General features: G+C 38.9%; 9 protein-coding genes, 1 long non-coding RNA gene and 3 pseudogenes across 14 annotated transcripts; 3 read left to right on the forward strand and 10 right to left on the reverse strand.

Annotated features, from left to right (window-relative positions):
• The first annotated feature begins 3,366 nt into the window (after positions 1 to 3,366).
• Positions 3,367 to 4,718, forward strand: LOC110752792 (uncharacterized). Its single transcript, XR_002526029.2, has 2 exons — positions 3,367 to 4,349; positions 4,487 to 4,718. It is a non-coding gene; the product is annotated as an uncharacterized LOC110752792 (long non-coding RNA).
• A 438-nt stretch (positions 4,719 to 5,156) lies between these two features.
• LOC110752791 (uncharacterized) lies at positions 5,157 to 7,368 on the reverse strand. The gene has a single exon (XM_088253954.1). It carries the CDS (start codon positions 7,202 to 7,204, stop codon positions 5,372 to 5,374), a length of 1,833 nt encoding a protein of 610 aa, XP_088110080.1. The 5' UTR covers positions 7,205 to 7,368; the 3' UTR covers positions 5,157 to 5,371.
• Positions 7,369 to 19,520: 12,152 nt separating this feature from the next.
• Positions 19,521 to 21,687, reverse strand: LOC148294057 (uncharacterized). Its single transcript, XM_088254187.1, has one exon. It carries the CDS (start codon positions 21,523 to 21,525, stop codon positions 19,693 to 19,695), a length of 1,833 nt encoding a protein of 610 aa, XP_088110313.1. The 5' UTR covers positions 21,526 to 21,687; the 3' UTR covers positions 19,521 to 19,692.
• A 1,273-nt stretch (positions 21,688 to 22,960) lies between these two features.
• On the reverse strand, positions 22,961 to 33,338 carry LOC148294058 (protein NRT1/ PTR FAMILY 2.6 pseudogene; annotated as a pseudogene).
• A 257-nt stretch (positions 33,339 to 33,595) lies between these two features.
• Positions 33,596 to 39,224, reverse strand: LOC110752771 (protein NRT1/ PTR FAMILY 2.3 pseudogene; annotated as a pseudogene).
• A 2,079-nt stretch (positions 39,225 to 41,303) lies between these two features.
• Positions 41,304 to 45,037, reverse strand: LOC110752793 (protein NRT1/ PTR FAMILY 2.7-like). Its single transcript, XM_021953522.2, has 4 exons — positions 43,921 to 45,037; positions 43,574 to 43,791; positions 42,952 to 43,490; positions 41,304 to 42,153 (listed from the first exon to the last, which is right to left on the reverse strand). The coding sequence occupies exons 1-4, from the start codon at positions 44,072 to 44,074 to the stop codon at positions 41,337 to 41,339; spliced, it is 1,728 nt and encodes a 575-aa protein (XP_021809214.2). The 5' UTR covers positions 44,075 to 45,037; the 3' UTR covers positions 41,304 to 41,336.
• A 141-nt stretch (positions 45,038 to 45,178) lies between these two features.
• MPK3 (mitogen-activated protein kinase 3) lies at positions 45,179 to 47,721 on the reverse strand. The gene is made up of 6 exons (XM_021953490.2): positions 47,363 to 47,721; positions 47,135 to 47,264; positions 46,751 to 46,888; positions 46,297 to 46,629; positions 45,888 to 46,071; positions 45,179 to 45,766 (listed from the first exon to the last, which is right to left on the reverse strand). Exons 1-6 carry the CDS (start codon positions 47,518 to 47,520, stop codon positions 45,597 to 45,599), a joined length of 1,113 nt encoding a protein of 370 aa, XP_021809182.2. The 5' UTR covers positions 47,521 to 47,721; the 3' UTR covers positions 45,179 to 45,596.
• Positions 47,722 to 52,352: 4,631 nt separating this feature from the next.
• LOC110752748 (L-ascorbate peroxidase, cytosolic) lies at positions 52,353 to 54,968 on the reverse strand. Of its 2 annotated transcripts, XM_021953469.2 has the most exons (10): positions 54,807 to 54,968; positions 54,536 to 54,661; positions 54,270 to 54,444; positions 54,080 to 54,145; positions 53,445 to 53,493; positions 53,261 to 53,346; positions 53,042 to 53,121; positions 52,849 to 52,951; positions 52,701 to 52,759; positions 52,353 to 52,586 (listed from the first exon to the last, which is right to left on the reverse strand). In XM_021953469.2, the coding sequence occupies exons 2-10, from the start codon at positions 54,652 to 54,654 to the stop codon at positions 52,571 to 52,573; spliced, it is 753 nt and encodes a 250-aa protein (XP_021809161.1). In that variant the 5' UTR covers positions 54,655 to 54,661; positions 54,807 to 54,968; the 3' UTR covers positions 52,353 to 52,570. The 2 variants fall into 2 exon arrangements, with proteins under 2 accessions (XP_021809161.1, XP_088111174.1); XM_088255048.1 differs by lacking the exon at positions 52,353 to 52,586 and having other exon boundaries at positions 52,697 to 52,759.
• A 7,424-nt stretch (positions 54,969 to 62,392) lies between these two features.
• On the reverse strand, positions 62,393 to 64,717 carry LOC110752740 (uncharacterized). The gene has a single exon (XM_021953458.2). The coding sequence runs from the start codon at positions 64,431 to 64,433 to the stop codon at positions 62,601 to 62,603; it is 1,833 nt and encodes a 610-aa protein (XP_021809150.2). The 5' UTR covers positions 64,434 to 64,717; the 3' UTR covers positions 62,393 to 62,600.
• Positions 64,718 to 82,322: 17,605 nt separating this feature from the next.
• Positions 82,323 to 91,722, forward strand: LOC110752737 (uncharacterized). 2 transcript variants are annotated; one of them, XM_021953456.2, is made up of 14 exons: positions 82,323 to 82,487; positions 83,557 to 83,656; positions 85,077 to 85,204; positions 85,328 to 85,481; positions 85,604 to 85,713; positions 86,063 to 86,146; positions 86,243 to 86,291; positions 86,394 to 86,485; positions 87,116 to 87,254; positions 87,758 to 87,837; positions 87,919 to 89,435; positions 89,885 to 89,998; positions 90,082 to 90,829; positions 91,305 to 91,722. In XM_021953456.2, exons 2-13 carry the CDS (start codon positions 83,564 to 83,566, stop codon positions 90,657 to 90,659), a joined length of 3,138 nt encoding a protein of 1,045 aa, XP_021809148.1. In that variant the 5' UTR covers positions 82,323 to 82,487; positions 83,557 to 83,563; the 3' UTR covers positions 90,660 to 90,829; positions 91,305 to 91,722. The 2 variants fall into 2 exon arrangements, with proteins under 2 accessions (XP_021809148.1, XP_021809149.1); XM_021953457.2 differs by having other exon boundaries at positions 87,122 to 87,254.
• Positions 91,723 to 98,262: 6,540 nt separating this feature from the next.
• Positions 98,263 to 99,417, reverse strand: LOC148294059 (uncharacterized). The gene is made up of 2 exons (XM_088254044.1): positions 98,909 to 99,417; positions 98,263 to 98,838 (listed from the first exon to the last, which is right to left on the reverse strand). The coding sequence occupies exons 1-2, from the start codon at positions 99,371 to 99,373 to the stop codon at positions 98,704 to 98,706; spliced, it is 600 nt and encodes a 199-aa protein (XP_088110170.1). The 5' UTR covers positions 99,374 to 99,417; the 3' UTR covers positions 98,263 to 98,703.
• Positions 99,418 to 115,388: 15,971 nt separating this feature from the next.
• Positions 115,389 to 120,605, forward strand: LOC110752739 (uncharacterized; annotated as a pseudogene). Its single transcript, XR_015836749.1, has 2 exons — positions 115,389 to 120,154; positions 120,283 to 120,605. The product of XR_015836749.1 is annotated as an uncharacterized LOC110752739 (transcript).
• Positions 120,606 to 123,053: 2,448 nt separating this feature from the next.
• LOC110752805 (ethylene-responsive transcription factor RAP2-7) lies at positions 123,054 to 126,853 on the reverse strand. Of its 2 annotated transcripts, XM_021953534.2 has the most exons (10): positions 126,203 to 126,853; positions 125,982 to 126,007; positions 125,822 to 125,852; positions 125,607 to 125,694; positions 125,365 to 125,510; positions 125,084 to 125,128; positions 124,868 to 124,971; positions 124,599 to 124,723; positions 124,149 to 124,262; positions 123,054 to 123,507 (listed from the first exon to the last, which is right to left on the reverse strand). In XM_021953534.2, the coding sequence occupies exons 1-10, from the start codon at positions 126,715 to 126,717 to the stop codon at positions 123,265 to 123,267; spliced, it is 1,437 nt and encodes a 478-aa protein (XP_021809226.1). In that variant the 5' UTR covers positions 126,718 to 126,853; the 3' UTR covers positions 123,054 to 123,264. The 2 variants fall into 2 exon arrangements, with proteins under 2 accessions (XP_021809226.1, XP_021809227.1); XM_021953535.2 differs by lacking the exon at positions 125,084 to 125,128.
• Between the last annotated feature and the right edge of the window lie 6,720 nt (positions 126,854 to 133,573).

Here is a 133,573-nt window from a genome sequence, read left to right on the forward strand (position 1 = left end):
CCTCCAGACGCCTCTACTGCCTTCTTCTTCTTCGGACGAGGGGACTCACCCTTCTTCTGCTTCGACGCCCCATGGCCCTCCAGCCGCCTCCTCGTCGCCTTGCTCATCGGCCTTCCACCTGCCACTGCAGTAAACACAAGTCAGATAGGAAACGGTAGAAACGGAAAGAGATGAAAGAAACCTGCCGAACGGCATCTCTTACTTTGTCTTTTTTCTTCCTCCTCTTCCTCCTTCACCCTTCGGTCGTGTTATGCTTTGCCGATCAAGCCCGCCTTGAACAGGTTCCGAAAGCCCAACAGCTCCTTAAAGAACCGATCTTCTTCGGCAACCTTCACCCGAACACGCTCGATCGCCTCCACCTCTCGGATCGGCGTAGCAGGCCGTTTCAAGGACACTGAAACAAAAATGCAAACGGTCAAAAAAAAAAAAAAAAAAAAACCACAGACAACCCTGCTGAACGGCAGGTTCAATCCTACCGACTGTCTGAAAGGTTGTAGGGATCCGCCTCTCGACGATCACTCTTGGTGCCGATTCCCAGTCACCAGAGACAATCACCCGACGCTTGCGCCACGTCTTTTGAGAGCTCGGCACCCCAACCACAAAATGTCCACGCTGCCCTGCCGAAAGAAAGTTGGACTGTACCCACCCCCCTTGATCGGCACTCTTCGCCCTCGTTACACTGTACAGTTGGGCAAACTGTTCATAGCTTGGCTCTCCCTCCCCAGCCATGCCGAATGCAGCGATCGTCCCGAGCAACGTAATCCAAAAATTAGGATTATATTGCCCCGGCGCATACCCAATCGCCGCCAATATCTTCTGCACCGAATGCCTCAACGGCAGCCGAAGCCCATGCTTGAAGACATCGGTGAAGAAGACCACGCCCTTGTCATTGTCACTCAATGACTCCAACGGCGCTGGAATTCACATCCCTACCGAATCAGGGATATTGTACTCCGCCCGAATCTTAGCCAGCTCAGATTCGGTCAGCGTGTTCGGCTCTAAGTGATCTACTCCGAACACCAACTCCTTCGGCTTCGCCATTGGGATCCGTTGCCTGCCAGTAACAACCCTCAGCACCCTTTCCCCTGGTGCAGCAACGGACACGTCACCTGCGCCGACCTCACGACCCAAAGTCGAAGGCTCACTACCTTGAGCCAATCCACGCGAAGTACCACCAGCCTCGGTGCGTACTCCTGCCCCTTCCACTATCTCACAACTTGACGAGCTCCCAGAATCGGCACTCTCACTCCCCTCGGACGAGCTTCCCGAGGACGAATCGTCCTCGAATGCCCTCGGACTATGACTACGCTCGGATTCGGTATCTGACATCTACAACAACACACGATGGGAAACTAAGTGCCATGCTGGAATCAAAGTCCTATTCTACCTCCTAAACACTTATGTTCAAGCTTGTTCATGCTTGTTCATGCTTGTTCATGCTTGTTCATACTTTGTTCATACAAATATTCATACAAATATTCAACAAATTCATCACTTTGATTCACAAAAAATCATAAACACAGCAACATACCTTGTTCACACGGTGGTTCCTAGTTGCCGGAAATCGCCTCCGCCTTGTTCAAGCTCGCCGGAAATCGCCTACTCAGCCTTCACACGGTTGCCGGAAATCGCCTATCTCAAGCTCTGATTGTTCTCAAAAACTTCCAAGTATTCCAACTATCGTCACTTCCTCACATTTATAGGACGAACCTAGCATCGGGAAGCGAAGCGACGCATCGGGATATGAAACGACGCGACTCTTCACAGCCATGCCGACACGTGTCACACATGTATGGGTGAGCCCAAGCATCGTCATACGAAACGCTTCAACTTCCTAGACGTTGCAGCTCTAGCCACTTTCGAAGTCCACTGGCGAACGGCAGGCGCACATTGATGAGTCTTCACTCACCTCTCGTGCCGAACGGCAGGCGCACGTTGATGAGTTTCCACTCTCCTCTCGTGCCGAACGGCAGGCGCACTTTGTTGAGTTTTCACTCACCTATCGTGCCGAACGGCAGACATTTCCAAAACGGGGCCTCCATACCCCTCAACCCATTCGGTACATCATGCCGCCTCTTTTCCAAGCTCACTCGCTCGGACACTTGGGGGACTACATGCCACCATTGGCAACAATGAGACCGTCGAGTCCGGATCAGAATGCCGAAGACAGATTCAAGTCCCCAACCGAGAAGTCGCTTCTCAATCGGTAACTTGGGGGACTACTGTTTGTACCATATCTGACCCTCCACTCATCCAATGACACGTGGATCAGAGAAATTCCCCAAGTGCCCAAGGCTCCGAACAATCGGCATTGGCTTCCGATGACATTATCTCAAAGCAGCAAACGGTCGCTACAGACCCAGCACTGTCTACAATCGGCATCCCCTACCGATTTCGCAGAATCAACCTCGAAGCACCCGCCCGAAATATCTAAAGACTCGTGTCAAGTTCATAGGGCCCTCCCACGAGTCCCACATCGAAATTAAGAATTAAGAGCATACAAAATGCCCTCTATAAATAGGCCCCTTCACTACAATACAGGGGTAAGACTTTTCAGCTTGACTTTTATACTTTTATATTGTCAACAGCAAGAGCTCTTAGAAACAATCTTATTTTAGCATCGGAGGGTCTTAAGCTGGTTCCACACCGGTTCCATAGGCCTCACGAGCTTCGCCTTTCTTCTATTCAGGATCAGCATCCGAGGACGGGAAGAATCTCCATCTAAACACTCAATCGATCTCTAGATCGTCCACATCACTTGTAAGTTGCACTCATCTCTATCTGTTCAGTTTTAGTGCCAACATTTTTCATCTCCCAAACCCCCCCACCCTACCTCTCCTCCGAGTTTTTCTTCTCCTCCAATTCCCCCATTCCCCCATGACCACCACCCTTCACTCCCAAACTAATCCCCCACCCCACAGACCCCTCCACTCACCTCCCCCATTTTTTTTAAACCCTTGAGCCCAGTCCGCCCCCCTCCCTTCTTGGGTTTTCTTCTCCTCCCATTCCTTATGTGACCATCACCCTCCACCCTCAGACCAATCCTCCATCCCCAAATCAATCCCCCACCCCACAGATTCCTCCCCAAACTCCCCATTCTTTTTTATCTCTCTCCCCAATAGAGAACCATCCCCACGCGAGATCCACCCCCAGACCACCCTAAGCCCAAAGCCACCATACAACCACCATCTTCCCCACGCGAGATCCACCCCCAGCCGAGACCCATCCCCCATCACTTGCCAACCAAGACCCAGACCCATTCCATCCCCCAGCCCTTGCCTCCAGACCTAGACCCATCCCTCCCTTCCTCTCCTGCGGTGACAATAGATCCATGCTCCCGCCCCCACCCACAGAACCCAGCCTACACTTGCAAAAAGAGAGAGAGGGAGAGAGAGAGAGAGAGAGAGAGAGAGAGAGAGAGAGAGTGTGTGTGTGTGTGTGTGTGTGTGTGTGTGTGTTATTTTAATTTTCAGTTTTTCATTTATTTTTAATATACAAAATGATCATTTTGCCCTCATATTTAATGGAAAATCGGATGAAATGTTGCAGATTTAGACGGCAGGGGGGAAATTGGCGAAACAAATAAGTTCATATCCTTTATTTTCTAAATAAAAAATAAAAAACATGGGGTAAATCGAAAGTTAGATATAAATTCAGGAGCCAAATCACCAGTTAACCTTTACTACAAAATCGGTCAAAGAGTCTTTGACAAAGACCACCAACTTAAGAGCACGAATACATGTATTGTGCCCTCCCCTCTAACTTACCGCACAAACAAATTTTATTTGTGCTTTTTCATATAAAACACAAATAGTTGTGTTAAATCGATTTGCATAGAGCACATTCTTTTACTGGACACAAAAAATAATGCCAAAAATCAATTTAATGTAGGTATCAAGTACCAACTGACAAGTTCTTCGAGAAAAGTAATAATCTTTCTTGTGTAGACACAAATAGAAGTTGTGTCTTTATCTGACACATGTGGCGATACTACACACACAAAAACTATATTTGTGCCCAAAAATCACTACTCTAATTTAAATATGGTGTACTTTTCTAAGTTAAAAAGAAAAAAAAACAAGACTGTTTTATTTTTTATTTTGATGGCAAAGTTTAAAAAACTAAGTCTGTTTTATTTTTTCCAAGGCTTTTTCTCTTCCCAAGTTCCCTACCTCTGCATCCTTCATTGGAAAAAAAAATGGAAGCTTCTACTTTTGGAGGTCCTTCTAGATCTGATGAAGCTCTACTTTTGTATATGTTTGTTTGGTGAAATTTTCTGGGTTTTTCTCAGTGATGATAGACGGGCAGAGGCTGCTAGGATCCGACAGAAATACCAAGATAGAATTCCAGTAAGAATTTGAATTCCCAACTCAGTTATCCATTGTCAATTTCTGTCCATGATGTGAATTACCAGTACATATTTTTTATGCAGTAAATGATTTGGATGGTTCTGTATTTTTTCGTACTTGGATGGTTTTTTATGCAGTTCCTCTTGGTGTTGCTGTCTTCTTCTCAAATCTGTGGCGGTTGTTGCCGTTTGCCGAGTTTTGTTTGTTTGTTGCATTTCATAGATTTGGGTATAATTAAGTGTTTGTTGTTGTATTTCATAGAATAATTGTTTGGTTCTTGTAAACAATTGGGTCATTGCATTTGTAAGCTATTTGGAGCACCTAATATGCTAATTTTCTCAATTTGTAATTCGATTTTATGTTGATTTATTCGTAATTTGTAACATATTTGCATTTGGGTGTAACTTCTGAATGGGTGGAATCCAGCCCAAGGTGCGAGCGCTTGGGTTTCAAATTTTTTAAAAATAAAATATTAGTATTGAGCGCGACTCTATAGTTGTGCCTGCAAATGTCCTATAGCAATGGAAACTTCTATATAAGCAACCGTCAACTTAAAAGTGGCTGATGGAAACTCCTTTACAAATTGTACAAATATAGGCCTTTACAAACACACATGAGTTTTACTTACTGTAGGGGTGGAAATATGAAAAGAAAACATAAACTAGCTGCAAATTAAAGCATGTTAAAGTTTCTGATACCCGAAACAGTAGACACATTATCTGCAGAAACATTTTCAAGCTAGGAGAGTTGTGAGAAGGCACACCTAAATTTATATATTTGGCCTGCTATATACTGCAAGATGCCAAGTGATAGGAATACAAAGTAAATAAATCATCATAGATTAAGGGAAAAGTTCAAAAGAGATATCCCATTAAACAGAACTAATACCAGAAATTAAGGATGCAAGTGAGAAGGCATTTTCACCTCCTGCGGCCTGCCATACGCACAATCACTGTAATACCTTTATGGTTGTTGAAGGTGCAGCAGTTCCAAATTTCATTGTCCAAATAGGCATATTAATTTCACAATGATTTTTTTATCAAAGGCAACAAAGCAGGATCCACTTCATCTTTCAACAGTAAATTAACTATCAACTCCATTGTTGATGCATCTGCAGAAAAACCCTTCTCTACCATTGTTTGAATAAGTACCATCGCCCTTGATGCTTGTTTATTATGGATGAACCCTCGGATAATTGTGTTATAGGTGCAACCATGAGGAGAACAGCCTTTCTCTTCCATTTGGATAAGAAACTTTTCTGCTTCACTTGTAAGGCCCGTGATACAGAGTCCATTAATCATTATAGTGTATGTCCTCACATTCGGTTCAAGTCCTTTTGATGATAAACCACAAAAGAGATCCCTTGCAGATTCAATTTTTCCAGCTATACACAAACCTTCAATAAGAATATTGTAAATCACAATATTAATATCCAACTTCTTCGCTTCCATCTCTCCAAACAATTGCATTGCCCTAGAAAGTTGTCGGTTTTTACACAGGCCATCCAGTAAAATAGAATAAGTTTGAGCATCTGGAAGTTGGCCACAAGCTTGCATCTCAGAGAACAACTTTTGTGCATCCTGTATTCTACCTGCTTTGCCAAAACCATCCAGAAGAGTGTTATAGGTAACGGTATTTGCAACTAGTCCCTTATGAGACATATCCAGAAAAAGCATCATGGCCTCATCAATCTTTTTATGCTTACAATATCCATTTATCAATGTGTTGTAACAAACAACATCAACCATCGAGCCCTTGCTAAGCTTTAGTTCAAAAACATTTTGTGCCTTGCCTATTTCTCCTCGCAAGCAGTAACCATCCATAAGTGAATTGTACGTAACCGAATTAGGATCAATATCTCTCTGAATCATCATCTCAACCACGCCTTCTGCTTCCACAACCATCCCCTCCTTACAAAGTGTGTCTACCAAGACGCTGAACGTTAACACATTTGGAAAGATATTTTTACTCACCATTTCATTCAACAACCTTGTAGCTTCTTTCCACTCGCCTAATTTGCAAACTCCATGAATCAAGGATGTATAGGTAATGACATCTGGGGCAATACCCTTGCTCATCATTTCTGAGAAGAGGTTCAATGCATCATCAACTAGTGTATCCTTACAAAGACTGTCAATGATTGTGTTATAGACAACTAGGCCGGGCTTGCAAACCCCTTCCTCCATCTTCCTAAGCAATTGAATAGCTGCATGGTTGTTACCCCTCATGCAAAAGCCCTTTACTAATGTGTTGAAAGTAACCACATCCGGCTGACAATTACCTGCCCCCATCATTTTCTGGAAAAGAGCTGCCGCCTCTGCTACTCTATTCTCCAGAAGAAAGCCGTTGATCAGAGTGTTGAAGGTAAAGACATTTGGTTCAAGACCAAGTTTGAAGAATTTTCCCAATACAGATAAACTAAACCCCATTTGGTTTAGATGACAATAACAATTTATGAGAATGGTTAGGGTATAAACATCAGGTCCAATTCCCGACACATCCATTTGGTTATACAATGAGATGACGGCCGAATAATGTTTCAATTTCGAAACTTGACCCAATATTTGATTGAAACGAACAACTGAAGGCGGAGGACGCATTTGAAGCATTCTATCAAACACATTGAAAGCATCCTCAACAGTTGTGATTTTGGGGGAGTTTCTCACTGGCTGTTCTAGTTGGGTTCTTGTAGATTTGATTGGTTTAGAAGGTTGAGAGTGAAGGAAAGCAAAGTAATCGTTGGCGAAAACAACAAGAGTGGAGTTAGAGTGAAGACAAGGCATACCTCTCCATCTCCTGCTGGTGCAATAAGAAGAAGAAGAAGCAGCTATATTCCGCATCATCATCTTCAGCATCTCTCGAATAATAGCACTGACAATGAGTAAGAAAATGTGCAAAACTAGCCTTTATTTAAACACACTAAAATTCCAAACGAACTTCATTCAAACACGCTTTTTGACATCTTCTACTTGTTGGAGTGTGCACAGAACAGCCTCTTCCATGGCTTTGGAATGAACCATCCGCTTTAGGTCCCCTTCTAATTATTTAGGCTTAATTACACCAATACCCTGAAATTTTGGTAATCCCACTTTGCCCTTCGAACTCAAAATGACCCAGTTTCATCAATTGACCGAGGTTTAGTGACCCACTTTGCCCCCTCCCGTCAACACCATCCTAAAGTCTGTCAATTTTGATAACGTGGATGGGGTGTTTTTGGAATTTCGTACACATGGATCATTATCCATCAAATGAGTGGGTTACGTGGCAATTGGAGTCCACCTCCACATAAGAAATTTTAAAATCAATTATAAAAAATGAAATTTAAAATAAATAATAATAAAAACTATGAGCCCGAAGCCACCCCTTTCCCGACCCCAATTCCTAGCCCCGACTGCCCAGATTCGTCCCAACTCAGAGCCCCAAGCCACCCCTCCTCTCTCTCTCTCTCTCTTTCTGCAAATTCAAAAATCAACAAATTGAAAAGAAAAATAAAATTCAAACACTGTCAGCGATGGTAATGGGGTTTGGGATGACGATGATGTGGAGGGGAGAGAGAGAGATAGCCAGTGTAATGGGGTTGTAATTATTTATTTATTTTTTGACAAAAAGAAAAAAAATGGTATTTATTTATTATTACTATAAAATACTATTAATTAAGCCACTCTCCAGTTGCAAGTGTCAAGCCTGCCAAAGCCCCTACATACTTAACATAGAAGATAACCTTATTAATTAATATTCAAATATATATAACTGCAACAAAGTTAGTTTGTGTGTATGAGAGAGAGAGAGAGAGAGAGAGAGAGAGAGAGACCGGTGATGAAAGGGAAGGTGATCCAACCACCGTGTCTTCTACCGGAATCTGATGAGGTGTGGGATTCATGATCATGATGGGAGAGGGAGCCTTCCATGTTGGAAGGTCAACTGACAATGAAGCTCAAGGGTGCAGAATATACTTGTACACTTGTGGTAGTAGTGTCAGTTTCAACAAGAAATGCGAACCCAATATGTCAATATATATTCTGAGGGTCCTAATGAAGTCTTCTGCATAAACCTAATGGCTAGGCTTCCATCTCCTCATTGAAGTGATTTGTTGGTATGACTACAAACTGATTATTTTCAAAGCACAGCAGAAGCATCTGTTTTAAAAAGTGACAGCAATCCCAAATTGACCCTATATAGCACCGTTACATGATCTCACTAATCTAGTTAGACGTACTTTATTTATTGATATTATACTTTAAAATATAAACTCCTCATTCATTCATATTGTAACACGTGAGTTATTAACACCGGCCATCTCATAAACAATTTTTTTGCATTTGGGACAAGAGGCCCAATAACAAACTGAGTAATCAAACATACAACATTTGGGTCCATGGTTAGTGGAAGGTAATTTTAATGAAGTATTGAAGCTTAATGAGTATTTGGGTTGACGATATAGATCGACGTCACAAATGCGGGACTTTGGCATGGCTATTGAGGATTGTGGTTTGACATCGATGAAGTATAAAGGTTACAAATATACTTGGACAAACAATCAGTCTGGGGATGACAGAGTCTAACTTCGGCTGGATAGGGGAGTGGCCAGTGTTGCGTTTTTTCTTCCTTTTCCAGGAGCGATAGTACATCATGTGAACTCTTTGGTTTCAAACCACCTTCCTATCTTTATACATTTTGTGGGCTCAAATTTGGTGCGTTGGGCTCGAAGATTTATGTTTCAAGAAATGTGGTCTGAAATTGATGGGTGTACAGAGACATTTGCTCATGCTTGGGGAGAGGAACAAGGTGATGTTGTTACTAAGATAAAAGATTGCCAACAGTCCTTACTGGGTTGGAATAAATCAAAGGTGGACCATATTCCCACGCAGATACGTCGGATTCAAGGGCAACTTGATGGATTCAAAAGGAAACCGCAAACAGATGATGTAGTGCGATGTCAACGTAGGTTGGCTGGTGAGTTGGATATGTTACTCACGAGAGAGGAGATGATCTGGCAACAAAGGTATCGAGTTTCTTGGCTTAAATATGGGGATCGGAACACAAATTTTTTTCATGCACAAGCTAAAAAAAGGGGACGGAGAAATTTTATGCAAGGTATTTTTGATGATCATAATGTGTGGAATACTTCTAACGAAGGCGTTGGTTCTATTTTTTGTGAGTATTTCAAGAAGCTATTTACCACTAATGGTGAGAACGATTTTAGTAATGTACTGGCAGCAGTGCAACCTAAAGTGACTCAAGAACACAATGAAAGACTAAGCCAACCTTTTACTAGAGCCGAATTGGAAGGTGTGCTCTCACAAATGTTTCTCACTAAATCTCCTGGTATTGATGGGATGCCAGCTCTATTTTACCAGCGGTACTGGCACGTAATTGGAAATGATGTGGTGAGTTTTTGCCTAAATGTGCTAAATGGCGAGGCAAGTATGCGAGAGATCAACCACACTCTCATTACTTTTATCCCAAAAGTGGACAATCCAATATGAGTTACTGAGTACTGGCCAATAAGTCTATGCTTGGTTCTCTATAAACTGATATCAACAACACTGGTGAACAGAAGGAAGGGAATTATGTAGGATGTCATCTCGGAGTACCAAAGTGCTTTTGTTCCTTCTCGGTTGATTACTGACAACATTATTGCTACTTTCGAAAGCATTCACGACATTCAAAGGAGGGGGGGGGGGGGGGGGGAAGTGCTCTAAAAAAGATGATATTGAAGCTTGATATGTCAAAAGCCTACGATAGGGTGGAATGGAATTTTTTGAACGGTATGATGAGGAAATTGGGTTTTAACAACATATGGGTGGATTTGATTATGGATTGTATTTCTACTGTATCCTTCTCTGTGAAAGTTCGGGGGTCGGCAATGGGTTTCATTACTTCTTCTAGGGGATTAAGATAAGGGGATCCTCTTTCGCCTTATCTTTTTCTCATTTGTGCAGAAGGACTTTCGACATTGTTGTCTCAGGCTCAAAGGAATAAGCAAATTCGTGGTGTTGCAGTGGCCCAAGGCACTCCTACCCTTTCTCACTTATTTTTTTTGCAGATAACAGTTTATTATTCTGCAATGCCCATTTATCTGACTGTTATAATCTAATGATTCTTCTCAGAACCTATGAGCGAGCGTCAGGCCAACAAATTAATTTTGCGAAGTCTACAGCGAGCTTTAGTCCTAGAATAGATCCAATCATGAAGTGTCTTATTTCATCCATTCTGGGAGTACGTATTGTGGATTGTTATACACGTTATCTGGAGTTGCCCACTATTACCGGAAGGAGTAAACATCGATTGTTTAATTATGTGAGGGACATGTTGTGGAACAAGCTTCACATGTGGAATGCTAAATTGCTGTCAATGGCAGGGAAAGAAGTTCTTATTAAAGTAGTGGCTTAGGCGCTCCCAACATACACAATGGGGGTGTTTCAACTGCCAAAAAGTTTATGTCAGGAATTATCAGCAATGGTGGTGAGATTTTGGTGGGGGAAGTTAGGGAAACGGAGCATACATTGGAAGAGCTGGTGGAATCTGTGTTGGCCAAAATGCTTAGGAAGACTGGGGTTCAAAAATTTTGAAGCTTTTAACCAAGCTATGGTAGCCAAACAAGCATGGCGGCTGTTAGAGAACCCTTCCTCTTTGGTTGGTCGAATCCTTCAAGCTCATTACTTTCCAAATGGTGATTTTCTTACAGTTGGGTATGGTTAGTCACCTTCTTTAATCTGGCGCTCAATTGTATGGGGAAGACAAGTTATTGAACAGGGCCTTATCTGGTGCATTGGTGGTGGGACTAATGTGAGGGTATTTCATGATAAATGGATTCCAAAGCCTTATACTTTTTTGCCTCTATTAAATAGAGGTCTTTCTATAGAGGCCAAAGTTTCTAATCTAATTACAGCGTCGGGTGGTTGGAATAGGACTCTCCTAAATCATTCTTTTTGTGACGAGGATTGTTCGGCAATTTTGAGCATTCCATTGTCATCGGTTGGGCATATTGAAGATAAGCGTTTTTTGTTTTTCTCAAAAAAGGTAAATATTCTGTGAAGACTGGATATTGCCTTGCATTACGAATTTGTGATCCAGAGGTCAATGGGGGGATTGGAGGTTCCAACTCTAGAACTCAATGTGCTTTTTGGAAAAAACTTTGGCATTTGGAGGTTCCAAATAAGGTTAAAATCTTGCTTTGGAGGGCAAGTTTAAATATCTTGCCTATAACACTAAACCTTGTTCAACAGAATGTATTGGTCTCAACTTATTGTTCTGGCTGTGGGACGGCGGCGGACGACGTTGTCCATCCTTTTTGGGGTTGTAAACCCAGCAAACAGTTTTGGGCGCTAACTTCCTTCAATATTGATTTGGCGGTCAGACAAGGCTCTTTTGCTAACTTTTTGGATGTTATGTTTCATACTATGTCAGACTGTGACTTGGAACTTTTTGTGTGTTGCTGTTGGAGAGTTTGGAAGCTTCGCAATGAGGTGCTTTATGGAAAGACCGCTGATGGGCTTTCTAAGATTGTTGAGTGAACCATGGAGTTTTTGGAGCAGTTTAAAATTCATAATGCTCACACCAAGCCAGCAACGGTGCCATAGTTTATTAGGTGGATTAAACCTCCTTCTTCTGTGTTGTTATTAAATTGTGATGGAGCGATTGAACAAGCTGGTTGTAATAGAGGGGTTGGTGGTGTCTTAAGAGACTCTGAAGGTAACTTTATTTTGGGGTTTGTAGATCAAGGCCCAGCAAGTTTGGATGTTTTGGCTACTGAATGTGCTGCTATACCCATGGGATTGTTGCAGGCTGTTGTCGGCCGCACAAATCTCACGGCCTGGTGCTCCGGGCCGAGGGGATGTGCGTTAACACGTGGCTTCCTGCTTTTGGATGCGGTGCGGTTGTGCGCGGGGGTGCCAGCACGGTCTACCGTGCGTTGAGATGTTGATGTGGATAGAATGGTCAAATGGTGCGCCTGTTTGAACTCGTCTTCTAATCAAACGATTGTAGCCGAGAGAGGAACTGATCTCGGCTGTTAGGTTCACGGCCTGAGCTACAAGGCCGTTTAGGGGTGGTGAAAATGGTGGGTTTTGGGCGGTGCTTCGGCGCGCTGCTCAAGGAGTGACGGTCGTATGATATATAGGGTGAATGAGATAGTAACAGGGATGATGCTCCGGCGCCTTGAAAATCAAGGGTCGTATGATATATTGATGAATGAATTTTCTTTACAATCTAACACTACTCCTAGGAAAGCAAGTAAAGATATTGAAAGTGCATTACAGGAAAATATAATTTGCTCCGTGGGAGGCTTTTGTTTGGTGTTTGAACCCGTTGAATGTAGCTTGAGCTTGGTATTTATAGGAAGAGCTCTTGGAGGAGTAATCGAGGCTGAAAACATGTGTGGTGGAGCCTGATCAGAACAAGTGGGTAGTCCAATCGATATTTGGGATCATGAAGCATGGTGGTGTGACTCCATAAATCCTGGCAAATCTCGGCCGCCGCCCTGATCGTGGGTTCTGCGCCTCTGGCCGTGGAGACGCATTTATGATTCTGATAGCTGGTGACCTAATATCTCAAGCTGCCAGAATTCTTGTGAGAATGTTCGCGTCTAATCACTCTAATTCCTATCACCAAATCCTGACTTCAATCACTTCCCACCTTCCCTCGTGCATTAAATGCTTATTCGTGGCCAGTGGGTTTGCTGCAATAAACAGAGGCATTACTTCATTAAATGAAGCGTGGGACCCTGCTGCCACTTGATGATCTGACTTTAATACTTTTGGCCGCGATTTTGTTCGGCTTCGGCCTCGGCCTATAATCGAGGCCGAGATGATCATGCCTTTGCAACTTTTCTTTTATTTTTAGGAAGGCCAAACATCTTTGGCAAAACGCCGCATTTTAGCTTCACGAGCAAGTACTAGGGCCGAGACAAAGGGCTCCTTCGATCAGTTCATGGCCGTGATTTATTAGGCACAAACAGCTGTTGAGTTGGGAATCTCTGATTCTTTGGTAACATCAAACTCGCAAGAAGTTGTGGCTTTACTGAAGGGAGACGGTGAGCTATGGAGTAATCTGGGTAATATTGTGGATGACATTAGAAGGTTGCTAGTACAATTGAGTGTTAGTGATGTTCTTTTTCAGCTTTGTTTGGGTAATCGGGTCGCTCACTCTTTGGCTCAGTTTGGGTTGCGAGAACAGCATCCTTCTTTCTGGGCTGGTCTTGCTCCTGAGTGGCTTGTACCACTGTTGGTAACAGACGTGGAGGGTGGGTAGTTGTTTTGGTTATCATTATCGGATGCTGTGGTACTCTTTTTCCTTGACCGAATTTCCTCCATTGGGGGTTTTTATGGCAAGGTTTTAATGAGGCCACCTCTTGTTGCATTGCATCCTTGTTTGATTGCAAATTGTATGTTTGTTGGTTGGGATGAAAGTTTCTTACTCTTTGATAAATTAAAAAAAACAAAATATTGACCACCATTTATGACCAAGTACAAAGTTGAAATTGCATATCTATGGTATATATAAGCACTACGTCTATGCTATTATAAAACGGGGAGATTTTCCTTCCTGAATTTCTTCTTTTCAACGCCAAATTTTCTCAAAGATGAAAGATAGATTGAGAATGGTGCTACAAGGTTGGAAGGGAAAGCTCTTTTCAATTGCAGGTAAGGAAGTTTTGATCAAGGTGGTTGCACAATCGATTCCTACGTATATCATGAGTTGTTTTCAGCTGCCGGTGAGCATTTGTAAGGAAATTCAAAACTTGATTGCTCAATTCTGGTGGACACATAGGGGGAGGGATAAGGGAATTCATTGGCTAAAGTGGGAGGAGTTATGCAAGGCCAAGAAGAACGGGGGCTTGGGGTTTAGAGATATTCAAGCTTTTAACCAAGCCATGTTGGCTAAATTGGCATGGAAAATTCATACTGAACCACATTCTCTCATTGCTCAATTACTGCGAGCAAAGTATTGTACCAGGAAAAGTGTTTTGGAAGTATATGCAGGTCAAGGTTCCTCATATTTATGGCGTAGTGTAATATGGGGGCGAGGTTTGATGAAGAATGGCCTCCACTGGAGAATTGGGAGGGGTGAGTTAGTGGGTGTTTATGTTGATAGGTGGCTACCGACACCAACTACGTTCATGGTCTCTTCCCCTCCAACTATGCCCATTAATTCTAAAGTATGCGATCTTTTGACACCATCAAGTGATTGGAATATTGAGTTGATTGACCGATGCTTTCTGGCCCATGATGCTGCAACTATTTTATCTATTCCATTGACAGGAGGTATGGCTAGAGACCGAGAAGTTTGGCACTATGAAACACATGGGCGGTATACAGTGAGAAGTGGATATTTGTTGTATTCCTAAAAGGACACAAATTAATGTGCAAACAACCAATTAAAAATACCAGCAAGTGCACGAATCTATTGAGGTATAGATTATGTAAGTACGGGGTCGATCCCACGAAGAACTTGTCGGCGTCCTATAAATTCTAATTTGAATACATAAAGAACACTTATTTTACACAACACACAAAAACAATACAAATTGGGAACTAAAAATGAATAAAGGAAGGTAAAAGAAAAGAAACAAATCAAGAAAACTAAAGAAAAACACAAACAACATTTTCTATCACCATTTTATCACCTGTGAACAGTGCCATGAACAGTGAAAATGAACAGTGGCGACCGGTCGTTGTACACTGGCGACCGGTCTTTTTTTGCACAGGTTCGTTGGCGACCGGTCGTTTTTTAGGCAGATTCGTTTTCTCTGTTTTTCAGTTTCGACCTCTGTCTAGTTTTTAACCTATAACTTTCCAAACGTTTATCCAAATTTCAAGTTCTCTATACGGTTGGATTCAGCACAGAAAATGCAAGAACACAACACGGACCAAAAGTCCAAAACAACTATGGAAATAGACAAAATTCAGTGAAGACGATACACAACGTGTCAAAAACACACACACATTTTGGGGGGGGGGGGGGGGGGGGAGGGGGGGTTTGGTTTGGTTCAAGTGACCTAATTCTAATGCATGAAAGTAAATGAACGTTAAATCTAAATGAGAATGCTAGAGATGGATTATCAAAGTGTGAAAATTAAAATGTAACAAACACTAGGGTTTCGGAATCCACCCTAAACAATTCACCCATGTTCATGGATACTCAAGTGATGAACTCTAAATGTGTTGATGAAGATGTTCACAATCAAGACCAGTACTAGTGGCTCAAGACGCATTGATTCTCTCTAATATACTTAAAGTGCAGTACTAGTGCTACAATGCTTGTGCCTTCCCTATAACCGAATCTAGGTGTGCTTAGTACTTTGATTAAATTACAAGAAAAACCCATTAAGCTCAAAGAGAATATGAACACCATAAGAACCCTAATAGCATGATGTTTACATTAAGTATTCAAGAAACCAATTCACATGGATGATTCTTACTTCATCCATTTATTGCTTAGGACAACATGAAGATACACATAATCCCAACAATCTCAAGAAGCATGCTTTCAAAGATGGCCAACCAAGGAAAAACACACATCAAGGATAGATTAATTTGGTGAATTGGAATTCATCAACAATATCTAGAAATTCATACACTCAAGCATCAAAACAATAAGGTTTTCATGTTTAGGGCTTCAACCTAAGCCCTAGCTATGGAGTTTAGCTACTCATACTTACTTCAAACACAAATTCAAAATAAAACTAGAAAGAAGTTACAGATTTTGGAAGTGATGAGAGCTTGAAGTCTTCAATGGTGGAAGTCTTCCTCTCTCCCCTTGCTTGGCTGCACCTGCCTTCCTTCCTTCCTCTTCAGCTCCAAAAACTGCTCAATTTCTCCCCAAGGATGAATCCCACGTTCAAAAGCTGATCCATTTCTGATTGCACTCCCTTTGCCTTTGCCCATCCTCACTTTCCAGCTTTCCCTTTTAATATAAAACTCATTCTTTTTCCAAAGCCTTCACCTATTGTCCTTGTCAATGATGAAGTTTTGTCATTGTAAATATGCTCTTTGTCTCAGAAAATCTCTTAACCAAAGTAATTTCTTGTTACCAAATGGCATGGTAACAAGTAGAAATGAGGTAACACCAAGTGAAAGTAAAACTGGCCCAAAACAGATTTCCAGAGCCAGCATCAATTGTTAGATCAGTTGGATAGGCTACACTTGTCCAATGGAGCTCAAATTCGGATATGTTGTAGTTAACATCCATTGGAACAAGTTTCATGAAGATCTTCACCTCATCCGAGCACCAGAGCATGCTGATACAAGACCAAGAAGTTGACCTACGAAAATGAACAAAAATCAGAATTTATAACCAATAATGCACTTTTAGCTCATTTTCATTCTAACCAAGGTAAAACCTATGAAAACACAAAAAGGAAGTAAAAAGTTATAAAATGTCAAGAACTAACTCAAAATAGTGGGTGAATAACATGATAAATCATGTGTAAAAATGAACCGAACAATATTGGGTTGCTTTCTTCGAAATACAAAGACAGAAAGGGAGGTTAAGGCAAGGGGAGTCTAGTTCCCCAACTGTACAAGGCATGTGGAAACATCTTTGGAGGTTGAAATTACCGCCTAAGGTACAATTTTTCCTTTGGCGTGCACTAAAAAATGTCATTCCTTGTCGAGCTACTCTTGCACGTCGACATGTGATATCCTCAGGTGTATGTACTCGTTGTTTGAGAGCAGATGAAGATTTAGTGCATGCGTTATGGTATTGTAAGTTTTCACGACGAGTTTGGAAGTGCTCCCCTTTCTGTCAACTAGTTGGAACACAACGGGTATGTTCTTTCATGGACCTTTTTTACCATGTTCGTAATACTTTTCAGGAGGAGGATTTATGTTTATTCGCGGTGATAGTTTGGATGATTTGGGCTAAAAGAAACAAGAGCTTCCATGGAGGCATAGTAAGAAACCCTTTTGCAGTTTATGAAGCATCACTAGTCTTTTATAAGGATTTTGTTGATCTATGTCCATCGCCTAAGTTACCTCGCCATGTTGCTACTTCTTGTTGAAATCCTCCTGAGGGGTACTTGCTGAAATTAAATGTTGATGACGCATGTTGTGTGGCTGATAGAAAGATGGGGCTAGGAGCAGTAGTCCGAAATGCTAATGGGGAATTAATGGGTGCAATGGCTAAACCGGTAATTGGTTGTCTTTCCCCTAAGGCTTTTGAAACCTTGGCTATGATTGCAGGTTGTCGAATGGCAATAGATGCAGCATTCACAAGGTTAATTATTGAAAGTGATTGCTTGGAGGTTATTAACGCCGTAAACCGATCTGAATTTGACATGAGCATGGAAGGAGAGTTGATAGAGGAACTGAAAGAGTTACTTCGTCGTTTAGTATTTGTATCCTTGCAACACCAACCTCGTACATGTAATTTTGTGGCTCACCAATTAGCCAAATTTGCTTTATCTTGTAATAAGACATGTTACTGGATGAAAGAGGGGCCTAGCTGGCTTCACTCTTACCTTCAGAATGATTTGCGTTCTACATTCTATTGAGGAATAAAGTCATTGGCCTTTCACCTTTAATAAATAAAATAAAATAAAAAAAAGATCTCTTCTACTTTTATCAATGTTTAATTCACTAAAACCGTTTTGTCACTTGGTACAACTTTCTTCCTTTGGAAAAAGTATACCCACTTAATAAATTTATTTGTTTATTTGAACGATTTCTATTTTTATGAAAATTTATTTTCATGTCGTTACATCAATAGTGTCTAAAATCTGAAAAACTATTGTCAAAAGTTGTAGTATTATTAATGTCAAATAAATTATCGTGGTAATATGTCCAAGAACTACCCACCAACCGACACCTAGGATTATTTTATATATTTCCTCATCAATACTTTTGATAATTTAATTGTGGGTGCTTAATTTATGCAAATGATTAAGCAAGATTGTCTTCTGTGTGTTGACTACGAATAGAATATATTCATTTCAACATCTCACAACTGCCAAATAATATTGATTGCCTTTTAAGAACAGAAAAAGAAAGCAAAATACTTTACACCAAACAATAAAAAAGCAAAAGCCCAAAAGGTTGGATAAGCCTAAGTTATGTTTTTCTTACAATTGTACATACTTACGTAGAAGATAAATTATTTTAGGTACCTAATTGGCATGAGCCAATCAAGTACTAGTTCAATCCTCTCCAGAACATTATCAGCCCATATCCCAAATATAACACACTCCTCTCCAGAACATCAATGAATTGCCAAAGTGATAGCTGGGAATACAAAGTAAATAAATTATCATAGATAAAGGGAAAAATTCAAATCTAAAATATAGGCCGGGCAATGCATACATATCTGAATAAGAATTTAAAGCCATTAACTATATATTCATACAATCCCAGCATGATGAAAAAAGAAAAGGATTTGGGATCAATTAATGTCTAAATTAGAATTGACATGAATTCAGACCCGAACCTTCATAGTTTTTTTTTTTTTTTTGTCAAAGAGAAATTTATTAAATGCGAATGTGCAGCTTGATTACAATTCCGCGGAGCATGCATAAACTCCTCCTTGTGAAACTGTTGAGTCAGACATAGAACATAAAAAAGAATCCCTTAAATCTCTACGTCCTTGCTAGCTTCCTGATTTAACATATTAGTCAAACTAAGTGACTCTGATTCCACCACTACCTTATCATACCCAAATTCCAAGCGAAACTGTTGACTGGTATATATGAACCAGAAAAGACACAAAAGAGTTTTAACTTGGAAAATTAGTTTAGCTAACGTAAAGATCGGTACGCAACACAAGTTCAATCAAGGAACAACAGTATATATACCGTTATCCCAATATAACACACTCCTCTTCAGAACATCAATGAATTGCCAAAGTTTAGGCTCATTATTTCATCCTCAAACTAGAAGCCATTAGCATATATATTATACATTATGTGGGAAGAGAGACAAACCAACCTTTGATTTTAAAGATCCTCTGTAGCTAACTAATTTTGAAGTCAATGTCAGTTGACTTAACCTATAATGGTCTATGTTTTGTCAAAGTTTCTGATACCCGATTAAGTAGACACATTATCTGTAGAAACATTTTCAAGCTAGGAGAGTCGTGAGAAGGCACACCTAAATTTATATATTTGGCCTTCTATGTATACTGCAAGATGCCAAGTGATAGGAATACAAAGTAATTAAATCATCATAGATAAAGGGAAAAGTTCAAAAGAGTGCTAGATATCCCATTAAAGAGAACTAATACCAGAAATTACGGATGCAAGTGAGAAGGCATTTTCACCTCCTGCCATACGCACAACCACTGTAATACCTTTATGGTCGTTCAAGGTGCAGCAGTTCCAAATTTCATTGTCCACAAATGCATATTAATTTTACAGTGATTTTTTTATCAAAGGCAACAAAGCAGGATCCACTTCATCTTTCGACAGTAAATTAACTATCAACTCCGTTGTTGATGCATCTGCAGAAAAACCCTTCTCTACCATTGTTTGAATAAGTACCATCGCCCTTGATGTCTGTTTATTAAGGATGAACCCTCGGATAATTGTGTTATAGGTCCAACCATTAGGAGAACAGCCTTTCACTTCCATTTCAATAAGAAACTTTTCTGCTTCACTTGTTAGTCCCGCGATACAGAGTCCACTAATCATTATAGTGTATGTCCTCACATTAGGTTCAAGTCCTTTTGATGACAAACCACAAAAGAGATCCCTTGCAGATTCAATTTTTCCAGCTATGCACAAACCCTCAATAAGAATACTGTAAATCACAACATTAATATCCAACTTCTTCGCTTCCATCTCTCGAAACAATTGCATTGCCCTAGAAAGTTGTCGGTTTTTACACAGGCCGTCCAGTAAAATAGAATAAGTTTGAACATTTGGAAGCTGGCCACAAGCTTGCATCTTAGAGAACAAGTTTTGTGCATCATCTATTCTACCCACTTTGCAAAAACCGTCCATAAGAGTGGTATAAGCAACGGTATCTGCAGCTAGTCCCTTATGAGACATATCCAGAAAAAGCATCATGGCCTCATCCATCTTTTTATGCTTACAATATCCATTTATCAATGTGCTGTAACTAACAACATTAACCATCGAGCCCTTGCTAAGCATTAGTTCAAAAACATTTTGTGCCTTGCCTATTTCTCCTCGCAAACAGTAACCATCCATGAGTGAACTGTACGTAACTGTATTAGGTTCAATATCTCTTTGAATCATCATCTCAACCACGCCTTCTGCCTCCACGACCATTCCCTCCTTACAAAGTGTGTCTACCAAGACGTTGAACGTGAACACATTTGGAAAGATATTTTTACTCACCATTTCATTCAACAACCTTGTAGCTTCTTTCCACTCGCCTAATTTGCAAACTCCATGAATCAAGGATGTATAGGTAATGACATTTGGGGCAATACCCTTGCTCATCATTTCTGAGAAGAGGTTTAATGCATCATCAACTAGTGTATCCTTACAAAGACTGTCAATGATTGTGCTATAGACAACTAGGTTAGGCTTGCAAGCTCCTTCCTCCATCCTCCTAAGCAACTGAATAGCAGCACTATTGTTACCTTTCATGCAAAATCCCTTTATTAGCGTGCCAAAAGTAACCACATCAGGCTGACAATTACCTCCCCTCATCATCTTGTGGAGAAGGGTTGCCGCCTCCGCCACTCTATTCTCTAGAAGATAGCCGTTGATTAGAGTGGTGAAGGTAACTACATTTGGTTCAAGACCAAGTTTGAAGAATTTTCCCAATACAGATAAACTAAACCCCATTTGGTTTAGATGACAATAACAATTAATGAGAAAGTTTAGAGTATAAACATCAGGTCCAATTCCCGACACATCCATTTGGTTATACAATGAGATGACGGCCGAATAATGTTTCAATTTCGCAACTTGACCCAATATTTGATTGAAACAAACAACTGAAGGCGGACGACGCATTTGAAGCATTCTATCAAACACATTGAAAGCATCCTCAACAGTTGTGATTTTGGGTGAGTTTCTCACTGGCTGCTCTAGTTGGGTTCTTGTAGATTTGATTGGTTTAGAAGGTTGAGAGTGAAGGAAAGCAAAGTAATCGTTGGCGAAAACAACAACAGTGGAGTTAGAGTGAAGACAAGGCATACCTCTCCATCTCCTGCTGGTGCAATAAGAAGAAGAAGAAGCAGCTATATTCCGCATCATCATCTTCAGCATCTCTCGAATAATAGCACCGACACTGAGTAAGAAAATGTGCAAAACTAGCCTTTCTTTAAACACACTAAAATTCTAAACGAACTTCATTCAAACACGCTTTTTGACATCTTCTACTTGTTGGAGTGTGCACAGAACAGTCTTCGGTGTAATGGGGTTTGGGATGACGATGATGTGGAGGAGAGAGAGAGAGAGAGAGTGTGTGTAATAGGGTTCTAATTATTTCTTTATTTTTTGACAAAAAGAAAAAAAGTATTTATTTATTATTACTATAAAATACTATCAACCTTTACGTCAAGGTTTGCCCAAATATTTTCTTACTTCAAGGTTTTAACTAAGGCAAGAAAAAGTTTACTTCTTTCAGTACTTCTTAATTTCATGCCCTTCTTAGGATCATTGAGTATGGCAACTGCATCTTTTGCATTCACGTATTAAGGGTTAATGTGGTAAAGGAGCTTTTGTGTTTTCTAAGTGAGATCATGCACCATGCTAGTTACTGTTAAGAGTATTGTCCCACGTTAAAAAGTTAAGAAACATATACGTGGCAGTTTTATTACCACACATTAATTTTTTATTTTTAAAAAAATGTATATTTAGCGTTCCTTTGTATTGTGAATGTCAAATATGCATTTCTGTACAAAAGATAAATAGGAGATATACACGAACTAGCTAAGTATGATTTGGCTTGTGAGTGTTTTCTTGTTTAGTATGAGCTCCTTGCTTATTTTATTCAGAACATATTTTTAGAGGATATTATTTTTAGAACATATTTTGTTTCAAATTAATAAACTTTCCTTTGTAACGTTCGTTTTATCTCAAAACAAGAGAAATACATGTAACTTGATAGTAATATTCTATCATTTGGCACATACTTGTCATGGTAGTTAATTGATAACTTAGATAATGACTCCAATTAGCCACTAACAACACATCACTTCTCACTATCAGGGCCAGAATTACAATACTTGTACAAGCTAGCACTAGCGGACCTAGAATTTTTCTGGCTGAGGTGCAATATTGATTAGGTATGAAAAATGATTTTTCGGAATAATCATATTCTCAAGATATTTTTGGCGGCTTTTATTCCTTACACATCAAATAAGAAAACTTGATTTTATGGGATTTTAGTATGAAGTATATATTGACTTAATGAGCCATCATTTTTAGCCTAAATCGTATTTTGCACTAAAACCGATTTTTCATATTTTGATTTGATGGGAATTTGATTTTCTAGTATTTTTATTTGAATCCAAATGGGAGGTACTTCCTTATTTACATTGTAAACTTAAGTAAATGGAGTAATATAAAAATAAATGAAAGTAAAATGACTAAATGTTGAAAATGGAAATAAGGTAATCTGTACACCAGTTGAGCAAATGGGCAATTTGAAGCACCTACAATAGTTTTTCCAACGAGGGGAGGTGCACCTCCTTGCGCCTTAATAGGTCCGCCTCTGCAAGCTAACACACACTAAATAGTAACCAAAATTTAGCACCCCCACCACAACTAACATCATGTTAGCGAGATCCTAGCTTAATTAGGATATTTGTTTCCTAGTTTATTAGGACTATATTTCTTTCCTTTTGTACAGATATTGTGTAATTAGGATTTTATCTTGTTTCCTAGTTTGACCCTACTAGGGTTACGTCCTTGTACTATAAATATCTCCTTTTGGAGAATGAAATATACCCTAAAAAATATTCTACCCATATTGTTCGACTTGGCATTAGAGCCAGGTTTTCTAGTAACATGTGTGTTGTGCCCACCCGTGTTCTAGCCCCATATTTTTTTCTCTACATGTGCCGTGTGTGCCCTCCTGGGTTTGTGTGTTGTGTTGTAGTGTTCGTGCCTCTACTGTGTTCATGTCATTCCTGTTTTCGTGCATCTATCGTATTTGTGTCTTTGCTGTGTTCCGATGTGTACTCTGTTGTGTTCGTGCCTACCTTCGTGCATCTCCGTATTTGTGCCTCTGTTGTGTTCCGTTGTATACTCTGCCGTGATCTGTTGAGTTTTTATTGCAATCATGCGTGATAACTCCATTGTTGCTGTTGTTGCTGCTGCCTCTACACATTTGTGTGTTTCTGACTCTATTTTAGGTATTGGCTCCAATACTTGGATAATTGACACTTGTGCTTCTAATCATATGACTTCTGATGCTAAATTTTTTGATGAGTTGTCTAGTAACAATCGTGACCCATACATAACTAGTTCTAATGGCTTGCCCTATCTAATTACTGGCGAGGGCACAATCTCTCTCACTCCTACTCTGTCCTTGTCTCGTGCTTTACTAGTTCCCAATATCCATTATAACTTGTTATCTGTTGGTCGATTACTTGATACACTTAATGCTTTTGCTACTTTCTATCCTACGCGTTGCTCTTTTCAGGATCTCAAAACTCACGAGACGATTGGGCATGGTAAACGGATAGGGGGGTTATATTATTTGACATTGCCTTCTGCACTAGTTTGTGATCTTGTCGTTTATACTGTTCAAAATTGCAGTGTCAAAGACAAACAGCAAATTTGGTTATGGCATCGTCGCTTGGGACACCCATCATTTGGCTACCTTAAGCGTCTGTTTCCATCTTTATTCCGCTCTTGTGATGAGTCCAGTTTTAAGTGAGAGACATATATTTTGGCCGAGAGCCATCGCACTGTGTTTCCTTTGAGTGACAGTAAAGCTGCAAAGCCTTTTGATTTAGTGCATTCTGATGTGTGGGGTCCGGCTCTCGTTACTTCGAACGGATTTAGTTGGTTCGTCACATTTATTGATGATTGTACCAGACTCACTTGGGTTTTCTTGCTAAAAAATAAACATGATGTTGCTTTTTTCCTTCCAGAGTTTTGTACTATGGTGTCTACTCAGTTTCATGCTCGGGTCAAAGTATTCCGGATTGATAACGGATGCGAATATGTGAATAATACTTTGGCGTCTTTCTTCCGTGCTCAAGGTATTATTCACCAAACGACAATCTCATTTACTCCTCAACATAATGGTGAGTCTGAACGCAAGAATCGTCAATTACTTGAGTTGCCCGCTCCCTTATGTTGGACATGTCCGTTCCCCATCATCTTTGGGGGCATGCTGTTTTATCTGCAGCCTATTTGATTAATTGTACTCCTAGCCGGGTTCTTGATTTCAAGACTCCGCATGATGTGTTTGGTGACCATGTTTCCCCTGTCTCAGTCTCCAAGTTGGCCCCTAAAGTTTTTGGGTCACTACAAAAAAAAACCCCTTGCGCGACCAAACTTTGCGCGACGAAACAAAATTCGTCGCGCAAAGTCACTTTGCGCGACAAATATAAATCATCATCGCTCAAAGTCTTACGCTACTCAATTTTGCGCAACCAAAACAAATCGTCGCACAAAGTCACTTTGCGCGACAAAACTTTGCACGACGGCAAAGAATCGTCGCGAAAAGTAACTTTGCGCGACGAATACTAGAATTCGGTGCACAGAGTTTTGCGCGACGAATAGTGATTCGTCTCGCAAAGTATTTACAAAAATAAATAAATAAAAAATTATTTTTAAAATTTTTTGGATGCCTTTCGTCTCGCAAAGTCTATACAAAAATAAATAAAATAAATAAATTATTTTGTTAAAAAAATATATTATTGTAGTTCGGATTGGGTTTTTGTTAGAAAATATATATTTTAAATTGACGATCAAATTGGTTCATTGTATTCATATAGGGTCAAGGAATGTAGCTGTAAAAAATCATCAAAATCGGAGTTAAAATAACTGTTTAATCGTGATTTTTGTTTATAACCATCGAAAAGTTTTGTCCCATTACGTGATCTCTGAATGTTTATTTTTTCCGATTTTTGAGGTATACGATCTCGAAGTATAAAAAAACAAGTTTGACGGTTGGATCGTTGAAACTGGTTTCATAGAATACATATGCTATTAAAACAATATATTCACTAACAATTAAGAGTTTATTTATACTTTTGTTAAATATAACATAAGATTTTGTGGTATCCACTAGTATAAATATTTTAAATTGACGATCGAAGTGGTTCATTGTATTCATATAGGGTCAAGGAGTGTAGCTGTAAAAAATCATGAAAATCAGAGTTGAAATAACCGTTAAATCGTGATTTTTCGTTTATAACCGTCGAAAAGTTTTATCCTATTACATAATCTCTGAATGTTTATTTTTTCCGATTTTTGGCGTATATGATCTCGAAGTGTAAACAAACAAATTTGACGGTTGGATCGTTGAAACTAGTTTCGTAGAATGCGTATGCCATGAAAACAATATATTCACTAACAAATAAGAGTTTATTTATACTTTTATTAAATATAACATAAGATTTTGTGGTATCTACTAGTGTAAATATTTTAAATTGACGATCGAATGCAATCATTGTATTCATATAGGGTCAAGGAGTGTAGCTGTAAAAAATCATGAAAATCAGAGTTGAAATAACCGTTAAATCATGATTTTTCGTTTATAACCGTCGAAAAGTTTTGTCCTATTACTTAATCTCTGAATGTTTATTTTTTCCGATTTTTGGCGTATATGATCTCGAAGTGTAAACAAACAAATTTGACGGTTGGATCATTGAAACTAGTTTCGTAGAATGCGTATGCCATGAAAACAATTTATTCACTAACAAATAAGAGTTTATTTATACTTTTATTAAATATAACATACGATTTTGTGGTATCTACTAGTGTAAATATTTTAAATTGAGGATCGAATGCAATCATTGTATTCATACAGGGTCAAGGAGTGTAGCTGTAAAAAATCATCAAAATCAGGGTTGAAATAACCGTTAAATCATGATTTTTCGTTTATAACCGTCGAAATGTTTTGTCCCATTAATTGATCTCTTAATGTTTATTTTTTCTGAATTTTGGTGTATATGATCTCGAAGTATAAACAAACAAGTTTGACGGTTGGATCGTTGAGTAGCTTTAAATTTATTTATTTTGTACGTATAACACTTAAGAAATTGAATAGTATATGTATTTATTACTAGCTTTAAATATTTTTTAAGACTTTGCGCGACCAATTGGTATTTCGTCCCGCAAAGTATACTCTCAAAATTTGGGCGTGTACCCAAAATGGGAATTTTTTTATAAAAAAACTTTCGACTTTGCGCGACCAATATATAAATATTCGTCGCGCAAAGTATACTCTAAAAATTTGGCCGGCACCAAAAATGGGATTTTTAAAATAATAAAAAAATTTCGACTTTGCACGACCAATATATAATTATTCGTCGCGCAAAGTATAAATTCTAAAAATTTGGCGGGCACCAAAAATGGGATTTTTTTTAAAAAAAATTTCGACTTTGCGCGACCAATATATAAATATTCGTCGCGCAAAAGTTTGGGCGACTAGAAATTCGTCGTGCAAAACTGAAAAAATTTGGCGGGCTCCGAAAATGGGAATTTTTTTTAAACACTTTGCGCGACCAATATATTGTTTCGTCGCGCAAAGTGATACGTTCTTTAAAAGCAAAATAACTCCTCCACCATTTTCTCAATGTCTTCTAAATCCTACCATTTCTCTCTTTCCCAATCCCCAAATCCTACCATTTCTCTCACACTCACTCCTCTCACTTAATCTCTCATCTCTCTCTTCATTATCTCTCTCTCTCTCTCACTCACTCTCTCATCTCTCTTTTCATCATCTCTCACTCTCACTCACTCTCTCATCTCTCTCTCACTATCTTCTCTAATTCTCTCACACTCACTTCTCTGTAAATTTTAAATTTTTTTCATTGATATGTGTTTTTGGAGTTAGTTTTGAGTTTATGCCAATTATTTGTCATTATTTTATGTTATTGTTTTGTTATTTGACAATATTTGTTTTTTTTTTTTTGTAGGGAATTGTTGAGGCTTTGATGGCTAAAGTTGAGGATTTGATATAAGAGGCTTGTAGATTTTATTATTGTACTTTGTTAATTTAAGTGTACATTTTGAATATTATGTATATTGGATAATTTGACCATTATTTTTCTTATGTAATTTTATTTTGAATATGTCAATTTAAATTAAAGTAATTAAGAAAAATAAAATCATACAATTAAATTAAATTTAAAAAAATTAATATAATGAAATTGATATAAGAGAAATAATAATAAAAAATGTCAAAAACCTTGCGCGACAAAATATTTCGTCGCGCAAACTATTAAATTAGTTTATTTTAGTTTAAAATTTTCAAAAAACAAAATTTTTAAAAAATGAATATTTCGTAGCGCAAACCTTTGCGCGACGTTCACATTCGTCGCGCAAAGTACACTTGCGCGACATTAACTTTCGTCGCGCAAAGTATATAATATTCATCGCGTAAAGTAATTAATATTCGTCGCGCAAAGTTGTTATTGTCCGTTGCGCAAAGTTTTCAGGATTCGTCGCGCGAAGTAATTAATATTCGTCGCGCAAGTTGTTATCCTTCGTCGCGCAAAGTGGCTTTGTGCGACGAATAATTTTGGCCGTCGCGCAAACCCTTTCTCCACGAGTTTTGCGCGACGAAATTTTCCTTTGCGCGACCAAAAATCATTCGTCGCGCAAAGTGGTTTTTGTAGTAGTGGGTGTATTGCCTATGTTTATGTCTACTCTCATCAACGGAGTAAACTTGATCATTGTGCTCTGCGATGTGTCTTTATTGGTTACTCTTCTACTCATAAAGGTTATAAGTGCTATCATCCACCTACTTAGAAAGTGCTATCATCCACATACCTAGAAAGTGCATGTTACTTTGGACGTGACTTTCCATGAAAAAGTGTCCTATTATGTCTTTCTCTCATCTCAAATTCAGGGGGAGAGGGGGGTGAATTGGAGAGTCTTTGACTTGAATTGGAGAATGATGTGTTTGAAGATACTACTCTTGGGAAGGAAATGAACGATCGCACTGAAGCAAGTGACCGGTCGCCAATATCTGAAGATAAAACATGTGGTCTCTGTGAAGAAACTACCGGTAGCCCTTTGGAACTCGACCGGTCGCCCATATTTGGAGATGAAGCAGGTGCTCAGTGTCGAAACGACCAGGCACACTGAAGCAAGCGACCAGTCGCCTGTATATGAAAATAATGACAGTGATTATTGTATGGATGAGTTCGATGCATTACCCCCCCCTCTGCCCTGCCAGTGCCCCAATCTACTCGTGATAGTGAATAAAATGAGGTAATTTCTAATGATCTATATGTGTCAACTTATCAGTTACCCACACGAACCACTCGTGAGAAACCTAAAGTACAATATTCTCTCGATATACATGCCAAGTCTAAATATCCCATTAGCCATTATGTGTCAACTCATCGTTTGTCTAAGTCATATGAATCATATTTGTGTCAATTATCTAGTGTATGTGTGACAACTAAGCTGCAGGATGCTTTATCTAACCCCAAATGGATGGATGCCATGAATGTTGAAATGGATGCCTTGAACAAGAATAAAACATGGGATTTAGTTCCTTTGCCACAAGGGAAGAAAGCTGTTGGATGCAGATGGGTGTTTACTTTGAAGCATAAGGCTGATGGTTACATTGACCGTTACAAGGCTAGATTGGTAGCAAATGGTTATACTCAGACCTATGGAGTGAATTATTTGGAGACCGTTGCTCCAGTGGCAAATCTCAATATTGTGCGTGTACTATTGTCCATGGATGCTAACCGCGACTGGCCCTTATTGCAATTCGATGTCAAAAATGTGTTTCTACATATGACCTCAAGGAGGAGATTTACATGGATCTCCCTCCTAGTATTTCAGTAACCTTTAAGGAGAGTGTTGTGTGTAAGCTGCGGAAGTCTTTATATGGATTGAAGCAATCTCCAAGAGCGTGGTTTAGGAGATTTGCAGCATCTATGAAGAAATTTGGGTATGTGCAGAGTAACTCAGACCATACTTTATCTCTAAAGCATCATAAAGGTAAATTGATAGTTTTAATTATTTATGTTGATGATATGATTGTGACTGGAGATGATCAAGCAGAAATGCAAAATCTTCAGAAGTATCTGGCTTCCGAATTTGAGATGAAGTCATTGGGTGTTTTGAAATACTTTCTTGGGATTGAAGTTGTCAGATCTAAACATGGTATCTTTCTGTCTCAAAGAAAGTATATTTTGGATTTACTTGCAGAGATTGGAATGTTGGATTGTAAACCAATTGATACCCCTAGTGAACAAAATCATACATTGGGGTTGTATCCTGATCAAGTCCCTGTAGATAGAGAGCATTATCAACGACTTGTGGGGAAATTGATTTATTTATCTCATACACGTCCTGATATTGCATATGCAGTGAATGTAGTGAGTCAGTTTATGCATTATCTAAGTGAAGATCATATGGGTGCTGTGATGCGCATTTTGAGGTATCTGAAAGTAACTCATGAAAAGGGGTTAATGTTTTGCAAGTATGGTAATATAAATATGGAAGGGTATACGAATGTTAATTGGGCTGGTTCAGTCACTGATAGACGTTCTACGTCTGGGTATTTCACATTTGTTGGTGGTAATCTTATTACTTGGAGGAGTAAAAAGCAAAAAGTGGTGTCTAGATCTAGTGCCGAGGCCGAGTACCGTGGGATGGCTCAAGGTGTGTGCGAGTTACTATGGTTGAGAAGATTGTTGAGAGATCTTGGGTTTGGACCCTAGAAACCCATGGATTTGTATTGTGATAATAAAGCTGCAATTGCAATTGCGCATAACCCTGTGCAACATGATTGTACAAAGCACGTGGAGGTTGATCGACATTTTGTTAAAGGGAAGTTGGATGCAGGAATTATTTCTTTTCCGTTTATATCATCTGAGTATCAACTAGCAGATGTTCTTACGAAAGCTGTGTCTACTATGGTCTTTCTCAACTCGCTTGACAAGTTGGGCATGCGTGACATCTTTGCTTGCTCCAACTTGAGGGGGAGTGTTAGCGAGATCCTAGCTTAATTAGGATATTTATTTCCTAATTTATTATGACTATATTTATTTCCTTTTGTACAGATATTGTGCAATTAGGATTTTATCTTGTTTTCTAGTTTGACCATACTAGGGTTACGTCCTGTACTATAAATACCTTCTTTTGGAGAATGAAATATACCCTGAAAAATATTTTACCCATATTATTTGACTCATCCAATACACATTCTCTAGCTTCCCATTATTTATATTGTCTGGCAGCCATCTTGTTACTTTTTGAATCAAATTAGTCACACTTGTGCCTAAATAAAACGAAATCCCAATGATCAACGCGGCCATGGCGGTCGATGTGCTTCGGAGTGACACAGGAAATTCTTGATAAAACAATGCAACTTGTCCCGGATAATGAAATGCCTCTCCAATGCGTACCAAAATTAACTATGGGAAAAGCCACAAGGCCAACATGAGGACAATTGCACCAAGCTGGTCTTGGAGGTGGCGGGTTTTTGCTATTTTAAGCCTTTTTTACTCCACTAGTGCTGAAACAACCATGCCGAGAACGTTTAACACGTGGCCTAATCCTATGCGTTGGAGGGATGTTGGGAATTGACCAGTCAACTTCTGCCACGTGGGCCACAAGAACTTGTCAATAACGGTGAGAGAGTTGGCAGTGGAGATGAAGACAATGACTAAAATAGACCCTGCTGGGATGTTAAAATGAGGCCCAATCTGGCGGTCCATGGTGAGAGCCTGCAAGATGGTTAAGCTGTATTGGACTGCTACTGGGGTACCTAAGAAAATAGTAGTTGATCATACTGGCAAAATTCTTATGAGGGTCTTGAAATCTTCTGCTTGTTGCACTGTGCATTGTCTCCACGGTTTCTAATTGAACCAGACCTGCATATATATATATATATGGGGGCGGATCCGTGGCACCATATTTTTGACACAATTTTTGAGTCATTAGATTACTCCACTTTTAATGGTTGAGATTAAACCTCACATGGCAAAACAATATTTTTTTATTTAATTAATATTTATACATTTGAATTAAAATTCTGATACCATATTAATTAAGAATTCATTCTCTCTCATCTCATTAATTATCTTTAATTAATTAATTCTCTCTCTTTCTTCTAAAGAGAATTGACGCCTCCTCCTTTGCCTCTGCTTCTTCTTTCTCTCTCTCTCTCTCTCTCTCTCTCTCTCTCTCTCTCTCTCTCTCTCGTCCCATTCTCATCCCCAAAGCCACCCTAACCACCACCACCACTCCAACCCCTACCCTACCTAAACCACAAATCACAGGGACTCTCTCTTTCTCTCTCCTTCCTCTCCAGTAACACCATCGCTTCTGTACAAGGAAAGAGAGATTTTGAAGATCGCCGATCTTGGACTCGGCCGCTCCTTCACCCCTCAAGAGTTACACGCACGAGATTGGTTTAGCTGACTTTGTCTTTCTCAATTCCATTATGAACTTTGTAGCCTAATAAAACAAATATTATAAATAAAAAAGTGCAAAACGATCTAGTTTTCTCAATTCCTTTATGACTCAGTTTGGCTTCATGTCAGACTTCTGGTCAAGTTGCCATTGCACTGTAAATTTTACTTTTACTTTTTAATTCTTTCAAATGTTGTCCCTTAAAATAATTATGCATGGATTTTATAATATTGGGAGGGATAGTCCGAGCTACTCTCTGAGCTTCTTCCAAATCTTTCAAGAATCTGTTTTTCCCAGCCAAACAATAATTAGACCGGAGCATCTCATATTAGACAATTTCAATAAGCTACAATAATTCACTAGAATAGCCTCAAACAATTACAACATATAATTGAAAACCTCCAACAGTCGATGCATAAGCTACAATAATTCACTAGAATAGCCTCAAACAATTACAACATATAATTGAAAACCTCCAACAGTCGATGCATAAATACTTGTACCAAAATCTCTCAAGCAACTGTCTACCAAGCACAACCTCCCATTGTCCAGGATTGATCAGGCGAGCGAATATGCTTAATTATCATGTTCTCAAAACTTTCTAGGAACTAATATGCTAGATGAATTGTACCTATATGGAGAGAGAGAGAGAGAGAGAGAGAGAGAGAGAGATTAAATTACCAAGAAGAGAGATTACGTTTCCAAGAAAAAAGGGAGGAGAGAGAAAATTATTTTATTTTATTTTTATGAGAGAGAAAATAAAATTAATTATTGTTTATTTAAAACATTAAAACTATTTCCCATGTCAGATTTAATCTCAACCATTAAAAGTGGAGTAATCTAATGGCCCAAAAATTGTGTCAAAACTTGTGTCAAAAATATGGTGCCACGGATCCGTCCCCTATATGTATATATATCTAATTTAGCTGTCCAAAGGCTTTTCAAGCATATTAGAAGCTTGTAGCGAAAGCGAAAATTATAGTATAACAAAAGGGCATAAAGAAAAACAAAACAAAACAAAAAAGGCAAGGAAATGATCTTTTATGAATAAGGTTTTTATCTTTTTGGCACAAAAATAAGGCCAAAATGGAGAAAATTGGACTTTGGTTGACGCAAAAGGGGATTCAAATTTGGACCTCTTCCGACATTAGAAAGAGAAACACCACTAGATTAAAAGCTAGAAAAATCATTTTCTTTCAATGACAGAGGGATGAGTAGGGATCATATGCCCCCAAGAGATGACAACTAGGCAACAAAGTCTACCCATATAATGAGACTTTGTAAAGCGTTATAGTTAAAGCATTTGGTGCATTTTGTTTTTCTCTCACTAATAATTAAGTGCATTTTCTTTACATGAAATCTCTCTACACAATTGTGCGCCATGATGAACACACAACCATTTTGACTGCACCATAACTAATATCTCTAATGCTAGCTCCTCCTCCTGTCCTGACGAATCAATTTACATTGGTGATCATCAAGACCACTGCCTGCTCTAGCATGTCAACCATTAATTGGTGACCTGTTTTTAAACCCTGACAAGATGACTTATTATTAAACTATGATGCATTATTTCACCTAAATGGCTTAGTGAACAAAAAAAACATCAACATCTTCTCAAAAAGAAATCTAAATGGCTTAGATGTTGGACGATCATTGGATCTTAAACTGTTACGAAATTGGTCAATAACGATAAGGCATATGAGAGAAAGGATAAATCAAAGCATGGTTGATACTATGTTATACTAACCCTAAAATCTTAAGTTAGCTAATAAAACATTAGAAATTTAAAGTAATGCTTGTACCTGAAGCTGGAGCTAGGTGTTGCAGAACCCACCAAGTCATCTGTCACTCCACCATGCCCATAGTAATAATCCTTGCTTCCGCCAGACGAGTGCTGGAGATTCCTTTTCCGAGCTGAAGCAACAACCATGCGAGCCAAACCCACAAATGGGCTCCCTTGTGGTTTATCAAAACGATAGAAACGGGCCCCACACAAGAAAATGACCAGTCCGCAATGGCGCACAGGCCAAACCCTAATCTCCAACCCACATTGTCCTCAACATAGACGATGGCTGTGATGCTGACCACTGTAGCTGCGTAGAGGGTGAAGAAGAACCAGTTGAAGAAAGTGGCTTGGTTCTTAGGGTTTTCAAACTGATTTGCTCCCATTGTTGCCATGGTGTATCTGTTGTGAATTGAGCACAAAACTCAACTCACCCTCCCCTAATGATCTTGTTGTTGATGGACTTTGTGACACACACAATGATGGATGAATCACACACACACTACACACTTGAGACAACAACCAAGCACAAAGTGACACAAGCATTTAGAGGTTCAGCAATTGCCTACATCCTCTTGGTGATCCCCTTGAGAAATTCACTTCATGAAAGAATAAGTTACAACTTTGGTTTTACACAGAAAACCCCCTTAGAACTCTATTCTCTCCCCAAGCTCTCTTTTCTCTCACACCCCTTGCTCAACACTTTGATGCACTTGTCAACACTCTCACAACCCTTGGTGTTTCCCCCCTTTGGTGTCTAGACTCTCATGACTACAACACTTCCTCCCTTGATGATTAAGACACCCTTGATGGTATTACAATTACCCTCACCCTTTGTGAACTTAATCACCCCTTGGAGAATAAAGACCATCCCTTGGTGAACTTAACCACACCTTGGTGAGATAACTGTTGCGTAGATTTAGCTCCACCAAAATGGATTAAGCTGCATCCTCAACTTGTGATACTCGCAAGTGCACGAGCCGTTGGTAGTTTAGCGTATGTAAGTGCGAGGTCGATTCCACAGGGATTGGTGATTGAATGATCCAATTTAGTTTCCCTACACAAAACAGAAATGAAAAAGAGGAAATAAATAAAACAAGGAAGAAAGAAATAAGTAACTCAAGCAAATAAGTTCCCAAGTTCAATTAGATTAATGGATTGATTCTAGCTAAAGTATGATTAAGCCATGGTGTGTGGTCATAACCTTGTGTTCCTAATTCCCTAATTTGATCATTTGTTGTCTAACCTAAAATTAAGCATTAGGAACCCATTAAGCATAGAAGAACATTTTAAACAACCAAGCATGTATCTAATCCCTGTTGTCGAATGTCCATACATACTCTTCCTATTCATAGTTCAATTCGAATTAAAGCATGGTGTATACTCTTAATTCAAACCAAGATAGCTAACATGCAAGCCTAAATGGTGATCAATCATTCAAACTAGCATATTAACTTATAAGCATAATGAATAAGAACAAAAACCATAATTGAAACTTGGAAACTAATTCAACTTGAAAACTTAAGAAAAGAATTTACATAACAAAGAAAAATAAATTACAACTAAGAAAACATTAAGGAAACTAAGAGAACTTTGAGGAAGAAAGGAAGTGTTTGAGAACTTTGAGGAGGGAGAAGAAAGTGTTTGGGAACTTTAGAGAATTTTGGAAGAACATGTGTTTGAGAGCTTTGAGGATTTTGGAAGGGAATGTGTTTGTGAAGTGTTTGAGACATGAAGACTTTTGGAAGAGAAGGGAAGTAGAGAGATGTTTGATATTTAGTACAAAGAAAATTTAATAGAATGATCTTATTACAACAATTGAGAACTACAAAGGGAAACTAAGAGAAATTGAGGGAGAGAAGGGAAGGGAGCTCTAGAGAAGTGCTTGAGAGCTCCCCCCCTTGGGGTGTGTTTACAAGCTTAGAGAACTTCCCTATTTATAGGCCTAGGGGAAGTGAAAATCTGAATTCAAAATGGCTAATGCATACAACACTTGTTTTATAAAATCTGAAATGGTTGATGCACTTGTATTAGAAAATCTAAATTGGGTGATGCACTTGTATTAGAAAATCTTGAATTGGTTGATGCACTTCACCAATAGATCCCACCAGCAGCCCTAGCTCATCTTCATGTCACCATGACCAAGCTTCCAACCAGAAATGATAGCTCATACCTAGCTCACCATGACCAAGCATCCAACCAGCACATGCTGAGGTCAGCATGACCAGTAACTTCAAGGGCTTACAACTTGGGCTTCTCTTAATCAAATTAGAACTTTAAGAACTCTAAATTGAAGTTCAGAATGTCTTCTTTCCAGCCATATGTTATTTGGGCCAATCCAAGGTCGGAGGAAGAAGATAAGGCCGAAACAAATTGCTAACTCATTTTCCGCGCTGATAAGATCCATCCTGAGCATGGTTCTGTGTTTGCTAGGTAACGGACTCCAAATTTATCCAATGGGGCTGAATTTTGGATATGTTATAGTACACACCAATTGGAACAACTTTCATGAAGAATGTGGCCTCATTCGAGCTATGTAGGTTGTTGAAACAATGCTTGCAATATGACCTACGGAACTGGACTGGCAGGGGGCTGTAGCCAAAATGAGTTTGTCTTTAAGCTCTTCTTCCCTTTATCCAAATCAGGCTTTAACATGCATGGATTGCATCATTTCCTATCCAAAGCCATCATTGTTCCCTAAAGCTGAAAGATAAACACAAAAAGGATTAAAAGTACAAGTTTAACTCAAAAACATAACCAAATCATAAGCTAGAAGGGTACAAAATGATATACAATTATGAACCGATCAATAACCTCCATTGGAACACAATAGCTCCCAGCTACTTGACCACCTGAGATTAACCACACCCCTTGAGGAATAAAGAGCACTCCCTTGGTGAACTAAGTCACCCCTTGGTGAACCAAGTCACCCTTTGGTGAACTTGTCCACCCTTAGGTGAACTTCTCCACCCTTGGGCAATTAAGCCACACCTTGCTGTCTTGCTTCCCCTTCCCTTTAATAGACAAGCCTTTGGACCTTGGAGAAGGCTCCATCTTGTTCTCCCACATTCTGCCCTTGGATTCCAGACTTAGACCACAACTTGGGCAGACCAAAAGCTAGTCAATAATAGCTGCAAACTCAGCCACCCTATCTAGAGCCATAGGGTAGGTACTCATTGAAACAAGTCAACCTTTGCTGCTACCTTGCATCCTAAATGTGAGCCATTTTTCCAACAATCTCCACCTTGGCGAACCATTTAATCACCCCGTGAACCATTGTTGACCTCTAGAACCTCTTCAACCTCTTTAGAAATCGTTCTAGTAATTTCCAAGAGCTCCACCATGGCAATACACCTCTTGCCTCAATGCACCTTTGGTGGAAGGTGTTCCTCCCAAGCCTAAACTTGAGTAACTTGGACCTCTTGTGCAGAAAAGAATTCCCCCATGCCAAATTCGTTGCTTCTCGCCTTCTTGGAACCTTGAATCATGGACTTCCTTTGATATGCAAAACACATACCAAACCTTTGTTCACTAAATCCCCTCTTAGCACTCCTTGCTCTTGGATTTAAGAACACCTTTCTTTTCATCTATGCACCTCTCCAACTTTCCCGTTTCATGCTCCCTGTAGCACTCCGAAACGTGGCTGGAACTTCTTAGTCCATCCATCCAAAACCTAGGGACGGTTTGATGGATTCCTTGGGCCCGGACCTTGCACTTGATGATGGCTCCACCTCAAGTAGAACCCCTTTGTGAGTTTGTTGTTGTTGCCCTCCTTCTTCAGCCCTTGTGTCAAGCTCCACCTCAAATGGAGACTCCTCCATGACCACCTTGGCAAGAAGTTTCCCTTCAACAACATCCTCCACATCATCCCTTGTCTTGACTTCACCTTTGTGGAATTTCCTCTCCACACTTTCTGTACCTTTGAAATCAAGCACCCTTGATGATGAACTTGCATGCAAGAAGAACTTGCTATGACTTCCTTGAGTACTCCTCTAGTCAACTTGTCTAGCACACTCCACTCCGCCTCTGTCATGGCTCTTGTCTTCTTCTCCTTGCCTCCCAAAACAATGCAGATATTTTTCTTGTGTAAGGGCTGACTTCATCCTCCATTTGCTGACAGCTTTGTGGTTGCCTCTGCTGCAGAGAACCGCTTCCACCTCCAGCTTCCTTCAGCTTCCTTGTCACCTGCCATCTTCAACACACTAGCAACTTGCTGCTCCAACACACAGCTCTGATACCACTTGTTGTGAATTGAGCACAAAACTCAACTCACCCTCCCTTAATGATCTTGTTGTTGATGGACTTTGTGACACACACAATGATGGATGAATCACACACACACTACACACTTGAGACAACAACCAAGCACAAAATGACACAAGCATTTAGAGGTTCAGCAATTGCCTACATCCTCTTGGTGATCCCCTTGAGAAATTCACTTCATGAAAGAATAAGTTACAACTTTGGTTTTACACAGAAAACCCCCTTAGAACTCTATTCTCCCCCCAAGCTCTCTTTCTCTCACACCCCTTGCTCAACACTTTGATGAACTTGTCAACACTCTCACAACCCTTGGTGTTTCCCCCCTTTGGTGTCTAGACTCTCATGACTACAACACTTCCTCCCTTGATGATTAAAACACCCTTGATGGTATTACAATTACCCTCACCCTTTGTGAACTTAATCACCCCTTGGAGAATAAAGACCATCCCTTGGTGAACTTAACCACACCTTGGTGAGATAACCTCCATTGGAACACAATAGCTCCCAGCTACTTGACCACCTGAGATTAACCACACCCCTTGAGGAATAAAGAGCACTCCCTTGGTGAACTAAGTCACCCCTTGGTGAACCAAGTCACCCTTTGGTGAACTTGTCCACCCTTAGGTGAACTTCTCCACCCTTGGGCAATTAAGCCACACCTTGTTGTCTTGCTTCCCCTTCCCTTTAATAGACAAGCCTTTGGACCTTGGAGAAGGCTCCATCTTGTTCTCCCACGTTCTGCCCTTGGATTCCAGACTTAGACCACAACTTGGGCAGACCAAAAGCTAGTCAATAATAGCTGCAAACTCAGCCACCCTATCTAGAGCCATAGGGTAGGTACTCATTGAAACAAGTCAACCTTTGCTGCTACCTTGCATCCTAAATGTGAGCCATTTTTCCAACAGTATCTTGTGCCTCCCACCCCAATTGTTGCTAGGGCTATAGCTGTGTAAAAGATTTCATGCTGTAGCTTGGAGGTGGGTTGGCATAGCTCTGGTTCCTTCACACAAGGTTGAGGCTTCAACGAGTTAAATAATGTCTCGGTTAACGCTAATAGAACAATGCCCTGCAAGCCAAGCCAAGCTAAGAGATGATTATTAAGATTGCAATATGATCATATATATATGTGGAGTTTTGACTATTTAGGGGGTCCATGTGATGCATAGTTATGTCTTTTAAGTCACTAGCGAGCTAGGCATTTATAAGCAATAATAATGCATCTTTTCACTCCAAGAAAGAATAATACTAGAATTATCACATTTAATTACGATTTTAACTAACCACATGACATGATATTAGAGTTTAAAGAATTGTTGTTGTGTCATACACGACTTCCCTTTTTAAACATTTTTATAATTTAACTTTTAAAACACGTATGTGCTACAACTATAGTGAAGCTCACATATATGTTGCATATCAAAGTCACATGATGTGCTCATACAATAATTCGTGCGGAAGTATATATGTAGAATTGTGGCTGTTTCGCGTACTTCTTCATTGATTTGGGAATTTAAAGATCCATCGATTGGGATTTGTTTCTGTTTTCTGTAAGATTACTACGTACTCAAATTGTGGCTGCTCATATTGATTTGACTTGCTGACTTCAATTCCATGTTTGGCTATGGAGCTTCTATTTCCTCAACTATGATATGTGGTGGATTTCAGATTGTTAATTAGTTGCATTTCTGTTATTTGGGTCATGTGGATGTTCTTTTGGTTGAGTATGTCTGTTGTTTATCCTCTATCTCTCCGATTTCAACAATTGGAGAATTACTATGTTCAAAGATTCAAGTTTTGTATTCACTTTTGATTGATAGTTATAGTAGCCGATGTTGTATATGTTGCTAGAATCCCAAATCAAATATAACGGGTCCTAATTTTATAAGAGAGGTAGTTATAGTACATATTGTTTTATTCAAATTGACTGTGTAATGTTAAGGGACTCACATTTTCTAATCACATTAGCTAATTAGATTATACATTTCTTGATGTGTCTTTTATATTAATCATTATGGCCAGTGGTTATAGTTAGAACATGTTAACGAAAGAGAAATAGAGAAATAGAGAGAGAATTAAGAAGAAGATGAACTTTTCTGTATTGTTTCTCATATAACTATACAATTACAGAGAGTTAAGCTTTATAAGGCTCTAACTGATTATAACAGCTTAGTAACTATTTCTATAACATCAATCAATAGGTGACACCTGTCACAATCCTAGTTCTACATAATCTAACATCCCCCGACAAGATCATGGGTGGAGAATCCAACCATGAGATTGGAACAATGTTTAAACCAAAGAAGCAGAAAAGCATTGAATTTTGCTGTAGTTGAAGCAGAGTAGACTACATTTTTGTTTTGTTTGGAGCACCAATCCAAAGCTTGAGACATAAGAGTACTGCTATAGTGAGCTGCATGTGAAGCATAACACAACAAAGTTGTCCAATTTGAGGAGAAAAACTTAACATGAAATAGGGATAACACTATTTTGCTATCCCCAGCCAATCAAGGTATGTCACGCGTGATAACTTTTTCATATGATAGCCTTTGATTGGTCGGGGATAGCAAAACAATACAATCTCCGTTTCATACAAGTTTTTCTGCAATTTGAGGCATATCAAAAAGAGTACCAACTCTATTCCATCATTTTGCTCCAATGAAGACATATGCCCAACCTAGTATTGTAACCATGGACAACTCAAAATCTGATATGCTCATTTGGCTTTGTGAAATTCACTCACCAATAGTAAAAAAAAATTTGATTTCAGCCGTTGACGTCAACATGTTCTGGCCACAACCCTAGGCGATTCTTGCTAGTGGGCTTGCCCAGGTTGGTGGGTCCCACCCTTTGCCCGGGCTGGACCTTCCGCACCGAAGGGATTTTTTGGGTCTTCTCTTTTTTTATTAAAAATTTTTAATATGAAAATTATTAATTTACTACTTATCTTTATTTAATGAATAGTTTTATTTATTAAAATTTAATTAATTAAGGGTATTTTGAATATTTTACCGTTCTATATATTAAAAAAAGAATATTTTACTGTTATTTGCCTATGTCATTATATTATGTGCTTTGACTTGTAGATAGGTGGTTTAAAGTTCGAGTCCCCATGATACTTTGAAAGTGTGTATTAGATAACCCAATCACCCATCCTAACTTAGCAACAACCAAAAAAAATATATAACTCGAAAATTTGTAATAAAATGCTTCAAAACATTCAAGTAAAAATAAAAGCAATAGAGGATGTAGGTCTAACTAATGGAAAACTTAGGAGAGTTTAAAGTAGTTTTAAGCATTCACTCCAACATCCAAATTCATCTTTTCACATTCTTTATATGGATTAACGAGTAGTTATTGTCTGCCTAGAAAATCAAAAGATACTGTTTACTCATAATTCCTCTCTAGTAGTAGACTCCAAGACACTTGCTTGATCTTAACTCTTAATTAGCAAACATAACCATCAACCATCAGAGCCTGAACTACCTTCTACTCCCTTACTAACATTCTGATGCTTGTACAACTTGGCACATAACAAGTAATAACCGAAATTCAGCACACCAATCACAACTACCATCCAGTACACATTGTCAAGCCTCCCTTGGTTTATATCATCCGGCAACCACCCTGTAACCCTCCGAACAAGACCAATCAGAGCCGTGCCCATGTAGAAAGCAATGCCTATTGTCATTGCAACCATTGCAGTCGCCGTGCCTCGAAGCGACGCTGGAAATTCTTGATAGCACAACTGAAGTTGCCCCGGAAAATGGAAGGCTTCACCAATGCCAACTAAGGCCAGCTGTGGGAATAACCACATAACCAACATTGGCAGCGTGGAGCTGTGGGCTGTTTTGAGACGCCTTGACTCCACTAATGCTGAAACAACCATGCTTATGATATTTAGGACATGGCCTATTCCTAGTCTTTGGAGGGGAGTCGGAGATTGATTGGTCAGTTTTTGCCATACGGGATATAGGAAGCGATCAATTATTGGGAGAGAGATGCAAGTAGATATTTGAACCAAGACTAGCAAAGATCCAACTGGGATTTTGAAATGTGACACGATGCGACGGTCTGTGGTTAGAGCTTGGAGGGTTGTTAAGCTGCCTTGGATTGCTATTGGGGTGCTTATAAATATACTGGATGACCACAAAGGGAAAATTCTAATGACAGTTTTGAGATCTTCTACTTGTTGGAATGTGCACAGGCTCCATGGCTTTGCAATTGAGCCATCAGGTTTCAAGTCGCCTTCAGTTTTCAGGGCTGCACCATTTAGAAAGCTGCAACAAGAGAGCAAAGTGAAATTGTCATTTCTTTTTCTTTTTATGAAGCTGCAACAATAAAAATGAAAAAAGGGTTTGCTAGGCCCTTCAGAATATGACTGTCAATGGTTTAGAGGAAAAGCACTGTCTGAGCTCCCAAACTCAACAAAGTTTTTAATACCCTTTCCTCTGCCTAATTAATTAGTCTCGCCCCGGCCTAAGCCTAGGCCTAGGCCAGGCCACCGCCCAGCAGGCCGGTGTGCTGCATGCCGAATAACAAGGCTGTTATGACATTACCATGACGTGGTCATGCCGTCATTATGATGATAATAATGGATAGAATATGACATGGAGAAAACGTTTCCTTCCTCTTTGACTCAGCACAAAGTGAACACTGCAGCTGCTCACCAAAGGTGTTTCAAACATCCCAAAGTGGCCAACTCATCGAGCAATAGAAGATAAATGTATCTTATACGTAAAATTGTGTCATTTAGTCAAAAGAAGCAAATTAAAAGTTGATTAAGCTTCAAGATCTTCTATCTTCAACTATATTTTCTTTTCCATCAGACAGAAAAGCTACCATCATCTCCAGTGCACTATACTATTTTCCTCCATCCAAAAGAAATAACGAAAATGAAACCGAGTATAAACTGTGAAGTACTTTTTCTTCCGCTTTGTTCTATAATGATTTGCTCCTACATCAAAATAAATAAATAAAGTACTGACTCTTCCATTTTTCTTAAGAAATAGGAAGGTTGATGTGAATATGTTTATAAACAGGAAAATAGGATACTTTTTATAAAATCAAAGTCGCACCTCAAGCTCTTTTTATGTGTTTCAGGAACCATCTTTGCCTCTCCATCATTGTGGTAGTGATAATCCTCGCTTCTGGATGAGAGCAGAACTTTCCTTTTCCGGACGCTTGCAACAAGAACACGAACCATATTCACAAATGGGCTGCCTTGTGGCTTATCCCGACGATAGAAATTGCTTCCCGATAAGAAAATGAGTAAACCAATCAAATTTACAAGAGCACATAGGCCATATCCCAAGCCCCAACTGACATTGTCCTCAATATAGACAATGGCTGTAAAACTTATAACAGAAGCTGTATACATTGCAAAGAAAAACCAGTTAAAGAAATTCCCTTGCTCTTCTGGTTTATCAAATTGGTTTGCACCCATTGTTGCTATAGTAAAGCGAGTGCCTCCGAGTCCAATCGATGCCAGAGCTATACCGGCATAGAGAACTGCAAACTGAGATTCTGATGGTGTTTCACACAAGCTTAATCCGTCATCACATGACGTAGGCCTCAAGGAGTCCAGAGTTGCAGTCAAAACTAATAGGACCAGTCCCTGCAAGGGTAATGAATTTAAAAATGAAACTCAAGGTGTGTGTGCGTGCTTGCGCAAGAGTGGAGACAGAGTGAGGCTGTTACCAGAAAAGAGATACAAGAAGAGATTAAGATGACAGGGAAGCAGCCGGAAAAAGAGTCTGCAATAATTGCTCCAATGATTGGAAATAAACAAGTGCAACCATTGACTACATTTGAAACCTGAGCAGCATCAATGCTCTTCACGTTATATTCCTGAATCAGATACACAATCAAATTTGATTGCCATCCTCCAGCAGCAAGGGTCAAGCACATAAAAGTTCCTGGTCCAAACAAAAAAAACACATGTTTTTCTAAGAAATAGATTTGTGCAAACATACAGAAGTGATGAACATATATATAGTCAAGTCCATGAGTGAGTAAGTGAGAGAGAGAGAGAGAGAGAGAGAGACCTATGATGAATAAAAAGATGATCCAACCACCGCGGTTACCACCGGAATCAAGCATTTCTGCATCTCTATCAACAGAGAGTGATGCATCCATGTTCCAACCCAACTGCTGCAACTCTGTGGCAGCCTCCTGTCCTAACTGAAAATGCATGTTCATAGGCTCCCGGCCCTATTAAATAATGCAAAAAAGTTGGTGCAGTCCTGTAGGTGCCACACTAATTGTGGTCTAGCTTTCCCTTCTGGCATCATCAGAGGACCCAGCTGCCAGACTTAATGGCAATGAGCACCAACTCCCAATTCCAAATGGTGGTAACTGTCACAGAGCCAAAAACCTGTAGATAAATCTACCTACACTAATTTTAGTCCTGTAGATGCCCAAACTTTCAATTAGTCTAGTTTCCGAAAACGAAGGCAACCCTTGAGAAGACCTATTTGAAGGAAACTTGAAGCAAGTGGTCCAACTCAGGTAAGCAAGTTCATGTAATTGCTTTTAAGGACGAAAATATCGGCCGATACACTGGGGGGTAAGCTTATTTCTCTCCTCATACTCTGATAGTTGACAGTTTCATGAATTTTGAAGGTTATTACAAGGAACAAGATGCAAATTCAAACCAAAAAATATCTCTAATTAAGTCAAATATAAACCAAATCAAACCTTAATTGACATTCTAATCCAAATAAAACCAACAACATTGATGTACACCGATACCAAAAATAATATCAATATATCTCCCAAAATATTCGTAAATTGGAGTACCGATACTATTTGCACAGCCGACATTTTCATCCTTAAATTCCTTTCAGATTGAGCATGGGGTACCAATTACTACACATTAGAAGAAAGATAGACGTTGAATCTTAATAGTCTCATATGAAAGATGGATGTTGGCCGACAGCATTGCAGTTAGATCTTAAATGCTGGAAATGAATTACAGTGACAAAACAAGCAAATAAGCCGGCAAGGAGGACTCCGATGTGAAATGAGTTTTAATTTACTCATTGCCCAACCATATTATATTAATACCAAAGAGAATATCTTACATCAAAGAAAAACATCTTTAAAATATCTTATATAGAACTCATTGATCCACTCCCAATCTGCCAAATAATCCATGGTTACGGGGATTAAGAAAATGATGGAAAATTTGTGATCCTAAATAATCTTCCCCTGAGAATCAAGTCACGCATAAATTGGTCCATCAAACAAAAGGCAGAGGAAATAAGAACATCAGCTTCACAGCTTGTGAATGAAGATCCCAAATTAGTCTCACAAGGAGTGAATAAAGATATTTATTGAATCTCAGTTAGGTTCCTCAATACAATCTTGCTATACATGGTACAAGTTTGGTACAGCCAAAACAAAAAACCAAAAACAAAAAAATTAAGATACAAACAAGATAAATAGAATACAAGTTCGATCACCAAAAAAGAAAAAAGAGGAACTGACCTCAAAAATTAATATAGAGGTCTAGTAAAATTGATGGGCGGTCATCATGGAAAAAATCAGCAAACCCACCTAAGTAATGATGTAGATGAAATAGGACGATCCTTGTGCTCACTGATGATTGCAATATTTTGGTAACAATAATCTTTCCTAACCTTTTTATCAAAGAGCACTGAAAATGCAAATCTTTCTATTTCATAGGTATAGAAACCGAGTACTAATGCTGCTTTTCAAATCAAGCATACTCTGGGTTGAGTGCTATAGCCTCTCTGTAAATCATATCTTTCATTTGCTCTTCTCCCAAGGGTTGTTGCTCAAAATCAAAGGAGAAAGGCTCATTGCAGATTGGTTCATCAGCTACGTCATGTAGTCTTTCCAGGTAAGGATGAGCCAATGCTTCTTCAACTGTGGAAGCACAAGTTACACAATTAAAATTCATAATTGGGACCTCAATGCGTCAACATTCTATACATATGGCCGGTAAAAACAGCACCAAAAGAAGAATGGCATGGGAGTAGAAAATTACCAGTTATCCTTTTAGTAGGATCAAATGTCAACATTCTATCAATGAGATCAATGGCCAGCGGATTAACGTGTGGGAAAAGCCTCGCCAATGGCTGACGAGGATGCGGGGGGAGCTGCCGTATATATCTTCTAGCATCCTCATTCCGTACAAACCCAAGATCAGACTCAGTTGGTGTCCCAAGAAGCTGTAACAAAAAATAAAAAGCATGTGTAAGTATTTCAAGTGACATGGGGGAAAACAGAATGGTAGAACTGTAACTACTATAGATACTTAGTTAAATTCAATGCAGCAGCCACTTTAATTAAAGCAGAAAACCATATTCCAGATGTAGAATAAATATTTCAAGTGATATTTCATTTCTTCTAAAGTGTGATTCTTAAATACCAAAGTCAAAGTCAGGTCTTCTTACCTCTGTCAATAGGCGCATCTGATGCACATGATCTTTGCCTGGAAACAAAGGCTTCCTATTCATAAGCTCCATAAAGATGCAGCCTACCGACCACACATCTATTGCAGCAGTGTAATCTGAAGAGTTCAACAGAAGCTCAGGTGCCCTGTACCATCTGGTAACAACATACTCTGTCAATAACTCATTCTCTGCAGTGGGACGAGCGAGGCCAAAATCACATATCTTAAGATCGCAATTGGCATTCAACAAGAGGTTGCTGGGCTTCATGTCTCTATGAATAACATTTGCCGAATGTATATATTTCAGTCCTCGAAGAATCTGATACAAGAAGTACTGCAAAGCATACCAACATACACCAATCAGTCCTCAAATGATAAAAACCATTTATTTACACAAAAACTACCAACCAATGGAGCTTGGCTGTAGAAATCAAAAGGCAAAGACTATAAAGTACCTGACAATGCTCCTCAGATAAACCTTGATTCGAGCGAATAATTTGATGGAGGTCAGTATCCATGAGTTCCGTGGCAATGTATACATCCGAAAATTCTCTCCTCAAAGGCGGAGGAATCACATCCCTGATAGCTACGACCTGTTTGACAATCATCAAATTCTACTTTTAGCCAACCCCTCAACTTTCCATCTCTAACAGTAAACTCTTATAAAATTCCTCAATCTTTCCCAAAAGCTTCTACTTCAGCCAATTAACTAAATATAGTAATACCCCCTTTCTGAGTCCATAAATAGTAAGAAACTAAAGAAGTCAACTTTGTCATAAATACAAGCAATTAGAACTGAATTGAAACAACTGGTAATTAATACAAGCACTTAATCTCACATTTTCATGATCCAAATGACGAAGCAGCTTAATCTCACGGAGCGTCCGCTTGGCGTCCATGTGATTGTCAAAGGCGTTGGCGATTTTCTTCATCGCCACCATCTCCTTCGTCTCCGAGTTCAAAACCGAGCTACAAAATCCCAAACAACACTCCAATAATCAAAAACCAAAACTCAAAATAAGGAAGAAGGAGAAAAGAAAGAATCGATTCTGAGAAAAACGACGTACCAAACGATGCCGTACGCGCCGCGACCGATCGGCATGATCGGAGGCCGGTATTTGTTGGTGATCTCGAAGAGGTTGCCGAAGATGTTGTACTGAATGTACTGGCCGCCGTGCGACGGAACCGCCGGGAAATCGCCACTGCTGGGAGGGACGTCGGCCATGTCAATACACTGTGCAAGTCCGTGACCTGACTTTCTCTCTCTAATAGTCTTCAGCTTCTCTCTCTAGAAGTTGCTGCTGTTTGTGTTGTGGTGTTGCTGTTGGTGTTGGTGTTGACGAAGAAGGAGAAGAATAAGAATAAGACGAGCGCTTTTAAAAGCTGAGAGGAGGGGAAGAAGGGCGTTGGGCGTTGGGCGCTGGTGTTGGGAAAGCGCGCCAGTGAGAAATTGCGAGGACGCGTTTGGTAGAGGATCAGAGGGCCAAGATTGCAGCCGCCTCTGATGAACGGCTACGATTCGTTCAAACTTTTCAACGGCCATCATTCTGCCTTTTGTTTTTTTTTCCTTGTATGACTACTCTGGAATTTGTTTTTAGTATTTTATGCGCCAGTGATTGCGTGTGAGCAGTGGCAGTGAGACGTGCTGAAGCACTTCCTCCGTGGATTGCTGTGGGACCGTTTACCATGTTTTGAACATGATTTTTATGCCTTCACAAGTAAAAATACCTAGAAAACAAGAAATAGGATCTAAACTTCCAAAAAACAAAGGTTGTCAAATGGTCTGGGATTAAGAGTTTGAAATATGGTCCTATGTTCATACTTTTTAACGAGATTTTGTACATATACGTAAATGGACGATGTTATGAATTTTCAGTAACATTAGAAGGAAGCAAATCTTTCACTTATTCTACTCCTAACTTCTATTTGTAGTAAATATCAAACTGACACGGCGTGTTCAATTTTTAAATTAATAACTATCATATATGAGATTTGAACTCAAGGTCTCCTCAAACAAGGAAAAAAAACATAATGCTAATAATGCTCATTGTGTCAGTAAGTTTTTTTTATCAACAACGGTGGCGTGGTTCAAACTTGTGATCTCTTTTAACAATGGAAATTAAAATATCACTAGATTAACAGCTAGTTGGTGAGTAAAGTATATTAAATTGACAATAGTTGAGTCCTGACTAATAAGGATCATCTCATACTTATCACGAGAAACACTTATGTGAAACGGGGATAACATTATTTTGCTATCATCGGCCAATCACAGCATATCATACATGATAACTTTTCCACGTGGCATTCTGTGATTGGCCAAAATAGAAAAACAATGTTATCCCTCTTTCATACAAGTTTTTCTGCCTTACGACACCTTCGAGATTATTATGCGTGTCATTGTTTCTTATATCTATTTGTACACTACTATTTAAGACAACTTTACTCATCAACTGTTTTTGCAAAGTTGAAATTATGTGCCACATATTCTTATCGAGCAACAGCTACTTCTACACATATAGTACGATTGCTAATTTAAACAAATGATGTTTGATTGTTAGACTAACAAATATAAGAAAATAATAGATGTTTGAGAAATTTGATCAAAATAAATTGCCCGACATGAAATTTCAAGGATGAGATGACCAAGTCAAGAACTAAATATTGTTGAATTGTAAATGTGTAAAATTAATGGAAGGGTAAACGAACACTTTGTCGTTTTGATTTTGGAAGGACACAGGATAAGAGTTTTATTGTAATGAGCCCACCTGTAACAAGGACAAGATTCGAAAGATGAGGAGGAGTGCTCCATTATTGGTGTTCTTTTAATTGCGTGTCTCATCATCATCCTTCACCGCTTTGCTATATTATAAGAACACGTTTTTCTACCAAAAGTCCCTGGAATTTATATAAAAGACTGACTGCTGGGTTCGGTTTGGAAAACTTTTTGGCAAAATGGACTTGACACAAAAGCTACAAAAGAAAGACCATGACGAAATTACCTATCCATGTTCTCAAGGCAAACAGATTTGGTCAAAGTAAACAGGCTTCTTTTATATTATCTATCTGGTTTAAACCCTAATGATGTGTACTAAAATACAATAAGATATATCATAAGAATGCATGTGATGGTTGCAAATCCACTTTAGAATTAAAAATGGTCCACTTCATTTGTGTTTAGTTCAAAAAATAATAATCGTCTAGAGTGGAAATGAAATTTGTACTTCATTTGTAACACCACATCGACATGTCAGGTGATATTATCGTCACACACAATAATCATTTAGAATGAGAATGAAAACTTTCATCCTTAAACACAACACATATAATTATAATTATGTTGTGGGTAAAGGGTGTTGATCTGTTTTACATTTATCCAAATTCCAAACATGTGTTTGACCAAAAAAACTAAATTTTCAAACACGTGTAGCATTCTCCATTTCACATGAAAATGAAGATGGGAAGTAGATTTTTTAGACTAGATTATGAATTCTACGTGAGCTCCCTTTCTTCCATGGATATGGTTTGGGATGAGAAGCGTGCATCTGGTCTCAGAAAGTCAAAAAACAAACCCAGCGTAGATTATGGGGAAAGTTGACCTTTGACACCATGCAAAAGTGGATGGGCTATTTTCTGAAATGGATCCTACCACGAATTTTACATTAATCAACTACCGTCAGTGGCTTACACACATACATGCATGGACATTGATAGTTGAAAATGAGTTTTACATTGATCAACTACCGTCAGTGGCTTACACACATACATGGACGTTTTTTGGTTTTTTTTTTTCAAAAGTGGACTTCATTAAAAACCCACAAAGGGGCATAACAATACACCCAAAAGTGAGACCCAACCAACTGGGCTCACTGACAAAGCAACAAAGCCATAGGCCCAAATAAAAAGCAAAATAACCAACAAGAAATTAAAAACCCAAAAGGCATTAAGCCCACACAAGCCCAAATCAAGGCCAATAAACCCTAACCAAAATTCCAGAAAATAAAGGGAAGATCAATATGAGTCATAAAATATCATATTTGATGAAGTTGACATCCAAAATTGATATCAACTTAGATAGATATGTGGTGGATGATGTGTGAAGGCAAGGGCCTTCAGCATGTGTATGTGCCTTTGGGGAGATAAGGCACGAGACTGCCTTTGGTGGGTTAAGTGGAAGGTGAGGACCTTCAGCAAGTTAATGACTAGTGAAGGCCGTCGGCAAGTTATTGCCTTTACCAGTCAGTAACGTTCATTATAAGTAAAGTAAGTAAATAAGTATGCAGAGGACAAGGTATACTTGGTTCACCCGAATGATGGGTAACATCCACGGAGAATGATGTTCTCATTATAATAATATTTGTTTATATTTGTACAAAGGGCTAGACCCAAAGATAAATGGAAGAAAGAAGAAGGCCCAAGGCCTAAGGTCCAAAGCCCAAAAGTTCAAAGCCCAAGGGTCAAGACCCTTTTTTAAGTGGAGAGCGGTCTTCCTTTCTAGGTGAAGGAGAGTCTCCACCTCTTATAGTCTTCCAATGTGGGACTCTTAACAATGCCCCTAGTTGTGACTTGTGGCAAAGCTTCTTTGGCTAAGGTGACGACCTCTCAAAACACAGCATGTGGCTGATATTGCTTAGCTAGTTGTTCGGTTAGTCACGGTACCAATAGATGACATGTTTACTAATATGCAATCAAGTGAGGAGGAATTGAATTAAGGATGAGTTGGATTGAGAAGAGTTAGAATCCTAATTTCCATTGAAGTTGTTTACTAAACCACATGGAATCGGGGTAGGAGTGGTACTGATTCATTATAAGTTGTTTACTAAATTACCATGAATCAGAATCGAAATCAGTTTGATTACTAAATTGCCTTTGTTGTTGGGTTAAAGTATATGACAAATTTGGAATTTTAAAATTTGTGTGAGGATATAATGGGTAAAAAAGATGGGTTAGTTCTCCAGGAAATAGAATACGACCTCCCACCCAAGAGTCCAATTCCTCCATGTGAAGTAAACACATGAGTAATCCATAAAGAGTTGAATTTTGATTATGAATTAGTAAACATGCCATGAGTTTTTGTCAAATTTTTTTAATTCTAATTCTTTTTTCATATGAAAAGACCTATGCATTTTGAGTTGAACGTGTATATTTATAAGGTCGAATAAATGGCTCAACATAGAGGCAGTTTTATCCCAAAAAAAATGATAAAAGAGTTAGAATTATTTAATTTGTTGTAATTGCTCATAAGTAAAATAAAAAAGGTTTATTTTCCCATTTACCCATAATGGGGTAAATATTCATTGAATATCTAGAGTTTTTGATCCTCAGCTCAACCAACTAAGTTATTTTCCACTAACTTCACCCACATTACTTGAGCTAGCTTAATTATTAACTAATCTAAACACACGCATAAAACAAGAATTGGGTACCCCAAAAATTCCTTATACTTTCGCGATCACACACATCCATTTTGCATCACCAATTAAGAGTTGGTTTGGAACAGAGATATGGCACAAAGCCCAACTCAAACACGAGTCAACACCAAACAACCAAAAACAAAACCGTGCAATGAGAATATACTTGGGCTATCGAGTCGTCAAACATCAGCCGCTCCAACGTGCTGCTTTTAGTTGTTGACCCGCAAATATAATCGGAAGCAGAGTCGCACAAATCAACTATACCAGAACTTGTCCAGAGTACACATAAAACACGCATCCCAGCAAATCTTTTGGTGAACTGAATTATACGGCTGGATAGGATTTTGAATTATATGGCTGGATAGGATTTATAATCCTAGTCAAATGCATGACAGAAAAACATTGTGATTTCAATTATGTCTAATCATATTAGGTCATCATATTGTTGGGATTAAGTTGAATTGGATTGTGTCTAATCTTGTTAGACCGTTAATAGCATATTTCAGTGCAAAACAATTCTATCTCATAATTGAATCCAATCCTACTCGCCAAACATGGCCTAATAGCTCATATATTAATGACCAAATTGCCCACATTTTCGAACAAGGGCACAAAAGATGAACAATCAGCGAGACCAAACCCAGGCAGAGAAAAATACCGGTATTATTTAATCTAAAGGATGATTACCACATCATTATATCCAACTTAACATATTAATTCTCCAAACTGAAGCAGAAGTCACAACTTCCCTAACCCAATAGAAAAAAAATTACCAACAGCCTAAAACCCCAAAGCTAAGAGGCATCCAAAAGACAAAAGCATGGCACGAAGGCATTGGCATCATCCTTGTAGTCTCGCAGCTTAGGCCTCAGCAAACCTACAAAATAAAAGCATGTAATCGAAATTAAGGCCAATTCAGTGTTGAATAAACTTCAAGAGGAAGTAGAACTAGAACTAATCACAAACAACATAATAAGAATATAAACATTACCCAAGCTCAGAAAGCCTCTGGTGAGCTGCAGCGTAATCAGCAAAGAAGGCATCTTCATCCTGAAAGTTAATTTTAACAATCAGGAAATGCAGCAATGTAATGTTTAAGTACACAGATGCAAACTTTTCGAACTCAAGAAAACACGCACCGCAGCATATTTTTCAACAAGAGGGCGGAAGACAGGGTCAGACAGAAGGGCGGTGTCAGTTGGAAGCATTAGAAGACCATCATACTTTCCACTCAGGAGCACCCTAAAACATCAAACAACATTATATGCATTACTTGCATAGCTCTATGCAAAAAGGGGTATCAAGAAAGCATAGCAGGGAAACAAAACTCACGTGAAATACGAGTTGTCGAAGATAAGGGGGTTGGGAGTCCAGGGTCCTTCAAATCCAGATCGCTCCTTGTGGCACCTTCCCTGCAAGGTTCCATAACCAGTGAGCATACAGAAATCAGTATTGACATTGACACAATAACAAATGTTTCATTACCAACTGCAATCTCTTAGCACAATATACACCGAAGCAGATAAAAAAGGGCAATAAGAGTTAACAAACCAGGGTGTGACCGCCAGAGAGAGCAACGATATCCTGGTCGCTGAGGCCCATGGTTTTGCCAAAGACACACCTTAAATGGTCATTACCTGCAGCATTGCAACATAATATCAGCATTACGCACACACAACTGGAGAAACAACACACTAAAACTAAAACAATGAGATAAAATCATGTAATTATCAACCCTTGGTAGCATCAGGAAGACGGCCTTCTGGAGGTGGCTCAGGCTTGTCCTGGCACAACAAGAGGAATATCAATATAACAAGACAATGAAGCAAACAAAACATTGTACTAGCATATCCAATGCATAATTCAAAAACTGAACCAATGATATTATAGCAAAGCAAAAACCTTTATTTGAAGAAGAAAAGAAAGCACAAAAAGATCAAGATTCCCTAAATAGTCAAAACAAATTTGTTTAAATCTAAGACTACTGAACAACCACATGAAAAAAAACTGACGCAAAAGAAAATTTGTTGTGAAACCATAACGAAATCAATTACTGGAAATGAGGACAATCAACCAAACATTATTAATCTGATTTACAGAACAAATTAAGCTCTTTCTGGAATGAAATCGTTCAAAATAGATGACTATCCACGGCAATACAATCTTCTAATTCAACGTATTTGGGTTTATTGCACCAGGAGCACACAGATAACATACATTCAATTGAAAACAAAACAAAAAATCCCATCAAAAAACGAAATATCCCAAACAAGATCAAAGGCAAGGAAAAATTCGATATATTCATGGTAATTAAATAACAATTACAACTTTTACTAATACATTATACGAAGAAAAACAAAAGTTACTGACCTCTCTTCCTGCGTGGAAGGGGACATCAGGCCCACCAGTAATCTCAACAGCAACAACACCAGCCAACTATAAACAAAATTTAAAATAATCAAATCAAATCCGATTCAAAAATTAGCAACCCTTAATTCATTTTTGTAAACACAAACAAACTAAAATAAAATTAATTACAATTGTTTTTTTTTAATATTACCTGATAGAAGTCAGCGTAAGAGAGAATTGGGAACTGTTGCTTGATGGGCTCCAAGAGCCTGACAGCGATATCGAGACCAGCGTTGGCCCCGTGTGATTGCTCAGCTGCGAGCTTCATAGTTCCGAATGGGCCACCGGTCTTTGTTTTCGAATCGTAGGTACCAGCAGAATGCCATCTGCACCCGACCACACGCAATCAAATCTCACTCGCACAAAAACACATAGAGAACAATATACACACAGAAAAATACAGAGAGAGAGACGTACGCGATACGAAGCATTAGAGGAGCGCAGGCCTTCTCGGCGATGAATCCTCTGAGCTTCCTCTTGGCCTTGTCGATGGCCTTCTTGTACTCTTCGCTCACGGTAGGGTAGCACTTCCCCATGGTCGTTCTGCAACATTTCACACAAAAATCTCAGATCAAAATCAAACCAAACAGCACAGCTCAGCTCAGCTCAGATCCGATTTTCAGAGGATCGGCATTCTATAAACGCGGTCGTTTCGATCTGCTAGACTGTGAGAGTGCTCAGCACGTACCTTGGAAACAGAGGCTGGTTGTTGGTGATGAGAGAAATGAGAGCTTCGAAACCCTAGTGATGGAGTGGCACGAGTAGAGCACAAGCTCAGGCTGAGAAGGGAAGATATAGGGGGTTTGGGAGGAAGAGAAGGTTCTAGTGCTTTTATCTGAGCCGTTGGATTTTTTCTGATCTTGTGGCTGGCTTCATGTTGTGGTTTTTCACGGTCGAGATTTATTTAGGGAATTGGATATACGGTAGTGATTACGGGGTTGGTGGCTGATTTAAGGAGACCCGAACGGTCAAGACCTTGTGTTTGGGGAAAATTTCAGATTTTCTGGGATGGCGAAAAAATAAGTGGGCCCACCAGAGAAAAGGTACATTTTGAGGAATTTTAATCGGATTATCGTGCGTATTGACCAAAATGCCCTTGGTGCGTTGGTCCAAGGTAGAAAAAGCCATAATGAAAAATCTGTGGATGCCGCCCATGGTTTTGGTTTTTTATTTTTTTTCGGTGAGAGTCTAAAAATGAGTTCAGTTGTAATTTCATCGTCTTGACCACAAAGAAAATGAGCTCATTGTAAATATTATCGAAAATATTCGCATGGAAATGTTTTGTCATTCACATTTTTTTGGTAAGATGTTTCTTTTTTAAGATTAAAATTAACAACTAAATATGTCAAACGTTACTATAAACATGAATTAAAGAAAGGCTTTTTATCACAAATGATCCTTGACGTTTACGAAATTATCGCGAATGGTCCTCGAGGTTTTTTTGTGACACTAATAGTCCTTAACATTAGTGTTTTTTATGGGGGTGGGCATCTAAAACCGAAATACCGAAACCGTACCCTAACCGAACCGTACCATACCGATTTCATACCGTTTCATTCGGTACCGATCAATATTCGGTACCGTACCGTACCGTACCAATAGAGTATGGTATGGTAGAGGTATCAAGTATTTGGTACCGATCAATACCGTACCGTACCGAATACTATTCAGATATATAATTTTCTATTGAATATGTTGATGGATATTGCATATGTTGATTAGGATTTGGTTGATTTGGATATTGAATATGTTGATGGATATTGAATATGTTATATTCAATGGATATTGAATATGTTGATTAGGATTTGGTTGATTTGGATATTGAATATGTTGATTAGGATTTGGATATTGATAATTGAATATGTTGAATCTTTGAATTTGTAACTTAGGCATCACTTATTTTGGTAAATGAATATGTTGAATATTGAATTGGTTCATTTTTTAGTTGTGTCATTTTTGTACCGAAATGGTACCGATACCGTACCGATACCGACACGGTACGGTATGGTACGGTACCAATTTTGACAAACGATAATCTCATACCGTACCATACCGATTTAAATTTTCGGTATCGGTAGCGGTACGGGCTCAATACCGTACCATACCGTACCGTGCCCACCCCTAGTTTTTTATCATAAATGGTCCCTGCCGTTAGAAATTCTGTTAAGTATGACGTGGAAGATAAGTAGAGCCCACATATCCAATCACATTGTGACATGTGGATGAAAAAAATAATTAAATAATTTTTTTTAACGAAAATTCCATTTTTTTTTTGCTGCAACTTTTCATCCCCCTTCCTCTACTCCATCTCTCTCCCCCTCTGCCCCCTCTCTCCCCCTATGCTCTCCCTCTCTCCTCCCTGTCCTCTACTTCTCCCTCTGTAAAAATAATAATATAACTCATATATCTTTCTCCATCTTTGTATAGTTGTATATATATCATAACCCACAACCTAAGAATTCCCTTTTGTTTTTTTCTTGCCCACTGTCACCCGCAAGAAAAAATGGTCTCTGGGATTCTTTTAATGATCTCTGTTTTTTTAACACTGCCACCCGCAAACCGCAACCCACGCCCAACTCCCCTACCCTCTCCCTCTGTATTTTCTCTCCTCCTCTACTCTCCCCCTCTATTTTTAATTATTTTAAGTTTTTGAATAAATGTTTGTGTAAAAGGAAATGTGAATCTACCTTGTGCAAGTGATTATTTTGCAAATTATACAGAGGGAGAGGGGTGGGTTGCGGGTGGGCATGGGGTGGTCAGGTTGCAGAGGCAAGAAAATAACAGAGGGAGAGGGAGAGCACAGGGAGGAGAGAGGGCAGAGGGAAAGGGAGAGAGAGCGGCTAAATGGATTTTTAATGGATTTTCATAAAAAAAAATATTTTATTATTTATTCAATCCACATGTCACGATGTGATTGGACATATGGGCTCCACTTATCTTCCACATCATAAACTTAACAGAATTTCTAACGGCAGGAACCATTTGTGATAAAAATCCCTAACGTTAAGGACTATTAGTGTCACAAAAAAACCTCGAGGACTATTCGCGATAATTTCGTAAAAGTCAAGGACCATTTGTGATAAAAAGCCTTAAAGAAATTAGGGAAACACGAATCGTGAGAGTACCGACTTAGAAAATTTATAAACAAATATACAAATATTAGGTCCATTTAGGAACAATCTTTTTACGAGATAATTGGAATTATCATAATCTTTTAATATATATATATATATATGTATATATATTATAAAACATATATAGGGAAAGGAGGAAAGCAATTAAGAATATAGAAAACATGAAACATGCCAGAAAAGATAACCGTTTTGAGGAGAATAATCACTTACTAAAAATAGAGAAGAAAGAGTCGTGACTCGTGATGAGCTATAATGTATGTAAGGTCACTTTGGTCATTTCAAAACTCTAAAGTGGTTAATAATTTATCCGAGCGGAAAAATTAATTTTACCCCCAGTGTGAACGCATCTCGCTTCGGAAGATTCCATTAGGATTATGCTAAAGCCACCTAATACAACAACGTACCTTATATCACTCCTTTAATCTGATTGGCTGACTATTGGTTGTGCGTCGCTCCGAACACGAATGATAAAATGCCACGTTGATATGCCTGATGCCTCAGTGACAACACCACGTGACAACGACCGAAATCGCGCACTAGCGCCTGGCCTCTTGTGTGTACCGCTTCACACGTTGGATTGGAATAAAATTTGAAGTCAATAATCATAACTCAATCTCATCAAATTTGAAGTCTCAACTTTTTTTTTTTCAAATTCAGAAAATCAACCCAAAAATAGAGGTCAGTAGTCACTAGCCTAAGTAACAATAGACTCCCATGTTCGAATCTACATGACACCTTGATAGTATGTACATGAGAAACTCCCCTCACGTTTTAGTTTAGACTATTGTTTATGTTTTTTTTTTTTATAAAAAAAAACAATAGACAAAGAGCCAAAGGCATCTATGATATGCCTAAGTTTCTCCAAGATGGGAGGAGAATTCTTGTATATTTACCGATTGATTATATAGCTTTACATTTATATTTGAGCTTCATATCAATGATATTACTATAATATAATTGATAAGGATGTGACATGACTGACTGTTTTGTAGTTGAAAATAAAATTAAAACAATATATGGACTCACGGGCTACTAGGCATATAAAGCATTATTCTTGTAGTAATAATACCGGAGATTCTAACTAATGTTACAATTTGTTACTTGTTGTGATGCCCTTAAAGTGTAAATAGCACTTATTGCTTGGATTATGATAGTGCTGGTCGTTGCACTTGTAGCGTGGGTGGCTTGCCCACTATCATTTTCCATTGGTTATCAGTTTCTCTTTGGTGGTTGTCGACTTAGTTTGGTTGCACAGTTTGTGGTTGTTGGATTGTGCAACACATATTGTCTGCCGCGCAAATCTCACGGCCTGGAGTTCCGGGCCGAGAGGATGTGCGTTGACACGCGGTTTCCTGCTTTTGGGTGCGGTGCGGTTGTGCGCGGGCGTGCCAGCACGGTCTACCGTGCGTCGAGATGTTTGATGAGTGTTGGATGGATAAATGGTGCGCCTGTTTGAACTCGTCTTCTTAATCAAACGATTGTAGCCGAGAGAGGAAATGGTCTCGGCTGTTAGATTCACGGCATGAACTACAAGGCCGTTGAGTGATGGTGTTGGTGGCGGGTTTTGGGCAGTGCTCCGGCGCGCTGCTCAGGGAGCGACGGTCGTGTGATATATGGGGTGAGTGAACGAACAACAAGGATGGTGCTCCGGCGCCTTGAAAATCAAGGGTCGTATGATATATTGATGAATGGATTTTCCTTACAACCTAACACTACTCCTAGGAAAGCAAGTAAAGATATTGAAAGTGCATTACAGGAAAAAATAAGTTGCTCCGTGGGAGGCTTTGTTTTGGTATTGAACCCTTTGAATGTAGCTCGAGCCTTGTATTTATAGGGAGAGTCCCTGGAGGAGTAATCGAGGCTGAAAATCTGCGTGGTGGAGCTTGATCAGAGCAAGTGGGCAGTCCAATCGACATTTGGGATCGTGAAGTATGGTGGTGTGACCCCTGAAATCCTGGTGAATCTCGGCCGCCGTTCTCTATCGTGGGTTCTGAACTTCTGGCCGTGGAGACGCATTTATGGCCTGGATAGCTGGTGAACCAATATCTCAAGCTGTCAGAATTCCTTGTGAGAATGTCCACGTCTAATCACTCTGATTCGCATCACCAAATCCTGACTTTAATCACTTCCCACCTTCCCTCATGCATTAAATGCTTCTTCGTGGCCAGTGGGTTTGCTGTATTAAACAGGCACTACTTCATTAAATGAAGCATGGGACCCTGCGATCACGTGGTGATTTGACCTGACTATCCTCGGCCATGACCCTTCTCGGCCTCGGTCTCGGCCTTCAGTCGAGGCCGAGATGTCCGTGCCTTAGCAATTTCCTTTGATTTTCAGAAGAGCGAAGTATTCTGGCGAAACGCTGCGTTTCAGCTTTTACGAACAAGTGCCAAGGCCGAGAAAAAGGGGCTCCTTCGGCCAGCTCACAGCCGTGATTTATTAGGCACAAACACATATATGTTATTTGTTTTAGGGTTTCTTAAGGCAGTGTTGTATTTTGTGGGCTTTTGTCTATTATGGGCTTTGCTATTTGTGGGCTTTTTGCCTTTATGTTTTTGGTTGGCTTTGGTTTTATGTCAGTTTTGAGTTCTGAGTTTAGGTCAGTTTTGGGTTATGACTTTATGCTAGTTGTAAGTGTTATGCCTATTTTGAGTTTTATTATTTTAGAGAGTTTTTTCAATTGAATTTGTTTGAACTCATTTTTTTGAGTTTCTCAATGAAACTTGATTTTGAACAAAAAAAACCCCTGTGATTATGGGTTTGGTCATTTTGTTTTGGCAGCCTCTATTTGGACCCAACCTTTACATAAGTTAAGCCAACTTATTTTTTTGACCAACTATATTTCAAAATAATGTATATATATGTAAGTGCACCTAATTACATTCCAAAACTATCATTAGAAACCAATCGAGTTGAGCTACGAAATTTTATAAGTGAATTCAACTCACCCTCATATAGGGATTGCAACAGAGCGGATCATGGCCAAATTGCAATTACCCTTTTGTTATCGGGATAATTCCCTTTTGAGTTGGTACAATACTCTAACATGCACCAAGATTCTTCTAAGTTTTGGACACCAATTGGTACAGTAGTAATGGACTTGTAGCTCAAATGGTTAATATCATTTTTACCCATGTACTAGAGGTTTAGGTTCGATTTCCCCTTGCGTCAATATCAATTGTATGAAAGAGAAAAAAATATCTAACAAAGTAAAGGTAGTGTGCCACTCTATGAAATGGTCCTTGATCAATTCGAGTTATTTTGGAATTTGTGATTTAAAATGCTTGAATTTAGTTAAATTTATGCCGTTCAATTGCTTAAGTATTTATGTTTGCATTAGAAAAAACAGAAAGAATGAATTTAGAAGGGGCTTATAGCTCAAATGGTTAATAGAATTTACCCATGCATCCAAGTTCGTAGGTTAGATTTCACCATCCTCGATTTCAATTGTATAAATAAATAAATAAATTGAATTTATGATGTTTCATTGAATCTAGTCATGTGAAATAACTCATATATTCTATAGGCTGGGCGTGTCCATTTTTTTTAATATATAAATAGTATCGCCGCACAGCTATACTATTTAAAAAGAAAATTTAATCGTGAAATGTCGCCAGCATAGACCCAGGTTTTTTTTTTCTTCTAAATTTAAAAAAAATAAAATTAGTTTATTTACTTCTGTTTTTTGACCTATTGATTGTAACAAAATCTCTCCTAATTGATTCACCAACACCAGGATGCCTAACCTTTATGGCAACTACTATGAGGCTTCACATGTTGACCAGGCTACCTAAATCTTAAAGTAGCTCTCGATCGATGCACTTGAGCAATACTTCCAGATGCTACAGGTTTATCTTCAAAATTATCAAAAATCTTAGGGAGCTTGCAGCCAAACGCTAGTTCGATAGTCTTCTTGGTGTAGGCAAAGCTATGGTCAGGAGCTTTGGTGTGAAGCTCTGAGAGCTTGGTGCATGCATAAATCTCTCGGGAAGAGATGCAAATTTGATGATTCAATCACCGAAAGATATGGAAATTTGATTCCATTGTTTTCAATGTGGGATTTTATAGTCCTGAGTCCTGACTGAAGGACGAAGCACTGCGAAGCTGGTGGCTAAGTACCGGCCAGGCATGCCAATTTTGTATGTGTCAGCTGGTGCCTGAGAAAACAACTCTCTTTTTGACTGGTCATGCAGTGATGCAAATCCAGCAAGGCGTAGCCTCATATACACGGGTGTTTTCCCTCTTCTCAGAATCTTAGCTCTGGCTCCATAAGAGCTTCTCATGCTTCTCAAAATTACAAAACTATTATTAAATGCTGTCAAATTTTATTATTTCATTTAAACTCACTCACAATAACTGCAACTGCACCATCAAACTCAATAAATGACGGTTGTCCTAAACCAATGCCAAAATTACACAAATTGTACAAATATAGGCCTTTTCAAACACACATGAGTTTTACTTACTGTATGGGTGGAAATATGAAAAGAAAACATAAACTAGCTGCAGATTAAAGCATGTCATTTTCCTTTTGATAGAAAATATATAGTTCACAAAAATCACTTTGTAAAAATTCTCCCTTCCCTTCCAACCCAATCCTGGCATTGGGGCAAGTATTTTCCATCATGGCTAACTAGTTCCAACTTGTAACCAAGCAAACCATCTAAAGAGTTTGACTGGTATATATGAACCAGACAAGAAACAAAAGAGTTTTAACTTGGAAAATTAGTTTAGTTAACATAAAGATGGGTACTCAACACAAGTTCAATCAAGGAACAACAGTATATATACCATTATCAGCCGCTATCCCAAAATAACACACTCCTCTCCAGAACATCAATGAATTGATAAAGTTTAGGCTCATTATTTCATCCTCAAACTAGAAGCCATTAGTATATATATTATACATTATGTGGGAAGAGAGACAAACCAACCTTTGATTTTAAAGATCCTCTGTAGATAACTAATTTTGAAGTCAATGTCAATTGACTTCACCTATAATGGTCTATGTTTTGTCAAAGTTTCTGATACCCAAAACAGTAGCCACGTTATCTATAGAAACATTTTCAAGCTAGGAGAGTCGTGAGAAGGCACACCTAAATTTATATATTTGGCCTTCCATATACTGCAAGATGCCAAGTGATAGGAATACAAAGTAAATAAATCATCATAGATTAAGGGAAAAGTTCAAAAGAGATATCCCATTAAACAGAACTAATACCAGAAATTAAGGATGCAAGTGAGAAGGCATTTTCACCTCCTGCCATACGCACAACCACTCTAATACCTTTATGGTTGTTGAAGGTGCAGCAGTTCCAAATTTCATTGTCCAAATATGCATATTAATTTCACAGTGATTTTTTTATCAAAGGCAACAAAGCAGGATCCACTTCATCTTTCGACAGTAAATTAACTATCAGCTCCGTTGTTGATGCATCTAAAGAAAAACCCTTCTCTGCCATTGTTTGAATAAGTACCATTGCCCTTGATGTCTGTTTATTATGGATGAACCCTCGGATAATTGTGTTAAAGGTCCAACCATCTGGAGAACAGCCTTTCTCTTCCATTTGGATAAGCAAATTTTCTGCTTCACGTGTTAGGCCTGCGATACAGAGCCCACTAATCATTATATTGTATGTCCTCACATTAGGTTGAAGTCCTTTTGATGATAAACCACAAAAGAGATCCCTTGCAGATTCAATTTTTCCAGTTTTGCACAAACCTTCAATAAGAATACTGTAAATCACAATATCAATATCCAACTTCTTCGCTTCCATCTCTCCAAACAATTGCATTGCCCTAGAAAGTTGTCGGTTTTTACACAGGCCGTCCAGTAAAATAGAATAAGTTCGAACATTTGGAAGCTGGCCACAAGCTTGCATCTTGGAGAACAACTTTTGTGCATAATCTATTCTACCCACTTTGCAAAAACCGTCCACAAGACTGGTATAAGTAATGGTATCTGCAACCAGTCCCTTATGACACATATCCAGAAAAAGCATCATGGCCTTATTAATCTTTTTATGCTTACAATATCCATTTATCAATGTGCTGTAACTAACAACATCAACCATGGAGCCCTTGCTAAGCATTAGTTCAAAAACCTTTTTCGCCTTGCCTATTTCTCCTCGCAAACAGTAACCATCCATGAGTGAATTGTACGTAACCGAATCAGGATCAATATCTCTTCGAATCATTATTTCAACCACGCCTTCTGCTTCCACGACCATTCCCTCCTTACAAAGTGTGTCTACCAAGACGTTGAAAGTGAACACATCTGGAAAGATATTTTTACTCACCATTTCATTCAACAACCTTGTAGCTTCTTTCCACGCGCCTAATTTGCAAACTCCATGAATCAAGGATGTATAGGTAATGACATTTGGCGCAATACCCTTGCTCATCATTTCTGAGAAGAGGTTCAATGCATCAACAACTAGTGTATCCTTACAAAGACTGTCGATGATTGTGCTATAGACAACTAGGTAAGGCTTGCAAGCTCCTTCCTCCATCTTCCTAAGCAACTGAATAGCAGCACTATTGTTACCTTTCATGCAAAAGCCCCTTATTATTGTGCCAAAAGTAACCACATTAGGCTGACAATTACCTCCCCTCATCATCTTGTGGAGAAGGGTTGCCGCCTCCGCCACTCTATTCTCAAGAAGAAAGCCTTTGATTAGAGTGGTGAAGGTAAAGACATCTGGTTCAAGACCAAGTTTGAAGAATTTTCCCAATACAGATAAACTAAACCCCATTTGGTTTAGATGACAATAACAATTTATGAGAATGGTTAGGGTATAAACATCATGTCCAATTCTCGACACACCCATTTGGTTATACAATGAGATGACGGCCGAGTAATGCTTCAATTTTGCAACTTGACCCAATATTTGATTGAAAGGAACAACTGAAGGCCGAGGACGCATTTGGAGCATTCTATCAAACACATTGAAAGCATCCTCAACATTTGTGATTTTGGGTGAGTCTCTCACTGGCTGGTCTAGTTGGGTTCTTGTAGATTTGATTGGTTTCGAAGGTTGAGAGTGAAAGAAAGCAAAGTAATTGTTGTCGAAAACAACAAGAGTGGAGTTAGAGTGAAGACAAGGCATACCTCTCCATCTCCGACTGCTGCAATAAAAAGAAGCAGCAGCTATATTCCGCATCATCATCATCTTCAGCATCTCAGTGAGTCAGTGAGTCTCAGCCAACCTTCAACATTTAGGAAGCGAGACCAAATCTCGAAAGGGAGCGGCGGAGCTCTCAAGTGCGTGGATGATGATCCAGTCGACAAAAACTTTGTTTCGATGAGTTTCGAATTAGATTTCCTTTTCTAATTTGCATTTAGGCAACAACTTCGAGAATAATGCTATGTCGGGAAAGGGTTGGGCTTTTCTATGTCGAGAATAATGCATTTTAACAAAAAGATTATTTCAGGAAAGGGTTGTTACCAATGAATTAAATATAGAGTGTTTCGGAATTATCTCGAGTCCTCATCAATATTTTTAATTTATAATATGGTATCTTTACTCAAACCAATGCAATTCGTGTGTGAAGGAAACCAAAATATTGAATTTTAGATACTTTCCATGCTATCTTTTATATTATTTTAGGGTGCTTCTATTTTATAGAGCATATGCTCCAATAAAAAAAAATATGGGAAATATATTTGTATGTATTATAACATCTACAACTATACTTCTTATTTTTTAGGTAAAATTTAGCTTAGAAACTAGAAAGCTATGTTTCCTCATCAATACTAACTAGGCTTATTTAATATAGTACTCCCTGAAACTTCAGTCAAATCTCACTTTACCCTCCCAAAGTTAAAGTGACCCACTTAACCCCCTTGACTGTGATTTCGTGTTCCACTTTACCCCCTTCGTTATCTCCATTAATAACTATGTTAGTTTTGATGATGTGCTATGGCTATTATAGTCTTTTTACCACAAGTGATGATATGTCATGTGAATGGCCCACTTTTTTTGTTTCAATTGAATTAAATATAAAATAATGTAATTACTTGTTTAATTAAAAACTAGTCTCTCCGCACGCACTTCCACTCCTACGAGAGGCTTTTTAAAAAAAATTAAAATTTATTTTAGAATTAAAAAAGATTATGGCTAGTTGTGTTCCATAAAAATAGGCCATTATCTGAATTTCTTTTAATTTTAATTTTTTTAAATACGAAAAAGTGTGAATTTATCATATTATCCTCATTTAATTAATAATTTCAATTCTTAATGTTTTCATTAACCAAAGGCATTTTTTGGTATTTTGAATGTTTCACCATTCTCTACCTTTTACTTTATATATACTAGCCTCTCTGCATGTGCTTCCGCGCCTGCGAGAGGCTTTTTAAAAGAAAAAATTAAATTTATTTTAGAACTAAAAAAGATAATGGGTAGTTGTGTTCCATAAAAAGAGGATCAATTATCTGATTTTTCTTTTAATTTTAAATTTTTTTAATATGAAAAAGTGTAAATTTACCATATTATCCTCACTTAATTAATAATTTCAATTCTTAATGTTTGCATTAACCAAGGGCATTTTCTGATATTTTGAATGTTTCACCATTCTCTGCCTTTTGCTTTATATATATAGAAGATATAGATAAATATATAAATAGGAAAATTAATAAATAAAAATATTACCTCTCTATGCTTTAAAAAGAAAATTAAATTAAATTAAATATAGAGTCCTCATCAATATTTCAAGAACAATGCTATGTCGGGAAAGGGTTGGGCTTTTCTTTTTTCGTCATTTTTACAAAAAATTTATTTCAGTGGGTTAATTCTTACCAATGAATTAAATATAGACTCCTCATCAATATTTTTAAATTTTAATTAAATATAGCCAATGCAATTCTTGTGGGAAGGAAACCAAAATATTGAGTAATATTAAAAAAAAAAAAAAACAACAACAACAACAACAACAAAGTTGAGCAATTCTTAAGCTACTGTCCTTGTCTCTCACATTTTGAGTTTTGGATACTTTCCTTGCAATCTTTTATACTATTTTAGGGTGCTTCTATTTTATAGAGCATCTACTCCAACAAAAAAATAAATATATTTTCATGTATTATAACATCTACAACTATACTTCCTATTTTTTAGTTAAAATTTAACTTAGAAACTAGAAAGCTATGTTTCCTTATCAATACTAACTAATACTAACTGTCTAACACCTACAAGTATATTATATTTTTCTTCATCAATACTTAATAATATTTTAATTGTACAGGGGGGAGTATGTAAGATCCCACATCGACCAACGGAGAAGGGGTGATGTGCCTTATATGAACATGATTGCCTCCATCTAGCACGAGGCCTTTTGGGAGCTCACTGGCTTCGGAGTCATGGGAACTCCGAAGTTAAGCGAGTTGGGGCTAGAACAATCCCAGGATGGGTGATCCACTGGAAAGTTGCTAGTGAGTTCCCATAAACAAAACCGTGATGGTAGAGAAGGGGGCCCAAAGAGGACAATATCGTGTTACGGTGGAGCCGATCCTGGGATGTGATAGAGTATATCTACTTTAACTAACTTGACTAAGCATATATTTATAAGCAACATTGTCTTTTATGTGTGTACTACGAATAAAATATATACTACTACAAAGGGTTAACTGGTGATTTGCCCCATGAACTTTTAACCAGCTTTCGATTCACCCCTATCTTTTATTTATTTATTTATAAAATTAAGGATATGAACTTTTTTTCCGCCAATTTCCCCCCTACCATCTAAATCCTCAACATTTCATCCACTCAGATAAATTATTTTTAAAAATTATTTTTTTGGAAAACCCTTCCCCCCACCTCCCCCTTCTGTATTTTTCATTCCCCGAACCTAGCCCACCCTCCAGGGGCGGATCCACAGAGGAGCAAGGGTGGTCAATTGACCCCTGCAACCCTTGAATCCGCCACATGAGGAAAGAAAATTGACCCCTGCAAGGGCTGGATGGCTGGGCAATTCATGCCCGCCATCTGTTCGAGGAAATGCCTGAAAGGAACGCAGAACCTTCAGCGCAGCAAGCAGCTCTGCGTGCAGCGCGCTCCTTCTATTTTTTTCATCTTTTGCTTCACCTTGAAACGACACCGTTCGTTTAAGTTCTTTTTTCTTTTAAAAACATATTAAAAAAAACAGGGGCAGCAACCTGCTACCCGATAAAACTCCACAATCCAAATACATTAGACAATTCATATGAAATATACTATTCTGTTTCCAATTTTTTTTCTTTTCCCAATCTTGCCTTTTCTCTTATTTTTCAGTTAATTTTTTTCTTTGTTCCTTTCGCTCTTTACTTCTTCTTTTTTTTGGTCTGACTTTTGCTCTTTACTTTGTGTTTTGTTTTTATTTTCCTTTTTTCTTTTTGCTTACACCATATGCGAACTTGGTAATGGCAAGGAGGTCTGATAAGACTGCAATGAAGGAGACCAATTTTTTCAATGCTCATTGTGCTGCTTCGGTAGCAAATGTAGATTGTGTCTACTAGCGAGAAACCAAGAGTGTGCCACATTGACTGCTCAAGTCGCCTCCTTGAAGGATGAAGTTACCGAATTGCATAGGCTCCTCAAACATGCAAACCAACATATAGAAGCACTAAAAAAGAAAAATTGAGACTTTGCTGAACTGGTGGTATTACAAAGTAGTGTATCAATTTGAGATGAAGAGATGCAATTCTCTATGATAATGAACATGAGTATTTTGTATGGTTTTATTTATTAAGTATGATATTATCGTTTCATTTCGATGGGTCTATTTTGTATAATTTTTTTTTACCTTTTACATGTTGACCCCCGGAATGAAAATTCCTGGATCCGCCACTGCCACCCTCCCTCTCCTCTGGGTTTTTCTTCTCTTCCCTTTCCCCCATGACCACCACCCTCCACTCCCAGACCAATCCCCCACCCCACAGATCCCTCCCCTCTTCTATTTTTTTACCCCCGAGCCTAGCCCACCCCCTCTCCCCTTGGGTTTTCTTCTCCTCCCATTCCCCATGTGACCATCACCCTCCACCCTCAGACCAATCCTTCATACCCAAATCAATCCCTCACCCCACAGATCCCTTCCCTTCCTCCCCATTCTTCTTTTTGTTCTCTCTCCCCGAGACCCATCCCTCATCCCTTGCTAGCTAAGACCCAAACCCATTCCATCCCCCAACCCTTGCCTCTAGAACAGACCCAGAAGAGAGGGAGGGGGGGGGGGGTGTGGTGGAGGTTGAGGATTAGTTAGGTTTTTAGAGGAGAGGGAATTTTGAAATATATATATAGGTTTTGGGATGAACTATTGCTGCTGGAGATTGGAATCCGGTAGATAGGGCTGCTGATGGGGTCGTTTTGAAGCCAGGTTAAAAAAAAAAAAAAAATTAACACACATGGACTAAAACGGCGTCGTTTTGGCTAGGCGGTTTTATAAAAAAAGGAAGCTCGCGTCGCGCACGAGTACAAGCTTTTTCTTATTTCCTCTGCTAGGCATTTCGTTGAGCACTTGGTGTGCTCCTTGGGGTCGCCTGACCCCATTTATCCCTCTATGCATCCGCCCTTGGTTGGCTTTGGCTTTTTGTCAATTTTGGGCTCTAGCTTTATGCCAATTGTAAGTGTTATGCCTATTTTGAGTTTATTATTTTAGTGAGTTTTTTCAATTGAATTTGTTTGAACTCATTTTTTTGAGTTTCTCTATGATATAATTGCCATTGACTTTTTATTAATGAAACTTGATTTCGACAAAAAATAAATAAATAAACCTTGTGATTATGGGTTTGGTCATTTTGTTTTGGCAGCCTCTATTTGGACCCAATCTCTACATAAGTTAAGCCAACTTATTATTTTGACCAACTATATTTCAAAATAATGTAAATATATGTAAGTGCACCTAATTACATTCCAAAACTATCATTAGAACCCAATCGAGTTGAGCTACGAAATTTTATAAGTAATTCAACTCACCCACAAATAGGGATTGCAACAGAGCGGATCATGGCCGAATTGCAATTACCCTTTTGTTATCGGGATGATTCCCTTTCGAGTTGGTATAATACTCTGACATGCACCAAGATTCTTCTAAGTTTTGGACACCAATTGGTACAGTAGCAATGGGCTTGTAGCTCAAGTGGTTAATAGGATTTTTATCCATGTACTAGAGGTTCTAGGTTCGATTTCCCCTTGCGTCAATATCAATTGTATGAAAGAGAAAGAAAAAAAAATCTAACAAAGTAAAGGTAGTTTGCCACTCTATGAAATGGTCCTTGATCAATTCGAGTTATTTTGGAATTGGTGATTTAAAATGCATGAATTTAGTTAAATTTATGCCATTCAATTGCTTAAATATTTATGTTTGCATTAGAAAAAAAAAATGAATTTAGAAGGGGCTTGTAGCTCAAATGGCTAATAGCATTTACCCATGCATCCGAGTTTGTAGATTCGATTTCACCATCCTCCATTTCAATTGTATAAATAAATAAACTGAATTTATGATGTTTCATTGAATCTAGTAATGTGAAATAACTCATTGAATCTGCTCCTTTCACATACAATTGTTTATATATATATATATATATATATATATATATATATATATATATGAACGTTCCCATAATAACAAAGAAAAACTAGAACAGAATAATTATAGGCCAAGCCATACTATTGGCATAAGCAACCATGATATTTATTGAGGGGGAATATCAAAGATATGCAGGTCGAAGTCATATTGGCAAGGCAGTAAAAGTTTGTTTATGAAATAAAAAAAAAGTGGATGTTTTTTAAAGTTTAATACGTAACTTGTACCAAAAACTCAAATTCAAGTTCCTTATTTTAAGCCTATTATTATAAAGGGACCTTCATTAATATATCTAAAATAAGGGCTGAAATTATTTAAAAAACCCTACATGGAATGCACTTTAGAAACACACCCAAAATCCAGTTACTACATAAGAAATGAGTGTTGAAGTTTCTATAAATTACATGACTGTCATTGATAAACTTAAAACAAGCCCAACACAAAAAACCAAAAAAAAAAACCCCAAATCAAGCCCAACAAGCCCGAAGTACATTGTTAATACCATATTATAGAAGTACATTGTTAATACCATTTCATACAAAAAACAAAAACAAACAAAAAACCCAAAAAAGCCCAGCAAGACATCTGATATCCTTTGCAGAAACTACCTCCAATTGTCCACAATTTCATCAGAAACAATTGTAAAAGCAAAAGGAAATACCTTTACAAGAAAAAGAAAAAAAAGTACACTGTTAATACTATGTCATAGAACTATCTTCCTAGTAAAAATCACATTATGCATATCATAAACTTCAAGTGCACAACTATAGAGCAAAATATAGAGAATGCTTTGTTACTGAAAATCTATTAATACTATATCATAGAAGTACACTGTTAATACTATGTTATAGAAATCAACTCAGTTGCAGGGTATGAACAGTATAACCACTGTTCATACCACTTACTGGAAGTTAACAACTACATCATTTTATTTGCATAATAGGTACGATAAAAGTGACAACTCCATACCACTCAAAATCAATACTCAACAATGATAAAAATATAGAGAATGACACCATCTCAACAATAGTTGCAGGTCTTGACATTCCAAATGATGAAGCAACCTTGGAAGCTAAAGAGTTGTTGCATTCCTAAAAGGACACAAATTAATGCGCAAACAACCAATTAAAAATACCCGCAAGTGCACGAATCTATCGAAGTAAAGATTATGTAAGTACGGGGTCGATCCCACGAAGAACTTGTCGGCTTCCTATAAGTTCTAGTTTGAGTACGTAAAGAATACTAATTTAACACACCACAAATGCACAAATGCAAATTGGAAACTAAAAATGAGTAAAAAAATGTAAAAGAAATGAAACAACACAAGAAACCAAACAAAAACAGAAACAGCACTTTCTATCACCCTTTTATCACCTATTTATCACATGTGAACAGTACCGTAAACAGTGAAAATAAACAGTGCGACTGGTCGTGAACAGTGATTGGCGACCGATCGTATGAACAGGGCGACCGGTCGTTTTAGTACAGAGTCGAAACTCTGTTTTTCAATTTCGACCTCTGTCCAGTTTTTGACTTATAACTTTCCAACCGTACGTCCAAAATTCACGTTCTCTATACGGTTGGATTCAGCACAGAAAATGCAAGAACACAGCGCGGACCAAAGGTCCAAAACAATTATAGAAACAGATAAAATTTAGTAACAAAGACACATAACGTGTCAAACACGCAACTCACACACACATTGGGGGGGGGGGGGGTTTGATTTGTTTGAAGTGACCTATTTCTATTGCATGAAAGTAAATGGACTTTGAAATTAAATGAGAATGGCAGAGATGAATTATCACAATGTGAAATTAAAATGTAACAAACACTAGGGTTTCGGAATCCACCCTAAACAATTCTACCTATGTTCATGAATACTCAAGTGATGAACTCTAAACGTGTTAATGAAGATGTTCGCAATCAAGACCATGGGTCGTGGCTCAAGACGCATTGATTCTCTCTAATATACGTAAAGTGCATGGTTCGTGCTACAATACTTGTGCCCTCCCCATAACCGAACCTAGGTATGGTTCGTACTTCGATTCAATTACAAGGAGAACCCATTAAGTTCAAAGAGAATATGAACATCACAAGAATCCTAATAGCATGGTGTTTACATTAGGTATTCAAGAAACCAATTCACATGGATGATTCTTACTTCATCCATTTATTGCTTAGGATAACATGAAGATACACATAATCCCAACAATCTCAAGAAGCATGCTTTCAAAGATGGCCAACCAAGGAAAAACACACATCAAGGATAGATTAATTTGGTGAATTGGAATTCATCAACAATATCTAGAAATTCATACACTCAAGCATCAAAACAATAAGGTAATCATGTTTAGGGCTTCAACCTAAGCCCTAGCTATGGAGTTTAGTTGCTCATACTTATTCCAAATACAAACTCAAAACAAAATTAGAAAGAAGTTACAGATTTTGTGAACATGGGAGCTCAAGGTCTTCAATGGTGGAAATCTCTTCCACTCTTTGCTTTGTTGCCTTTGTCTTCCTCCTTGAGCTCCCTAGCTCCAAGCTTCATCTCCAGCTCCAAAATCTCTCCAAAATTGTAGAATGATAGAAATGGATCCCTCTCCCACGTTGAAAAGCCTCTCCAATATCAGATTGCACTTCCTTTTGCTTCCCTCTCTCCTCCTTTCCAGCTTTTACTTTTAGTATTCTAATGCAAAGTCTTCACCCATTGTCTTCTTGTCCCCTTGCAAATGATGAAGCCTTGTCCTCACAAAGATGCCAAATGATTCAGGAAATATCTCATCTACTAAGGTAAATTCTTGTTACCAAGTGTTATGGTAACAAGAATAATCAAGATGACACAATGGAGGTAAAAGCTGGCCAATTCCGGATTTCCAGAGCTGTGGTAACATGCTGGATTGGTTGGATAGGCAATACTTGTCTAATGGAGCTCAAATTTGGATATGTTGTAGTTAACATCCATTGGAACAAGTCTCATGAAGATCATGACCTCATCCGAGTACCAGAGCATGTTGATCCCAGGCCAAGAAGTTGACCTACGAAAATGAACAAAAACAAAGTTTATAACCAATAATGCACTTTTAGCTCATTTTCATTCCAACCAAGGTAAAATCTAAGAAAACACAAAAAGGAAGTAAAAAGCTATAAAATGTCAAGAACTAACTCAAAATAGTGGGTGAATAACATGAAAATGAACCGAACAAGAGTGTGCTAAGGACAAGCTACAAAAGACATTTATGACATATAATCATGAAGAAAAAGCAGGACTTGAAGTAGGGAAGAAGGCAATGAGGCCCCTGGTAAACCAAACACTCCACTTATCACACAAACAGAAGAGACACACTTGCCGGAAGTAGGAAATCCTTATATATTCAAAGTATATCCTGAAATTGGGTCAGAAGACATCATCAAGGAGAGTCCAAAAGAACCTGAGTACCAAAACGAATTCCTTGAGGAAACTCCCAAAGCCAGTGACACTGCAAGTGAAACAATTAACGATGATGAAAATTCAAAACGACCTTTTGGCAATCCATGCATGAATATAGTAACAAGGGAATCACAACAACGTGGTTTGTTTGACATACTTTCTTTGCCAATGTCAAAGAGTTACATATAGTAACAAGGGAATTGCCTCAGAAGCATCAAAATGAAGATAATAAGTTATGTTGATAAGCATTCCCAAATTGTCCATCCCTCCATCTATTTCCAATTCGACATATAAATTGTCTAAATTTCTTCGGCTAAATTAAGCCAGTCTTTAATGAACTTAGAGAGATAAAAGCATTCCCAAAATTGCTCAGTACATATATTCATACATACATGCATATATATATATATATATATATATATATATATATATATATATATATATATGTGTGTGTGTGTGTGTGGATTAAAGGTAGATTTGGTCACGCTCAACCCAAAATTGCTCAGTATATATATTCATACATACATACTGATTGGTGAATTGTTGAATTAAAGGTAGACTTGGCTTAAGTGACTACATTCCCTAAAAAATTCAGCAGCAAAATCAACAATTTGCAACCGAAAATTTACCAACATAACCAGATGATAATGCAAAGTAGGAGAAGCAACATGCAACCAAATAAACAAATTCGTTCAGCTCATAAAAATGGAAATTCGAAAATAAAATTATAAAATTCAAACCACATGCATGCATTAATTCCACTGAGAGCTACAATTCACAAAACCAAAATCAAAATACCAAAAACTAATAAGAACAAAAACATCAGGATAAGGTAGAGAAGCAACAGTACCTGAGCCGATAAAAGAACTGAAATTCTAGTTTGAGATCAAACCACCGATAGCCATTTTGCTCTGTACCTCTTGATTGAAGCTAAAGCTCAAACAATCAATTGTTTCAGCTCAACAAGCTCTCACACCATTTCAGAATTCAGAGTCCAGCAACCGAAGAGCTGAATGCAAGGCAGGGAGTGAAAAGACAACATTTTCACGCTCTCAAAAGCTAAAATTGATCCCAAATAACTATACTATCAGCAAGAGCATGAGGAAAGGATCGAAATCCATACCTGAAACTACGACAATGGTCGCCGGAACCGCCGGAAACAGTGTTGGAAAACTCGAAACCCTCGAAAGTTCCTGGAGCTCGTAATGGCGCAAGGAGGCTGGGCTCAAGTGTGGTTCGCCGGCCTCCTCTGGTCATTTTCCGACCGGTCACACTTCTAGCTATGGCCGGAGCACCAAGATGTGTGTGTGTGTGTGTGTGTGTGTGTGTGTGTGTGAGAGAGAGAGAGAGAGAGAGAGAGAGAGAGAGAGAGAGAGAAGATCACCTTCTCAGCCAAACCACTAGCAAATTCTTCCCTCAAAGCATCTTCTCTCTTTTGTGTTTCCTTATTCGAACGTTCTTGGACAACTGCAGCTTTTGCTACTCTAAAAGCAATGTCATACTTGCGTTTCCACTCCTGAGCTTGTTCCCGAGCAGCAGCCAGCCTTGCTTCACCAGCACTGCATCGGGACTTGAGAATTGCAATTTCAGAACTAGCTTCATCTTCCTCAGCCTTCTGCTTTGATATGACCTGTCACCGCGCGGCTATACCATTAAAATATTCGAATATATTAAAGAGTATAGCCGGGCGGCTATACTTTTAAAATATATTCGAGTATTTTCATGGTAAATATTCGTATATATTTAGAGTATATAGCCGCGCGGCTATACCATTAAAATATTCGAATATATTTTAACAGTATCGCCGCGCGGCTATACCTCCCCCCCTTTAGCGCTACTATATGAGAGGCAATACATAGATACAAACTTTGACATTATGGTAAAGTTCCCTGCAAAACAATGTTCAATAACAGTAAGAAACTCAAAATATAAACTTCAAGGGGTAAAAGACTTATATAGAAAAACTCATTCTGATTCTCAAAAGGAAAAGAGAAAATGGAACCAAAAAATAAACAACCACAGCAAGTAGGTTTTGATGCTATAGGATGCAAAGAAAACAGATAATAAAAAGATTGATAAAAAGTAGACAGTTAAGCACTTACTAGTTGCTGCCATTGATCATACTGCAGCAAGCCACGGTATGGTATCATCACTATCCTTGTAAACGGCTTTCCATCCTTTCTCCACGCCAGTCAAAAGCCCATTCCGATACATAAACACAACCAACTCACAAATCAGATGATCGTTTCTCCACACCAGTCAAAAGCCCATTCTGATACATAAACACAACCAACTCACAAATCAGATGATCGTTTCTCCACACCAGTCAAAAGCCCTGCTGAAGCTACGTTCAGAAAATGAGGATGATTTCAGATACCACGTTGATTGTAAAAATATTCCTTCATTTCTGAATATGAAAGGGTTCAAATAAGGCTAAGAACAATCAAGTCCAGTGGCCCAATATGCTTCAACTGTTTTTTCAGAAAGGCTTAAACCAGATTGGTTCATGAAATGGTTTTGGGAATCTCACATGTAAAATCAACAACCTCAAATCCACAATCATCTGTCATAATAAGAGCACCACATTTTACAACATCAAAATTCCACATCACTATTCAAATTCATGTACCCTTTATACTTTCAAAATCGTAAACTTCCAAACTTTACCTCCTCATCTAAAAACTAAGTATGAGGAAGCATATACTATGTATGATATCAGGCGTTCCTCACCTTCTAAGTTGTGACGGAACGACGGCTTGTGGGCTTTATGTATGATATCATATATTATGTAGGACTTGAAAGGCTTGGGCCATGCATGGCACACAAGCCCAAAGCGCTTAACAAGGCACTCATCTAAGCAAGGCTTAAATGAAGTCAGCCCAATACAAGCCCAAAAGCTCTTCCCCACTAGGAAGGTTAGGTCGAGCTTAAAGAGGAAAGCCCAACATGACTTAACCTTGAACAGCAAGTCTTCGGTGAATCAGTCCAAATCATCAACATCTCCTTATTTATTAGAGCATTTCAACTGGGAGGCCACAGCCCGGGCAAGAGGCCCCACAGGGCCCCAAATGTGTTTCTAGCACCCAAGTCTTGCCAGGGCAAGAGCTGGGCTCCACCAACCTGGGCAAGCCCAAAGGCAACACTTGTCTAGCTTGCTTAGGGGTGTAAGTTGGATTGGAAAATCCGATTCCGACCGATTCCAGTTCGAATATTTCCAAAAAAATTCCGACTCCGATAAATCCGATATCCGAAAATGCCGAATCCGATATTTCCGATAAATGCCGAAAATTCTGCAATTCCGATCCGAAAAAATTCCGAAGCTCTCCGACCCATTCCGATCCGATTTTTCCAATTTTTTCCGGAAAATTCCGAGTTTCTAATTATAATTCCATTATTTGTAGTATATAGGTCTTATTTTCATATCTTATTTGCTATATTTCAATACCATTATAGAAATATTCATATAACAAAAATGCGCTTGTTTGAATGTAACAAAAATGCATATGTGTGCTTGTTATATCCAAATGTACTACATATATGGTAAATGTAGGGAGTGTCATACTATTTCATTTTATATTCTATGTATGTATGTATTTTTTTAAAATTTTAAACTATTTTCATTTAAACTTTTAATTATAAAATTATTTTATACATAAAACAACATAAGTATATTCATTGGAGCTTGACAATTATAGTATTCCAATTGTCTAGAGCAAGACTAACATATTGAATGCAAGTTTAACACTCTTATTCCCCTAGTATTCCAATAGTATAGATTGTTGTGTATATATATATATATAATATTTAAATATAGGGTAGGCTCGGAAGACAAACAATAAAACACATTTTTTAGTTATTTATGAAACATACATTTTTCTTTATTGATTTATTTTAAAATTAGGCCAAATCCAAGTCCAACTTTAATACAAACTCCATGCCCAATTCCAACTCCAAGCCATTTTAAATTGTAATCTTTTATACCCAAGCCCAAACATGCTTTTCTCCCAAGAGTCCAAGACTAACAACGCATGTTTTTTTTTTTTCTTGGTCTATCTCTTCTCTTCTTTTTGTCTTCTCTATGTCTTCTCCCAAAATTGGATGTGGAATAAAGTCGTTGTAGTCTCAGGACCTACTGGAGGAAAAACAGCTTCCATGAAAGCTTTCGCCCTGGCATCTCTCTGTTTCTATCTTCTTTATTCTCTCCTACATATTGATATCCCTCTTTTTGTCTCTCTTTTTGTCTCTCTCCCCCTCCCAACCTGATTATAGTTCGAAATTTCCAGTTGGTTTCAATGGGAGTTTGTGAGTTCAAATTTCTAGTTGGAAAATTGGAGAGAAAATCTTACGAAATGTAAGATAGCCTTATTTTTCAAACTTGGAGAAGAGGAGTTGTAGTTGGGGACTAATGAGGAAAAAAAGAAAGAAATAGAGTGCAGAAATTGGAAAAAGAACTAAGAAAAATATGCAAAAATGAGGAAAAAATCTGCAGAGATGATAAAAAATAAGAGAAGTATAAAATTAGGTTAGTTGATTTTGATCTACCATAATCCATACGTTCTAGCTGCAGAGGTGTTCTTTTCTCTGAAAAGTGGAGCATAATGCCAATCAAAGTATAAACTTGAAAATCAAAGTTTAACATCTTGGGAAGACCCATACCAAGAAGAAATATCATCAAGTGTCAGAGCAAAACGCCTACATTGATATTTGAGAAACAGATGAGAGCAAGAAGAGCTCTCATGCAGCAGACGCAGACCCATTTCTGAGAGTTGTTGGAGTCCCACATCGACTGAAACATAAACTTTGGATAAATATGTCCCCCCTCTATAAATATGTTCACCCTAAACAACATCGAACGAACTTCAAATTCAGCCTAAAATTCTATGCGGGCTAGTGGCTATTTATGAAACTCCTAGTTGGGCTTTCTTAATAGAAGTCTAATTGGGATTTTTAATATTAATTTTTTCAGTTAAGTTTAAAATTTGTATATTATGTTCTGAAGAATTTAGAACTTCGGAATCGGAAAGTTCCGAATTTTTCCAAAATTTTTCGGAATCGGAATCAGAATTGTTTATTGAATTCCGAAAGGTTTTGGATGGAAATTGGAATGGCTGTTTCCGATCCGAACCGGCCAAATTGCAGGCCTAGGCTTCCTACCTGGGCAAGCTGACCTAATGTTGACATCATTGTGACACCAACAAACAAAAAATTGAATAAAAAAAGGAATTAAAAAATAATAATTCAGAGTTCTAGCAAAATCATCCAAGTCGACCAAAACCAATTGCTAGTCCTCAGGAAAAGTATAGATCCGGAATATACCTATACAGAAACTTATGAATATGCAAAAAAAACTAAATAGAAACCAAACCAAGACACCTGCAATTGTGGGGTTCAGATGGAAGAGAGAGGAAGAAGAGATGAGGGAAATGGAGGGGAGAGGGTGAGGGGGAGGAGGGGTAGAGACTAGGCCTGGAAAATGGGCCGGGCCGGGCCAGCCCGGCCCTAAGAAGTGTGAGCCCAAGCCCTATCTTTCACGGGCTTTTTTGGCCCTAGACAACTATCGGGCCGGGCCGGGCCAGCCCACTATGAAATATGCAAAGCCCAGGCCCTACCCACGGGCCAAACTATTTCGGGCTTTCAAGACGGGCCTATATGGCCCTTGTCTATATATATAACATTATTAAGACACAATTCCAATCCGAAAACAATAATAAATCTTCAAATCAATATAATATTTAGAGACTATGAATGCCAAGGCATTTATCAAAAATCTCAACTAAGATTTATGCTAAAATCCAATAATCCAAATGAGGATTTCGGCAATCTAGCAAGAACTTCAAATGGAAGGCCCATATACAAATGACTGACCCTGCCAAGCTATTTATAAAGGAAAAAATAATTGTGTTGATGTGTGAAGTCGATGTGGGACAGAAATAGACACCCACCCCCACTTACTCTTTCTTTTTCTTCCTTCCCAGCCTCCTCCACTTTATCTTTCTTCCTTTCAAGAGCGGGAAGAAGGAGACGAAGGAAGAGAAGAGAGCGATGGAAAAAAATAGAAAAAAGAGAGAGATATGGAAGATGACGCAAAAGAGGGAGAAGAGAAAAAATTGCAAAGACTAACAGAGGAAGAAGGAGGAAAAATAGAAAGAGAGAGGGAGAGAAGAATAAGGAAAAAAGAAATAAAAGAGAGAGGGAGAGATGGAAAGTAACGGAAGGAAGAAGAAGGGAAAAAAATAAAAAATGAAGGTGTTGGGAGGAGAGAGAGATATGAGACAAAGCATGCTCTTAAAAAATGAAGGTGTTGGGGAGATATGAGACAAAGTAACGGGCCTTTTCAAACTATTAATATTATATATAATATAACTATATTAATAAAATAAAATAATTATAATCGGGCCGGGCCGGGCTTTTAAAGGGCTTAAAAATGAAGCCCAAGCCCTACTCATTAGACTTCGGGCCGGGCCAAGCCCGCCCATTACTTCGGGCCGGGTAAGCCCATGCATTAAAAAATAGGGCCGGGTTCGGGCCAGCCCATCGGGCCCGGGCTTTTTTTCCAGGCCTAGTAGAGACCACCTCCCCCCGGTGCAGCGCTGAAGGAAAAGGTGTGGGGGCTAGGGTTTTTCTGGATGAATATTTCCTAATATTATATGGTTAAGGTAAGTGAGTGATTACCATCAAATATATATGAAAACAATTGAGGACTTAAATATATGAAATAATCAAGTAGTCATACCATCAATTTTTTTGAGTTTAAGAGCATCAACAGTGGGCTCTCTAACTAAACCACCTTATTAGACAAATTTTAGGGAGAAATTGAGAGAGAAATGACTCCTGGTGGCTCTCTATAATTTAATGTTGCTTTGTTTTATGCATATTTTAAACTTTTAATTAATGCAAACTATTTTTTTTATTTTGTATAGAGATGAATTAATTATATTGAATTAAAAAATAATTATAGTATTTATGACTCTCTAAACAAGGGAGTATGATTGGAGTTCAAATTTTATAGAGAGCTCCTAAAATAGCTTTTATGTATTTTTAGCTAAATTTTAACTAAAAAAAATAAGGAGCATAATTGTAGATGCTCTAAGCAAAATTGAAATTACAGTTAAGTATGGATGGAAAAATAGAAAAGTAGGTATCAATAATAATGTGATAATTATTATGAAAAAGAAACCAAAGAGTTGTCCAAATAAAGAGATGAAATATAGGTTCAAGAGAAATTATTATAAAAGCAACACAACCATTTATGTTCCGAATGCCTGGAGCTTGGACTTTTGAAGGAGCCCAAATCCCTGAGTTGGCATTGCGATGTGTGATTGTAATGGGTGAGAGATGGAATTTAATATGAAACCAAGCACAGAGCAGGAAAAAGAAAGTATAAGGGGAACATGTATTGCAATTAATTCCCAATACATTGAGAATTCGGGCTGACTCACATGGTTTGGCCAAATGGTGTAAGCTACATTTGCATTATATAATAATATTATTTTATTTAAATTGGAAGGAAAAATAATAGCACAATCCCATTGTCGTGATGAACCCAAATAATTGTGTATTTCATGGGAAGCACATAAGAAACTTATTCCTACTCGTACTTCAGTTGTGGATTATTTATTTATTTACAAAGAGAACAATACTTGTGAACCATCATAGATCAAATGCCAATTAGCTCCAACTATCAAGACTTTCAAAGTGCACACAGTTTTTTGCTCTTTTCATCCTCTTACACATGCATCGCGTGTGTGATCAAATGCAAACTGAATGAAACTATGAATTACTAAAATCGATTATTGTGTTTTCTAGTTTGTATTTGTAACCATAAACAAAGATTACAATTATGTTTAGTTTGTAAATATATTTTCTCTTACATTCCTATCCACTAGAGTTTTTTTTGTTTTTTTGTTTTTTGGTTGCTGTCGAAAAGGATGTTTCATTAAACGAACACAGCAGAGAGAAATACATCCACAGGGCAGCTTAAATTATTCTTGCCAGCCACCAGATTGTTGATGGATTTTCATAATCTGTCAGAGTAAATGTCATCACTTAAAGTCAAATTACATAACCATACACAAAATGATTAAATGAATACGTCTGAAATCACTTTGCAAACTCATCATTTTAGTCTACATTCTTTCAATTCAATTAATGTCATCTTTATCCTCGTATGTGCACATCAATGTTATCCACAATGTCAATTACGTTTAAATTTGTGTCAAAATTAAGGGTAACATCTTCTAAGCTCTTGAGATTATTGTCAAGTCACTCCCACACTCCCCACCACCCATGAAGTGTTTAATGATGGATTAAAATGAGTAGTTTAACAAATACAATGTAATTTCAACCTATCCTAATATCATGAAAATTTAAAAATTGTTTTACCAAGCTAAAGTCATGTTCAAATTCTTGTTAATACAAAGCATATTACATTTACCTGTATCAATAGCTTTTATCCCACACGCTTAGCGAAGAGTTAGTTAATATTTTGAGTCGTAAATTTAGATGTCTTCTGTTCGAAGCGGGATTAATACATAACATTAGTTTACCTAATAGACATAATTTCTCAAGTGGGTAATGAAAGTTTTGAAGGTTTTTCATCTTAATCTTGTAATGTAGTTTTTAAAGGACTTAATTGCATATAATTGGATTCACTCAGTCACACAAATTGCTTTAGAAGATTATTCTTTTTCTTGAAATTTTGCTAGAAAAGAAATCCAATGGTCATAATTTATTTTCCTAACACACCAAAAGGCAGAAATATAAACAAAATAACTATAGAATCTTATTGGGTGGATAAAAACCAAATACATACTTGGCAAACTTCCAATACACCACCTAATTAAATTTAAAAAAGAAAAGAAATATACGTGTACAAGACCGGAAAAATACATAAATCCAATGGGGCCAGATACGTTATTAGAAGAAGAAGCGAGTTCCCAAAAGTCGACAAAACCGGAAAAATAAGAGCAAAAACAAAAGAGCCAACGTTGGCCAGGCCACAAGGGAAAGGTTACATGTCGGTAGTTTTACCAAAATCCAAGGGCATTATTTCGAACTCGTTTATATTTAATTGACAGCGACGCGCAGAGCAGCCAAATAACCCATCCAAACAAGCCCTTCTCTCCATCTCTCTCTTAAAAAGCACCCCCTCTTATTGTGGCTCTCTCTCTCTCTCTCTCTCTCTCTCTGCGTTGCGATCCTCACACCACAATCTCATCCTCTCACAGATTCGTCCTCTTCTTCTCGATCCCCAACTGTAAGTCTCCTCTTCTCTGCTATCTCTTCTCTCTCTTCTCTAGCCCTAATCTGTCCGTCCGATCAATTTCTTTCATCCTCCAGATCCCTAATTAATTTAATCTATTTTGTACGAGACTGAATTTTCAATTTTGATTTCAAATCAGTTTACTCTGTTTAATTACTCGGAGGCTGTTGCCGTCTGATTGACCTCCATTCACATCCTTGCCTTTGGTTCCTTCTGTTGCATGTCAACGATTCCGATTAGGTTTTTAATTACCGGTTTTTACTTTAATTTTGATAATAATTATGTATTTTTTCAATATTTTTGTTGTTATTGATGTTTGATTTTGATCTGCTTTGCCTACGATTTTGATCTGTTTTGTGTCTTGGGAGCTGATTTTGGGTTTTGAATTTGTTAATGTACTACTGGCGCTTGCCGAAATAATTGGGCTTTTAGGGTTTCAGTTTGGGGCTTTTCCAGACTGGTGCAAGCTCAATTTTTTGGTTCGTTTTATTGTGATTGAGATTTTTCTAGGGTTTTGTCATTTTTTGAATTTTACTTTAAATAATTGTTACTTGTTTGTGGCTGTTTCCATAATGTGAATGTCGATAAGTGAATGACTAATATGAATATGCTATCATGATGTTAAAAAAATTGCTATTGAGCTGCATTTGCATATTAAATTAAATAATGTATATTGGCGACTTTGAGCTACCACATTTTCTGTTTTCTGCTTCTTTCTGCCTAGTTTTCAAACTAGGAAAAAGGAAATACAGGAAATTCTGAATTGTTTTTTATGTTTGAGTTCTTCTTTTAGGCTCATGTCATTGTTAGTTTCCTCATAAAATGGCACATATGTTATTTATATTTCTAACATCTCTTTTGTTTTTAATATTTTCAAGCATTTTTTGCTCAGGTTTAAGTCGAGCATTTGGATTTTATTTTGCAATTTTAAAGTTTTTTTCTTCCTCTGTTTCTTATCTGTATTCACTTACCTATTAAGATTAATGCTGTATTGAGTATAATTGCATTAATCTTCTGCATTGTGTTTATTTACTTTTTACACTTTATTTTTGAATTTTTTTAGGGTAATCATGAGTGACCAGGGCGAAAAGACTTGTCCTCTTTGCGCGGAGGAGATGGATTTGACAGATCAGCAATTGAAGCCATGTAAATGCGGTTATGAGGTCTGGGACACTAACTTACCTCTATCTCTCTGTGGGTTGGGGGGAGGTTTGGTGGATAGTTGTTCCTATTTTGTCTACATAGTGCTTTTGATTTGAATTTCGAACTGCATGATTAGTCATTCAACTAGTCACTTCCCATGGACTGTTCGTCGCTACTAAAAGTTTGCAATCCTAATCTATTTGGTTATGTGACATATCCTGTGCACTCTTCAACTTATTTGGGCACTTCTATGAATTTATTTTCTGCCTGGCACATTATTGAAACAGTTCTATGTGGATTTGGTATTGAGTTTGCAAGTTACGAAGAATAGTGGCAAAACCTATGGGTAGTATAAGATAATTTTTCATCATTGCAAAGCAAAGCATAGAACTGAGTCTCTTTATAGTCAACCGTCAATACCAATGAAAAAAGGTATTAACATTTGACTCTACTAGATTCAGTCCAGGTTGGTTCAGTACTGGTTTTGTTCCACATATTGTCTTATGCTTCTCTAGAATATTTTTTTTGGAACGTCAGTTGTTCCTCCTTTTCAAACTTGGAAAGTGTCTTTATTTATTTATTTAATGGCTTTAATTGAGAAAGCTTCAGTGGTGTGAGTGTTTCTAGGAACCCAATATTCCTGTGTATAGCTGACATCCTGATTCACTGATGGAAAACTGCCTTTGCCCACTGTTGGAGAAATACGAAAAGTTTTCCTCACCACAATTAATCTCTTACAATTGTTTGGTAGGATGGATGGACAGGATAAAATCATAAGGGAAGGATAAAGTGATTGGCAGACAAAGTGTACCCTCACTTGTTTAGAGGCAAGGGACAAAAAAAAAACAATTGCTGTGTATAAACCGTTGAGTAGTTGGATTGAGGACAGAGTAAAAGTATCAAAAGTTTCTCTTTGCCTCCCTCCTATGATCCTTTCAAAGTTGGACAGATTTAGTTTGTTTGGTCCAGAGGGTTCCTTTCCCCTTGCTTTAGTAGTTGGGTCGAGGAGAGAGAGTACAATTATCAAAGGTGTCTCTTGTCTCCCTCCTTTGTTCCTTTCAAAGTTGGACAGATTTGGTTTGTTGGGCCCAGAGGGCTCCTTTACCTTTCATTCTCCTTCCTACCAAATGAAGGATAAACTCTCGTTTCCTGCACTCCTATCTGGGCCTCTTTACAGAACTTAGCGTTAGACATGATAGTAGAGTTTTCTTTTGGGATATTAGAGTGCAGGGTATTGAACTGTGTGTGAGTGTGTGGTGGCTTTGTTCAGAATCAATATGTATGCCCCTGCCAGGCAGTCAAATATTTGGGATAATTCGGTTTTGCTTTTTGTTAATTGTGAATCTTTGTATTTATGTTTGTGTACCTTGAAAGTTATAACTTTTGCGTGGGCTTTATTCTAATTTCTGCTGAATTCTGAAATTCTCTACTTGATCACAGATATGTGTTTGGTGTTGGCACCACATAATGGACATGGCTGAGAAGGATGAGACAGAGGGGCGGTGTCCTGCATGCCGCACTCCTTATGATAAGGAAAAGATTGTAGGGACGGCTGGAAAGTGCGAGAGGTTGTTTTTCTGTGGACCATAATTTTTTTGCATCCAATAGATGGCCACATCAATTTTTAATTAGATAAGTAGCAACTGTCGTTGTAATTGCTTGGACCTTTTTCTTTTACTTTTGCCCCACAGATTGGTGGCTGAAATCAATACCGAGAAAAAGATGAAGTCTCAGAAGGCAAAGGTTAAATCAACTGAAGGACGGAAGCAGCTCAGCAGTGTGCGAGTGATTCAAAGGAACCTTGTTTACATAGTTGGGTTGCCTCTTAATCTGGCAGATGAAGATGTAGTCTCTCTCTCTCTCTCTCTCTCTCTCTCTCTCTCTCTCTCTCTCTCTCTCTCTTTGTGTCTGGCGTCTTTCTGTTTTGGCTTGTAGAGGCTCACTAATTTAATGCATCTCTTATGCAGCTTCTGCAGCGCAGAGAATATTTTGGTCAGTACGGGAAGGTTTTAAAAGTTTCTATGTCCCGAACTGCAGCTGGCATCATTCAGCAATTTCCAAACAATACATGTAGTGTGTAAGTAAACCTGTTGATAGAGAATTGGTTTGGTATTTTTTTTTCATTTCCATATGTTCTTTGGAGAGATGTTTTTATACAGCTGAATCCCACTGTTTTTATAATTAGCTCAAAAGTTCGTATGCAGTATATGTTAATTTTCTTGTTTACAGCCATGTGATAGTGATTGTTGCTTGTTAGTTTTCTTATTGATATTTTACGCATTCACCCTTCATTTGATTTGATCGCAATGTTCAATTTTGGTAGTCTAATATTAAGACTCCAGCATAGCATAGCATTAAGCTTGTTGCGATCTTCTGATTGCCATTGTGTGCTTAGTGTTGGTTTCATAATGTTTCCTTGTGCTCAGATATATTACTTACTCGAAGGAAGAGGAAGCGGTTCGTTGTATTCAAAATGTACATGGGTTCCTCTTGGATGGTAGATCGCTGAGGTACATGCATGTTTATATTTGTTCTCTCATTAATGAATTGCATGATTTTACAGTGTAGAGTCGTTGGTATAATAATCCGTTACATGTATGTTTCAGGGCATGCTTCGGGACCACAAAGTATTGTCATGCATGGCTGAGAAATGTGGTATGAATCATTACTTGGTCTATCTGGGTTATAAAATTTCTCTATTGTAGTTGTATTAAATTTTAAAGAATCTATTTGAGGACTGACTTTTGTTCTTTCCAGCCTTGCACCAATCCTGATTGTTTGTATCTGCATGAGGTTGGGTCTCAGGAGGACAGTTTCACTAAAGATGAAATAATTTCTGCATACACTAGGTATTTAGTTCGCCAACCTGGCCATTCTTTTTCAAATGACCCGTGTACTGCATTATTGCTGCCCTTGTTGATTGTAATAAATCTATCAGGAGGTTTTGGAAGAGGTATTTATTATGGCTTCATTCGCCAAAACCTAGGCTAGAAATATGTTACCAATGAGATGAGCCTTGGGTGTTCAACGATCTTTCTTTTTCCTCAAGAAACATTTTTTTCCTACAAAAATACAGTTGGTGAGGCACAATGTGTATGAACCAAACCTATAGCACTTCCAATGAGCCTGGAATTGTAGCCCAAGCTCTTCAATGTGCATAATGGCCTTTCTTCAGCCTGATGCTTATCATGTTGTCTAGAGTAATGGTAAGCATTCTCTGTGTTGGGATTATTTGGAAGGATATAGTTGGCCTTAGGCCTGATAAATCCATCCCAAAGATGGTCGTGAACATTAATGATAGATGGTTGTGGAGATGAAGGTTAAAGAAATTTATCATACATTAAATGCTTTAATATAGTTCAATTTTTTCATATGTTGTCATTTAAATAGGCTTTTTCTTGCGCTGTCTACATGTTTTATAAACTTTGGGTGGTGTTTTCGTTGGATGATTAATTAATTTGGATAATGGTTTCCTGAAGGAGTAGGGTACAACAAATTACCGGTACTGCAAACAGTATGCAACGGCGTTCAGGGAGTGTTTTGCCTCCACCACTAGATGATTATTGTAACAGCAGTTCTACTTCTGCTGGAGGACCAATTATTAAAAATGGTTCAAGTGTAAGTGTCATATCTCACTGGGTAGTTATGGAATTGCAATGATAAGCTGTTTGCTATCATTTCTGGTTGCTTATTGTTTATTTTGAGCGTTCGTATTTTCCTTTGAACATCTTTTTCATACTGGATAGTTTAGAAATATTCGACAAGAATTCTGGAAACCTATATTAAAGTTTAGTTAAAGTTATAGATAGTTGTTAATATGAAGTTGTCGGGTTGTGATCTTTTTACAGGTAGTTATGGAATCGCAAGGATAAGCTGGTTGCTATAATTTCTGTTTGCTTATTGTTTATTTTGAGCGTTCGTGTTTTCCTTTTAACATCTTTTTCATACTGGATAGTTTAGAAATATTCGACAAGAATTCTGGAAACCTATATTAAAGTGAAGTTAAAGTTACAGATAGTTGGTAATATGAAGTTTAGGTTGTGTGGTTGTTTGATATTAGCCGGTTATAAGTTGCAGTTTTGAGTCATCTTATTGTTTTGATTTTGTTTTTAACCTGGCAGAATACTGGAAGCCTTCTTAGAGGTTCTCCTCCAAATGGAAGCTCTGGTAGATCTATTGCTCTTCCAGCTGCAGCCTCATGGTATCGGGTTATTTATTATTTTTTCCTTTACATTGTTTTATGATTGTAATCAATCCTAAAAGTACTGAGTGCACATTGCAGGGGAACACGTGGTTCAAATTGCCAACCACCAGCTACAAATATAATAAATTCGAATGGACATACTAAACAGAAACCTGATGTCAATTGCACATTGCCATTTTCTTCAGCAGCGGTTGCTACTGCTCAGGCTTCTATACTGCATAGTGATGCAGGAAAGAGGTCAGCATCAAATGATGAAAGTCAGACTATGCATGCTAAAGGTAAACCAGAATCATTGAAGATTGTGAGACAGAATAGTGGCGTGGATTGTCAGAATGACCTGTCTGACGAACCTGCTGCACCCGATGAATCTCCTGCTTCTGTGAATGGGAGCAGCCCTTTATCTTCCCCCCCAACAACCAAGGATAATGATAGAGGCAGCAGCATGCAGCCAAACATCAGCAATGCCACCAACCATAGTCATCTATCTTACAGTTCCCGTCATGAAAAAGAAAACATTGTTTCCACTGAAGAAGTGGTCCAAAGCATATGCTCTGATATGCCTTTGATGGGCATTGATAGAAATTCCATGGTAGAACATTCTGGTGTAGTCAGATCTAATAGTTCACTTTCTGATAATTCTGTGATTAAATCGCCTCGGAACCAAGGGTTACAGCAATATTGTGCTGAGCAGTCTAGAGAACCTCCAATAACTGCTGTGACAGCTGTTAATGCAGTGTGTGTTACAAGGGAACAATCCAACTGGATATCAGAGTCACAAGCACAACTAGTGCCAAGTGCATCTTCTGAGGTGGAAGAGGATGTACTATCTTTCGACAATCAGAGACTCAAGGATCCAGAAGTGAGTCGTTCAACATATTTGCCTAGTTTGGCAAATGCGGTCCATGTTTCAAATCATTCTAGGTCTCCATTGCTGCATAATGAAGCTTATGGTGCAGTTTATTCAAATGCCGATCGTCTATTTGTTGATAACAAAATGAGGGACAGTTCACTTCTATCTTCGTCCAGTGTTTCAGTAACATCTAATGGTTACCCTGAGAACTTGGTAAGCAGATCTTCTGGTTCAGAGAGGCTGTTGGAGCATTCCTTTCTGCTTCCAAATGAAGGCCCAGGGAAGCATAGTGGAAGATTCCTGGATGATGCAGCTAATGCGGATTTCAGTGCTGCTGTTGACAAGGGAGAGAGTAGCATAATCTCAAATATATTATCAATGGACTTTGACACTTGGGATGACTCAATAGCGTCACCACAGCATTTTTCAAAATTATTGGGTGAAACTGATAGACAGCCTGGAGCTCGCAAAATGTCAAGTCCTTGGAAAGTACAAAATAACAATCAGTCCAGATTCTCTTTTGCAAGACAGGAGGATTCTAAAAATCAAGCATTCGATGTACAGTCATCTCTGAATGTCGTTGGGCAGTTTTCTAATAACCAATCATTCCACCATGGTTTTTCTGAAAATAGAGATTTAGGTTTGGAGAATCTTGGAATTGGAAACGGTTTTTCATCTAGCTCTTATGAAGAACCTGAAAATCATGGCAGCAATCATTTAGCTTTTTCTTCTAACAAGCTTTCTGGTGAGTACTGACTGGCATTATGTTACTGTTTCTTCTGCTGGTTACCTATTGGGGTTTGTTATATTTGCTGCCTTCCATTGGTCTTAATAGGAATTTGTTTATGTTCTTTCTTGATGTTTAGCGGCATGCATTTTTTTCTGTGCCCCACATTTTGTTGCACGCACTCAAGATTTTTTTTAAATGATTCCTTGCATGATCTGCGCTCTCATGTCACTTAATCATGCTCGTGAGACCTTTCCTTTTTATTTTTGTTTCTGGAAGTTTGAATTATCTAATAGGTTCATGACCGTAATTAATTTTCAATTCTGTGCTTAAAGTTCTTGTTTATTATGATCAATGATTATTATTAGTAACAGTTTTTTAATGGGTTTTCACTTTATTTTCTTTGCTGGCCCGGGGGTTGGTTTTCATGCTTTGTTTTGTTTCTAACCATTATTAAAATCTTTCAGCGGTTTCAAGGGCTCAAATTTCTGCTCCTCCTGGATTCTCTGTGCCAAGCAGGGCACCACCACCAGGCTTTACTTCTCATGAGAGAGTGGATCAGGAGTTTGACTCTCTGGCTGGTTGGTTATATACAATACCTTTTAATTTGACCTTTTCTAATGCATCTGATGCTTAAGTGCTAATTTCATTACCTGTTTCTCAGGGAATCATTTGTATGATACTTCCTCTTTGTTGAGAAATGCATATCAATCTCAGGCAACTGGTAATATTGGTAGCTCTGGGGATATTGAGTTTATGGATCCTGCTATATTGGCGGTTGGTAAAGGGCGACTGCAAGGTGGGCTTAACAACCCCGGCCTTGAAATGAGATCAAACTTCCCCTCACAGTTAAGTGCCTATGAAAATGATGCAAGGCTTCAACTGTTGATGCAAAGATCCCTCACCCCACAACAAAACCTTAGATTTCCTGATTTCGGCGATGGTTTTTCTCATGTCAATGATTCTTATGGAATTTCTTCGATGCTTTTGGATCAATCCCAGACTAGCAGCAATCTATCCCCTTTTTCACAATTGTCCCTCCAACAACAGTCTAGAAACCGGGTCATGTCAAATGGACATTGGGATGGGTGGAATGAGGCTCAGGGTGGAAGCACTCTGGGTATGGCAGAGCTCTTGAGAAATGAGAGACTAGGGTTCAACAAGTATTATTCTGGTTATGAAGATTCAAAGTTTCGGATGCCCAGTTCTGGTGATCTGTATAACAGAACATTTGGGATGTAATATTGCAAAATGATAGCTTTGCATGGTTGGGGAATGTTCAAAAGGAATCGAGGGCTGTGTGGTTGTGTGACCTTGTACTCAAGGATGGGACTGACTCATAACTGGTCTTTGCCTCGGCAGCCTTATGTAGGGTCAAACTCCCGTAACTTTTGGGGTCTGGAATCCTGCAGGTAAGGATGAATTACTTGTTTAGGTTTTTGTATGTGTACATATTTTAATTTTTCTAGTTTGTTAGCATGGCCATATAGAGGAGAAGCATGGATCTATTAGTGCTTGCAGGGCTATTGTTGCATCATGTAGTGCATCTGCTTTCTCCTCTTTTTGTTTTCACTTCCAACTAAATGCTGCTTTTCTTCTTCCCCATCCTCTTCTCTCCCTCTTAAAGGCACATAATTTTTATATTCCTTTGATTTAGACATTATGGTTAGCATGTTGTGCATTGAACAAACCTCTGTGTCCTGCGAGCCTTTGGTTCTGTTTCTACCAGTGCCAATATGCCAATTCACTTAAAAGTAGGATAGTAAGAATGCCTGCCTCTTGGGTCCCCACACCTTTTTCCCCTTTGCTAGATTTAAGTTGGAGTGAATTAGTGGTATGTGCATTTTCTTGTATTTAGTTGGGCTTCTACTTTGTATGCATTTGCAGGTGGGGGTGATAAATGCTTGATGTGAAGCTTGTATTGCGGGTTGCTGTATATGGTCAATTCGGACCGGCTGATCATCCAGATGATGAGTATTCAACTCCCTGCTGTACGGATATTTGATTGTTGCTCTCACAACTAAATTGATGAAATCTGACCCTTTTGGGGAGTTTTATACCGCGCTAACTGTTTAACATGACAAAATGGATATTAATGAATTTACACCTTTTTTTTCCTTCTAAGTTTCTATTTGTATTGTGTTTTCAAAGTTCAAAACAGAGAAGTGATTGGAATTAAAAAGTATTTCGTGCAATTATATTCTGAGTGTGGGGTGTGTGGTGTAACAAGGTGGGATGGTAATGTTTTGTATTTTCTAAAAAGAGGAGAGGAAGAAAAAGCTAGAAGCTATTATTTTGAAGAGAATTGTTCATCTATCAGTGCCTGCTATTGTTTTTGTGTAAAGGAGGGCATGATGTGGGTTTTGATCTGTAGAAGCTGCTGTGGTACGAGGGATTTGTTATTTATTTTCGTGCCTTTTGGATTATGTTGGATCATTATTGTAGAAATAAAATAAATAAATAGATATCTGCTTGATGTTAAAATGAAGCTGTTAGTTGCTTGGATGCTGTCATATTTTCCAAGCATATAATTGGAGACTTTTCGTATGTGGGCAGCGTAGTAGACAATTCGTATATAATATTGATTCGGTATTCTCCCGTTTCTATTTGGCTTCAACTTCCGATCTATTTACAATTGAGCTCTAAAACAGTGCTATATCTGGTATAAGAAAGGTTTTTTTTCCCTTAAAAGAGGTCACAACACAAGTAGTCTCCCTCTACAAACAAGTCTATATTATTGTGAAGCATTTGTAAGGTTAAGATTGTAAAGAAAGCATTGGGGTTGGCTGTGGGCCCCTTTTGGACCGTCGCATCGTGTCATATTTCAACATCCCAGCTGGCTCTTTGCTACTCTTTTAGCTCAACTACTGTCCACTTGAATCTCTCTCCCGCTAATTGATCGCTTCCTGTATCCCATGAATCTGCAATATCATAAGCATGGTTGTTTCCAAGGAGGTAGAATGAGGGGTTCCTTAATAGTCGTTTGATCCAGAGTTATTATTGGACTGTTGGATTGGATCCTTTCATTGTAACTCCTCACAATAACCCCTTATTATAGAAGCTCCCGTTTTGTTTTAGCAATTGTGGTTTGTTTTAGCAATTGTGGGGAGTCAAAGTGTCTGAAAACAGCTCACAGTTACATAATCCCCTTCCATCCCATATTATATGGTGCCAATGTTGGCTGTGTGGTTGGTTATTTCCTTTAGCTGGCATTGGTGAAGCCTTTCATTTTCCTGGGTAACTTCAATAATTTCCAGCGTCAGCTTCGAGGCACTGCGACTGCAATGGTTGCAATGACAATGGGCACTGCTTTCCACGTGAAACGGCTCTAATCGGTCTTGTTGGCAGGGTTACAGGATGATATAAAACTAAGGGAGGCTTGACAATGTGATGTGTACTGGGTGGTAGATTGTTGTACAAGCATCAAAATGTTAGCAAGGGAGTAAAAGATAGTTTGATGTTTATGTTTGCTAATTAAGATCAAGCAAATACACATGAATTATTGTTACACAATATCTTCTTCTTCTTTTTTTCTTTTTTTTTCTCTCCTCTGCAACCACTCGTCAATTTATACAAAGAATGTCGAAGATTTAGAAGTAAATGTACTTGTCCTGTTTTTATTTGGATGCTTGTCTTGTTTTTATTTAGATATTAATGGTAACATTTTATGACATTATTTTTGAGTTTCATCACAAGGGTGGGCTGTGTAGGAGGGAGGAGAGGATGAGATTGGGGAGGGGTTAGGAGGGGGAAGGAGAGATGTTTTTTTTTTCTTCCTTTTACTTCATTTGTCATTGTTGAGGCCCAAAAAATCCAAGACTTGGCCCAAATATATTTCTAGCCCAGTACGACGCCTAATTTGGGAAGAAACTCAACTTGGGTATGCAAGAGTTCGTCATATGCGTTTGCACACGTGCCACTCCAAGCAAATAAGCAACACGCCACGCTACAAGCTTAAGTGGGCCCAGGCCACGCGAATGCCCGGGGCTTGCTGAGTGGGTTGTTGTGTGGATGGTAACGAGTTTTCATGAGGCCCATTGATGAGCCGAGAAATGGAAGTTTTGGGTTGCTTGGGAGCTCCAAAATTCAAGTCCATTTCTTGAGCCCAAATATATAGGTGAGCATAAAAGAGAGAAAAAAGCCCAATATTCTAGAAAAACAAGCCTAAATACTCTAGGAAAATTAGCCTATCATTTTGATAAAATAGTCCATCACCTAAGGAGATTCAAAAGGTCACAAGATGGTTGCCAGACAATATAAATAATGGGAAGCTAGAGAATGTGTATTGGATGTTAGTTGTGGTGGGGGTGCTAAATTTTGGTTACTATTTAGTGTGGGCTAGCTTGTACAAGTATCAAAATGTAGAGGGTGCAGATGGTAATTCTGGCCTTGATGGTGAGAAGTGATGTGTTGTTAGTGGCTAATTAGAGTCATTATATAAGTTATCAATTAACTACCATGACAAGTATGTGCCAAGTATTACCATCAAGTTACATGTATTTCTCTTGTTTTGAGATAGAACCAATGGTACAAAGGAAAGTTTATTAAATTGAAACAAAATCTATAATTAGAGACATGAACTTGACCCCGACCAATAATATTCTCTAAAAATATGTTTTGAATAAAATAAGCGAGGAGCTCATACTAAACAAGAAAACACTCAAAAGCCAAATTATACTTCGCTATTCTGTGTATATCTCCTATTTATCTTTTGTACATAATTGAATATTTGACATTCACAATACAAGGGAACGCTAACCTAACTATACATTTTTTTTTTATGAAAACTAATGGGTAGTAATAAAACACTGCCACATATATGTCTCTTAACTTTTCAACGTGGGACAACACTCTTAACAATAACTAGTATGGTGCATGATGTCATTTAGAAAACACAAAAGCTCATTTACCACATTTACCTTTAATACATGAATGCAAAAGATGCAGTCGCCATACTCAATGATCCTAATAAGGGCATGAAATTAAGAAGTATTGAAAGAAGTTAACCTTTTCTTGCCTTAGTTAAAACCTTGACGTATGCAAATATTTGGGCAAATCTTGACGTAAAGGTTAATAGTATTTTATAGTAATAATAAATAAATACTTTTTTTTTTGTCGAAAAATAAATAAATAATTAGAACCCCATTACACTGGCTATCTCTCTCTCACTCTTTCTCTCTCTCCTCCACATCATCGTCATCCCAAACCCTATTACTACTGTAGATAGTGTTTGAATTTATTTATATATTTATACATTTATTTTTTGCAATTTATTGATTTTTGAATTTGCATAAATAGAGAGAGGAGGGGTGGCTTGGGGCTCTGAGTGTAGGATTTCAAAACATTTTTCCAAAGTTCATTTGAATATTAAACATGCATTTAATCAAATTAATCGCAGCGGAAGTCTATGGTGGTTGTTTAAATTCAAAAACAAAACTTCTTCCAAGTATCTTAAGCCATGAACATTGATATGTTTTTCATAAATGAAAATTCAAGAGAAAGGATAAGATCTAATTACCCTTGAAGCAATTATATGAACCAATTTGTGTTTGGTCTTCTCTTGATGATTTCCTCTTTGTTGATCTCCTCTTTGATCTTTGATCTTTGCTCCTTGATCTTTCTCCTCCATGTGAGCCACAAAAGTATATGGCCTCTAAGTCTCCACACCAATGGAACTGTTTGTACCATATCTGACCCTCCACTCGTACAACGACACGTGGATCTCATAAACTCGCCCAAGCACCCAAGGCCTCGGACAATCGGCATAGGCTACTGATGATATTGTCTCAAAGCAGCAAAAGATCATTACAGGGCCCAACACAGCCTACAATCGGTATCCCCTACCGATTCTGCAGAATCAACCTCGAAGCACCCGCCTGAAATATCTAAGGACTCGTGTCAACCTCACAGGGCCCTCCCACGAGTCCCACATCGGAAATGAACACCACAAGCATACTAAATGCCCTCTATAAGTATGCCCCTCCCACTACAATACAGGGGTAAGACTTTTCAGCTTGACTTTTATACTACTATATAGTCAACAGCAAGAGCTCTTAAAAACAATCTTACTCGAGCATCGGAGGGTCTTAGGCTGGTTCCACACCGGTTCCATAGACTTTACGAGCTTCGCTTATCTTCTATTCAGGATCAGCATCCAAGGACAGGAAGAATCGGCATCCAACACCCAATCGATCTCTTGATCGTCCATCCCACTTGTAAGTTGCACTCATCTCTATCTATTCAAGATTTAGCGTCAACAGATTGGCGCGGAATCATGCATCGCGCTGCGCAAAATCGTTGAACGCCTCATCAATGACGGAAAGCTGGATCAGTATTTAAACACCAAGCCAGCAACGGATAACTCATTGAATCGGCAGATCAATATGATCAGTGGAGGGGCGCCTATTGCCGAAGCCAGCAACCGATCCGTTAAAAACTACGTTCGTGCCGTACGGCATCCACAAATCCTCAGCGTGGCGGGAGGACGCAATGACAAAATTCAACGCAACGGTTGGGAACCTATCACCTTTTCTGAAGAAGAAGAGCGAGGCATCATCTTCCCCCACTCTGATCCTATGATCATACGGGCTAATATATCGGATTTCGACGTAGGCCGAATCCTCATCGACACCGGCAGTTCGCTCAACGTGCTATTTGCCGACGCTTTCAACGCCCTCGGCGTGGACCCTCGGCATCTGAACAAGGATATCACCCCTCTCCTGAGCTTCTCTGGCGACGTGGTTGAACCAATCGGCAGTGTCCAGCTCCCGTTCGCTGTCGGTACCATCCCCAGACGAACGGTCCTCTACACCCATTTTCTAGTGGTCGACTGCCCAACGGCATACAACGCTATCATCGGCAGGACGGCGCTCACAAAAATGAAGGCCATGCTGTCACCACACATGCTCCTCCTCAAGTTCCCCACACACGCTGGCGTCGGCCAAGTGCGAGGGGACCAATTGAGTGCACGGACGTGTTACGTTTCGGCAACCAAGGAATCGGCAAGGGCTGCGCTTCGCGAAACATACTCGGTCGCCACCAGCTTGGGCGTACCGAACTGCTGGGGGACGGACAAACCAGATGACCCCCGAGATGAGACTGTAACCCCGCAAGCGCAACCCGCCGAAGATTTAGAACCAGTCACCCTCTCCGAAGCACAACCGGACAGACAAGTTCGAATCGGTACAACCTTGAGTCCGGCACTCAGGGCCGATTTTATCACCTTCCTGCAAACCAATGCAGAAGTCTTCGCCTGGTCATACGACGATATGCCCGGCATCGCCCCGAGTGTCATCAGCCACAAGCTCAGCATCTGCCCCACTTTCAAACCCATCAGGCAGAAACGGCGGGCCTACGATGCCGAACGGTATGAGGCAATGAGGCTCGAAGTAGACAAACTGAAGACCATCGGCTTCATCCAGGAAGTAACCTACCCAATTTGGCTGGCAAATTCGGTTTTAGTCAAAAAATCAAACGGCGCCTGGAGAATGTGTCAAGACTATACCGATTTAAACAAGGCTTGCCCAAAGGACAGCTTTCCTCTGCCACGGATCGATCAGATGGTGGATGCCACGGCAGGCCATGAACTTCTCAGCTTCATGGATGCATACTCAGGCTACAACCAAATATTCATGAGCCCTACCGATCGCGAACACACGGCATTCATCACCGACAAGGGACAGGTCAAATTCGCCATCGTCGCCGTCGACTACTTTACCAAGTGGACCGAAGCCGAAGCTTTGGCAACAATCACTGCAGCCAGGGTTGAACATTTCGTATGGAAGAATATCATTTGTCGATTCGGCCTCCCGAACGCAATAATCACCGACAACGGAAAACAATTCGACTCCTCTCAGTTCCGGCACCTATGCCACCGATTTGGCATCAACCTGTTCTTCGCCTCCCCAGCACATCCGCAGTCGAACGGCCAAGTCGAAGCAATCAACAAGATCATCAAGAAGACGCTGAAGAAAAAGCTTGGGACAGCTAAAGGAGCTTGGCCCGATCTCCTTCCGGAAGCGCTATGGGCCATTAATACCTCCTATCGACGGTCGACTGGCGAGACGCCATTTTCCCTTGCCTTCGGTTCCGAAGCCGTTGTTCCAGTCGAGATCAACGCACCATCGTGCCGAACGGCATCTTACGAGCCAGAGCAAAACGAAGCCCAGCTCACTCTCAACCTGGACCTCATTGAGGAACACCGTTCCCAGGCTCAGCTTCGGAATGCCGCCTACAAACAACGGACTTCCCGCTACTACGACTCGCGCGTCAGACGCCGATCGTTTAAAGTAGGGGACTGGGTACTACGCAAAATCTCCCTCGCCACCAAGGACTCCAACGACGGCACCCTTGGTCCATCTTGGGAAGGTCCTTACGAAGTTGTCACCATCTGCCGCCCAGACACTTACCGTTTGCGTGGTACCGATGGCCAAACCCTCGGCCACCCTTGGAATATAGAACATCTCAAATATTACTACAAGTGAACGCCCCTTCGGTCATCACCTCTGTATCATACCTTCGGTCGTCACCTTCGGTCATCAACTTTTGTAATCGGTTTAATTTGGAACTCCCTATTCTATACATACGGCACTACCATTCAGCAATATTATGTCAAACATACTCTACATACGACATGCGCACATACAGAATTAAGGGACATGGCACATTAACCCGAAACAAACTGAACATTGATAAATAAGGGGCCACAGAAGGGCCATCTGTCTTTACAATACGCCGTTCGGCACGCTCAAAAATGTTAAAAACAACAAGTCTACGAGGTGGGTGGATCGGCTTCGGTCGCTACAACATCGACATCAGTTGACGCAGGCACAGGATCAGTCGACGGCTCGGCAGTAGAAGTAACGGCAGCCCTCGGCCCGGGATGACCTTCCTCCCCACTGCTTGAATCGGTGTCGTCGGTTTCCTCGGCCTCGGCATCCTCGCCCTTGTAGGCCTCCACCATCTCTTCGGTCACCCCTTCCGGCAGCGGTGGTGGATCCCGGAGGAAGTTCAGGTTCAGCTTCTTGTCAGCATTATACCGTTTGACTCGATAGAGAAAGTCGTCACATTGCTCCATGACCTCTCTATCCACCAAACGTGTAAACTCCTCCGACGATCGGTAGTCCGCAACGGCCTTCGCCTTCTCCTCTACCAGCTCCCTGGCATGCGACCGCTCGGCCGCATCCATCGCCACCTCTACCGCTGCCTTCGCCTCATGGGCAGCCATCACGTCCAGCTCGGCCGCCGCCAGCTTCGACGCCAGCTCAGCAATTTTCGCCGCATTCTCCTAGGCACGCTGGTCCGCCTCCTGCAGCATCTTTCCGGCATCAGCGATCTTCGAACGGCCCTCTTCAAATCTCTTTTGGTACCGTTCGGCAGCATTCACAGCTCGCTTCGCGCAGAGCCACATGTCCATATTAGCCTGCCACACCAACGGACACATTAATACATGCCGAATCAAAGTATCCTTAAGCTACAAATCCTACACTTACCGCTGCTTGGAGACGGAAGGCCCGACCGGTTTGTTCACGCAACGTCTTCGTTGACAGTTGCTCCAGCTCAGCCAGCTCCATCTGAGCACCGTCAATCATACAGTTGATGAACGGCACAGCCTTCCGAGGACACGCGATGTTAACCGGTCCCTCCTCTCCCTCCACCTCATCATCAGGGATCAACACCGATGTCCCCTCGTTCGGGCCCCTTGGCCGTTTCGGCAACGGCGTCACATCGATGGGACCCTCGATCTGCCGTTTGCCCGTCATTTGGAGGTGGGCCTCCCGAACTACCTCTGCCTCCGCCGCCCTCTTCTCCCTCCGGCGGTCAGCCACCGTCTGCTCATCAGCCGACGTCCCTCCCGCTGGCCCTGCCGTCTTTCTCTTCTTCGGCCCGGGGGACTGAACCTTCTTCGTCTTTGGCGCCCCTTGCCCCTCCAGACGCCTCCTCGTCGCCTCGCTCATAGGCCTCCCTCCTGCCACTGCAAAACAGGAAAAGCACGAAGTCAGAAAGGAAACGGCAGCATAGAAAAAAAAAACACCGACCCTGCCGAACGACATCTCTTACTTTGCCTTTTTTCTTCTTCCTCTTCCTCCTTCACCCTCCGATCGTGTTCGGCCCTACCGATCATGCCTGCCTTGAACAGATTCCGGAAGTAGAGCAGCTCCTTACAAAACCGATCTTCTTCGGCAATCTTCGCTCTCACCCTCTCGATTGCTTCAATCTCTCTGATCGGTGCGGCCGGCCGTTTCAAGGACACTGAAACCAAAATACCAACGGTCAGTACCCCAAACACGGATTCGGTCAGTGTGTTCGGCTCTAAGTCATCTACTCCGAACACAGGTTCCGTGGGCTTCGCCATCGGGATCCGTTGCCTACCCCTGACGACCCTCAGTACCCCTTCCCCGGGAACGGCAACAGAGACACCACCCCCATCGGCCTCACGACCCGAGGTCGAAGGCTCATCACCCCCAGGCACCCTCGTTGAAGTACCCCCAGCCTCGGCACGCCCTCCTGCCCCCTCCACTATCTCACAGCTCGAAGAGCTCGCAGATTCAGAACTCCCACTCTCTTCGGCAGAACTCCCCGAGGACGACTCATCCTCGTATGCCCTCGGACTACGCCTACGCTCGGATTCGGTATCTGACATCTACAAACAACACACGAACGTACACTAAGGGCTGTGCTAGAATCCAAATCCTATTCTACCTCCTAAAAACACTACGTTCATACGTGTTCATGCGTGTTCATGCTTGTTCATACATTGTTCAAACATAAATTCTTGCAATTCAACACTTTGATCCATGGGAATACGAAAACACGGCAACATACCTTGTTTGCACGGTGGCTCAAGTTCGTCGGAAATCGCCTCCGCCTTGTTCAAACTTGCCGGAAATCGCCTGCTCAGCCTCAGCACGGTTGTCGGAAATCGCCTCTCACAAGCTCTCTTTGCTCTCAAAATTTCCAAGTATTTGTACTCTCGTCTTCTCCTCACATTTATAAGGCCGATTTAGCATCGGGAAGCGAAGCGACGCATCGGGATACGAAACGACGCGGCTCTTCACAGCCATGCCGACACGTGTCACGCATGCATGGGAGAGACCAAACGTCAGTTGCAACGCTTCCAATCCTCGGAGACGCTTCAACTTCCCGAACGTGGCAGATCTAGCCACCTTCAAGCACAACTCCACTAACCAACGGCAGGCGCACATTGATGAGTTCTCACTCACCTCTCGTGCCGAACGCTAGGCGCACATTGATGAGTTCTCACTCACCTCTCGTGCCGAACGGCAGGCGCACATTGATGAGTTCTCACTCACCTCGAACTCACCTCTCGTGCCGAACGGCAGGCGCACATTGATGAGTTCTCACTCACCTCTCGTGCCGAACGGCAGGCGCACATTGATGAGTTCTCACTCACCTCTCGTGCCGAACGGCAGCCGCATATTCATGAGTTTTCACTCGCCCCTTTGCAACAACCGGTGTTCGGTTCATTTTTACACATGATTTTTCATGTTATTCACCCACTATTTTGAGTTAGTTCTTGACATTTTATAACTTTTTACTTCCTTTTTGTGTTTTCTTAGATTTTACCTTGGTTGGAATGAAAATGAGCTAAAAGTGCATTATTGGTTATAAACTTTGTTTTTGTTCATTTTCGTAGGTCAACTTCTTGGCCTGGGATCAACATGCTCTGGTGCTCGGATGAGGTCATGATCTTCATGAGACTTGTTCCAATGGATGTTAACTACAACATATCCAAATTTGAGCTCCATTGGACAAGTATTGCCTATCCAACCAATCCAGCATGTTACCACAGCTCTGGAAATCCGGAATTGGCCAGCTTTTACCTCCTTTGTGTCATCTTGATTCTTCTTGTTACCATAACTCTTGGTAACAAGAAATTACCTTTGTAAATGAGATATTTTCTGAAGCATTTGGCATCTTTGTGAAGTCAAGACTTCATCATGGCAAAGGGGACAAGGGCAAAGGCTTTAAGGAAAGTATGAGTTTTATATTATATTTGTGAGCTGGAAATTGATGGGCAATGGAAAGTTAATTGCAATCTGAAGTGGGAGAGGTTTTGAACGTGGGTAGCCTATCCATTTTATCATTCTACACAGAGGAGAGCAGATTTTGGAGAGCTTGGAGCTTGGAGAAGGCCAAGGTGCAGCCAAGCTAAGTGGAGAAGAAGACTTCCACCATTGAAGACTTCAAGCTTTCATCATTTCCAAATCTGTAAACTCTTTCTAGTTATATTTCGAATTTGTGTTTGAAATGATTATGAGGAACTAAACTCCATAGCTAGGGCTTAGGTTGAAGCCCTAAACATGATTACCTTATTGTTTTGATGCTTGAGTGTATGAATTTCTAGATATTGTTGATGAATTCCAATTCACCAAATTAATCTATCCTTGATGTGTGTTTTTCCTTGGTTGGCCATCTTTGAAAGCATGCTTCTTGAGATTGTTGGGATTATGTGTATCTTCATGTTTTCCTAAGCAATAAATGGATGGAGTAAGAACCATCCATGTGAATTGGTTTCTTGAATACCTAATGTAAACACCATGCTATTAGGATTCTTGTGATGTTCATATTCTCTTTGAACTTAATGGGTTCTCCTTGTAATTGAATCGAAGTACGAACCATACCTAGGTTCGGTTATGGGGAGGGCACAAGTATTGTAGCACGAACCATGCACTTTACGTATATTAGAGAGAATCAATGCGTCTTGAGCCACGACCCATGGTCTTGATTGCGAACATCTTCATCAACAAGTTTAGAGTTCATCACTTGAGTATCCATGAACATAGGTAGAATTGTTTAGGGTGGATTCCGAAACCCTAGTGTTTGTTACTTGGTACTTTCACATTTTGATAATTCATCTCTGCCATTCTCATTTAAATTCAAAGTCCATTTACTTTCATGCAATAGAATTAGGTCACTTGAACCAAACCAAACCCCCCCCCCCCCCCAATGTGTGTGTGAGTTGTGTGTTTGTTACATTGTGTGTCTTGTTTACTGAATTCTGTTTATTTTCGTAACTGTTTTGGACTTTTGGTCCGCGTTGTGTTCTTGCATTTTCTGTGCTGAATCCAACCGTATAAAGAACGTGAATTTTGGACGTACGGTTGGAAAGTTATAGGCAAAACACTGGACAGAGGTCGAAACTGAAAAACAGAGAAAACGAATCTGCCCAAAAACGACCGGTCGCTTTTACCTGACGACCGGTCGCTTTTCACGTCAAAATTTGAGTTTCGACTCTGCCCAAAAACGACCGGTCGCTTCTGCCTCACGACCGGTCGCTTTAGCACTGTTCATAGGTGATAAAAGGGTGATAAAAAGTGCTGTTTGTGTTTTTCTTTAGTTTTCTTGTGTTGTTTTATTTCTTTTACACTTCTTTACTCATTTCTAGTTTCCCTCTTTCATTTGTGCATTTGTGGTGTGTTAATTAAGTGTTCTTTTTGTACTCAAATTAGAACTTATAGGAAGCCGACAAGTTCTTCGTGGGATCGACCCCGTACTTACATAATCTATACTTCGATAGATTCGTGCACTTGCGGGTATTTTTAATTGGTTGTTTGCACATTAATTTGTGTCCTTTTAGGAATGCAACAATTTTTGGCGCCGTTGCCGGGGAACTGGCACGGTTGCTTATATGTTTTGTTTGAGTATGTTTAGGGTACTTAGTTTTATTTTTGTTTATTTATTATTGTTTCATTTTATCTTGATTTGTTTTTGTTTCTTTTTCTTATAGGAACATCCGACGAGTCACCTCCACCATCACCAATGGCAGCCGCAACTGAAATTGTGGAACTTACTATGCAAGATTACTCCAATAAATTTGTGATGGAGGAAGCAAATGATTTTGGCTCATTTCAGAATGAGTTGACTATGAATGAATATTTCCAACAAACATACAATCCGGAGTGGAGAAATCTTTCAAACTTCTGGTGGACCGACAATCCAAATTTTCAACAAGGGTCATATCAACCATATCAAGGCCAACATAATACTTGTCCACCTTATGGTCAACCCCAATATTATAATCCACCACCACTTAGTCAATCTCACCAACCACCTCAAGGACCAACTTTGGAAGAAATTGTTGCTTCAATGGTTAGAAACACAGATAATTTCATCATGCAGAGGAATGACACCCACATGCAGAGGAATGATACCCACATGCAAAAAATGAATAAGGCCATTGCCAATCTAGAAAATCAAGTGGGGCAAATTGCTACAGCTTTGAGTCAAAGGGAAGTTGGGATGATGCCTAACCAAACAGTGATACCAACCGGGCATGAGCATGTTCAAGCAGTTACCTTGAGAACTGGTAAGGTAAATGGTGAGGTTGATAATTCTGAAAGTCTAATTAAAATTGATGATGAGATGCAGGTTGAGCAAGTGACTGAGCCTAAGGAAAAGGATGAAATCAACATGAAGGAAAATAAACAAGCTGCTTCTCCATCCGAATGGATCCCAAAGCATGAACTTGCGAGAAGGGCAAGAAAGGAAAAGGTATGTCGTGAACCTACTGATGAAGATATCTCACGTGCTCCTTTTCCTCACAGGTTGATGGGTTCTAAAAAAATTCAACATGCCAAGGACATATTGGAAACTTGTAGGAAGGTGCAAGTCAACATTCCCCTCTTGGAGGATCTTTGTACCAACAAGAGGAACTTCAAAGATGATGAAACAGTTGCACTAACGGAAGAGGTTTCTGTTGTTTTGCAAAGGAAGCTCCCTCCCAAATTGAAAGATCCAGGAAGTTTTACAATTCCTTGCATTATTGGAGATAAATTGTTTGAAAAAGCTTTACTTGATCTAGGTGCTTCAATTAATCTAATGCCTTATTCTGCTTTTGAATTACTAGAGGAAGACAAGCTGAACATCCATATTCCAAGTACCAACCATATGTTCAATGTCATTCCTTCTACTCAAGTGAGAAGGCCACCCGATCCTAAATATGTGCCTCCTCCATCTAATCCACGTATTGAAGAGCGCTTAAAATTGCTTTTGAAATCTGCTCATGCGCATAAAAAGAAAAGAATACGAAATGGGTTGATTAGATGGCAAAGAGATTTGAAGAAACTTCATGTTCGGCACAAAGAGGCGATTGAGCCAAAACCCCCCAAGTGACCATGGTATGTTGGAAGTCCGGCAAAAGACTTTAAACTTAGCGCTTCTTGGGAGGCAACCCAAGGTGAATAGAAGAAGTTTGTTGTCGTCCTAATCGCTTCAAAGTGGAGTTTCTCTAGACTCAAACTTACTTTTATTTTACTTTATTTATTTATTTTCCTTTTGAGTTAGGATTTCAATCTCCAACCAAGGTAATTTTGATTTTTTTTTTTGTAGTTTCTCTTTGTTTTTCTTACTCTTTTGCTTTCCTTTACTTGTTTGTGTTGTTATTTTGTTGTTAAGTTTGGGAAGTAGATTGCTTCATGATTGCACACTCAGGATTTTGGCTCAAATGCTTATTCTATTTCATTACATGTGATTACATATATAAACTTGAAAATGCATACATAAAATTCCTAATCACATGTTCATTGTTGCATTCTGCGCCACCTGAGGCTTCTGCTAATTGCCTCTATCTGTTCTTGCTTGTAGAATCTGCAGCAGCTCTACATGATCATCATTCCTTTTTTGCAGCATCTCTACATGCTGGTTGGCACTGTAGAGCCGCTTCTGCAGGTCCGCCACCAGAGCTTTCAGGGCCGCCACCTCCTCACTTAGTGCCCCGCACTCTCGTGTTCTCGCCAGTAGGCGCATGCCCAAATTTGTGGCCGAGACCGCGTTGAGCACGGTTAGATTGTGGGACTCGTCCACTGCCATCTGGTCAGACCTCTGCGCCACATGCAGATGATCTGCAACTGTCAGTCTGCTGACAGTCATGCCCTCCGGCAATACTGCCCTACGCGGCACCACCTCAGAGAAGTTCGAGGCCGAACCATGATGGTATGAGGAGTTTGGGAAGATAAGGTTTGGAGGAGCCCGTATCTGGGCATTTGGTGGTGCCAGCGACAACTCAAGGTTAAGGTCATCAACAAGCATATCTGGGGATGCCATTGATTTTTCTGTCTGGGCTTTTTGATGGTTTTTCTTGAGTTTGCAGGTTGAAATGCAGGATGCTCCTTCTTTCAACCGAGAAGTGGTTTAAATAGCCATAAGCTCATAAGGGAGCCGACACCACTTTGCATTTCCTGCGCAATTTGCGGTTGCGTCCGGTTAAAAGGGGAAGCATTTCTACTTTCACTTTGCTTTCTTTTCCTCCCTGTTTTCTGGTGCATTATGTTTTGATTTCTTTTCAGTTTGTCGTTTTTGTTTTATTTCAGTTGGGGAAGTGTGATTTGTGTCGTTTTCGTTTGTCGCATTCCTTTTATTCCGGTTTGGGGAAGTGCGTTTTGTTTTTCTTCTTTGTCTTTTGCAACTTTCTTTTCTTTTTATTTCCGGAAACGAGAAATTTAAAATTAAAAATAAAATAAAATAAAATAAAATACACGGAAAGGGCAAAGACAACCAGGCACACCACTAATACATTAGAAATTATTCTTTCACAGTGCTCGGTGTCTCGGCCATTGGACCTTTGAGCTTAGCCCTATGGCTATCCTCTTCCGGGGCTTCACGCACAGCCTCTTGGGGCTCATCACTCGAGCTCCCAAAGATCGCACTCTTAGCTTGAGCGTACCTACTCTCGCGATCTGTTTTCTTGCGTTTACCCGGTTGGTCCAGGTCCTCCAACTGCTTTCTCATGTCATGGGCGTAAACACTTACCATCTTTGAGAGATTTTTGTTCTCTTCCCGCAACGCCTCCAGCTGGTGTCGATTCACCTCCACTATCCTTGCCCTTTCCCTTTTTAAGCTTTTAATAATACTCTGGCATTCTTCCACCATACTTCGCTCCGCCGCCAACTGACCTCTCAGCACCTCCACCTCATGGGACTTCGCAAGTAGGCGATGACCCACACTTGCGACTGTTGCGGTGCTTTGCACGCTTAGTGCCAGAGCATCGCTCACGACCCGGTTGTCATCCTTTGATCCCAGCACCCGTATATCCTTGGGAGTTACTAGATTTCTAGCAACTCCAAGGGCAACATCGTTGTCCAGTAGTATCGAGTCGTTCACTGTCACGTGCCCCCGTGCAGAGGCAAAGTAGGGCATCCACACTGGTGCCACTGCTTGGCCCCGAGTCTGAGTCGGTGGAGCTAGGTTGAGATCCAGCGAGAATGGGTAGGAAGAAGCCATTTGAACTTTCTTTTCTTTTGTTCTTTCTTTCCTCTGTTGTGTGTTTCTACGTTTGTGTGTTTTTCCCCAACTCTTTCTCTTCTTCTTTTATAGAGTTAGTTTTTACGTAACCCTAGCCACTGCGCTTCTGCGTTTTGCGCGGCCCTTACGGCCTATCCCCTTAGGTCACCCCACCTGGTCCCCAACCCATTTAATTACAGTTCCGCCTTTCAGCGTTTTTGAGAAACGAAAGTCGTCACGCCTTCCTATGAAGCCAATAATTCTGGCTTGGGACCGTGAGAGAGACCTCTGCTTGTCGACACGTCTCTCACTTTGTTTCCCGTGACTCACAGGTGTCGAGACTTCAGGGCCCACTTTTTCTATTTTACTGAGTCCTCGCTCTTTGTGCTTCTGACTTGGTTTCTTTGTTTTATTTACTTTCTTCGCTTTTGGGCTTTCGTTTGGGTTGGGCTTTCATTTGGTTTATGCGTTTCATTGGGTTGGATTTCTGCATGTGTAAGACTGTTGTTAGGGCTTACTGTTTTATTTGTTTCTGTTTGGTTTCGTTTTTGTTTTTGTTTTTGCAACCGTGTTGTAGTTGTTTTTTCGTGTTTGTTCTTGTATTTAACTGCTTTATTCCCTTTAATTCTTGTTATAACGTTGTTGATGCCTGAATTCTTTAACATTGAGGACAATGTTTGTTTCTAAGTTTGGGAAGGGATAGCAAGTCTTTTTCGTTTCACTTAAATTCTTACTTTCTTTTATTTTGTTTTCTTTTCTGTTTTGAGTCTTTTTTGTTCTTAAGTCACTTTCCGGACATATATGATGAGATTGTGATGAATGTTTAAATGACTTGATTGAAAATGCTAAAAAAAAAAAAAAAATTGTTATTCACTAAATGGCATCGTTCTAGCATGATATGTTTGAAACCCTCTACGCACTTGCCATTTGTTTCATAATTCTCTAGTTGAGGGACTTGCATGATCCAAAGAATTGTATCAAGCATGAATTAGACTTGTATAACCATATAATGTGAGCTTTGAGCCTTGTGCTTCAATTCATGAGTGTTATACACATATTCTTACTTTTCTTGTCATCTGAGTTGTTGTTTGATCTCATTATTCATTGATTTGGTTGAGCACTTAAAAGTCACTCATTATTGTGCAATTTGATTACATGACATTTGAGAAATGATATTAAGGCCCTCTTTGGACCGTTTGTGCCTTTCAAGCTAACCTTATGCATGATTTTCCATTGTTAACCACCTTGAGCCTATATGTATGCCTTTTCTTTCAAGTAACCAATTATTACTTCTAGCCTTAGCCTGAAAAACAAGAATTTACCTTTCTAAGGAACTCATGAGCTTTAATTTAGATGTGTTTTTCATGCTAAGTTTGGGAAGTTTGTTATTACATTTCGAAAAAAAGAAAAAAAAAAGAAAAAAGAAGAGTACCTCACTCAAAGGGTGAAAGAAAAGAGAAAAGTCGTGGTTAAGTGGCAATGGTTTCAAATTCAATTCCATGTTTCTTGGTTGTTCAAATGGAAGGAAGGAGTGTGAATCGTAATTAGTGGAGGTATAAGGCTTTGTGGTCTAATTGATCACATATAAAAAATAAAATAAAAAAATAAATGAGTGAAAATCTCAAGCGTGATGTTTCAAAGTCTTTTAGTCAACGATTATATGCTCTTACATTGTGAGTTCCTTGGACTTTGTTGTATCCTTATCCTTCATTTCTTACTCACCTTACACCCTTAGCCCCATTACAACCCATGGTAAAGACCTAAATTGATCCTAAATGTCATGTGGTTGTTTTGCACACATTTTTCAGCTTTTAAGTGTTTGGCATCCTTCTTGAGATCATATTCATGCATGTTTTTCATCTTGCTAATTTTGAGTTAAGTCCCTTATGGTTTAACTCTATTCTCATATTTACTATTGAGTGTTGCATTGTAACCCTCTTCCGAGTGATTCATTTGTGAGAGGACAACTTTGGTGAGATTTGAAGTTACATTTGTGCTTGGTATGATTTTTGAAGTTGTGTGAAAACTGAAATTGGAGAATGAGTTTCATTTGGCCATCACACTACTACACTTGAGCATGTTGTGTTCTGAACTTTGCCGCCTTGTGACTAATGTCTAAACTGAGTTTTTCTTGTGAAAACTTTTGAGTCGTTTGCATGAGTCGCTCTCTCTTTGGAAAGTGTTCGGAAAGATTTGTTTCGAGTCTTGTTTTAATTTCTGTTTTGCTCGAGGACTAGCAAAAGATAAGTTTGGGAAGTTTGTTCGGTTCATTTTTACACATGATTTTTCATGTTATTCACCCACTATTTTGAGTTAGTTCTTGACATTTTATAACTTTTTACTTCCTTTTTGTGTTTTCTTAGATTTTACCTTGGTTGGAATGAAAATGAGCTAAAAGTGCATTATTGGTTATAAACTTTGTTTTTGTTCATTTTCGTAGGTCAACTTCTTGGCCTGGGATCAACATGCTCTGGTGCTCGGATGAGGTCATGATCTTCATGAGACTTGTTCCAATGGATGTTAACTACAACATATCCAAATTTGAGCTCCATTGGACAAGTATTGCCTATCCAACCAATCCAGCATGTTACCACAGCTCTGGAAATCCGGAATTGGCCAGCTTTTACCTCCTTTGTGTCATCTTGATTCTTCTTGTTACCATAACTCTTGGTAACAAGAAATTACCTTTGTAAATGAGATATTTTCTGAAGCATTTGGCATCTTTGTGAAGTCAAGACTTCATCATGGCAAAGGGGACAAGGGCAAAGGCTTTAAGGAAAGTATGAGTTTTATATTATATTTGTGAGCTGGAAATTGATGGGCAATGGAAAGTTAATTGCAATCTGAAGTGGGAGAGGTTTTGAACGTGGGTAGCCTATCCATTTTATCATTCTACACAGAGGAGAGCAGATTTTGGAGAGCTTGGAGCTTGGAGAAGGCCAAGGTGCAGCCAAGCTAAGTGGAGAAGAAGACTTCCACCATTGAAGACTTCAAGCTTTCATCATTTCCAAATCTGTAAACTCTTTCTAGTTATATTTCGAATTTGTGTTTGAAATGATTATGAGGAACTAAACTCCATAGCTAGGGCTTAGGTTGAAGCCCTAAACATGATTACCTTATTGTTTTGATGCTTGAGTGTATGAATTTCTAGATATTGTTGATGAATTCCAATTCACCAAATTAATCTATCCTTGATGTGTGTTTTTCCTTGGTTGGCCATCTTTGAAAGCATGCTTCTTGAGATTGTTGGGATTATGTGTATCTTCATGTTTTCCTAAGCAATAAATGGATGGAGTAAGAACCATCCATGTGAATTGGTTTCTTGAATACCTAATGTAAACACCATGCTATTAGGATTCTTGTGATGTTCATATTCTCTTTGAACTTAATGGGTTCTCCTTGTAATTGAATCGAAGTACGAACCATACCTAGGTTCGGTTATGGGGAGGGCACAAGTATTGTAGCACGAACCATGCACTTTACGTATATTAGAGAGAATCAATGCGTCTTGAGCCACGACCCATGGTCTTGATTGCGAACATCTTCATCAACAAGTTTAGAGTTCATCACTTGAGTATCCATGAACATAGGTAGAATTGTTTAGGGTGGATTCCGAAACCCTAGTGTTTGTTACTTGGTACTTTCACATTTTGATAATTCATCTCTGCCATTCTCATTTAAATTCAAAGTCCATTTACTTTCATGCAATAGAATTAGGTCACTTGAACCAAACCAAACCCCCCCCCCCCCCCAATGTGTGTGTGAGTTGTGTGTTTGTTACATTGTGTGTCTTGTTTACTGAATTCTGTTTATTTTCGTAACTGTTTTGGACTTTTGGTCCGCGTTGTGTTCTTGCATTTTCTGTGCTGAATCCAACCGTATAAAGAACGTGAATTTTGGACGTACGGTTGGAAAGTTATAGGCAAAACACTGGACAGAGGTCGAAACTGAAAAACAGAGAAAACGAATCTGCCCAAAAACGACCGGTCGCTTTTACCTGACGACCGGTCGCTTTTCACGTCAAAATTTGAGTTTCGACTCTGCCCAAAAACGACCGGTCGCTTCTGCCTCACGACCGGTCGCTTTAGCACTGTTCATAGGTGATAAAAGGGTGATAAAAAGTGCTGTTTGTGTTTTTCTTTAGTTTTCTTGTGTTGTTTTATTTCTTTTACACTTCTTTACTCATTTCTAGTTTCCCTCTTTCATTTGTGCATTTGTGGTGTGTTAATTAAGTGTTCTTTTTGTACTCAAATTAGAACTTATAGGAAGCCGACAAGTTCTTCGTGGGATCGACCCCGTACTTACATAATCTATACTTCGATAGATTCGTGCACTTGCGGGTATTTTTAATTGGTTGTTTGCACATTAATTTGTGTCCTTTTAGGAATGCAACAACCGGCACATCATGCCGTCTCCTATCCAAGCTCACTCCCTTGGGCACTTGGGGGACTACATACCACCATCGGCAATTATGGGACCATTGTGTCCGGGTCAGAATGCCGAGGACAGATTCAAGTCCCCAACCGAGAAGCTTCTCAATCGGCAACTTGGGGGACTACTGTTTGTACCATATCTGACCCTCCACTCGTACAACGACACGTGGATCTCATAAACTCGCCCAAGCACCCAAGGCCTCGGACAATCGGCATAGGCTACTGATGATATTGTCTCAAAGCAGCAAAAGATCATTACAGGGCCCAACACAGCCTACAATCGGTATCCCCTACCGATTCTGCAGAATCAACCTCGAAGCACCCGCCTGAAATATCTAAGGACTCGTGTCAACCTCACAGGGCCCTCCCACGAGTCCCACATCGGAAATGAACACCACAAGCATACTAAATGCCCTCTATAAGTATGCCCCTCCCACTACAATACAGGGGTAAGACTTTTCAGCTTGACTTTTATACTACTATATAGTCAACAGCAAGAGCTCTTAAAAACAATCTTACTCGAGCATCGGAGGGTCTTAGGCTGGTTCCACACCGGTTCCATAGACTTTACGAGCTTCGCTTATCTTCTATTCAGGATCAGCATCCAAGGACAGGAAGAATCGGCATCCAACACCCAATCGATCTCTTGATCGTCCATCCCACTTGTAAGTTGCACTCATCTCTATCTATTCAAGATTTAGCGTCAACAGGAACCTTAAGATGAGAATAAGTATCTTGAGAATACTTGGATGCTAGTGCAAGATTCTCAAGATTGGTTTCAATCTAAACCACTTTGAAAGATGAAAGTGTTTCACTCTTGAAAACTATCATTTTTCTCTCTTTGATCTCCCAAACCTATTTGGTTGATGTTGGATTGTGTTTGTGTGTTAATGAGCTTATTGAAACAATTCTCATACACATTCACTTAACCATTTTCGGCCAAATCCCATTGGGCTTCCAAAATTGGGCCTTCTGACACTTAAACCATAATATTTAGGTGTCTTAAGCCCTTGGGCTTGATACCCAACCATTTGGGCTTCCCTCTAACTATTATCGAGGCCCAAATACGTTTTTACACGTAGTAAATCATCCACATCAAATCAATCAAATTGATTTCCTCATTCTCATTTGTATTACTCAAAGTTAACCATTTAAGGTGTGCGATTCATTAGGTTCTAATTAGCAAGGCAGTGGGAAAATATTAGAACTCTTTCTAACCAACTGGAATTAAAACCCCTTTTTAATTCTTCCTTTATTTGGATCGATCACAATCAATCCTAGGACTTCCACAAGCCAAGAGTGACATCTAGCAATATATCAAGGCTACCCAAGCTAACCAGAATAGATGAAGAACCTATTCAGTTGGAATTGCAATGCAATACGATCCTTCTCTTATACAATGTTTCAAATCATATTATTAGGGCACGGATTGTTTATGTCAAACCCCTAATATGATTTATAACCTCATGTGATTCAAAAGAACATGATTAAGAACAACTTTCTAAATCAAGCTCAAAATACTTTGGCCAAAGATTTACTGAATCACATCTTGAAACATTCTCCTTCTTTATCGAAAGTAGAGATTCCTTATTGTACATTCACATGCCCCTATGATGAATTAAGAGATCCCAACAACACTTAAGACAAATCTTTTACGGCTTGCCTTTAAGAGCTATCAAAGATCAATAACGCATCACAGGACAACCATGATGCCTCAGGTCTAAGGACTAATTTGCATTATTGCAACTATGAGTTCTCATTTGACATATAGATAAATACTCCATATGAGAACTACGGTTGATCGCGTTCAGTGTACTCATTCACTAATGAGCACCCACATACTTGTATTAGTGTCAACTACACAAATGGTTTGAGACTAACCATCCTCCCAATTGAGCATACATAATATGTGCTAATCTTGACGGTTTATCAATGCCCATTTGATAACCTATGATTAGGAACATTTTGGGATGCTACAGTTAGAGATTAAAGGTCTCCCGAATCTAATCTTCTTTAGATTACTTTATCTCTTATTTAGCATACCCGGGACATTTGTTTCTTTACACGATGTAAAAGATAACAAATAAGTTTGCCATTTGTATATCATATACGAAATGTATTCTAAGGAGATTACATCAAATGTATTGGCTCTTAGGGCACATTTCTAACATTGAGTTGGGATGAATCTTGGCAATCGGGGTTAGGGATTGGGGTCGGGAAGGGGGTGGCTCGGGGCTGATAGTTTTTATTATTATTTATTTTAAATTTCTTTTTTTTAATTGATTTTAAAATTTCTTATGTGAAGGTGGACTCCACTTGACACGTCACCCACTCAATTAATGGATCCATGTGTTTGAAATTACAAAAACACCCCTGCCACATTATAAAAGTTAACAAACTTTTGGATGGAGTAGCGGCATCACCAAACTTCGGTCAAGGGTTGAAACTGGGTCATTTTGAGTTTGACGAGGCAAAGTGGGATTTGACCAAAATTTCAAGGGTATTGGTGTAATTAAGCCTAAATAATTAGAAGGGACCAAAAGCGGATGGTTCAATTCCAAAGCCACGTAGAAGATGACAAAAAGCCTGTTTGAATGAAGTTCGTTTAGAATTTTAGTGTGTTCAAATAAAGGCTAGTTTTGCACATTTTCTTACTCAGTGTCAGTGCTATTCGAGAGATGCTGAAGATGATGACGCGGAATATAGTTGCTTCTTCTTCTTCTTATTGCACCAGCAGGAGATGGAGAGGTATGCCTTGTCTTCACTCTAACTCCACTTTTGGTTTTGTGATGTGGCAATTTTCTCAACTTTTGGTAGCTGTATTCCAAATTAGGTGCTCATGTTCATTTTGTAAATTTGAGTTGCAAAGGTTGGAAAAGTATGTATGTATTTTGAACTCAAAATATAATGGAATTTGCCTTCCAGCAATTGTTCATTTGGAAATTGCCTAACAATTGTGCATACATCAACAGTCTATGCATTTCCAAATTGCCTAACAATTGTTCATACATAAACATCTTTCATACAACTTAACATGGGAAATTACAAGAAACAGACCTTTCATACACATAAAGCACTTTGATTTTCCAAAATGTCCCACAAATGGCCACAAAAAACATCACCCAAGTCTTCTAAGTTCTAGACCCTAAAATGTAAGTGCTAATTTCACATTCTTGGAAGATCTAGAGTCTCGGCATTCCAGTACTAGCATTCCCAACAACACAATCAAAAAAATTCAAGAACCCAGAACACTTGCTCGTAGAAATCTTTGTGCTTTCAAGGCAGCTCCAACCTCTTTTTTCAATTTTCAGTTTTCCTCTTCTTCCTTACGTAATCGTTTCCATAGTCCACATATCACAGTCTTGGACCTTTCGCATACCTATGGATCATACCATTCAAAGAATGCACAACCTCTTCTTACCTCATAATCGGTACAGCCCCAAAATCTTCTCCCACGGTTGTTGTCAGTCCACGACGTCGTCGGACGACATTGATTGCCGCAGTGACAAATAGGTTGGCCCACTTCACAGCTTCGATTTGCAGACATCATTGACCTCGTCGACATCGTCGTCTTTGTCTTCTTCAAATTGGAACCTGGGCAACCACTTTTGTCGATTTGGAACTTAGGTCTGAGTGAGGCCTTAGATCTAGAACTCGATTTGGGGGTTTTTTTTTTTTTTTTTTTTTGAATTACAGAATGCCATGTGTTGTTTTGGGAGCGAAACCAAGGGACATGAGATGCTGAAAATGCCCTTAAAAAATCGTCCAGCTAGACGCCACGTAGGCAGATAACAGATTTCCTGACGTTCTCGCTAACGGATGGGGCAATTTGTAGGTTTTCCGTGATGTTAAGTATGTACTTGTACAGGTCTCCAAAATCGGGTATAAACTCGTAAATGACCCTATAAGTTGGGGGGTTTACTGTAGTTTGTCCTTTTTTTTTTCTTCTCAATTTGTTGATTTTTGAATTTGCAGAAAGAGAGAGAGAGAGAGAGAGAGAGAGGAGGGGTGGCTTAGGGCTCTAAGTTGGGATGAATCTGGGCAGTCGGGGCTAGGGATTGGGGTCCGAAAGGGGGTGGCTTGGGTCTGATAGTTTTTATTATTATTTATTTTAAATTTATTTTTTAATTGATTTTAAAATTTCTTATGTGGAGGTGGGCTCCACTTGCCACGTTACCCACTGAATTCATGGATAATGATCCATGTGTATGAAATTACAAAAACACCCCTGCCACGTCATCAAAGTTAACCGACTTTTAGATGGATTTGAGAGAATGAGGCAAAGTGGAATTAAGCCTAAATAATTAGAAGGGACTCGAAAGCGGATGGTTCAATTCCAAAGCCATGGAGGAGGCTGTTCTGTGCACACTCCAACAAGTAGAAGATATCAAAAAGCGTGTTTGAATGAAGGCTAGTTTTGCACATTTGCTTACTCAGTGTCAGTGCTATTATTCGAGAGATGCTGAAGATGATGATGCGGAATATAGCTGCTTCTTCTTCTTCTTATCGCACCAGCAGGAGATGGAGAGGTATGCCTTGTCTTCACTCTAACTCCACTCTTCTTGTTTTCGCCAACGATTACTTTGCTTTCCTTCACTCTCAACCTTCTAAACCAATCAATTCTACAAGAACCCAACTAGAGCAGCCAGTGAGAAACTCACCCAAAATCACAACTGTTGAGGATGCTTTCAATGTGTTTGATAGAATGCTTCAAATGCGTCCTCCGCCTTCAGTGGTTCGTTTCAATCAAATATTGGGTCAAGTTGCGAAATTGAAACATTATTCTACCGTCATCTCCTTGTATAACCAAATGGATGTGTCGGGAATTGGGCCTGATGTTTATACTCTAACCATTCTCATTAATTGTTATTGTCATTTGGACCAAATGGGTTTTAGTTTATCTGTCTTGGGAAAAAATTTCAAAGTTGGTCTTGAACCAAATGTCATTACTTTCAACACTTTAATCAGCGGCTATCTTCTCGAGAATAGCGTGGCGGAGGCGGCAGGAATTTTCAACAAAATGATTGCGGGAGGTAATTGTCAGCCTGATGTGGTTACTTTTGGCACAATAATAAGGGGCTTTTGCATGAAAGGTAACAATAGTGCTGCTATTCAGTTGCTTAGGAAGATGGAGGAAGGAGCTTGCAAGCCTAACCTAGTTGTCTATAGCACAATCATCGACAGTCTTTGTAAGGATACACTAGTTGATGATGCATTAAACCTCTTCTCAGAAATGATGTGCAAGGGTATTGCCCCAAATGTCATTACCTATACATCCTTGATTCATGGAGTTTGCAAATTAGGCGAGTGGAAAGAAGCTGCAAGGTTGTTGAATGAAATGGTGAGTAAAAATATCTTTCCAAATGTGTTAACGTTCAACGTCTTGGTAGACGTACTTTGTAAGGAGGGAATGGCCGTGGAAGCAGAAGGCGTGGTTGAGATGATGATTCAAAGAGGTATTGAACCTGATACGGTTACGTACAATTCACTAATGGATGGTTACTATTTGCTAGGAAGAATAGACAAAGCGAAAAAGGTTTTTGAACTAATGCTTAGCAAGGGCTTGATGGTTGATGTTGTTACTTACAGCACATTGATAAATGGATATTGTAAGCATAAAAAGATTGATGAGGCCATGATGCTTTTTCTGGATATGTCTCATAAGGGACTAGTTGCAAATACCGTTACCTATAACACTCTTCTGGATGGTTTTCGCAAAGCAGGTAGAATACAGGATGCACAAAAGTTGTTCTCTGATATGCAAGCTTGTGGCCAGCTTCCAAATGCTCGAACTTATTCTATTTTACTGGATGGCCTGTGTAAAAACTGACAACTTTCTAGGGCAATGCAATTGTTTTGTGAAATGGAAGCGAAGAAGTTAGATATTGATATTGTGATTTACAATATTCTTCTTGAAGGTTTGTTTATAACTGGAAAAATTGAATCTGCAAGGGATCTCTTTTGTGGTTTATCATCAAAAGGACTTGAACCTAATGTGAGGACATACACTATAATGATTAATGGACTCTGTTTCGCGGGCCTTACAAGTGAAGCAGAAAAGTTACTTATTGAAATGGAAGTGAAAGGCTGTTCTCCTAATGGTTGGACCTATAACAGAATTATCCGAGGGTTCATCCATAATAAACAGACATCAAGGGCGATGGTACTTATTCAAACAATGGTAGAGAAGGGTTTTTCTGCAGATGCATCAACAACGGAGTTGATAGTTCATTTACTGTCGAAAGATGAAGTGGATCCTGCTTTGTTGCCGTTAATAAAGTAATCTTTCTGAAACCAATAAGCATGTATGGACAATGAAATTTGAAACTGCTGCACCTTTGACGAACATGAAGATATTACAGTGGTTGTGCGTATGGCGCGAGGTGAATATGCCTTCTCACTAGCATCCGGAATTTCTGGTATTAATTCTGTTTAATGGAATTTCCGTTGTATTTTACTATTTATTATGAGAAGCTCTGTTTCAAAAAAAGATCCCATACAAACCTCTGTCTACCGATGCAGAGGCGCAATTGCAGGGTAACCCATGCAGCTATGCATTTGCATTTATTAGGGATTTAAGGGTTCTTGTATGATTTTAGTTATAAGTTATAACACATTACTTTTTCTCTAACTTCTCTCTACAAAAACTATAATTCCCCTCACCGCATGTATATCATATGAAGGTTTCTGGTAACTTACTAACGTCAGCGTTAATGATTAGAATGAGAATATTAACATGTGAATATAAATTATTAACAATCCCCATGCTATCTGTTAGTGTTTTTGTCTTTGTGTTTATTGAATAAGAGAAGGAAATTGAAGAAGATATCCACAGGCCAAAGCAAAACTTACAGCACATCAAACAAAAGCATACTCTTAGACTAATGTAGCGTGATCTTTAGCAGCAGAAGCAGATGGTACTTACTCAACAAATGGTGGAGAAGGGTTTCTCTGCAGCTGCATCAACAATGGAGTTGGTAGTTAATTTATTGTCCAAAGATAAAGTCGATCCAGCTTTATTAAAAAAAAAAAAATCATTGTGAAATTAATATGCATCTGTGAACAATGAAATTTGAAATTGCTGCACCTTTGACAACCATGAAGGTGTTATATATATGGGTCCGGATCAGGGGACACTTTTTTACCTTTATCGAGAGAAAGGAAAGTTGTTCAAATGCTGATCGTCTATTTGTTGATAACAAAATGAGGGACAGTTCACTTCTATCTTCTTCCAGTGTTTCAGTAACATCTAATGGTTATCCGGAGAACTTGGTAAGCAGATCTTCTGGTTCAGAGAGGCCATTGGAGCATTCCTTTCTTCTTCCAAATGAAGTCCCAGGGAAGCACAGTGGAAGATTCCTGGATGATGCAGCTAATGCTGATTTCAGTGCTGCTGTTGACAAGGGAGAGAGTAGCATAATCCAAAAATATATCATCAATGGACTTTGACACTTGGGATTACTCAATAGCGTCACCACAGCATTTTTCGAAATTATTGGGTGAAACTGATAGACAGCCTGGCTGGAGCTGTCAAAATGTCAAGTCCTTGGAAAGTACAAAATAACAATCAGTCCAGATTCTCTTTTGCAAGACAGGAGGATTCTAAAAATCAAGCATTCGATGTACAGTCATATCTGAATGTAGTTGGGCAGTTTTCTAATAACCAAAATAGAGATTTAGGTTTGGAGAATCTTGGAATTGGAAACGTTTTCTCATCTAGCTCTTTTGAAGACCCTGAAAATCATGGCAGCAATCATTTAGCTTTTTCTTCTAACTAGCTTTCTGGTGAGTACTGGCTGGCTTTATGTTACTCTTTCTTCTTGTGCTGATACCTATCTTTGTTATATTTGCTGCATTCCATTGGTTGCAGTAGGAATTTGTTTATGTTCTTTCTTGATGTTTAGCGGCATGCATCTTTTTCAGTCCCCCACATTTTGTTGCACGCACTCAAGATTTAAAAAAAAAAATTTGATTCCTTGCATCATCTGCTCTCCAATGTCACTTAACCATACTCCTGAGACCCTTCTGCTATTCGTCTGCGTGGAAGTGTGTTTTTTTCTTTCTTTTTTTGGGGTTTATATGGGCTGCTTATTTATTGTTTGTTGTATTGTTGGATATAGTTGCCATATCATTCTATTTGTTAGACATTGGTGAGAAATTGTTTAATGATGGAAATTATTTTATGGTTGGTGTTGATCTTTTTTATTTTCGTTTCCTTTAATTTGAATTATCTAATAGGTTCATGACCGTAATTAATTTTCAATTATGTGCTTGAAGTTCTTGATTATTGTGATCTCATAGTGATTATTATTAGTATCAGTTTTCTTAATGGGTTTTCATTTATTTTCTTTGCTGCCACGGGGGTTGTTTTTTCATACTTTGTTTGGTTTCTAGCCAAAATGGATATTAATGATGATTATTCAACTCCCTGTTGTACTGGTATTTGATTGCTGCTCTCACAACTAAAATGGATGAAATCTGACCCTTTTGGGGAGTTTTATACTGCGCTAACTGCTTAACATGTCAAAATGGATATTAATGAATTTACACCCTTTTTTTTTTCCTTCTACATTTCTATTTGTATTGTGTTTGCAAAGTTTAAAACAGAAAAGTGATTGGAATTAAAAATTATTTCGTGCAATAATATTCTGAGTGTGGGGTGTGTGCTATATTAGGCGGGATGGTAATGTTAATGATGTTTTTCTGTTTTTTTGTATTTTCTGAAAAAGAAAAGAGGAAGAAAAGCTTGAAGCTACTATTTTGAATAGAATTGTTTATCTATCAGTGTCTGCTTTCTTTCTTTTTTTGGGTGTAAAAGAGGGCATGATGTGGGTTTGATCTGTAGAAGTTGCTGTGTTTCCCACCCAGTGATCTCTTATTTGTTTTCGTCCCTGGCAGATTATGTTGATCTTTATTTTAGAAAACAGGAAATATTGATATCTGCTTCATGTTAAAATGAAGCACTTCGTTGCTGGGATGCTGTCATATTTCCCAAGCATATAACGGATGACTTTTTTGATATTTGGGCAGCGTAGTTGGCAGCTCGTATATAATATCGAATCGGTAACGTATTCATCCATTTCCCATTTCCATTTGATTTGTAGATGCTTTCTTTTTTATTTCTTGTGGAAGTATTTAATTTAAATGACAACTTTGGATCCTACTATGCCTCCCCAACAAACCATGAAAAGAAGTTCTGATGGTGCTTGGTGAGTCCAACATGAAGCTATGAATTATGAAGAAGCAATTGCTTTTTGTTGCGTTAGGCCACTGTGCTCAGTGTCCAATATTTCTCCTTGAAATCTGTGTCGCTTGCTCCTGCTATCTAGAAGTGGGCTGGACTGGAGAGGCCCCCATAAAATAAAACCTTGCAAACATTAACCATCTATATCTCTACTGCATGGTGCTATGCTAATGCCTATTTTTCGGCAATCAAAAGTTGTACAGTTTGCAAAGGACCCACCAGTTTGGAGCAACAAATTTAAGAATGACAGGTGGCCAAACTATTCATGAACAGTATTGTTAGCTTAGCACCCTCTATAATTACTCAGTGTTTTTGAAAGCTTTGTCTCCTTAAAAGAGGTCACAACAAGAAGTCACTACTATTATTATTAGCATTTACAAGACAGAGAAAGAAAAACAGATTGTGGGGTTGGCTGTGGGCCCCTTTTGAAAAGTGAAATCTCACCCGTCCATCCATCCATCCATCCATCGCTACTAGGTTGCAGACAAATTTGGGCTACTGGTGGGCCCACCATAACATCACCCCACCAAGTTGGGGTGTCTCACTCATTCGCTGCCACAAAATTCTTTAATGTTTATTTAAGATTCACCGTGTAACCTACCTAACTGAGACCCCCAACAACCTTCCTTAGATAAGATAAGAGCCCTTATGAAACCAAACCCACTATTTGGAATCTACCAAATTTAGGTGGGACAGGACAGGACAATAGGGTTCTGAATTGGGCTTAGGCCCACCATGTGTTTCTTAACTTTATCATTGACATCTATCCTCCTATCCTATGTGGTCCTACTACTAAGCCCAATCTTTCATCTAATAAAGAAACCTGAAAAAAACAAAACATGAACCAAATATTTTCCTTATTAATAATATAACACCATTAAAGAACCAAATAAAATTGAGAAAGCCTTCTGCCACTTTGTGAACATAGTCGATGCTCAAGGGTTTCTGTCATACCATTGTCCAAATGACTTTTATAATGTAAACAAGCGCTTGAATATTAATCTTTAGTTCTCAAGCCTTTAATTTCAGTGGGAAAAAAGTGTGTACCAAATGTGAGAGGCATGAAAAATAAATAAAAGCGTATGCGTGTTATTTGCCGTTAATTTATTATAAAAAAATACAGAGTGTTGTCATTTGCACCACATTACTGACCATCTCTCTAAACTGATGATTCCACTTACGGGCGACATTTATAATAATCATTCAAGTCGTTGATGTAAAAGCACTCAAAGTAGATGAACTCAGATTTCATGAAATGATCCCATTCCCATACGTATAATATAATAATGTGAAAATTTATGTCACTCACAGCCTCTAAAAAGGCTACGTGGCTCTATCCCTGCCGATTATTGTGCACAAGGACTAGGTTGAGCTCGGTGTTTTTTCTACGGTCCTCCTATGTACTAAGTGCATATGCAAAAAGTGGTAGTCTACCACATTTCACAATTGAAGATGCAAGTGGTAACAAATCTCAGCTGTTGGATCAATTGAAAACCAATCCAATGGTGACATTTGCCTATGCACTTAGTACATAGGAGGATTGAAGAAAAATCGTTCCTTCACACTCCATAAATGTTGTCCAATTCTATGCCAAGGGTGACAACAGTAAGTTTTCTTTAGTGCGACTTTGGAAGGATAGTGTGTGATTCCAGTGGTAATGTAATAAATTCAAGTGTTAGTATTTGGAGTAATAGGAGTGTGTGTGTGTGTTTACACATGCTAGTACTCAAGAGAGCAATGTACCAATCCGACCATATGAAAGTGCATTCGCATTAAAGGCGAAATCGCACCAAATAAAAAAAAATGTAACATGATCAAAACTCGTTAATTAGCTTAATCCTACTTATTTCCACACTAATATCAAGTGATGTGGAAGGATTTTTGTTTTTGTGTTGCTGTGATTTAAAGGATTGAGAAGGACATGGTGATTGATAAAGAAATTGATTGCATACCTCAATTTGTAAAGAATCATTTTTACAAGAAAATCACAACTTGCACTCATAGTAAATAAAAACTCGTTCATCCTCGCACACAATCAAATCACAGTTTGACAGATATTTACTTATCTTTCCTCTTTGTAAGTGGACACTTGTTTAACTGTGATTTGTCTACATCAACAACTTGTAATAATCAAGCATTGTTCTGGATTGTATTTAATTGGGAAGTTCACAAGTATATGATTCTGGTCTTTCAAAGGATGCAAGGACAATTCTTCCGACAGAAAGCGGCATTGAATTTTCATGTCATCTTTTGTTAGAAGTTTGCTTTCATGGTAAAGCAATGGGAAACAATTCGTTTTTCTCTGTTGATTTTGTTCCTCTGCCACTAGCAAAGCATTATGTACAGAATCATCACCAAAAATGTCCCATCCATTAACCTGTACTTCTACAAACCCTCACACTTTTGGTGCGGTATCTTTGGCAATTAGAATTATTTGTGTTGCCAGGTTTCTTACTTCTCTGTCAATTGTGGGGCAAACCGTCACATGGTGTTACTAATCTATCCATTATAACACGAGCGGACAACAAATTATTGGTGCTACAGTCACACCGAAAATGTTGTACGGTTTGCGTTAATAAACAAACCTACGATCTATAACAATCTTTAAAGAGCTCACTATTAACACCTCTTTCTGAACGAGTAGTTTGGATAGATAGATGGATCCCACCATAACCACTTGATACTTTTTACATTAGAGATCAAGTTAGATATAACATATTTCCGAGAACAAATACAAATAGACTTTACGGTACTGATATATCCAACAGAGTGTGGTAATGAGAGGAAAAGGAGTCAGAAATCAAGTTGTAGTGTATATATCAATCTCTATTTGAATCATACAAAGAATCTGAAGACCACCGTTGTTATGGTTGCTCCTTCAATCTGGGGGAAAATTTAGGCCGCACGGCTTTCGCTCGGTGATACTCTACTATTGAGAAGTATTGGCGGCAGCCGTGGCTGGCGAAGTAAAACAGAGATTGAGGGCTGTTGGAGTTGAGGGTTGCAAGGGGTGGACAGCAGCGGAGGGAGTGGTAGCTGAAAATGAGAATCCTGATGATGCTGCAGTAGAGAACAGTGGCATTGGGGTAGCACTGACCTGGCCATGCATTTGCCAAGCCCAGTTGGGGGGTCCTTGAGATCCTAATGCAATTCTCTTCTCTGTTGCTCTTTCCTGTCAAATGATTCAAGAGTAGACTATTAGTTTGAAGACTTGTATTTTACACAATCAAGGTCTTCATCCGAGTGTGAAACACAACTTCCTCTCATACCTTAAATGAAAGCTAAATTGGAAAAAAAAAAAATAGATCATTCTTCACATGAAATATCGTTTGATTCGATTACAGAAGCAAATAGGACCATATTGTCTAATACAGCGACTACACTATAGGAGCAGCGACAGTTCAACAGTTCAGTGTTTAAAGTCATAAGAAGTTTTTGATAGTGTATAAACCACAAAAATTACAAGCACTTAAAAAAGGACCAAGTCTTACCATGTTATTAAACGTTACTTTTATAACTCTGTTTTCCCGACATCTACTATCCACAATTGAAAATATAGAAAACAGAATACAAAGTCTCCCAACCCAACCTAATCAGTTTGCACCTAACCTGAGTTAAATTTAGTTACAAAGTTTGGTTATGTGGCAACTTCTTTAATTATATTCAGTTACCAGTGGGATTTTTCAGATAAGTCGAGCTATGATGGTTATTGCAAAAATGGTACCGTTATGGTCAGGGGAATAAAACAAAGTCATATAATGAATACAATTAAACTTAAGTTATATCATTTATAGACAAAGCATTTAAATTCACCTGATTGGAAAAGTAACTAGGATATACACCATTCCACAATGGTGGGTGCTGTGATGTCATTACTAGCCCTTTGAAAGGTGGATCACTCATCGTTGCATTTACATTGTGCTCCATCTGCAAAGTCAGAGAGGATGTTTAGTTTTAGCACCAAGACATGCGTGACATGTTTCATCATTATGTGCCTAAAATAAGTGTAAAAGGACCTATAACAAGCCAAAAATTAAAACGCATTATTTTGTTTTGGCAGCTAGCAAAAACAAATGAACTACAGCAGAAGTAATCTTTTACTTTCAGAGATATTAAGAGAGGCAACAGGATATATATTAGTGTTTGAAGCCATCTGAAACCTTAAACCTTCCATCCAAAAAATTGAGGAAAACCTTGAAGATGGGGCATCTCAAGATAAAACTATCTACTGGAACTGATATATGTCAAAATAATTTTAAGTACCCTCTTTCCATTGTGCCCATCAAAAGGGCCGGAATGGAATTGAAGATGCCCCTCGACTTCCTTTTGACAATTGCCAAATGAAGGGGGAGATATCCCCAAATTCAGATCAAGATTGTGATCGCCATCTGCATCAGGGAGAAAAAAAAATATAAACAGAATTCTACGAAGACAAATTTCTGGAAAATTTTCTAATTAGTAAACCACCTGCCTTGAAAACAGGAGATGCGTTTGAACTACCTCAAAAGATAGTGATATTTGTAAAATCGTACCTTCATTACCAGCCTCAGATATCATCTCCCCTTCATATGTGCTTGGCTCAAAGTTGGTGACTGCTTCCCTTCCATTACATTTGATTGCTGCCTTGTCATAAGCCCTAATTTCCAGAAAAATCAAAAGGGAGAGATGTGTTGGATGGAAGCCTAATGAGGTTGAGAATTCAGGGTAATAAATTCAGTCAGGTAGAGTGTAATTCATGACATTAGGACCTTGCAGCTTCTACTTCACTGTCGAATAGCCCAAGATATATATACCTGCATGCAAGCATTGTAACCTCCATGATGAAACGACCGTCCCCACAATTTTTTTTCTTTGAAATAGGCACTTGGACTTGTTGTTTTTTTTTTTTTACAAGGAAAAGAGAAGACAACGACTGATTGAGAATTAATCCAAAATTAATTCTCAGTTCAAACCGACAACCTCTGAACATATAAAGTCTAAACCGAAACCTACTGTAAGAAATTCAAAATTCCATAAAATAATTCCTCACTTTTTGCCAAGGAACTGCCCCATTCGAGCTTCCCATCGGCCACATTTGTGCAGCGTAACCCCTCTATATCTCGAGCTCCCCCTTGAGAAACCAGTGCTCTGCCTCCGTAGTATGTGCACGAATTCTTCCTTGGTCAAATTCTTCATCTGCTCATTCATTAAAAATAGATCAAAATATGATTCCACTCACCATATGAAATTAAGCAGACTTAAGTTCATCAAGAAACAAGTGCATTATCCTACCTGTTTCAAATCCTCCTCATAATCACTGAGGTTGTAATTGATATCAGCATCAACTCCTCTGAACTTAATAGCAGCTCGATCGTAGGCTCTAAATTCAGCAAACCCAATTTAAGAATACTACTAATAATACAAACAGTAGTAACCACAATGACTAATTATCTAAATTCAGAAACAGTACGAAATCCAAGCAAAAAGATATGAAGAAGGCTTTTTACCTAGCCGCAGCATGAGCAGTGTCAAATCCACCTATGTCAAACCCAACACTTAAATTTTCATCAAAAACTTTCCAAATAGAAAAGCATGACAAATAATTGCCTTAATAATTACTATAACTAAATCCAAGCTAATCAAATGGGCAAGGTCAAAAACACATACCCAAATACACTTGTTTCCCGCAGTCCCTGCACCCAGCAAAAAGTAAAAATAATTAGTAAATCGGATTAATACTATATGAAACAGATGCATTTGTGTAATTGCAATTCAAACTCAACCCAAAAGAAAACAACCCATAAAAAATTAGATTAAAATAAGCAAACCCAAGTAACGAAACATGAAACACAATAGAACGAAATTAAGGAAATCAAAATTGGACTAACCAAATATGAGATTCCCATCTACCAGTTCTTCTATAGAAGGTGACCCCTCTATACTGAGAGCTCCGAGACCTCGGCCCTCTTCTGCTCTTCTTCACCTGCTGTTGCTGTGGTGGCGGTGCGGCTGGTTGCTGTTGTTTCTGTTGAACCAACCTGACCTCTCCGGACCCGCCATGATCGAACCCAAGCTCCATCAAGTTCTTCCTCACCAAAGACGACGACGCTGACGACTGCCCCTGGCCGGGCCAATTGCTCAGGCCCCCGGTGACCGGGAACAGCTCCTTAGTCACGACGACGTCGTCTTCATCTTCTCCGCCCCTGACCTTGAGAATATCGAAGTTGAAGGTCGTGACGGCGTCGTATCTGGCGGCGCGTGTGGAGCACGAGTCGTCGTTGGTGCTGGATGCGTCAGCATTGACCACGGACGAGTTCGACGTCCCCGACTCGTCCATTTGGGTGCCGCACGACTCGACTTCGTTTGGGCCAGAACTGACGACGTTCAGATTAAGATCCAGCATAGCTCAGCTCTCTTAATATAAATTTTAGTCCCTCTAAATACAGCTCCGGTTCTAGACTTTTCAGCTCAGTCAGCTGACCGTCGATCGCCGGCTCTAATCGGACGGTGGAGATCGACCGAATCAGACACTAGTACAAAACACCGAGAAGCACATGATCGGAGCTCAAACTTGGAATTTTAGAAAGCGTACAAACGGGTGCGTCGGCGATCGCCGGAGATTGTAAAAAAGAGAAAGGAAGTGGGAACGGCGTCGTTTGCCTAAGCTAATGAGTTAATAAATTGCATTACTGATATAGTCGGCGGCGATGGGAGGCTGAGAATGGAAACCTCAACGGCGTCGTTTAATATGTGTGTGTTGTGATGCCATAACCATAAACTAGGAGACTCATAGAGTCATGGAATATAATCGGCTTTCAGAGAGAGAGAGAGAGAGAGAGGTGATAGGACGCGTGAGGGAACATTTCAGACCCATTTTAAGCGGACGGGAATATATATTTAAACATTTCTCGTTCTCTCTCAACCGGTTTCGTCTGTCACCGGTCACTTTGATATTGCCAAGAGATTTTTTTTTTAGTTACCGGTGTCTCATACATGGGAACACCCGTCTATAAGTTTTTAACCACTACCCATTGACCGTTGCCGACTTCATGTATACATACGGTAAAATTATATAATTTAACATTTTACCATGTGTCATTTTTGTTGGCAGCCATGGTTAAATTTGCTTGGGTTACATTGGTTGCATATCTAACAGTTTAAGTTTTTGGAGTTTAGTGGTTGTCTAATATGGTATTAGAGCTCTAATTTATGGAAGTCTGAATTTGAAACCTCCAAACCTCATCTCGCATATTAGAACGAGTGTCAGCTTAATATTACATCGTGAATTTGTGTATCTCTTCCGGTCTCAGTTAATGTAATAAGATTATGTCTACTAGTATTGTTTGGTATCCCTTCTAACATTGAGAAGATAATACAACTAGGTTAAAAAGTTTCTACTTAACTTTTTTTTTTTTTTGGTCTGTTTTAACATTAAAATTAGAATTATAATATATGATTATATTTATAACAAAAGTTTAAACATAATTAATATGTGTAGTCAAGATACATCATGATAAAAGGTATGTTAGTCAAACTAGACTCCAATTTCACTAAGACTATTGGTGACCAAAAAAAAACGTGGCCCAATTGGTTTTGGCGACGGTGAAACCACTAATGAGATTGGAAATCAATCAAATCTGTCTATTTTATAAGATATTTGCTAAAATCTAGCAGCAAGCCACTCAATTTTCCAACTTTTTGGCTCAAATAATGTCACTAAATTCCTTGCCATTTTCATTTCAGATAATATTTAATACTATGTCTTTAACACATTTTACGTCCCGTCTTCGTTCTTATGTTAGATTCCCACTTCTATCTCATTTTTTTCAATTTTAATTTAACTTTTCATATTAATTTAGTATGAAAACATGGTTGGAAGCTTGGTGGAGTCGGAGTAGGCACCGTCCATGGCTGTATCCTATTTTAGGTCACTTGTGGACAATTTTTTTTGTTTGTTCATGGGTGTAATGCAAAATGTATGAGTCATTTATCATTTGAAATCCCATCTGGACAATATTTATTTGATAATGGGCCAACTTGATTGATACAGATACAATTTATTTTGAGGAACCTAGTTTTTATAATCAATTTGCAACTTGCTTATTTAAGAAAGCTACGTGTAGTGTAGGAAATATTATTTCCACGTTTGTTTTTGCCAAGTGGCATTGTTAAGGTAGCAAATGTCAATTGTTTCGACTCCGACAACACCAATAATATCTTGATTTAATTTGGTATGAAAATTACTCAATAACTAGTTTGGCTAGTCAATTTTAAAATGTTATGTCAACAACGTTAATAACATTTATCTCTACATTCGAGATTGTGTGTTCTAATCTCTCTCTTCTAATATCGCTTGTATCAAAAGAGAAAATTATTTACTAACTAGCCTTTAATTTAGTGGTATTTATCTTCAGTTCGTTGGAGGAGATCTCATGTTTATAATGAGTTCGATACTTAATTGTATGTATATTAGTTCGTTAGTTATTGACCTGTTATAAAAATTTCACATATTGTTTGTAATTGTAGGTTTTGAAAAAGAAAAAAAAAAAAAGAAGCGAAAATTATGATAATATTGTAGTTGGAGATCCCGTAACATTTTTTTTTTCCAAACTATCCATGTGATTTACAATTTACTTCAAAGAAAGGATAATATTCCAATGCCATCGCCACCTGGCGTCCTCTCCTTTCAGGATCACTTGATTTTGAGCTTAAATTTTACACGTGGAAAAAAATGACGGGTCAAATAACGGGGTGGGCCCATACGTGAGGACAAGGGAAATCTTTGCCATATTTATTTCAATCAAATCATAATCTTGCCCGTTTTCCAATGGACCCTACCTTTTTCGACTCATCTGTTACTTTCTCCATTTAGGTAAAAATACGATGAATGTCTCTCCATCTCGTATGTACCGCGCTAAATACGACTTTTACCAAATTCCGGCAGTAAAAAAGTAATTCGGCCTGTTTAAACATGGTGACCGAAGGATCCGACGGTTGGGATTAATTCGTATTGGCTGCGTCAGCCCATATCAATGCTGGGAATTCCAAATGTATCCTCTGCCGGTCAATACCCAACCATGAAATACACGTGCATTATGAGTGTGATGAGTTCTTTGTGCTTAATTACAAAAATACCATTCTTGTACCTAACAAATTGGGCCATGCTATAGTAGTACAGTAGACCAGAACTGCAAGATTGCACACGAAACGCATGTTTTCCCACCAATAGTTATTGTCACTCTGAAAAAGTTGTAAATTTGTTTATAAATTTAAACGAGACGGGTCAAATATGATCACTTTAGAATGATAATAACAACTCCCTTTGATTTATGCCGTTTTTAGATGACTTACAAGTAGGCATGTAATAAGCAAATCGGAGATGGAGCGGAGCACTTGAAATCCGACCCAACTCGATTTTAAAAATATTTGAACTCAATCCGATTTGAAAACTCGACTGATCATTAACAACTAGATTCATATTTGATTAGTTGAATTATCCGATAACCCGATCCGAATGATTTTATATCATATATATATACAAATAATGAATATTTTAATTCTCGTACATTACAATGAATTCACCCTTGTTTTTGTTCATATAGTACGTACCCTAACACTAAAAGGGCAGGTAGAGTAAAGTGACCTAGAGAGTGAACAGCCGACATTTTGTTTACCTAACCGGAGTCATGAGTTTTACCGACAAAGCAAAGAAAAGAAAAGAAGAAAGAAAAGAAGATTGTTGGCTTACTCACACACTCACCAAAAGTCGAGCAAAATGATATAATAATTGGAAGATTCTTAGGACAAGAAATAACCACGTAGCTGAAGAAAAATATATTAGTCGTCGCAAATACTCATGTTCATTTTCCTTTCTATAAAACCCCGAGAATCCTTAGCAATCGGGAAACATCAAATCTAGAAAATTTAAAACCTGTCTCTAGGGTTTCATTCAAATTCAACAAAGAAATAAATGATGTTGTTGCTTTCCCTTTTCGCCTTTTGCAAGATTCAACGAGTTTATACCTTAAAAAGAAGGAGAGATTCAAAGTGCATGTGGGTGTGAACATAGCTTTAGCCTCGTTTTAACTTCAACCAACAAAGATTTCCCATTTTTCTATGACTCCATGACCAGACAAATGCGTTGCATGCTGCCGATGCCGATGCCGATCCATCAAATGCAAAACACGTGCGTTAAACTTTCGTTTGGTATAATATCATTTTATTATTTTCCATCATATTCGTATGATTCTGTATGAATCAGATTTGTTCGCACCTCACAGTGCCAGTGGAAAAATCTGGTTTGAAGAACTTATCCGTTTGCACCTTATCAATTCTTTTGTTCTTCTCTGCTCATAGGTTAGGATTCTCACGCGTACAACAACAACAACTAATTAAACATATGCGTGATAGAAAAGTATCTTTTGATAAATACAATCGTAATATCGAATGCGATAACTTATAAGAAAATAAAATTTGAGACTTTTTTTCTTACACTCGATGTCCTAAGTTCGATTCCCGTCTTGATATATACAGGTGATATATGGGCTGGTTTTAGAATCTCCTAATCCACAATTATAATTTTTTGTGAACTAAAAGCCTGTCCAAACTCTATTCTTGGATTCCTTGGCTATTATGGAATCTAGTTGAAAATAATCTATCGTCGTTCTCTTTGCTTATCTTTTTTCAGATTCTGTGTAATGCTTTAGTTAAGTATACATGTATTGCTTCATTGTGAAACTTAATTAAGGGGCAAATTTCTCATCAAATTATTCTTTTTTTAGCAACGATCAAAAAGAAGAAGATAATTATGAACTCCCACAAACTTAACAATGATAGTGGATGAAACAAGGATTAGCTTGGCCAAGTGGAAATCATAATTTCCTCCCAATAATGAAAAGAAAAAAAATTTCAACAAGTCTTATCGTTTATTGGTGATGTGGACATCCAGCACATGAGCAAAATCAATGGGAAGAAAAATCTTGTTGATGCCTTTACACAAATTTATGGGTTTGGTAGGTCTATGTTTAGTAACTTGTGTGGAAAAAACCATATATATTTTTTCTATAAATTTAGGATTAGTTCTTTTTGTGGCCAATTCTATAAAGGATTAGTTAGAGAAATCAACATGTTGATTACAAATCATAAGGTTCATGCATGAATTCAAGCCTTTCCAACACACACAGTCAATAAACAAAGAAACAAAAATAGACCCATAATGTTTAATACAAATAACAGAGGTCTCGGATTCGAACTCCATGACATCATTTGTATGTGTGTGTGTGAGAAATCTCTCTCTTGTCTGGTTTAGATTATTACTTAGACTAAAAAGAAAAAGAAATTACAATAAATTGTTTTCTTTTCTTTTTTATTTTTCAAAAATAAAAGAGAAGAAAAAACAGAACAAAAGACTGGTGAATCATTTTGTCTGCTTTTTAAAAATAGGTCATCCGAGTTGACAAGAAAGCACAAACTGTGGCAGTAGAAAAGATACAAAATAAGCAATAAATAAAGTAAGAATACAAACAAAATGAGTGAGGATGAGAGAATAAAAAAACTAATTTTTTTTTTTTTTGAGTCACACAATTAGAAGTACCTTCCCATTAAGGTAATCCTCTTACCTTAAAAGTTAAAAATTTGGTAAACTTAATTTCTAATTCTAGTAACTTCAACCAACCACTTCCCCACCACCATGATTGCGACTTTTCTACCGGCTACGGCCGGTTGCCCTAATACATCCAATTCAGTTCAAAGCTGTACCCAAATTCCTTCGTCTCACCACTCCCCGTCTGCCACGTGTATCTCTTTTTTTGCAGCGATCTCCACCGTCCACCCTGATCTGTTCCGACGGTCGATGTGGCCAGGAAACATAGGATATTTTTCTCTGGAAATGATTGATCTTTGAAGAGGAAGAGCTGGAAGAGGCAAAATCTGTACTATCATTAAAGTGAAGCTAAAGTTATGGGAAACTTCTTTTATTTCATGTTCATATCAACAAAAAGCTCTCTCGACATTGGATTTTCCAGCTCATTTAGACATTAGCCAGATGATTGTGTTCATTTCATTTCATAGGTTGGTTTCTTTCCAAAAGTTCGAATATTCCTCATATTTCACTACCAAAAATAACCTAATCAAGCCAATGTGATCTAACCCGGTAAAAGATGGTCTTGACTTGCAGTTCAATGGTTTCAAGTTCAAATTCCCATACCACACTGATAATATGTGCAAACCTCATTTCCCTTATAATTTAGACTATCGCTTGTATTAAAAACAAACCTAATCGAGTTAAAAGAAAGTCTTCCCCACTTGGGTTTGGTAAAGCAAATGCCAAACCATTTTCATTTATTTTAATTCTGAAGATTTTTTTTTATAAAAATTTAAAATTTTTCACATATAACAAACATATACATATTCTGAAAAACTTGTATTGTAAAGGATAGAAATTTGTGAGTGTTCTTGCTTTATTCAATATGCTTGATCGTTCATTGTATCGGTCTCACATGTAACCAAGTATCAAAATTCACGAGTTTCTAATCCATTAGAGTGACGCCAAAACATGGTTCAACGAACAATAATATCAGATTCAAACTATGACATAAATGACTTTATATGGTACATCTAATTCGAGCTACGTTCGTTAAATTATTTAGGTTTTCGACTAAGAACAGTAGCCTTAGGTCTATGTAAACTCCATCTTAAAACCTACAACTATTGAGGTTTGAAAATCATTCACCACGTGAACGACTGTTACTAACACATCCCAAGTAAACCAACAACCATTAGGAAAAAAAAGTTATTCAAAGCACAACATGATGAGCAAGGAACTTGGCGATAATGCACTACCCTACAAGGTGGCTTGTCAATATAGCAATATTTTATAGGTGGATTAATTAATTGGAAGAAACAATATAAAAAGGAAAAATAATAAATAGGGTTTTGCCTTTTTTTTCCTTTTGGGTGGGTACATTGTCTCTGCAAGAGGTGTACGAGGTTTAGGCCTAGGGAGACGTGGACGCTCCTTCTCCATTCATGGAAAGCCCTTCCCTCAATATTTTAATCCTTCGTTTTGTCAAACTTTCTACTTTTATTCATTTTTTTTATTATTTTATTATTTGGCTTTTTATAATGGTTTTTCTCAGTCTTCTTCATCAGCAATTATTGATTACTTTGAGATGATGAGGAGGAGACATAAAATAATAAAATAATACATAAATGAAAAATATCCAAGACGTTAAATTACTCATTTGCCCTTACTGTTTGAC

The sequence above is a fragment of the Prunus avium genome, chromosome 6, assembly GCF_965620075.1.
Source record: "Prunus avium chromosome 6, drPruAviu1.hap1.1, whole genome shotgun sequence".
Classification (NCBI taxonomy): domain Eukaryota; kingdom Viridiplantae; phylum Streptophyta; class Magnoliopsida; order Rosales; family Rosaceae; genus Prunus; species Prunus avium.

Coding starts and splice junctions, on each gene's coding strand:
- LOC110752740 (XM_021953458.2), bottom strand. CDS start 64,433: ATGCTGAAGATGATGATGATGCGGAATATAGCTGCTGCTTCTTTTTAT.
- LOC110752805 (XM_021953534.2), bottom strand. CDS start 126,717: ATGCTGGATCTTAATCTGAACGTCGTCAGTTCTGGCCCAAACGAAGTC. Junction 124,972..125,083: donor AGTGAAGTAGAAGCTGCAAG/GTCCTAATGTCA, acceptor TCTGGAAATTAG/GGCTTATGACAAGGCAGCAA. Junction 124,263..124,598: donor ATGGGCACAATGGAAAGAGG/GTACTTAAAATT, acceptor CTGACTTTGCAG/ATGGAGCACAATGTAAATGC.
- LOC148294057 (XM_088254187.1), bottom strand. CDS start 21,525: ATGCTGAAGATGATGATGCGGAATATAGCTGCTTCTTCTTCTTCTTAT.
- LOC110752737 (XM_021953456.2), top strand. CDS start 83,564: ATGAGTGACCAGGGCGAAAAGACTTGTCCTCTTTGCGCGGAGGAGATG. Junction 85,205..85,327: donor ACGGCTGGAAAGTGCGAGAG/GTTGTTTTTCTG, acceptor TTTGCCCCACAG/ATTGGTGGCTGAAATCAATA. Junction 89,436..89,884: donor TTCTTCTAACAAGCTTTCTG/GTGAGTACTGAC, acceptor AAAATCTTTCAG/CGGTTTCAAGGGCTCAAATT.
- LOC110752793 (XM_021953522.2), bottom strand. CDS start 44,074: ATGAACATGCATTTTCAGTTAGGACAGGAGGCTGCCACAGAGTTGCAG. Junction 43,792..43,920: donor CATCTTTTTATTCATCATAG/GTCTCTCTCTCT, acceptor TGTTTGGACCAG/GAACTTTTATGTGCTTGACC. Junction 42,154..42,951: donor ACACATAAAAAGAGCTTGAG/GTGCGACTTTGA, acceptor CTCTTGTTGCAG/CTTTCTAAATGGTGCAGCCC.
- LOC148294059 (XM_088254044.1), bottom strand. CDS start 99,373: ATGAGCGAGGCGACGAGGAGGCGTCTGGAGGGGCAAGGGGCGCCAAAG. Junction 98,839..98,908: donor CCTTCCGTCTCCAAGCAGCG/GTAAGTGTAGGA, acceptor TTGGTGTGGCAG/GCTAATATGGACATGTGGCT.
- MPK3 (XM_021953490.2), bottom strand. CDS start 47,520: ATGGCCGACGTCCCTCCCAGCAGTGGCGATTTCCCGGCGGTTCCGTCG. Junction 46,889..47,134: donor GTCATTTGGATCATGAAAAT/GTGAGATTAAGT, acceptor ATTGTCAAACAG/GTCGTAGCTATCAGGGATGT. Junction 45,767..45,887: donor TCCTACTAAAAGGATAACTG/GTAATTTTCTAC, acceptor GTGCTTCCACAG/TTGAAGAAGCATTGGCTCAT.
- LOC110752791 (XM_088253954.1), bottom strand. CDS start 7,204: ATGCTGAAGATGATGATGCGGAATATAGCTGCTTCTTCTTCTTCTTAT.
- LOC110752748 (XM_021953469.2), bottom strand. CDS start 54,654: ATGGGGAAGTGCTACCCTACCGTGAGCGAAGAGTACAAGAAGGCCATC. Junction 54,146..54,269: donor CTTACGCTGACTTCTATCAG/GTAATATTAAAA, acceptor TTTTGTTTATAG/TTGGCTGGTGTTGTTGCTGT. Junction 52,952..53,041: donor TTCGACAACTCGTATTTCAC/GTGAGTTTTGTT, acceptor TTGATGTTTTAG/GGTGCTCCTGAGTGGAAAGT.